The sequence below is a fragment of the Gorilla gorilla genome, chromosome 5 (assembly GCF_029281585.2).
Source record: "Gorilla gorilla gorilla isolate KB3781 chromosome 5, NHGRI_mGorGor1-v2.1_pri, whole genome shotgun sequence".
Classification (NCBI taxonomy): domain Eukaryota; kingdom Metazoa; phylum Chordata; class Mammalia; order Primates; family Hominidae; genus Gorilla; species Gorilla gorilla.
In genome coordinates this window covers 139,871,018-140,015,196 of record NC_073229.2, presented here as the reverse complement: position 1 = coordinate 140,015,196, position 144,179 = coordinate 139,871,018, and positions in this window count along the sequence as shown.

Here is a 144,179-nt window from a genome sequence, read left to right as displayed (position 1 = left end):
CAAAATTACATGAGCCAATCCATGATAGAAAATTCTCTCTCTCTCTCTCTCTCTGTCTCTCCTCTGTCCATTTGTCTTATCTACCTATCTATTTCCTATTGGTTTTGTTTCTCTAGAGAACCCTAATAGTAATAAACTGTATTTCAATTAGAGAAAAAAATTAAATGATTAACCAACAAAAAGAACTGCCAGATTGATGGACTGTTTCATGTGACACAGAATTTCCTGTTTGTAAGGTTTTATGGTAATGGTCTTTTCTTTAATGATACATTACATAGATATAAATATGTATAAAGGGTTAGGCCATGAGATTTATGTGAGTACTATGTTAATTCATTATCTGTAGTATTTCAAACACAGAAATAAATAGTTATAAAACCACTGAATGGTAAGCATCTATTTTAAGTGGCTAGGATACAATAAGCTAATATTGGTAAGATTTTTTTTTTTGAGACGGAGTCTCGCTCTGTCACCCGGGCTGGAGTGCAGTGGTGTGATCTCGGCTCACTGCAAGCTCTGCCTGGGTTCAACGCCATTCTCCTGCCTCGGCCTCCTGAGTAGCTGGGACTTCAGGTGCCCCCACCATGCCCGGCTAATTTTTTTGTATTTTTAGTAGAGATGGGATTTCACTGTGTTAGCCAGGATGGTCTCGATCTCCTGACCTCGTGATCTGCCTGCCTCGGCCTCCCAAAGTGCTGGGATTACAGGCATGATCCACTGCACCCGGCCTGATATTGGTAAGATTTAATTACGTTGAACAAATAATTAAAAATTATTTTACATATTTTGAGATCATTGAGGAGGAATATCCCAGAGACTTATTTATTCTTTCTGACTTGATTCTTGATGACATAAAATTGTCTAGTAAATATTATCAATATGAGAGTGTTATCATAATAACATATCCTCTTCCATATTGGTGAATAAAATTTTATATCTATTTTGTAACATTTTCTGATTACAAATATATGTGTCCAGTAGTAATATTAACCTTGATTCTTGATAAGCAACAGTAATTCACATAGTGATAAATACCAAAATATTTTACTATTTTGGTAAAAAATAGTAAAAAATAAAAAATATTATTATAATATTTACAACTATAAATTGACCACATGAACAGCTAGTTTCTACCAAATAGAAGACAGGGTTTGTGAAAATCTGAGTGGGCAAAAAATTGGTATGGCAAGTGTAAGTGTGCAGGAATAAAGTACATTTGAAATACTCGAGTCTAGCATTGATTAGGACAATTCAGTCTAGAGGCTGCAAGTGGGTATTCCATAAATTATACTATGTCAGCATCATTGTTTTTACTTGATTTATACAATACTTTTAAAACCTGTAGATCTCAACTGAAAATCCTGATTTTTATCTTCTCTCAAAAACTGTCCTTCAGTGTGAGACTTCACTGCCACATGGCAGTAATCAGCTGAACAGAAGAGTTTCTGGTTCACTCTGCAACACTCCCTAATGTTCAATACTTTCTCAGCTTTTTGCTTCACACGTTTATATTTCCTGCATGGGCCCTGTACATATTATATTGCCAAATCTGTGAGGTCAAGTTGATAGTCAGTCAAGTAATGCCTAATATGTATGGGGGATATATCAAATTGTTTTACCTGTCTTAATTTAACAAAAATTATATATATTTTGCATGAAATGTACAGTTGGTGGATTAAATCAAAAGTTAATTAAAAATTTGAGGTACTTAAGTATAAAATAGTGTTATTAATTTTGTATTTTTTCTGGAATCAGCATATTTTTATGTTAAATGATATTCACTTAATTCTTTTACATAAAATTATCTAGCAAATATTATCAATATGAGAGTGTTATAGTAACACATCCTCTTCCATATTGGTGAATAAAACTTTATATTTATTTTGTAACATTTTCTGATTACAAATATATGTTTACAGTAGGAAAAATTATACATAGAAAAATTACCCAAGAAAAAATTACCCATAATCAAATTATATTATGATCATCAGTGGTATATGTGTGTGTATGTGTATAGCCAAGTATGTATAGGAACTGTGTATTTATATTGTATAGATTTTTTAAAGCAAAACTAAAATTTGAAATTTAGACTGAAAATTAATGTAAAACAAAATTTAAAGTTAACATTTTGAATAGTAATTTTTCTACTTTATAACATATTGTCAACAATTTTCCATGTCACTAAGTTGAATGGACATTTCTGAGAGTGGAAATAGGCTTTTATTTTTTATTTATTTATTTTTTTGAGATGGAGTTTTGCTCGTTACCCAGGCTGAAGTGCAGTGGTGTGATATCGGCTCGCTGCAACCTCTGCCTCCCGGGTTCAAGCAGTTCTCCTGCCTCAGCCTCCTGAGTAGCTGGGATTACAGGTTTGCGCCACCATGCCAGGCTAATTTTGTATTTTTAGTAGAGATGGGGTTTCACCACGTTGGTCAGGCTGGTCTCAAACTCCTGACCTCAGATGATCTGCCCGCCTCGGCCTCCCAAAGTGCTGGTATTACAGGTGTGAGCCACCACGTCCAGCCAGGTTTTAATTTTAATACAGATTTAAAAAAAGGATTTTTCATTGAATTTTAAAACTAATCTTGTTAGAACCAACTAGTTTTGCTCAGTTAATTTGAAAGGGGAAAGATCTATAAACAAAGCAAAAAGTAAAGATTAATAAATAAATGTTTATTATAAAAAGAAAGATTTATTTTCTTCAATTTTATATTCTTTACTAAGTTTCTGATTTGATTTGGCCTCGTACTTCAGACTTAGAGATATTTTTACCATATGAAAGGCAAGACATGCTATTCTAAGAAAACTGCTTCTAAGATCTGAAAAACCCTTATTTTTTAGTATTCTATTTTGATAAAAATAGAACAGTAATTGAAAATGAATAATTCAAAGAAATAATGTTATCTTTTGCTAAATGGGAATTTCTTTCTTCTTTCATTTGATTAAGCATAAGAACCAGTCAGTGGGATTTGAAGGAACGTTTAATTATTTTGTGCATGTTTGGAACTAAATATGGGCCCATTTATATTTCATAGGACTGAAATTCACAGCTCCACTTTGTTTATTATGAATAATGGTGCCAACTATGAAATTAATGACTTTTATTCAGTATATCCAATAAAACCTATGTGAAATTCCATTTCTAACCAAACTTAATAAGCTTTTTATTTTTTATAATTTTATTTCACAGATGAGAAAATGGATTCAGAGAAGCAAATAACTTGACCCAGTATAGTAATATGATAAGTTAGCAAGAGGTTGAGGATCAGAACTTATTGCCGTTTATTTTCCTTAACCACTGAATTCATCATGTTCCAGATGCTCATCTTGCCTGCTTTACTAAATTCAAAGAATGGACAGGCCACTTCTTTTCCAAATTGGCATTCTATGAGCTTTTTATTCTATTAAACTGTTTCATTTTTCCATTCATTTTCTTCAAGTGCTATGGTTTTGACCTGACTTTACATACCTGTAAAGCATAATATCATCAGAATCCAATATTTTGGATTATTTTCTTGGTTAACTATACAAAGATTGGGCTATTAAAAATAAAAATAAAGATAAATTTATTTATATACTAAGAAACAGTCATCTACTTTAAAAGCAGAAAAATAACTTCTTATCCTTGCTTTTTTGTTTTCCATTTTTAATGCAAATAATTTTAAAATACTGAATATTACAACTAACAATATCTATTTAAAGCAAATAGGATGGAGAGCATACAACAATAATTTTTTTCTTTGCAAATCAGTGGTTCTAGGGACATTATACTTAGGAAAAGTATTGTACAATAACAAGCATAAATTACCATCTCAGATATAGGATAATTTAAGTGCACATTTCAGTCTATTTACACCCCAAACAATGTCAGGCAATGCAGACATTTCTCTATTTAAAAATGGTCATTTTTCACGATCCTATCATTTATTATCTGAGATCATAGTAAAACATATTTTAACAGAATAGGTTAAGTTGCAGCCATCAGACTATTAGTGATTTTCTAGAAGTCATTCTTCACAGCTCCCTTTCCCTGTTCCACATCCCCGTTTCCTGCTCTTGTCCCCATTTTCAGCAGCTGTGTTATTTACTTATTTATTATGTTTACATCAAAAGTTCAGTGATCCCGATTGAGCATTAGAAAGTAAATCACAGCTGAGGTCCAGAAGGGCTACCTATAAAGTGCAAGGTACCATTTTAACTTTCCCACACAATAGGTTATTTTGTCATTGGCATTACCGTGCTCCCAAGCCTTAGCAACAAAGCTAAAATAACTCCATTTGTTTTAGCCACCTTCTGACTGTTGAACTGTAGCACAATTTTCCTTTTGTTTCCTTCTAATGCTTAAAAAAAAATAAAGTTATTTAAGTATAGCTCTGTGATCCTTCTTATCTCTAAAGGTCATCTGCTCTGGCCAGAAAGGTTTCTAGGCGATGAGAAATTGATTTACCCAGAAACAGGGAACCTCATTTTTAACTTTTCCTAATGGCCTTCACGAGGGAATTAGAACATCCTCCTCAGAAAGGTTGACATACTCTGGCATAGATGGGGGCGAGCTGCACTATAAACATGTTAGTGTCTTGACTATGAATTGCTTGCCACCTAGATGAATGCTCGTCACACTGTCCGGGAGACACTTGTCACAGCCTTGCGAAGACCTGCTTATCATTCATGTGGTCACTTCCATTACCTCTGCTCAGACTGTGCTGACCTGCTATTAGTGACTCTAATTTAATTTCCCTCACCAGTGTCATGGGTTGTTTCTTCCATTACTTGAGAGATTTAATTTACAGGGTAAACTCCATCACATAAGAGAAGAAATTTTTCATGACAGTAGGAACAAGTACCTTTTGAAGATTAAGATGATGCTGGCTATTTATCTTGGTCATCTCAGTAGCTGGCAGTTGAAACTTCATCAAACGGTAATATATTCATATATTGATGGTGTCTCTGACAGGTATTAAGCATTGTATGTTTTACTGATTTTATGGAGTCACTTTTTGGTGCTGTTCATTCCGAGAATCTTGACAGGTACAGTATGATTTCTGGAAACCAGAGAAAGAATAAAAGAATATTCTTTCCCTCTTGTTCCCCTATGGACTTCAGAATTCAACTTCCCTAGATTTTATTAAATTAGACTATTTCAAAAGAACAATAGTGGGAAAATTGTCTCAATTGTTGAAGATCAGACTAAAGTCTTAAAAGGTGTTGTTTTCCTGGTTCTTAGATTTGATTTGAAGAAATGCCTGAAAGAGCTCCCTTTAAAGTACAAATAATGAAGGCAGAGCTATGGCACAGCACTGTGGACTATGAAAAAGTTAAAGTATATTTATTATTTATTTTTCTATTTTTGATCACTAATTGCCAGAATGTTTAAATATTTTCACTCACTTTTTTTTTTTTTTTTTTTCCGAGACCGAGTCTTGCTTTGTCACCCAGGCTGGAGTGCAGTGGCGCGATCTCGGATCACTGCAAGCTATACCTCCCGGGTTCACACAATTCTCCTACTTCACCCTCCTGAGTAGCTGGGACTATAGGCGCCCACCACCACGCCTGGCTAATTTTTTGTATTTTTAATAGAGATGGGGTTTCACCATGTTAGCCAGGATGATCTCAATCTCCTGACCTCGTGATCTGCCCGCCTTGGCCTCCCAAAGTGCTGGGATTACAGGCATGAGCCACCACGCCCGGCCTTCACTCACTTCTTTCCTCAATTATCAATTTTACGATTTAATTATCAATTAAGACCTTGTCTAAATGACTTATTCTTTTCTCTAACTTGGCTTATAAACACTCAACAGTATTTACAAATGATCATCACTGTCCTTGGTTTTAGTTTAGCCCCCAAATGGCTGGTGCCCTGTGAACTTTAATAAAGAAAAAAAATCAAACAAACCAATCTTCATGTTTTTGTGAGTATAGATGTTGAGAGATAAATGAATGTCTACACATCTAATTTTTCCCATGTTGGTTGTTGGCTTTATTGTCCAGGCCCCAAACTTGGGCTTATCCTCAACTCTTCTCTTTTGCTCATACCCTAGATCTAATCCTTCAGGAAATTCTCTGCCTTTAAAATTTATGCAGAATATGAGCACCTCTCTCAAACATGATTTCTCTAAGAGCCAGTATGCTGGACTTCACTGGATAACAAGAGATGAGTGTGGGGAGGGAGGCAATAAGAGGGGTGAGGATGCTAAAGTCTGTTTTAAAATTTTAGTTTTAAGAAGGGAGAAAGCAATTCTCTTTATGTCCTTTTATTTTTCAATCCGGATCTCAACTCTTCCATGTTCTCCTCTAAGGGATGAATAATGATTAGTTTAAATCAGTTATGGTAATTTTCAATCCCCATTTTTAGTTGTTGCTGTGAGGTGGTCATGCATCTTCATTCTGACCAATGAGACAAACAAACTGTGTTGGGGGAACGTCATCCTTGAATTACAAAGAGAAAGCCTTCCCCCATCACTTCCTTCCTGCTTGGAACTAACATGGTATTTGAAGCTAGGACCAACACACTGTGGCAAGGTAAAAGCACGGGATGTCAAGCCAATATGAGAGAGGCAGAAAGAGCTGGAGTCTTGCTGATATTACTGAGTGACTGAATCTGCAGACTGCCTACTTCTGGAATCTATCTAGTTAAATAGATAATAAAAGAAGCCACAGTTCATTTGGCCTAGTCTGCTACCTGTTGCCAAAACCATTTCAAATTGATGTATGCCCATGTAATTTTGCCATGGATTTCCTAGCATCATGCTCCACCCATAGGTAAATGAGTCCATTCTTTTTACTTGGAATCTTGTGCACTCAATTTGTCTAAACCATTACTGAAAAGTGCATCATTGGTTACTGTGTCTTGTGCCCTAGATGAACTTAGACCAGATCTTTTAGACTTAGTGCTTTTCACTTTTCCTGAATCACAGGTTAGGGTTTTGTTTAGTGTGTTACAAGACCAGGTCTTCAGCTGTTTTCTGCCTCTGATTCACCAGCATGTACTGTTATGACCCACCTGAATGTCCGAAGTAGTTCTTTGATTTATGGTTGTATTTTATTTCTCCTAAATGAGATAATATATGTGAATATTTTTAGTCAATTATTAAGAACTAAATGTATGTAATACTACTATTGCTGTTGTTACTATCCTCATTTTTATTATTACTATTTGTTATTTTGTTTCTTCTTCTACACAATGGCCTCTAAAACCAAGGACACAGAATTCTGACTAGTATTTTAGTGTCCTAGTCAATGTAGGGGTTCCAATGAGGTGTTTCTCATATGTTAGAAATATGAAAAACATGACTGCCTTCTGACAGTTTATTTGAAAAATTAATGCTGGATAGACCAGAACATGGAAGCATAAAGAATAACCAAGACTATAAGATGTAACCCGACTGTATTATTAACATATATAAAGAAAAAGTTATCCATGGAAGTCATGAGAGGGCTTGCTCTGCCAAGGAAACACAGATACAAGAGAGTTACAGAGTAAAACCTTGCCCAGGGCTCTTTGGACCATCCAAGGAAGAGTAAATTAACTCTTAGACATTTAATATTTTAGCACATCAAACTTTCTTGGATTCTGTAATTCCCTTTTTTTCAGGGAGTCCCCAACTCTCATAAAAGGATTTTCAAGCTACTTTGACAAAGCCAGTGACTTCCTTAGGAAGCATTCTAAATGGGTTTTATGATTATACAGATCTAACTTCTTCTTGGTGGTCGAGTTGTTTCTTAGAGTATGATTCCTTAACAACTTTCAGGAAAAATACACTTTTTATTCTTCTACTTGGGGAGAAAGAGAGTTGATCTTTGGGATGATAGAGTGGACTGTACCTTGAGAGAACTGGATTTCACTCTGAAATTGGGCACGTAGAGTCACTGACCCTCAAACATTTGAGAAATTGTGGAACTTCTGAATAGCGACAATTTTAATAAACCCATCACTTAGTTATATACCTATAGCTAGAATTTGTAGACTTTTAAGATGTTTAATATCGTTGCAACATGTAATTTTTGCTAATTCTTTTCTATTAATGTGTGTACAATATATTATTTAAAATGAATAATTCATTGTGGGTTTGTTTCATTAATTCTTCTGTGCACTCCTTTGTCCTTGGAAACCCAGAGGAGTAAAATATTACATCTGCTCTTGGGCTTGTCCATGAATGAGTAGATCTAAATGCCTGGTTGGGCAGTGATTAATCAGATCCAGCCTGCCTTGGAACAGCTGTGTCCAGGACATGTCCCCCTGGAGTTAGTCAGAAGTGTAATTTACCTCTAGGGATGGCATATGTCTCAATTTATTTTACAATTTAGCCCAGTGATTTTTTAAAGCTTTCAAATGCAGGTGACATTTTGGTAAAAAACCAGACTTGCGGTCAAAGATCAAGGTTCTAGGTCTGTCTTGCCCCACTGATTAACAGATTGACCTTTGGGAAATCACTTGTTAGCCGCACATTATACTCTAGGATACAGTTTAATACTTTCTTCCTTAATTATCTTGCCATATTGTCAGGAACAGCAAATAAAACAATGTGTGTGTGTGTGTGTGTGTGTATACACACATATACATATATGCACACATATATAGAAAGAGAGAGGAAGCTTTGAAATAGTTAAAACGTTTTACTTTTCTAATAATAAGATTCATTATTATCATCATATAAGCACTGGGCTATAATTTTCACAGTGTATCCTCATGTACAAATTATAAATTTTTGTTTTCCTATGCCTAAACAATGTTATTGTGAGTTCTCATTTCATATGATGGAATAACACTTGATCTATGATCGCCTGAGGAAATTCCAACATTTTAAAATTTGTCTTAGTAATTTCTAATTTAACTCAGCGAATTAGAATTTCTTCTTTCCTTTTTCCCCTCCTTAAACATTCTGCCATGCAAAACTGTGTTGATGGGTAAGGATAGGGCGTCTGGTTTATGGGTACCCTTTGCCTGCTCTGGGTAAATATCTTGGTATTAAATATACCAAGATATTTAATCATCTTATCTTATTCTTCTTTTTTCTAGTGGTTTGCACAGGGGCCTTGTACCTCTGTCGGTGCTTACACTGACAGTTGACACCAAGTTCCACTGCAATGTCTCTTTGTACCTACTATGAGACCTTTGCTTTTGTCAGTGCTCAGTGTCACTTCTCTGCTATTCTTGGTCATGTAGGGGGCAGGACTTCTCCCTAGGTAGCCCTTTCTTTCCTTCCATCCACACTAGGGACTCTGAGGAGATTGCCATCCTATAAGAAATTAAGATAGAAAGGAGCAAATTGTTTTTTTTTGTACTGTTGATTTCTCAAACTCACCCAAGGGTTCAGCCACCTCCCTGTGCTTCCACCTCCACATTTTGTCCTGGGGGACCTGTCAAGGTACAGCTCTGTCCCTTCTCTTATTAACCAACTCTATTTTTAAAAATCTTTCTCTTCTGCTATTAACAAATATCTAGTAGAGTAACAAATTGGGAAGGGGAGTGGCTACTGATTACGACAGATCATATACCATTCACATCTTCCTATCTTAAGCCTGGACTGCGGCATTTTGAACTCAACAGTCAAGAATTTGTAGTCTCCCTATGTTAGTTTTTCCACTGTGATTTCTCTATTAGTGCTGGGCAAGTGAGCACTTGCTAAAAGTGAAGAAACTCAATGAACAAAGTAAGCAGGGGTGCAAAACACACTCATTATAATCTGTCATACAAATTCATGTTTTCTCAATTTCCTTCTGACAAAAAAATCTCATAACATTCCACAAAAATAATGATTTCCAAAAAAGATGGAAGCTTTAATATGAACATTTGGCATTTGGATCTCCAAAATACTTTAAAAATATTCCTGGAAGTATAAATTTTACATATGACATATACCGTGGTAATTTAATTCTATCTTAATAGATTTTAATGAGCTGTATTTTTCTAGTATCCTTACAAAACTGTTTGTTGGGTGACTGCTATTCTTTAAGGAAGTATGCATCCTTACAAAATAAAGTGGTATATCATTTAGCAGTGGATGAAAGATCCCTGAAAAGTGCTTATGGATCTCATTGAGGTATTGTGGGTTTCAATTAATGCCAATCACTTGCTTGCATACTAGGGGGGCTTGATGAACAGTAAATAATTACCTTCACTTATTTGGGGAAATATGAAATGGAGGTGAGGATGTAAATTAATTTTAAAAATTCTTAGAATTAATAGATTATGTTTTTACTTGTACCATATTTGTAGAAAAAGAAAGATCTTGAAAAAGAAGGATCCAAATTATTTCTCTGTCCCTTTGAAATGTGTGTAAATCTTCTTCCAGCCTTTTGCCAGTTTTACAGCTAAAGGATGTCTTTCTCAAGGAGCTGGGAACCATCCCTTTGAAATATAAACACGGGAGGAGACAGTACCACTTTCTACCAAGATCCTACTTGATATCATATTTATAGAAAAGGAGAGATCTGATTTTACTTGATATCATATTTGTAGAAAAAGAAAGATCTTGAGGAATAAGAAATAAAAAGAGGAAATAGGTCAAAGAGATTTCAAGAAATATTAAATATCAAACAATTTTTAGTTGGAACGCCATTTTTATGAGTTGGCCTTTATATATATATATATGTATATATTTTTTTCTTCAATTTTTATTTTAAGTTCGGGGGCACATGTGCAGGATGTGCAGGTTTGTTACATACGTAAACACGTGCCATGGTGGTTTGCTGCAAAGATCAAACCATCACCTAGGTATTAAGCCAGCATCCATTAGCTATTCTTTCTGATCCTCTCCCTCCCCCATTCCCACCCAACAGGCCCCAGTGTGTGTTGTCCCCCAACCATCTGTCCACATGTTCTCATCATTCAGCTTCCACTTATAAGTGAGAACATGTGGTGTTTGGTTTTCTGTTCCTGCATTAGTTTACTGAGGATAATGGCTTCCAGCTCCATCTGTGTCCTTGCAAAGGACATGATCTCGTATCTTATTATGACTGCATAGTATTCCATAGTGTGCATGTACCACATTTTCTTTATCCAGTCAATCTTGATGAGCATTTAGGTTGATTCCATGTCTTTGCTATCGTGAATAGTGCTGCAATGAATGTATCTTTATAATACAATAATTTATATTCCTTTGGGTATGTATACTGTAATGGGATTGCTGGGTCAAATGGTATTTCTGCTTCTAGGTCTTTGAGGAATCACCACACTGTCTTCCACAAGGATCGAAATAACTTACATTCCCACGAGCAGTAAAGTGTTTCTTTTTCTCTGCAACCTCGCCAGCATCTGTTGTTTCTTGACTTTTTAATAATGACCCTTCTGATTTCTGTGAGATGGTATCTCATTGTGGTTTTGATTTGCATTTCTCTAATGATCAGTGATGTTAAGCTTTTTTTCATATATTTGTTGGCAGCATGAATGTCTTCTTTTGAGAAGTGACTGTTTATGTCCGTTGCCCACTTTTTAGTGAGTTTGTTTGCTTTTATTTTCTTGTAAATTTGTTTAAGTTTTTTGTAGACTCTGGATATTAGACCTTTGTCAGATGGATGGATTGCAAAAATTTTCTCCCATTCTGTAGGTTGTCTGTTCACTCTGATGATAGCTTCTTTTGCTGTGCAGAAGCTCTTTAATTTAACTAGAACCCATTTGTCAAGTTTTGCTTTTGTTGCTATTGATTTTGGCATTTCTTTCATAAAATGTTCACCCTTGCCTCTTTACTCAATGGTATTGCCTAGCCTTTCTTCTAGGGTTTTTATAGTTTTGGGTTTTACATTTAAGTCTTTAATCCATCTAGAGTTAATTTTTGTATAAGATATAAGGAAGAGGTTCAGTTTCAATTTTCCCCATATGGCTAGCCAGTTCTCCCAGCACCATTTATTAAATAGACAATTATTTCCCCATTGCTTGCGACAGATATATTTACAAATATATTTTGATTTTGTATAGCAGTTATTTTGTGAATGAAACAGTGGCCTTGATCCTTGAAGTCAGTCTATTCAGAGCAGGAGGCAAGAAATTAAAAGTAAACAAAAGAAAACAAAGAAAAACCCTCCCACAAAATATAATGGTGTAAGTGCTGTAATCAAATTATGACCATGTAGTATCAGAATTCTATAGGGGTAACACTAAAAGATCAATCTCTTTACAAAATTGCATTATATCCTTATTAATTTTTAGACTCCAGTAATAATATGAAAATGTATCACAATGTCTTCATACTGACAAAATTTAACTCACTAACACTTTGCAATTACCATCAACCAAACCCCCTTCAATTAAGAGCATCAAAGTTTCACATTATGCTGTCAGCAATGTACCCATGAGAGATGATGGTAGCATAATAACTCTTTAAAAATATTAGTTTATGTGTATACCATTTCTTAGAAGAGGAATTCTGACAGGTAAGATGTGCTGTTACTTTGAAAAACAAAACAAAACTGCTCTGAAAAATTTAGCTGATGTGGCCCATCTATGTTGGCCTTTTCCCGTGATTAGTAGGTTACTAAATCAGAATCTCGGAGGCCCAGCCCAGTCTAATCCAGACTATCCTAGCCCAGGCTTGGTATTTTATGCAAATACCTACTATTAAAGACATTATTATCAGTTGCATGCCCTGTTTTTCTTAGCTTTCTCCTAGTATAAACATGGCTGGCTACTAGAAACATAACCATCTAACAACATAACATAGCACCTCTCTAGTAGCCCTTAGTCAGTCTTACTTGAGCTTTCTAAATCTCAGTCTTTGCTTTTCCTAAAGCTGAAGCTGCTGGTGTCGCTTTTGCATCAACGTGGGTGGTATCCTTGGTATGGGTCCCTGGATTTCTGTCCTTAAGTCAGGGTGAATGGTAAAGCAGCATATGGACAATAAAACTCTGGTTTGCCAATACTTGACCCCAATATTTAACAAACTAAAAATCGACTGACACCCTTCTTAGGATGGTTTATCTCTTAGTGATCACTGAAAAGAAGGCTTCACCAATTCTTCACATAGTCTTCCTTCTCTGAGCAATGATTTCCTTTCAGAGCTCCTGCTTGTAAAACAATGATGACGACTGCCTGCCACATTTAGAAAAACCCAGATTGTTGTATTATGTGGCTGCCGTAGTTATAATTGCCATAAAACAAATGTATTATTTAAACAACAAGAAAATCAGGTCCAGAGGCCCAGAACAAGAAAGAGCTGTTATTTTGTAATAAATTTTTAATTTTAGATTGTCTCAGAATTACAGAATAATAATGAAGACTGTAGAAAGAGTTCCCATAACCCTATAGTGATTTCCTCTGTTGTTATCAGCTTATGTTACTCTAATAACTAACATTGTTATAAATAATGAGCCAATCTTCATAAATCATTATTAATTAAAATCTGTACTTTATTCAGTAGATTTTACCCAAGTTTCTTGATATCCATTTTCTTAAATAATTTACTTCAGAAAACTTTCAATTGTAGATTATTTCTCTGTCCCTTTGAAATGTGCATAAATCTTCTTCCAGCGTTTTGCCAGTTTTACAGCTCAGGGATGTCTTTCTTAAGGAGCTGGGAACCATCTCTTTGAAATATAAACATGGGAGGAGATAGCACACCTTTCTGCCTGTCTCCATGGAAGGGTAGGAGCCTAGTTTCAGTGGGCTTCAATTAGTAAACACAGATGGCTTAATAACAGAGAAAAACATTTGCAAACTCAGAAATGTCTCAATGTGCACAATTCGTCCCAGTCATTAACCTCACCCTAATGTTTTCCATTACTCTTCCACTAGCTCATCCAGTGCTTAAAAACCCAACAGACTTTTATTTCAATGGAGGTAAGTTTAATCTTTCTCTCTTATTGCAGTAGAGTTGAATAGAGTCTTTCCGCCTGTTTTAACTTCGTCCAAGGTAGTTTTTCACTTTGAAGACATTTTCTCAGATGGATATTCCTTTTTAGATGCCCTTGAAACTTTTGAGAAGTTCTAGTCAGGTATTTTGTAGAATGTCTCTCAATTGGGATTTGTCTGATGTTGTTCTTATAACTCGACTAGTGTTGCACATTTTTGGGAAAATGCCACAGACGTCAAGTACCATTTTTATCACATCATATCAAAGGTAGATAATATCAACATGACTTATCACCGACGATGTTTAGTTGATTACCTGGCTGAGGTCACTCTTTTCAGGTCTCCTGCCTCATTTTATACTGGACCCACTATGTGCAGCTCACACGTAGGGGGAGTAATATACCTCCCTTCTTTGGGAGTAGAGTATCTACATACATTATGTGGAGTCCTTTTGCATGAGAAAAATGGATTTATTATCTCCTCCATTTATTAACTTAGTCAATCTGTATTATATTTGTATGGATATATGGATATTTCTTTTATATTTTGTGTTATCTAATGCTACTTTATCTATTTTGTTGCTCAGCCACTGGGAGTTTCTTCAGTTGGCTTCTGTGTCACTTTGACATACCCCCATCTTTGTAATTTATTTATTTATTTTTGAGTACTTACTTCTGACAGAACAAGATGCTCTGGGCTCCTTGTATATATTTTCTGCCTCTGTCCTGGATTCAGCTATTTCTCTAAGGAACACTAATTCCTTTTATTTGAGAATGGTATCAGAAATAAATATCTGGGCATTTGGTGTGCTAGTTTCTATTGGAGTAGCCTTGGTTTCTCTCAACACACAGGGTAAGAAAACATATGTACATACTAACATTTGTATACACATTATCTATAAATATTTTTATATGTAATCATCTATGCCTGTAATAAACTAAAAAAAGCTATCATAAATTAAATCAGTTCATACTGATATCTCAAACTCTAATTGGTTAGCACATTGATTTTTCTAGCCTACTCCTTTGGCTTATCTATAAATTCTCACTCCAACAGTGAAAAACCTGGCTCCAACCATTTGCCTTCTATTTACTTAGTTGTTCAATTTTAATATAGATGTATAGCAGTATCAGAACTTTTAGCTATTAATTGCCAATTTCTATGGGAAATAAATTGATCATCTAGAGTTCAGTGCTTATGCACACTTTCTTTTGTCTTTAGTTTTACAGAACCCACTCATTTCCAAAGTTACTTAAGTCAGCGCTCTCCTCCATTTGCTTTTCATTGAAGTTGTTTCAAACATTTGTAATAGAGTCAGATTGTTTTATACATTATACATTCTATCCTGGAATTCCCTTGCCTTCTAAATGATTTTTTTTTAAATTGCATGCATTGTTTCACTCTTTGTGACTATTGATTTTAGATCTTCATCCTTTTTAAATATATGTATTCAATGCTATAAACTTCCATCTAAGCACTGCCTTTTTTGCATCCCACTAATTTTGATAAGTTGTGTTCTCATGTTAATTTAATTCAAAATATTTTAAATTTTTCTGGAGATTTCTTCTTTTACCCTTGGGTTATTTGAAAGCGTGTTGTTTAATTTCCTGATATGTGAGAATTGCCTATTTACATATCTGTTATTGATTTCTAGTTTAATTTCAGTGAGAATGAACATGCTTTATATAATTTCTATTCCTTTAAATTTGTTAAGGTGTGTTCTCTGGCCCAGAATCTGGTCTATCTTGATGAAAGCTCCATGTGAGCTTGAGAAGATATGTATTCTACAGGTGTTGATGGCGTAGTATATAAATGTCAGTTAAATCAAATTGATTGGTAGTACTGTTCAGGCCAACTGTACCGGTAGTGATCTTCTGCCTGCTGTATATATCAATTACTAAAAGACAGGTGCTGAATTCTACAAAATAATAGTGTATTTGTCTATTTTCCCTTATGATTCTGTCAGTTTTTGCCTCAGATTTATGATGCTCTGTTGTTAGGTACATACACATTTAGGATTATTATGTTTTCTTGGAGACTTCACTCCTTTATCATTATTTGATGTGCCTCTTTACACCTTATAACTTTTCTTGTTCTGAAGTCTGCTTTATGTGAAATTAAAATAGCTACTCCAGCTTTTATTTGATTAGTGTCAGTATGGCATTTCTTTCTCTATATCTTAACTTTTAACTTAATTGTCTCTCTCTATAGTGTGGGTTTCTTGTAAATAACATATGTTTGGTGTGTTTCTGTTAACCACTCTGACACTGTCTGCCCTTTAGTTGGTTTCCTTAGATCATTCACATTTAAAGTGATTTACTGATATAGTTGGATTAATACTTACCATATTTGTAACTTTTCTATTCATTGCATTTTTTCTTTCTCCTCCAGATTTAATTGAGAAGTTTATGTGATTGCTTTTTCTATCTTTCTTAACATATCTATTAGGCTTTTTTATTTTTTATTTTTAGTAGTTGCCCTAGAATTTACAACATACATTGTTAAGTATTCTAAGTCCATCTTCAAATAACATTATACCACTTAATTAAGTGTAGGTGTCTTATAACAGATTATTCCAAATTCCTCTCTCCTATCTATATGAGATTGTTGTCATCACGCAATACATTGTTACTATTATTATTTTTTAAATTGTCTTAATTTATTAAAATATAAAAAATGAGAGAATTTTTACCTCTTTAATTCCTTTTCCAATGTTTTTCTTTTCCTTATGTAGATAGATGTTTCTCATTTATATCATTTTGTTTCTGCCTGAAGAACTTCTTTAACATTTCTGGCAGAACAAGTCTGTTGGCAATAAATTCTCAGTTTTTGTTTGTCTGATTGTTTCTTTGTTTCTTCTTCATTTTTGATGAATAATTTATCTGGATATATCATTCTAGGTCAGTGGGGATTTTTCCTCTTATTTTCACACTTAAATAGTTCACTCCCTTCTTACTTGCATGGTTTCTGAAAAAAAAAATCCTCCAAAATTTCTACTCTTGTTCCTCTATAGGTGAGATATTTTTCTCTTCTGACATTTTCCAAGATTTTTTGTGTTTGGTTTTCTGAACGCTGAAGATTATACCCGTATGTGCAATTCTTTTTGATATTTATACTACTTGTTTTTCTCTGAGTTTTCTGTATTTGTGATTTGATATTTTTATTAACTTTAGAAATCTCTTGGCAATTACCATCACAAATCTTTCTTCTGCTTTTTTCTCTTTTCTCATCTGGCATTCCAATTACGCATATCTTACACCTTTTGAAATTATACCTGAGTTTTTAGATGTTTTCTTCTGTTTTTTATTATTTTTTCTTTGCATTTCAGTAAAAGATGTTTCTGTTGATGGATCCTTAAGTTGACTGACTCTTTCCTGTGTTGAATCTACCAGTGAGTCCATTGAAGACATTGTTTTTTCATTTCTGTTACAGTAATATTGATTTCTTCTCTTTATTTTTATTTTTTTCTGAGAGTTTTCATCTCTCTGCGTATATTATCCATCTATTTTTACATGTTTTCTATTATGTTTCTTATCAGATTAACATATTAATCACAGTTATTTTAAGTTCCCTGTTTAATAATTATATTGCATTATATATCTGAGTTATGACTGCTTCGTCTCTTCAGGCTGTGTATTTTCCTGCTTTTTGGCATCCCTTGGAATTTTTTGTTGAATGCTGAATGTGTTGTATCAAGAATAAAAACTGCTATAAGTAGTTCTTTAGTGTGAGGATTTATGCTAATCTGTTATGAGTTGGGCTATTTTAAATATGTACCGAAGCTTAGGTGCCAAAGTCTTCAAATTTCTTTAGTGTCCTTGTTTTTGTCTCTCTTCTTGACTTTGGGCTTCCCTAAATATTCCTGCTCAGAGAGAGTCTGGGTCTTGCAGATCTTTCAGCTATACGCAGTTATTATTCTCAGACCTCGCTGGTGTGGGGGTAAGGTGTGGCCAGCGTGGCGAGGAGACATTCTATCATCTTTTGACTAAATCTCCCTATTTTAGTGGGGCTGTGTCCCAGGGATGTGACCTTTTACTGTTGAATCTCCAATGGTATCACTTTTCCCCCTCTGTCCCTTATTCCCTTAATTGGTTGCAGCATTCTCTATCTATTTTCTTGAAGCGTTGACCCCTGTTGGGTATGTTTTTCTCCCTTTAGGTGAGACAAGAAAGAGAAGGCTGCAGTAGGAGGTATGCCTTTCCCTAATATGGGATAAACCTCTGGTCAATTCTTTTCTCTTGGAGACTAGGCCTTTGTTATGGAGAACATGCTGGGTGTGTTTCTTCATGATTACTTTTTCATTCCTCCTGCTAGAGTTATGAGGTTGATTTTTTGGATCTTTACTATAAGAACCTGTTGGAATTCTTGAAGGTAATAGCCATGAAAAGTATAGAGGTTTCCATTGAGACTGTGACATCCAGGAGTTCAGCCTCCAGCAATTGACCAAAATTACCATTTAAGTGTTTGGACCAGTTTATGGCTGCAGCAGTTTTGGCTCCATGTAACAGATCTCAGATGTGACTCTGTAGATGTCCCCATTTCTACAGATTTGGGGGTGGCAATTGTTCTGCAGTCTTAATTCTCTAATGAGTCCAAGAAAAGTAATTGATTTTTAGTTTATGCAGCTGCTGCTTCTTGTAACCATGGGAGTGATGACTTCCAAACTCTTTACATGTCAGAACTGAAACTGGGAGTCCAAGGATTATTTTTGTGTAAATGTCTTGACCAGTAAAGTTCAAGGTGAGACAGATAACTCATTCTTTCAGATGTTTCTTATATCTGTAGCTCCAAAAGTTTATTAAGTGGCATCTTTCTCCTTCTACACTTACTCTAAGAAGTGGAGTTAAGAAAAAACGTCTTAACTCTGCAACAGGGAAGATTTGGGGAACAAAGAAGCTAAATCACTTGCCAAAGGTGATATAAAAGCATCACAGCAAACATAGGTACAGTACTTAACAAATATGTCAAGTGTTCCAGTTTTTTGACCCAGTTTTGAGCTCTTTCTTTACTCCGACTAGGAGGGAAAAAAATGGCTCTATATTTCACTCTCTAAGTGAGAGGTAGGAACTTCTGGGCTAAGTGATCCTCCAACACCTGTGATAACTTTGACACACATAGCACCACTCATTCTAGCACATCATTTTTGCTCATATTCAAAGAACAAATGACCCAGTGCTTCTCGACTACTCCAGAAAAGCACAACAGTGAAATCTCTTAAAGCAAGGTCTTTATACATCAGGGATTTGATGAACATGTCTGTATGAAAACAGAGCTAGAAGCTTTACAATATGTATGCAGTAATACACGCTGCGCATCTTACACATCGTCTAATTTCTGGAGATAGCACTTATGCATTGATTTAGGAAATTAAGTGTACAAAGTGAAGGACAAGAACCAAGCTACTTGTTTGAGGGGCAGGACAGTGTGTCTGTAGCACTGTTTTGCCATTGAAAGAGGCCATGTCAAGGCAGTTTGCAGCTCACAAGCCAGACCTGGTTTCCTAAGTCACACAGCGTTCTCCACTTAGCAAGGCTCAGCCCACTGGTCCCAAAAGTAAGATAGGGAATGTGATTTCTATTGTGATGCTGACCTAGCAGGGTGAAAAAGTGCTGACAGCACACAGCCTTGGAGCCTTAGGCAGAAGAGCAGCTTACTTGACAAGGTTCAGCAATCTAAAGTGATATGCAGGACTTGTCCTGTCTCAGCTGCTACCAGCCACAGTACAGAGTGTCAGCAAAAACAAAGGCAGATGAATCTCTTTATTTTCTATTGCTATCTTGGAAGATCCTATTAACTGCAGTCAGCTGTTATGTTGTACTAATTCTTTTAAACAGTAAGTAAAGAATATCATTAATTTATTAAAAAACCATTCCCAATTGGCAAAAAGGTGAAACAGGAGTGTGATGAGTGACATCTTTTGATTAAGAATGATTATCCAGGGAGAAAAAGGCCTTGAGTCATACATATTATAAGTTTTGGAAAAAGTTTTTTTCAACGAAGGCTAAATTATTAAGTAAAGAGCAAATATATATGCAAAGAAAATAAACTACTGAGAAAAAGTCATAGAAGCTGAAAATTATGGAGTGCTTTTATATTGAATATGAAAAAAAATCCATGATATGGTGACTGGAATAAAAATATAGGAGAATGCCAGGGGTAAATAATTTAAAGTATAGAGGGAATACACACACACACACACACACACACACACACACACACACACACACACACACACACACACTCTCTCTCTCTCTCTCTTAGAAAAATAAAACTCATGCCCATCATTTGCTTGTTTTTTTTCCCCAGTATTCTCTGGGCAGGACGAATCTGAAGATTCATTACTCTTATAAAAACAATTATTGAATTCTTACTATGGAAAAGGCCCTGGGGAAAGAAGTTTTATGAGTCAGTGTAAAATATCCTCTCTGCCGTAAAGATAATCCTGTCTATTTGGGATGCCATGGCTACCAAATCTGCAAATCAGAAGGCATTCAGGTTGAAATTTGTTGCCAGATGAGCAGCAGAGGCAAGTGCAACAGAAAGCAGAAATTTGGTGGTGTGCAGGAAAAGATTTGACAAGTGGCTATTTTTTTTTTTTTTTTTAGGTGGAGTCTCACTATGTCGCCCAGGCTGGAGTGCAATGGCACGATCTTGTAGGTTAGTCTTTATTTGTAGTATTTGCTTATTTTGGTGGTATAAATACTCCCACTGTGGCTAATTTCAAGCTGCTAATGTGATGTTGACTGTCTATAAAAATCCCCCAAAATCTGCAATCAGCTGTGCAAAGCTATACAGGATTACTCTAGCAGGCCGCTGGATCAGTCATTTGAGCAGTTCTAGCTAAGAAATGCATTTTAAAGAAAATGGAAATTAGGTTGTATGTTAAAGGGAAGGTAATATAAAAGTAGGTTTTGAGGTGGGGTGAAGGCTTATTAATTCCAGATAGAGAACTGGTCATGAGCCCAGACCAGACTTGGAAATGAATGTGAACAGAACACAATGACAGGTCTGAAGAAAGGGATCTAACATAGGCGTACAGAGTGGGAAAGAAATAACCACACTCCAGATAGTGATACAAGACAAAGGTGGTGTTTTTGCTCTATGTAATGGTAGACTATTGAAAGTTTTAGTTGGGTCTAAGACAAGATTATAAGGTAGCAAATTATAAAGATTAGGCTAGAAGAGAGTTAATTGAAGGAGTGAATTGAGACCATAAGTAGGCTCCCCTGGAAGCATATTCTGAGATAGAGCATGCAGGTCACTTACTGGGAAGTGCTCTCAGAATCAATACCTGTTGGGAGAATGAAGAAAACAGGTTTGGGCAAGGATAGCAGTTGAACTGTAAGGCAGTCACAACAAAGACCTCTGTCAATCCTCTGGGAACTTGAGCTGGGATGACCCTGTTACCAAATGTCTCAAATTGGGGTGAGGACAGTTGGTTTTTTTATTCTGACAGCCACAGGTTATTGGATGTGAGCTGCTCCCAGAAGAATGTGACCTTCGGAGGCATTGTTCTTTAGTCAAGTACAAGTCCCAGAGAGGGACTAGCTGAGACCTGCAGACTACCAATACCCCAGGCAGCTGGGGGAATTAATTCTGCAGTCTTGAAATAGCGGATCTGGGTTGCACATCCTAGCACTACATATCTTTTTCTTAAAATACAGATAAATTAATGAGAAACTTGTACAAGGTAGAAATGGAATTGGAAAGAAAGATACACCAGTGAGATACATTTCTAGGGCAGATTTTTATTACAATATTAATTTTTCACTTTTACAAGTTCTATTTTGTTCAAAGTAATTTTCACACTCTCTTGGTTGCTCATTTTATGATTCTGTTTCTATTTCTATTCATTATATTTTTAAACATTATGTTCCCTATCTGATATTTCAAATATCCGAAGTACTTAGTGCATGAATCTGTTGTTTATTGTTTCCCCATAGTCTCACTAATGATGGGTTATTTCATTGTGTGTTTGGTGATATTTGATGATGACGCCATGTTTACTTGAATATAATCACTGGGAACCTGGGGGCTGTTACAGAGATACCTTCCTCAGAGAGGATTTGCAATTGATCTCATCTGGTAGCCAGGTGCTCTCTGAATCTGAGGTTCTTTCCAGGAATCGAGATCAGTGCAGGTCTCTCAGGTTCAGCTACCTTTACTTGTACCTTTTGACAGTGCTAGTCTTCTGTTTTGTCCAGTGTTCATTGCTATCTGGTCTCCAATCTCCTCTATGATTCAGATTAGTGTGATTTTGTTTTGTTTTGTTTTGTTTCTTTTTTTTTCTTTTGAAGTGGGTAGGGATAGGAGTTTTGCTCACTTTTGGGAAATCCACTGATACCCTAAAGAATGTACTGTATGGAGGAAGTACTTGTTCTAAAGTATGAGGGTATAATGAAATATCTAGTCTATCATCCTCCTGGAAGCCAACATGGTTGGAGACATTGTCTGAGGAAGATGAAGCCTTGAAACAGGAGTTTCCAATTTCTGGATTAGAGTACTGAAATCACGATGAACTGAAATGGAAGTCGGGAGAGAAGGTCTTTTTTGAATTGTTTCAGAGGAAGGTAATGAGCTCTAATATCTTCCACTATATTCTATATATGCTATATAAAAGTTTAAATACTCCAGTGTGAACCAATGCTAAATTTATATGCAAAAATATTTCAAATGAAAGCTAGCACAGCTTTCAGGGCAATTTGGTAACCTACAAATAGTGCAAATAGATTTAATTTTAGAGTTTTTAATCATTATTTGGGGTAAGACAACATTATATTTAGTAAGAAACACTTGAAAGAAATTTGTGATATTTCAGTGCATTGGATGTTAAAAATGTGATCAGCTGTGAATAGAAGTGGCTTAAATTAGCCAACATTAGCTACTTACATGAAGAAAGATATAAATAAAATTTCAAAATGAGACACATGTCAGAATATTTTGTATCTTATATAGGGTACTCCCAAATAAAGCAAGTTGACTTAATTTACATGAGGTGAAAGTTTAATTTTATAAACCAATTATTTGTTTAGTTATATATTAATTTGGGTCACTTTATAATATGTTTTAATATTTTTTAGGATAAAGTCTCCTCTTTCCCATTTGATTTTATTTTCCAGATTGTTTTTCTTGGCTATTATTTTTAAATTTCACATAAACTTTAGAATAAATTTGTTTAGGTTTTCCCCTCCGAAATCTTATATTTTTGTTATTGTATTAAATTTATGAATTAACTTGGGGTGATTTATATCTTTATTATGTCTTCCTACCTGGGAACATGATATGACATGAGTTTTTCATTGATTAAATATTAGTTTATGTGTTTCAGGAGGGCTTACTATTTTGTCGTTGTTGTGTAATAGGTCTTCTGGCCAGTATAATGCTAAATTATTGTGATGGTAGTGGGCATCCTACTTTATTCCCAATTTTTCAATTTTTATAGGGAATACATCTGAGGAGCATAACCATTGTGACTGGGCTGGAATTTTTATTTATAGTTTCCTTAATACAAAGTCTAGGTTATTTTGGCTATGACACACCAAGTCAGTAAAGTTTTATCCTTAGATGAAAATGATATATTTACATAATTTTATAAAAATATATGTATCTGTAAAATACTTTATAAAATAACAATAGAAATGGTAAAATAATAAAAATAATGGAATGCAGCTTAATATTTACCTGGGGTATTCAAATTGTCTTTATAAACTTTGTTGAGTCTAAGGTAAAAGACATAGCATTTTGCAATGGTGCTTATTTCTCCAAATTCACTTAACATGCTACTTACATATTTTAACCATAAATATCCCCATGATGCATAGATAATAGAGATTTGAAGAATGTGGCAGATAATAGTTTCTAGAAAGGTAACAATAAAATCTCCCTTTCTCATGCTATTACACAATGTGCCCTCACCCCTCCCTCATCAAAAGGTGGCGAATTTGTTTCCCATTGAATCTGGGTGGGCTTGTATTTGCTTTGATCAATAGATACTGGAAAAGTAACACCCTGTGACTTCTGATGTTAGGTCATAAAAGGCATTGCACCTCCTGTCTTACTCATTGGAACACTTGTGCTTGGAGTCCCTAGCCACCATGTAAGGAGTCTGACTATTTTGAGGTTGCCATCATGTGAAGAAGTCTAGCCAACAGAAAGGCCATAGAGAGGTGCTCCACTAGGCAGTCTTAGTCTTCAAGTCACCCAACCCAAGCACCAGACATCTTAAGATGATTGCAGGTGCCAGCCACCAAGCTGTTTCTAGGCTTTGAATCTTTCTACCTAGGCCTCAGGGATCATGGAGCACAGACAAGCCATTCCCCACTGTGTCTAGCCCAAATTCCTGACCCACTGGAGTCCATGAACGTGGAGAATGTTGAACTTTACTGAGACCTGTTTTTCTGGAAAACGATGGCAAACAAATATTTCCACCCCTTTATGTTCTGAGAAATAGCTTACTGCAAATAACCATCCTTCCCCATGTGATGCAGATATGACTTACGGATGCTTCTCTTGTTGACCTATGACCAGGCTGGACATAGCCTCCAAATTCCCATTCTTTGTTTCATAAATGATTACCTGAACTGTTTTGTCAGTGTTAACTCAGAAATTAAACACTATAGGTGGGATTATTTTATCATAAAAATGTCTTCACTCAGATATTTACTGGATGATGTTTTGAATAAGGTCTTTTTAGAAATTCATTAGAGTAAGGGAAATATTTCATGTTATATTCAAAACTACTTAGTTTCACTATAGTTGAGAATGGTATTGATTAATTTTGTCTAGGTTCATCTAAAGTGTTATCAATTAAATAAGGATAACATGAAATAAATTGTGTAATTAGTATGTAACAGAAACTTGACTTCTAACACTATTGATACATATTAAGCTAAAGAAGAAACACACTAATTAAGCATCGATTGTGCACCAGGTCTTTCATACCCATTACCTCATTTAACCCACAAAGCAATCCTGAGAAAATGTTTTTAATTACATTTTTATGGGTGATAAGATGCTCTTTCTCACGATAATTTAATTCATCCTTTGAAACTTTAATTCTCTGTAAAATAAAACCCAATCCTTCACATAATAAATGAAGACAAAATCAATACTATGGAAATGAGAGAACATTTCCTTAATGTTTTCATGGCAAAGATAAGACATAACTTGATCTCATCTGCCTACATTTCTCTGGGTAACAACTAAAATTTTAGGAAAAGACAGGATTGTGGTACACACATACTTAGCTAGGTAGAGAAGAAGAGATAAGGAGTTCTAATCTACTTTGTGCACTCATTAGTGTGATGGCCTTTGGCAAATTTTCTGTCCTCTTTGAGTTTTAGTTAGGCTGGGAGCTACCAGTTGAGTATTTGTCCCCCACAAAACTAATGCTGAAATTTAATTCCCACTGTGGCAGTATTGAGACATGGGGCCTTTAAGAAGAGATTGGATCATGACATGATTGATTTATCCATTCATGGATTAATGGGTTATCGGGGGAGGGGAGCTGGTGGGTTTATAGGAGGAAGAGAGACCTGAGCTAGCACCTTGGCATGCTCAGCCTCTTTGCCACATGATGCACTGCACCCCTACCAGCAAGAAGTTTCTCACCAGTTGTGTCCCCTTGACCTGGGACTTCTCAACCTCCATAAATACAAGAAATGAATTCCTTTTTTTTTAATAAATTACCCAGTTTCAGAGATTCTGTTATGAGCAATGGAAAACTGACTAAGATATTGTGTCCAGCTAGAAAATGGAAATGTGAATTCCTGACTACATACAATTCCTGAATATTTTAAGATTAAAATTAGACATGAGCTAAGTAGTTCTTGGAAACTGAAGTTTCCAAGTGCTCTATGAAAGCAATGCACTTAAAATTAAAACTTCGCAAAACCAATGCATGTAAGAATCAGAACATGTTCATGTATATTATCTCACTTGACCCTCACTTCCAAACCAAATTGGTTGATATGATCCATCTGCTTGCAATGTTTCTCAGCTATGAATACAGAAATCTTACCCAGACTTTAAGACTCCTCAAATACCATTTAACCCAAACTTTCCCTAATCCTAATAATTGCGTGCAATTATTCCTTCCTTAAAAACACAAACAAACAAACAAAATCTTCTATGGTACTCTGCACCTTTTTTTATGACATTGTTAACATTTAGAGTTTTCTTTTCTACAAGTCATTTCCCACTTCCAGGCTGCAAGCTCCTGGGTAGTAAAGACTATTTATTTACAGAAGTTCCTGTACCCTGTCCTTTGGAGAGAGTGGGAAGCTCAATATGTATTTTTTGTCAATTGAATTCTATAAAACTGTATTAATATTAATAATCTTTCTCTGAGATATTGTGATAAAAACAACTTTTGATTTTGCACATAAAAATGTAGGGTAAATAATAAAATGAAGGTTAGTAAGCTTCTATGTCTAATTTATCACTGTTGTGAATAATCTCAATTAATTTGATTACATCCATAGTCCTTGACATGTTATAGTTTTTCATGTCCTTGTTAGTGAAGTTTCATCTATGCAAAGTAATTTTAAGGGTACCCTATAATCTCAGGGTGTATGAGAAATATTACTCTTTAAAGAAGATCTAAGTTAAATAGATTCCTTGATATCAGTAGTATATTTTGCGCAGTTTCTATTATAGTATCTTTAGGATTATTCTCATCAAAAGAAGTGGTTAAATTCTTTTTTTTCTTGGAGGGTCTTGACAGCCTTTGGTGCCGCTGGTGGATACTCTGTGGTGTGTTCTCAAACAATGTTAATTTCTTCAGCATCCAGTCAGCGTGAATTACCTGAGGACTGAATACACAACCTAGCTTTTTTTTTTTTTTTTTTTTTTTTGAGATGGAGTTTCGCTCTGTGGCCAGGCTGGAGTGCAGTGGTGCGATCTTGGCTCACAGCAGCCTTTGCCTCCCGGGTTCTAGCTATTCTCCTGCCCCAACCTCCTGAGTAGCTGAAACCTAGATCTTTTGATATGACTCTCATTCTTTTTATCTTTTATTTTCAGATAGAAAACTTAGAAGAAAATTAAATACATTACAATTTTAGTTGCTAATTAGATGCTGATAATAATAGAGCCTTTTTTTTTTTTAATGATTGAAACTTTTTCCTCCACTGATGGTTGAGGTCTGAGGTCTCTTAACCTGTATTTAACCTAACTGATTTGTGCAGGACATGACTGACTTGTTGGCATGATGTGTCATATAACATTTTTTATGAAACTAATATAACCACCCACCCTGTGGTATGTGATATTTATATGTGACATTATATATATGTTTATACGATATTAGGAACTCAGGAGGAATTCAATATTAAATATATTTTTTTCCTAAAAATGTATGTATGGGAATTATCAGGTAAAAAAATAAAGAGGAGTTGGTTATTTTATTATCCTATGTGAGTTCCTCTATGGCAATAAAAGTAGAAGTTATTTTGTAACCTGTGGAAGGATGCAAAAGCGCACATGTTACCGAGTATAGTAACACCTTCTACTGTTAGGTAAGACAATTTAGATGTTTCATTTACCCAACAAACATATGTTGAATCCCCATCATGTTCCAGATACTATGCAGTTTTCTGGGGACACAACACTGAACAAAACAGATGTAGTTCTTCCCCTCATGGAGCCTATAATGTAGTTGGGCATTAGTTTCTTCATGAAAGTGATAATTTTTGCAATTTAAGAAGAAATAAACTACAATCTTTCATCTCTTATGATAGTATGTAAGTTCCATGAGGGCAGAATCTTTGCTTTTTGATCACTGACTTATCCCAAGTGCCTAGAACAGTGTTTGACACACATTAGTTTCTCAATAAATATTTGTTGAATGATAGATAAATAAGTACTATCAACAAATGCTTCATTTGTTTAAATTTCTCTTATGTGTTCAGCATCTTATGGGACCACACAGATGTCACTGGGTGGGGGTGGGAGGTTGGTACAATTTTATCACATGAACAGTAGGAAATTATATTTTCTTGACTTGAGCTCTCATCTGCATAAGCCAAACCTTCCAGTGTCCCTCAAAATTTTCCTCATCTTTTGGAAATTCCTCAGAGTATTTCTCAACATGGACAAGTGTACAGTTACCACCCACATCTGGCTGATTTTTCCCTTCAGGTCCCAGTTCTGCTTGTCAGCATCTTCCAGCAATGAAGCTGCTGGAGGTGCTCATCATTGACCTCACTGCTGGGTAATGTGTCTCCATCAGGACAGTGATGTGGTTTGTGCCAAGTACACCATCTCTTTCTGTTTCTGAAATGCATTCTCATTTTCCCCAATCTGTTTCACCCCAGGAACTCGGAAGTGATGCTGCTTATGCTCTGTGTCTCTGAACCCCCTTTTAAGAAGAACATCTGCAAGCAGTTCTCTCTCCACAGAGCTCTAACATAAGCTGCTAAGTCTGGGAGGAGGCACAGATAGTCCTTGCTGCTCTCTCGCATTCTTTTTCTTCCTTATGTAGACTGATACTCAGAAATGGTGGACTCAGCATGGCCCAAGCTTAAGCCTCTACTATAGAACTAATTTGGTAGCAACATGAGATTCAAAGTCTAAAGAAATTGTCCAGTACTGCAAAACTAGAACATGACAGGGAACTCTGTTGTTCCCATCATAGAGATAGCAGCTTCGACTCTAAATCCTGTTATTAGATCTGAACATCTCAAAACAAATTTTTTTTTCCTAACTGTAGAAAACTAAGCATTCATATCCTCAAATAAGAAAACTACCTTCATGGATGAAGATAATGTAAACAGGAGCATACATTTGTAGATTCTAGCTGCATGTTATTCTATTAAAAGTTAGGTTGAATAAAACTGGTAAGAATTTATTAGGCATTTACTTGTGCCTGGCACTGTTGATCATAAAGGTAGAAGATAAAGTTTTTGTTAAGCTGAAAATTTGCGCCTTTCTTTTGGAAAAGGGAGAACTCCCAAATTAAAAGCAGATATTAGTAGATTGCACAGCCACATATGTGGTGTGATTTTTGAGTTTTTAAGAAGATTCTCTGAACCTCTCAATTCCTTACTCTGTATGCTTATCCAGGAAACTGTATTAGGAGAGATGCATTTTTTATTTTTCAGTCAGTTCAATGCAAGGAATGATCACATTCAACTTTTCCTTAAAGGAGGTTTTCATGGGTTTGTCACAAAGAGGGCTGGAGCAATTACAATCAGCAAACAGGTTTTCTGAAAAGATGAAGGGGAGGAGAAGGGTAAAGTTGAGTAGGTTGATGGCAAGCTGTGGTTACCACACAAATTCAGTAAAAATTATTTCAATAAGGATTATATCTAAACCATACAAACATTAAGTCAAGAATTAACATCATGAAATAGAGGCCCTACTGAACCAGAAATCAAAAGACCTTAGAATAAAAATATTTTATTTCTGACTTTGATCCTTATTGGCTATGTGATCTTGGACAAGTCATTGAAACTCTGTGGGCTTTCTCATTCTTATGTGTAAAATGAGGAGGCCTCCTAGTCCAGTTCTAAATCCTTGTGATTCAAATGGCTGGGTTGTGTGGACAGACCTGGAGAAAAAGCAGTGTTGGTTGGAACTGTAAGTTTTGTGGGGAAGACAAGTCTAGAGTTGGACAATCAATTTAGTCAGGAACTAAATTGTTGGAAAGAGAAGGGGAAGGAATTCTAGTAAGGACATGAAGGCTAGAACAAAATGCAAATTGTGGATCTCAAAAAAAGTGAGCCGACTGACAGAAGGTCAGATTGGTTGTAACAACCTCATGTACTAAATTTCCTAGAATGATCTTTGTGGTTCCAATCACAATTAGTCTTCTGCAGTTGTGTCGTGAAATATTAAATCCCTATTTTCTTTGCTATTGCTCCTATGTGCCAGCTCTTTAATTCCTTTAAAATGCTCAGCCTACCTGTAAATTTGTTTCAATTACAAATATCTTGATTACCATTATTCTAGTTTCAGTGACTGAGGCATTCTTTCTCCTATACAAAGCCAAGAATCTTTAATAGCTTCTCACTTTTTTTGCAGCAAGGAATCTTAACTTGGGAAGAGACTTTGGGTCACATATTGTATTCTGTGCATGTGTATTTTTCTCCTCTTTCCTAGGTCAGGCTACGTTTTTCTCATCTCTTCTCTCATAATATCCTTCCATACCTCTATTGTTTCGCTGATATTTATATATCTACCTATGTGTCTTCTCACCAAACTCTTGAGCTTCTTCAGAGCAGATTTGTTTGTTTAAATCTGTAGATTTAACATAGTGAACAGCACATTGACACATGTGGGTGAATGAATAAGTTACCTATCGCTAAGCTATATGCTCCATGTTTGAATAGAAAATGTGATCTTGATGTTGGGAATTGAAGGAACTTTTGAACCCAGGTATGTTTTAATACAATCCTGCCTTCTAGTTATTTCCTTAATATTCTTTGGAATCCAGCTAAATCTCTTAGTGACTGAGAAAAATGTGAAGCTCTATTAGTAAAGAGAAAATATTCAGACCTAAAAGACCTAAAATAGAAGATCAATAGGCTATGAAGGCAATTATCTAATTCATCTGGGTCACCCTCACCTTTATTGCTAGAACTGGCTTTATTTCAATGCAGTCATAAAACCGGTGGGTTATTAGCAAGAAAACAGGCAAGCAGTTCTTCCACTATAGCCATAGTTAAGAACAATTATGGTATTAAATTCATGGATACCAAAGAGATTAATAGACTTTTCAAGGAGTTTTATGGACGATTATATATGAATGATAACTGCACTATGTGTTAAGGGAAAAGCCCATATATCTGCATTTCCTTAAATGTGAACAAATTTTGGAAGGAAAAGAAACCTTGAATAAAGCTATTCTTCCTACTTAAAACTGCCAAAGTCCTAAAAAAAAACTAGGTAAGGTCAGAATGCAGCCAGCTCCATTAATGCTTTGCATTAAAGGTTTCATTAATCTTTTATAGATTGTATGATAATAAGACTATTTTATCTCAAATGATCCTGGCCTGGATTTTGCTTGACACGTGTTTTATTAAGTGCTCTTATCTGCCATCTTAATAATACAGAGCTAGTATTAAAATTTTTTGTTAAATCACATTTTTCCATGCAATTCCCCGTTTGCTGAAGTTGAAAGTGTTTTATCGTTACTTTATTAATATGTGCTGTCTTTCTCTGCTGGAGATGTGTAGATAGTATTTCTCTTTCTATTATCCTAGCATGTCCTCCTACTGTGCATCATTTCTGCTTGTTTCTTCCCAAGACAGTGTCTAGTAGAGGCAGGTTGAAGACTTTTTTTTGTTGGGTGTGGGGAGCTACTCAACACTGATTACTCACCTAAAGGAAAATTAAGGGAATCATAGACTCCACAGAGGATTGTCTAAAAAAGAAATATACTGTTACCCATTTTACAAAGTGATAAAAAATTTTAAATTTTTCATGTATAGGATTTATGTTTTTGAAAACAAATTGGACTTTTGTTTTGAAAGGCACATTTTGTAAACTATAAATAGGGTAAAAGTATTAATACAGTCAGTGGGGTGGTTTGAGTGGTTTTGAGTGATTGTTGTATTTAAGACTTCACCTCCCTATAGGGTAGAATCATCAGCTTTTAAGGGAGTGTTTAGGTCCCAAGGAACTGATTCACTTTTCAAATTCAAAAGATTGATCTTATAAACCATTATGACTATTTATTAATTTGTAATATGTGATATAACATTACTGAGCAGAATATGAAGAGATATGTAATAATGCACATTGTCTAGAATATTGCATGAAATAATATATATAAAACACCTTAGTAGAATCCTTGACATTTAAAGAGTACGTAAGAAATGTTAGCTGCTTCTGAAGTAGCAAGGTGCCTAGGGAAAGGACTTTAATATCCTGAGGTTGTATTTGAGGTGAGTACCTATTTTGAGGAATCCATGAAGGACCCTGTTTTAATTCAGGTCACAAATCACCACAATATGAAGGACAATTAAAAACACTGTTGATATAGTGCCTTTAAAATTACAGAATATTTTCATGTATATTAACACTGTTCTGATGGTAAGAATATCATGTAAATTAGCTACTCAATGTCTCTCTTTTGGGCAGTGTTATATAAACATTGATAAAATTTTTGCTCCCAATTCTCATCATTGCAACATACGAGGAAACATTTCTCTGTTTTTTTCTTATTTTTTATTTCTTACTTTCTGTGAAATTGTTAGAGTGTTGGAAATTTTATTCTCAGTAGTAAATTATTTTCAATTTCAAATAATGTGTTACTTTTGGGAACTTTTCTATTGATGGCCAAACATATTCATGGGCCATGCATTCTTTTTTCTTCAGTCATATGTGGAAACACCACCTAATTGTCCGAGCCCCTTTCCTTTCTCCTGACCTTCTCTTTAGATTGGGGATAAAAGTTTGCTTTTTGTTCAGAACTCTTTCATCATTCCTCCAGCAAACACTTATTTACCACCTATCTGCCTCTGGACAATCCAGAAGCAAGAAAAATAAAACATTTATACCTTACAGGTACAGCCATGTCCAATCTCTGCACCAGAGGAAAACAACAGTGCCTGATTTTATATTAGGAGCTCCATCTTCATTAGCAAAGTGAGTTTGAACCATGTGTCGGGTAATCTGTCATGTGCTACAGGTGCAAAGATAAATATGATTGAACCTCATCTTCAAGGAGTTTATAGTCTAGATAATGATGGAGTATAGTGATAAAGGTGGAGTTGAAAACAAATAAGGACAAAAAAATAAAGTCTAATTGCTTGCTTCATTGAGTGTGTTACTGGGGGACACTGTATGGTCTAATGGAGTCTGTTTTTCACCACTCACTCTTCTTGTCCCTGCCCCCATCGTGTGTAAGTGCTAGGATCTTCCCCTTTTGTATCACTGTCACCTCTTTAGATATGGAAGGACATCCTCATTACAAGGATCTGAGGAGTATATCCTGGGCTTCAATTTATCAGATGTGGCCAGACATAAATGAAGCTTACTATTGCTGGACAATCCTCAGGCAACTTGCTATTGGCTGCCCTTCCTGGATGACAATGACAAGAGAAGCAATCATTGCTTCTTAGCACAGGTGACATCTGGCTACTGTATGTACTGCAGGTCCTGAATCAGCTATTGCATGATTCCCTGTTGCTAGTAGTAGCTAGTTTCACCAGGCAGAGAACCTGCAGCCTCTCCATGCCAACTCTTCTGCCTCCTTCGTGTGCTCTCTGTTCTCTCTACCACCTGCGTCTGGTGAAGTCAATTATTTCCTTTAGATGCAGATCATCTTCTATTTTCCCCAATCTATTAAACTAGGTCAGGCCATGGAGTCTTGCTGGCATTTGCAGATGGGCAAGAATATTGTCTTGTTCTTGAAGTAGCAAGGAAGCAAGCTGATTTTACATTTATAATTCAACCTTATTAGTTAAATTAAGAAAGTAAACTTTGTACTATTTCTTTTTAACCTTAAAATATATACAAAACAAGTTCCCCTAGGTTTTTTTTTTTGTCAAAAAAGATACATCTTTTCTGAATGTGGCAGAAGTGCTAGACAGAATGATGATGATGGAAGTAGTTTCAAAGAAATTAAGACCACACAAATTTGTACTATGTCTATGTGGAAGTATAATTGTTCATATCGAATTAGTTTTGTAACTAAATTTGGTAGCAAAGTGATAAACCACTAAGTATTATATGCGGAGTGGTACTGGCTGATGAAGAAATGAAACTTCCAGAACTGAAATGGCATTTACATATAAAATAAGTTGAAAAGCAGAATTCCTTGAAAAAGAAGAGATTGAATAAAAAGCCAACAGAATCAAATGTCACGTGTAAACAGTTTCATATGTCACATGTAAGCAGTGATTTGTGGGCTTCTTTTAAAGTATACTCTTACATTTGGAAGAATACAAGACCAGTGAAGGATGTTTGCTTGCAGATGTTGGCACATCTATAGCAAAGAAGGTAGTTCAAGTACTACTTTCCAAGGACACCATAAATCAATATATTCAAGACCTTGCTAATAATATGGAAAGCCAACACATAGAACAAATAAAGCTGTCAAATATGTTACCAAAACTTCATTATTTCACAGTTATTGCTAATATGGCAATTCTTTTACTATATATGCAATGTAAACATTATGGTGATATGAAGAAATGATTCTTTTTTCTACTTATTGCTAATAAATCAACTAGCTCTGAAATGTATAAAACAAAGTTGAATTGCATTGTTAACAAATATATTTTGAAGTTTAAGTTTTATGGGGAAATGTATTCTGATAGAAGAGCTGAAATGTCATGAAAACATCCTGGAGTAGTTACTCACACTAAAGAGCTTTGCTGGAATATAAATCAATGTGAAGCTTCCTTTATCAAGAAAGTCTTACTATAAACAAGAAAAAGTCTTTACTATAAACAAGATTGCCAGGTGCACCTATAAACCCAGCACTTTGAGAGGCCAAGGTAGGTGGATGGCTTGAGCCCAGGAGTTTGAGACAAGCCTGGGCGATATAGGAAGGCCCCATCTCTACAAAAAAATTTTAAAATTAGCCATGTGTGGTGGAGTGCACCTGAAGTCTCGCTACTTGGGAGGCTAAAGTGGGAGGATCACTTGAGCCTGGGAGGTGGAGGTTGCAGTGAGCTGAGGTTGTGTTACTGCACTCCAGCCTGGGCAACAGAGCCAGACCCTGTTTAAAATAGACAAAAACAAAAACAAAAACAAAAAACTAACAGCCGAACTACATAGTTTGCTTAGTGACATAATAAAAAGTGCACTAAATTAGATACCATTTCTTTATTATGTGATAATATGAAAGTCAGTCATAGCCAACTGTTATTGAATGCTGAGGTGCTATGGTTATCAAGGGGAAAAGTTATTTCAAGAATGTATGACTGCAAAGTAAACTTCTAGTGATTCTGCTAAGTTAACTGTGTTTTTGACTTTAAAATAATTTTAATTTGGCATTTGGACTTGATTATTTTTCTGATGTATCTTGTAATTTTAATGATTTTGATACTTAAATGCAAGGAAAGAAGGCAACTTTTTAAAATGGCAGATAAGATTGAAGAGCAAATATGAAAATTTAGAAACTAACAGGAACAGTTTCTACAGATCATTACAACATATTCCAGCTTTCAATGGTATAAATAATGATCTTGATATTGCACATCTATGAAAAGTTATAACTAAAAACCTTACAAATTTGATAAGACAATTTGAATTATCTTTTTCTTTTTTCTATTTTTTTGAGACGGAGTCTCACTCAGTCTGTTTCCCAGGCTGGACTGCAGTGGCGCAATCTTGGCTCACTGCAACCTCTGCCTCCTGGGTTCAAGCGGTTCTGCCTCAGCTTCCCGAGTAGATGAGATTATAGGTGTGCACCAACATGCCAGGTGGTGGCATGGTATATTTTTAGTAGAGAAGGGGTTTCACCATGTTGGCCAGGCTGGTCTCGAACTCCTGACCTCAATTGTTCTGCCCATCTTGGCCTCCCAAAGTACTGGAATTACAGGACTGAGCCACTGCACCTGGGCTGAATTTTATTTTTCATCAAAAGAAGAACAACACATAAAAATTACGAACCCAGTATCCAATTTTTTCACTAAAAGATAATTCAAATTAAACCTTGCTGCTATAAAGACATATGCACACGTATGTTTATTGCGGCACTATTCACAATAGCAAAGACTTAGAACCAACCCAAATGTCCAAAAATGATAGTCTGGATTAAGAAAATGTGGCACATATACACCATGGAATACTGTGCAGCCATAAAAAATGATGAGTTCATGTCCTTTGTAGGGACATGGATGAAGCTGGAAACCATCATTCTCAGCAAACTGTTACAAGGACAAAAAACCAAACACCGCGTGTTCTCACTCATAGGTGGGAATTGAACAACGAGACAGGAAGGGGAACATCACACATCGGGGCCTGTTGTGGGGTGGGGGTAGGGGGGAGGGATAGCATTACGAGATATACCTAATGTTAAATGACGAGTTAATGGGTGCAGCACAGCAACATGGCACATGTATACATATGCAACAAACCTGCATGTTATGCACATGTACCCTAAAACTTAAAGTATAATAAAAAGAAAAAATTAAACCTGAACTTTATAGGATAAATTATTGGAACTGGCTACAATGAAGGATTGACGATGAATTTTGTAAACACAATACTTCTTTATTTTGAGTAAGAGTTAAAAATAAAGACTTGCTTTATTCAGACTTGCTTTAAAATATCTTCCAAATATTTTTATTAATATTCCTCTATAATGCTGGTTTCTCTACTCTGAGACCTATTAAAACAAATCATAGGAACAATTCAGAAATACATTAGCCCCTACAGTAGCACTGATGTTAATCCAACTTAGGTAGGTAAACATTCAAGGATGAAACTCATTCACATTTGAAACTTTAAAGATTGATTAGCGAAGTGTTTATTCGAATTGTGCATATAGGCATTTAATATGAGGAATCACTGTTTCACCTGTGACTTTTTGTGTAGTTACAACAGTGAAGTACAACATTTTCTGAGTGTGATAGTGAGCTACATTATTCGCCTATATGATTACTTTCAATCAATGCATCAGTTTTATTTTCTCTATGTTGTATTTCTTCTTATTATATTTATTGAAATGTAATGTCTGTTGAGTTTAATAATAAAAATACATGTGGATTTTGTTCTGTATATATTTTATATTTTATTTTTCTAATAAGTTATGTATATTTATTTATAAAACTCTTGGTATGTGACGGATTTTAAAACTCATTAGAGTGAGTTATTCACATCAGATAGTTTGAGAAGCACAGAGAAGGCAAAGAAAACTACCACAGAAAGGACAACAGAAAAATGAGCAAATAGGCAATTTACAGAAAAAGAAACCAAAATTCTAACCCACATCGAAAGAGATACTCCAACTCACTAATAATCAGTGGAATGCAAATTAAAATAATCATTGAATATACTTTATATGTATTATAGTGGCAGAAGTCAGAAAGCTAAATTATACCAGTTGATGGCAATGATATGAGGATACAGGAACCTTTATATACTGCCAGTGGAAATATGGACTGGGTACAGCTATTCTAGAAAGCAATTTCATACCACTTAGTAAACTGTTTACATACACATTGACTCTGCAGTTCTGTTCCTGAATAAAAATCCCAAAGAAATTGCCACATTGGTTTACAACGAAGACATTTCCTATATTTTATCTCAGATTCTATTGGCCTCACGGGTGTCCAGGGCCTCTGGTCACTGTCCTGCACCAACAACTTCCCTTGCAACTTATGTGGGATTTATACCCATGACTGCAGTAAATGATTCTGTAGGCCTTCTCAGTTCAGCCATCAGAGGTCACCAGGATTTCCGAGTCTTCCCACTACTGCAGGGCTCAGAGGGAGGTTCATTTCCAATTAACTGATTTAGTAGATTGGTTGCCTTTTACCCCAGTACCTACTCTTTCCCCTTTCCCCATAGGCAACATTTCCCATGTACTTAATATCCATTTATTGTCTGTATTTACGTTCCTCTACAATCTGTATTGTTTTAAATATCTATAATTAAGTAGCAAATTTCTAATCCAGGGGATCTCAAGGCTCTGTCCTGAATCTCAGGAAGCTTCTTAGGCTGTAATGGAAATCCTGAATCCTTCATCCTTTGACAAGTTATCTCCTCTATTTAGCCTCTAAAATTATTCTCCAATCTCTGATCTTAATTAAGCAATTTAATCTTTGGTAATTTAATCCCTACTTTTCCCTAATTTGTTAACATATTTCTGTTTCTTAACCTCTCCTTTCATGTTTATATGAACTTCTAAAACTATGTGTTGATACTGACAAAACTACCATTCTTAAGGATCTTTGTAACATGTAACATACATAAAATGCACAGAAAGACAAATACCACATGATCTCACTCATACGTAGAATCTAAAAATTTGATCTCACAAAAGTCGAGAGTAGAATTGTGGTTACCGGAGTCTGGGGTAAGAAAGAGGATATGGGGAGATTTTGGTCAAAGGATATATAACTACAGTTATATAGGAGGACTATTAAAACAAATGTTCAGAATAGGCAAATAGACACAGAAAGTAGAGAAGTGATTGCCTGGGGCCAGGGAAGGAAGGGAAGAATGTGTGAGTTGAAAGTCATTGGGAATAACTACTAATGGTTATGAAGTTTCCTTTTTGGGTGATCAAGATGTTCTAAATTCGATTGTGGTGATGGATGCAGAACTCTGTGAATACCATTGGATTGTACATGGTAAATGTCTTTATTACATGATATGGGAATTATATGTCAATAAAGTTGTTAAAATAATAATACAATGAATATGTTAGTAATTGCCAAAAAACCTGAAAATTAAAAAAAAACTAAAATAGGAAAAAAGGTGGTTTTAAGTTCAATATACAAAAATCATCTGCCTTTCTATATACCAGCAAATAAATAAAAATAGAAAAGGAAAAATTTAAACAATATCATTTTTAAAAGGATTAAAAAAGACAAAAAATATGAATACATTTAACATTCTATTCTCTGGGGGAATATGTAGTATACATAATATATATTATTTATATTTATATATTTATTATTTATACATATATAATGGCGATTTGCTCTATAGCAAAATAGTAGCATAGTTAAGGCACATATAACTGGAGAGAAGATTATGTTAAAACATTCTGTAGTCAATATACATACATGAAATACTTGGAGCAATAATGTAACTGCAAAGGCAAAACTGACCTTACTAGTTGTTTCAATTCTGCCATAGGAATTCAGCATCCTTTTAGCTTTTCCTTTCCTTCAGTGTCATCTGTGCTCTGTGCTACTCATCCTCTGGTCTTCTTATTTTTCATTGATATTTCCTCTTATATGGCTCAGAACACACAAAAGAAGATTAGTGGCTTTTTAAGGTCCCTCTCTGCCCTAAGATTCTATGAGTATGTGATTGCTATGTATCGGTGAATAACAACTGGAATAAAGTTGGTTTACAAGAAAAAACAACTCAGAAGAACACAACAGATAAAAAAAGCTTTTTCATGCTGAAATGACTCCAAGTCACCAGAGACTGTAGCAAATCATTTTGGAGAAAATGACTTAGAGAAAAAAGTCAAAGGAATTGTATTGTTCAGTTAAAAAAAATATTGTTCAATTTTTTCAGTGTTTAGTTAGCAAAGTTGGTATGGGAACAAACATCAAGAAAAATTAGTAAATGCCTTGTCCACTTCTCTCTTTTGAAAACTCTTTTTCTTTTTTTTCAGTGTGAATTTTTCTTTTTCATCAACAGACTCCATGTAATTATGCTGCAAATTTATGTAAATAGGTCTTATATCTAATGAAAAATATTCCAATGCTTTGTGCTAGTAGATTCTATCACAGAAAAACCACTAGCACCCAGGTTGAGTTATATAATGTGATGTGTTAAAATGCAAGTAATGTCTTTCTCCAGTACGTTGTTTCTCTGCTATTCTTCCCTTTTAGTTTTTGTTTTTATTTTCAAAAAGCATCTTTTCCCTAAATGGACTCTGATATCACATCAATGTGAAGAAATAGTGCATATCCTGGTGATGGAAGGCTATTCTTTTCCCAGCCTATTGGGAAATACCCTCTGACCTGTCACTCTTCTCTGTAAAACTGAGACTAATTTAAAGATAAATTGTCCAGAGTTACTGTGAAGCAGAAGCAAAGATAAAGTTAATGGGAATGTGATTTGATTTATAAAAATCTGATTTACCCACAACTTTTCAGTAGCACATTTATAACATCAGATGAGGAACATCTGTACTAAAGGAAACAACAAATACTTTTGAGCTTTCATTATGAAAAGAAATCAAATTGTGAGGAAAGGCAAGATATATAGGCAATTACTCAATATCAACATGGCTGACATGTTCAACTATAGCTGGTTAGAAAAAATAATTAAATTCCTTGAACCATAAGCTTGTTCTCTTTTTTTATCTCAATACTGACTGAGGGAAATAGAATAGTGATTGGTATATTGTGAAGTAAGACAGGAACATCGTGCATTTTAGAAGAGCTATGATGGTGAGTGTTATACTTGACTATTTGATAACAGCCTCTTAAACAGAGACAGTTTATAAGCATCCTGTGCTCTCTTGCAATTTGCAGATTCCCTCCAGTTACTTGTAATCATTTGAATTTCTTGCAAATAGGTTGAGATAGAAGTGACTTCTGGGCCAACACATTTACAAACAGGTGTAAGCTCTCTGCTCTCTACCTTTCTCTGTCACAGTGGAATCTTCATCTGCCAGGATTGCTGAAAGAGTACATGGAACTGAAGCTTCACTGACCTGCACTGATGTGTGGATGAATCAGAAATAAACCCTTTTTTGGTATTAAGCCACTTAAGTTTGGGGGTTAATTTGCTACTGTAGCATAAACCAATGTGTATTGATGAATATGACTTCATAGATGTTGCTAATTTAGTTTTCAGACTAATTTTATTGCTCTATCATCTTTTCAAGCATTTCATTTTACTCTTTGAAAACAGAAATGTCTTAGGGAGGTAAAGTGAGTAGAAGACAAATTCTCATTGTTCCTAAATTTTCACTCCATTTTAAAGCTTTCGTTTTTGTTCTAGAAATGGTTTAATAGGATCATATTCAATACCACTAGATATAGGTAAAAATATGAAGGCTTGTGCTAGGGCACTACTTTTACCAGTAATTTCATTAATTGACTATTTTATATCTATAGGTAGAAACATCTTTCAATCAAATCAGTCCATGTGCTCCAGGGTTGATATTAAATTTATAAAACAGATATATACACAAATGCTTAAAACGATCTGACAGTTTATAAACAGGCACTAGGTTGTTAACTTCAAGCCAAGTGAGAGAATATATAGTCCTGCTAAGTTTTTTTTTTCAAATGCTCTAGGAAGCATACATACTGTTCAAATGTGAATTTTTATTCTGCTCTTGATAGGTGCTAGAATTTAGGAAGTGATTGTAAACACAACATTTATTATGAAAGGCAAATTTTTACACAATAATTTCAAATGCAGATGCAATGTGCTTGCATTTGCTAATGTTAGGTTGCAAATTGTGCATTTAATTCATTAATTAACAAGTACTTAATGAAATTATCAAGATTATTATTGTTTGAAATTATCATTAAATTATTATCAGGGATTTATGTGCAATGATTCTTTCAATTCCACAACAGCCATATGAGAGATTTACTGTCATTATCTCTAATATCAAATGAACTTGAGAAGCAGTAGAAGGAGTAGTAACTTGCTTGAGGCCACGTGGCTAGGGAGAGATGTAGTCAGGCTCTGAATACAGTATACCTAGTTCCAGAGTCTTCCCTCTTAAGCCCTACATTTTACTAAATCTATTACTACTTGTACTAAATCTACTACTATGTGTTAGTATTGTGTTAAGCACTTCATGGATGATATTTCAATTATATCACTGTAACTATAAGGTATGTATTAATATCCTAATTTTTAAAGGTAAGAATACAGGAAAGAAAATAAATGTTGAGTAACTGGACCAAAATCCCACTGCAAATCAGTGATGCTGAGATTTGACTCCAGACCATGCTTAAAGAAAAATAAGTTTGATTTCCAAATGATGGGGTAAACAAAACAATGATTCTAAAAAATATACACATGATACAGTGCAAGATCATGTACAAATGATAAATGTGGCAAAGCCTCCATGGCCCTCTAATATACAAAAGAATAGTCTTCATTCACTTTTTTTAGTAGGGTTGTTAGATTTAGGAAACACAAACAAACACATACACACACACAGGTCTCTCAGTTAAATTTGAATTTAGGATAAACAATTAATTTTTTAAATATTGATAGAGACAGGAGGCAGAGAAACTTTAGACAGACAGGGGTGGGTCCCTGGCAAAACCTCACCTTCAAACTGAAAAGCCTGAAAACAGCGGCCCAAAGTGAGAACTTCTATCCTTGTGTGGCTGCTGTCTCCTGATTGATTCTTTCTGAATGATGTCATTTTACCAATTGATTTTTGCCTTTTCCAAAACTACCTATGACCCACCCTTATCCCATCCTGTGCCTATGAAGATCCCAGACTCAGCCAGTAGAGAGAAGTGGCTGGACATCAGGGAGAGGTGACTTGACTTCAGAGACAGCAGCTGGACATTGGAAAGTGGCAACTTGACTTTAGAAGAGAGAGACAGAAAGGTGGCTCGACTTCAGTAAAGAGTGACCTGCCCTTTCTATCTCATCTCCAGCTCTCCTCTCTGCTGAGAGTCACTTTCATTGCCCAATAAAATTCTCTGCACTCACCATCTTTCAATTCATCCATGTTACCTCATTCCTCTTGGGCACTGGACAAGAATTTGGAACGCACAAAGTGCAGGTACCCAGAACAACTGTCACACTGGCCCTTTGCCCTCTCTGGTGGAAGACAGCTGCCCCACATGATGAAGAGGCAAAGGGCCCACTGAGCTGATAACACATGCTGTCTGTGGATGGTGGAACTAAGAGAGCATTGTAACACACCCTCTGGGGTCATGGGGTTGCAGGCACCCCCGTTGGGAAGCTGCTGTGAGGCCGGCACGGAGTTTGCTCCTGCCAGTACCAAAGTGGCCGGCTGGTTCCTGTACTCACTCACTCAAGTTCCCAGGCTCGTTTGCTTGCGTGCTCCCTCTCATGAGGGGTTGAGCAGGGCAGGCTGAGTAAACTGGGCACCCCTATCATGAGTCCCACGAAGGGGTCAAGAAAATGTCCTGCATCAATATAATTATGTCCTATGGAATATTTGAGACATAATTACACTAAAAAAAATCATTGTTTATCTGAAATTTATATGTAACTGAGTCTACTGTATTTTATTTGGCAATCCTATTTTCTAGATGGTTCCTCATGTGTACTTTTATTTCATACATATTTACCACACTCAAGGCACAACTCCTTTTTGTTGTATCTTCGGAGTAAAGGCAGTATAAAAATGTACGGTCCATTATTGCTATTTATTTACCTAGAATTGCCTGGGAAGATGGGATGAGATAGTTTCTAATCCTTCTTCCAGCATATGGGATACATAAACATGGGCAGTCATAGAAATTGAAATTATTTTTTGCATCAATCTCTAGTAACAATGTGTCAGCTTATCCTGCTTATAAATGTAGGCACATATGCTCATAGAGCAAAAAGTCACATGTTTACCACTATTTCACACACGTGAACTTGAAAGATAATACTAACCTTCTTAAAGTCACACACATACTAACAATAGATATTGCTGGATTAGGCTTCTGATAATTGAATTGTTGTTTTGTTAACATCGCTCAAGAATTTATTTATATATTAGATTCTAAGAACATGTCTCAGTTTGAATATAAATTACTGTGTAAATCTTAACTGCGTCATCGTATGTTCATCCCTTCATAACAAATCACAAAGTAGTTTGAATATGAAAATACTTCAAAGATTTGATTAAAATTAGTACATTATCATTGTTTTATCATTTTTATCCATTTAAAAACCTTCTCTACTTATTCTCTTCTCTACTTATTCTCTTTTTCTTCCTCTCTTGGGTTGGGGGCTATAGATAGCAGTAATTGCTATGTAACAAACAACAACCTCTAGTAACAAAATGTCTGTTCTAGGGTGAAATATCTGCTAAATGAACATTAAATATAATTAGAGACTTGTAGTTGCTTTGGAAAAATTTTCTAAGATGTACTTTACCCCTCTCTGTTGAGTATTAAAATCATCTGAATGACCCCAAGACTTAGTTCAGTCATTTCCAATTTCCATTCGTTCTGTCTCATCTTCTCTGAAGTTCCTTGTTAAAGTGTGAAAATAACTTGTAGTGTTTTTCATCTTCGGTGGAATGTTAAACTCACGTATATTGACACAAAATTTGTAAAAAGAAATACATTATACTGTGTAAATGTGAATTTTTAAATAATAACAATACATAAAGAAAAAAGGACCAAGCATTTTTCATTGCAGAAATAGGATAGGGAAGGACTGAAGTAATCATTTGATTTCAACAAATCACATCTCAATCTATTCGTCATCTTGGCTCCATCCAAGAGGTCTGAGGGCTGGGAGGGACTAATAGTAGAGTTCCTACTTATCTGTATAATATCAAAAATTCATAAATTTTAAGTCTTGTGATCTTTCCCCTATCTTTCTTTTCTGGAGTTTTCTTGAGGAATTGTGAAATGGACTGAGTTGAAATCAGAACCATGGAAAGTTGATTATTTATTTATTAAACTGAAAATAAGATTTCTTTTAAAATAAAATGCAGGATAAAATGTATCTAATGAAATACATTTTTGTTTGAATATTGCAATGGTGTACTTTATCTGTACATTGTTTGTATTTCCTTATAGCAATGACTGAGTTTGTTAAGAAAGAGTTTAATGTTACTGTCTGGCTTGCTTAATTCAGAGGAAAAAGCCCCCAGGACAGTGTTTGAAAACATTTCCCAATAAAAAGGCAGACATTCCTAGTAGATACAGTGTTTAGTCATCTTCAATAGGAAAGAGTGTCCTACATTCCTCACTTTACTAATTCTAGGAAAGTTACCCTGGAAGGAGGTCAAATTGCATGGCTATACATCTCCATCAATATCTTTATCATCTGTATATAGATTTTGCCATACTCATTTAGGTTTATGTACAACTTTCAAACTCTGAAGGTATTCTTAACATTAAGGAAGGAGTGCAATAAGTCATCCTCATTATTACTTAGGAGATCTCCTTTTCTACTTGTATGACCCAGTTAGTGGGCTTCATCGTAGCACTCCAGAGAATGACAGAATTCAGGAAATTCAATTCCAGATGCATGGACTCAGAGTAATCTTTTCAAGTCAGAGTACATTGGTACCTGGGGAAACATCACATGAAATCATGTGCACTGGATAGCTTTTATGGAGCTCATTATCAAATGGGAACATTAGGCAGGAATCTGGCAGAGAAAATGTAATCAGGATTTATAATTAAGTGAGAACAGAATTTATAAACTTGATTATAATTGTAGGGCTTCTAGGCCCTTTTCGAAATATCAACCACATGCACTGCAAATATAAAATAAGAATTTGTATACTAAGAATTATTTATCATGATTTCAGTAGCAGTCCTGGAAGCTTTGGCAGATTTAATCTCAGACTAAAAAAAATTTGCAATCCTTCCAAAGAAAGTTTGGTTAAAAGATATTTCTGGTAGATCCAGTCTAGAAGTATTTAAAATAATTGACATAATTCAAAATAACTACTGAAGCTGAAATTCATTGCTTCTTTTTTTAAATTGAAATTGTTAGTACTGCCATCTTTAGATGAAAGAATCTTTGACAGATAGTCCCAGAGCAAAAGTTCGCATATTTTACAGGCACCTCTTTTCCTGGTAGAACTAAAAATAGTTTTTTTCGTGCCCTTTAATTTGTTTCACTGCTGATTCTCTTAGGAGTTTGCAAACAATACAGTTTTCTGGAACTGGCAGCCAAGGGGCTGTAGGCATTTCAGCTGCTGAGAACAACAGTTAAGTGTAGTAGTCACTGGCTGCTGTAGAAGCAAAGGCCTAGAATTAGGGTGACTCATTGCTCAATGATAAAATAGATATAACCTCTAGCCAACAAGATGAAGGAGAGTATAATGCATAATAGTTCAGAGTTGAGTTTTATACCTAGACTAATTTGGATGTATAACTTGGCTATGTTACTTACTAGCTATGAGAACATGGCATTATTATACTAAACCTAAGACTCAGAGTCCTCATGTTTTAAAGGGGGCTAATAGAGCCAAATTTTTATGACATTCAAAAGTAATATGTAAAACATATTCCTGATACATAGAGGATGCTCAAATAATGTAACCTATTTTCATTTTTATTATTTTACTGAAAAGTTCTTAGCTGAGTTTTTAGTCATCTATATAACCGTGCATTCTTTTAAAGGATATTACAATTCTTCTCTGACTGCACATAGTATATATGTGTACCTGCTTGTTAAGATATATAAGTAGGGACTAGGGTTTTATAATGGGGATAGAAAAATAAGTACAGATATTAATTATAGTACTATTTTAATGTTAAATATAGGAAACACTTTAAAGACTTGAGATCCCTGATTTTGGTTGTAAATAAAAATCAAAGTTATTGACCACCTCAAAGTACCTTGATTTTATGGGCCTTAAAATCTGTTGAGTGGGGCAGAAGGTACTCACTTATGGAAAGCTGGGCCAGGAAAAGACAGTGCATTACTGATGGCCAAAAGGGTAACCCAGAATGAGAGCTGCATGACCAAAGATGAAGCAACCTGGACTAGAGGAACCTGGAGGCGTGCACACAGCAGCTGTGTGGTGAGCCTTCCTGAACTTAGGTCTCTTTTGGGAAATGTGGGTAATCATGTGGAAATCAGTCCTCACAGAGCTCTCACAGAGAACCACCTACCCACAACAGTGAACTAAGTAGGACATTCATTGTAGGAACCAATAATATAACTGATCATGGAAATCTAAATAAACTTAGTGGAGAATGAACAAAAACTGATCCACCTTCCCTCCAAAAAGGAATGGGCAATTATTCATTAAAAAAGATTCTTTAAGGCTTCTCTTGGTAATCTGATAGAATAATTTTTGAAAAAGAGCTCTGGCTGCTCCTATTGCAGCTGGCAGGGCAGAGCCAATAGGGATCCCTGTGCAGGGCTGCAGGAGCTGCGATCCCAGCAGGAAGACGCTGGCAGGGATAGTGCTGTGGGTTTTGCTATCTGTCACAGTTTACCGATAGGATCCTTTTTACCAAACAGATAAAATTTCATGGTGTATGAGTTTTTTGTTTGGTTTTGTACCGTTCCTAGGAATTTAATGTTAAACATATAAAACACATTGTTGTGTTTTTGGTTTTCCCTTCTTATACTTCTAGGGTTGTAATGATCCCTATGTATTAAAATGGTAACACATACATACACACATATATGGAAGATACATACTAAGAATAATATATTAGACAGATATGTGAATGTGAGGATGGCAGCAGTAATAAAAAAGAGCTGCTGAAGTTTTGTTTAATCTGTGTTGGAGCCTGAGGAATCTGTCCTTTGAGTTCTTTCTGGAAAATTCTGTCTTATTCAATGCTATATTTTGGCACCTAACATAGGCCTTGAAACATGGCACGTACTCAATAACATAGTGACAATAATGAAAATGCATTCTGACATGGTGAGCCACACATAAATAATAAAATAATAATTAACATTCACTGAATGCTGACTATAGATTGAGTACTATTTCAAATAACATGTGTATATTATTTCATTTTCTCCTGAGAAAACCTTTATAAGGTAGTCAGATTTTGACCACACTTAAATTATTAAGTAACTGAGTCACAGAGTGGTTAATTAACTTGGTTATAGAAATGTAATTAAGACGTGACAGAGGAAGATGGGAATTCAGCCGGATCTACCAGAAAGCCCTGGATTTAACCAGGCAAGCCTTGCCACTCTCAGAGAGTAAAGGGATCGGATTAGTGAATCTGTTGATGCTGAGAAAGGGCTTATTCCTATAGCTGTAATTCTCTGAAATAAATCCAGGTAAGAGTCCAAATATAAAAAGGACAGTTTTTAAAATTATCATATACGTTTCTTTTATAAAACAGAGTTATGCTTACTATTGTTACTGAAGAGTCAAATTTTGAAATATTTTGTTTAGCATCGGACAAAATACACTTCAATACACTATGTAGGCTATTTATTCTTTGAAATAAAATGCTTTTTACTTTAATCTGCCTGAAATTTGTGTTGCTTATATTAATAATATTTTTTCCTCAGTGTGTATATGGCATGAATATGAGTGTGAGTGAGTGTATTAGTGTATTTGTTTTTTTTTTCAAATATATCATGTTTTATTTTTAATTAATTTTTTACCATTTAAGAGAATATAAGTTTAGGTCGCTTTTTATTGTAAAAGCTGGTTAAATATAAGATTTGTGGTTTTTTTTTTTTATTATACTTTAAGTTTTAGGGTACATGTGCACATTGTGCAGGTTAGTTACATATGTATACATGTGCCATGCTGGTGCGCTGCACCCACTAACTCGTCATCTAGCATTAGGTATATCTCCCAATGCTATCCCTCCCCCCTCCCCCCACCCCACAACAGTCCCCAGAGTGTGATATTCCCCTTCCTGTGTCCTTGTGATCTCATTGTTCAATTCCCACCTATGAGTGAGAATATGCATGAGTGTATTTGTATTAATACCTTTTCTAAAAGAAATACAGAACCACAGATTCCTCTTTAGATGGCATTAAACTTCGAAGAACAATAAAATAGGAAAAGTGGAAGTAGGAATTTGTGCATGTTATTCTACTTTGGTTGCTAACTTTTTAATTGACTCTTTAGAGATGGATAGTTATAACATGAGAGGCTTGTCATTATTCTTTTCTCTGTGTTTTCTGATGTAAACAGAAGTGAAATTGCAAGACAGTCTATTTCAGGCTTCAAACAGAAGAACCAGTACAGCAGTAAAAGGTATATGATTCTTCCGTCGATCAGATGAGTATGTATAGCACTTTCTCTTCCATGCAGTCCCACCGCTGAACTAGTCGAAGGCCAGTTTAATGACCTCTCACCCTACGTGGCCCAATGGCTTGAAATTGATGCCAGATTTTCTTTCTCCACTGGATTAGCATGGCATCTTGTTCGTGTTTTGTATGCCATGAAGTAATTCTACTCTGTATGATATACACCCTTGTGTTAATCTTGCTTATTCCCTCTGCTTTTGCTCACTGCGCTTTTGTCACACTGGTCTTCTTTCTATTCCTTAAACATGCCAGGTCTGTGCCTGACTTAGGGCCTTTATTTTGCCTATTTCTTTTGTTTTGTTTTGTTTTGAGACAGAGTCTTGCTCTGTCGCCCAGGCTGGAGTGCGGTGGCGCGATCTCGGCTCACTGCAAGCTACGCCTCCCAGGTTCACACTATTCTCCTGCCTCAGCCTCCAGAGTAGCTGGGACTACAGGCACCCGCCACCGCGCCCGGCTAATTTTTTGTATTTTTTAGTAGAGACGGGGTTTCACCGTGGTCTCAATCTCTTTCCTGACCTCGTGATCCGCCCGCCTCGGCCTCCCAAAGTACTGGGATTAAAGGCGTGAGCCACTGCGCCCGGCCTATTTTGCCTATTTCTTGTGCCTGGTATGCTTTCACCCTTACCTTTGCTTGCTCAGCTTCTTCTTGTCATTCAGATGCCACCTTAAATGTAATTGGTTCTGAGAGGCCTTCCCTGACCATCTGTATTAGGGCACTCCAAAGAAACAGAACCAATACAATATATAGATAGGCAGATATATGAGATGGGGTTTATTAGGGGAATTGGCTCATGATTATGAAGGCTGAGAAGTTCCAAGGTAGGCCGTCTACAAGCTGGAGAACCACAGAGGCCGGTAGTGTGACTCAGTCCCAATCTAAAGGCCTCAGAACCAGGGAAGCCAAGGCTGAAAACTTGAGACCTGGGGCAAGTCACGTAATCCAGAGGCTGAAGATCCTACGGTTCTGATATTCAAGGCCAAGAGAAGGATGCCCCAGATCCAGGAAAGAGAAAGTGAATTCACCTTTCCCCTGCTTTTTTGTTCCATCTGGGCCCTCGCACAATTGGATCGTGACCACCGACATTAAAGGCAGATATTCCCTACTCAATCCACCAACTCACATGCCAATCTCATGTGGACACAATAAAAAATAATGCTTTACCAGCTATCTAGGTATCCCTTAATCTAGTCACATTGACACTTAAAATTAACCAGAACACCATCCAAACTCAAGTATGCACCCACTGGCTCCCATCTTACCTTAAGTTATCTTCACAAGTAACACTTTCTGCTATTTTAAAATTTATATTATTTATATGTGTATTTGTTCATTTATCCTTCATTGCCTCCACTAGAATGTAAATGAACAAATATATAAATAATATAAATTTTAAAATATGAGAAAGTGTTACCTGTGAAGATAATTTAAACAAGGTAAGGTGAACCTTATCTATCTTGTTCACCATAGTACCACAGGCCCAGCACATGTCACAGAGTTGGCCCTTGATACCCACGTATTAAATGTTGATAGAATGAAGAATGAATGTGTATTGAATTGAGTTGTTTTGGAAGGCATCCTTTGCAGCTCCAACCCTTTAAACTATGGATCTTGGTTTATAAAGGAATATGTGGATTTGGGTGTTTCTTTTGGCAAGTACTGATCAGCCTACTGAGTGATGCCACAGCTGGAGGGTAATAGTTTGCCTTATGCCAGATTGAAGTGTTTCATATAATCCTCACCTGATCCACCCATAATTCTTGGCATGTGGAGTGTAGAGTGAGGAAGTAATGATACCAGAATTTATGTTTACCAACTACCATGCACTAGTATAATATTCTATGGAAATTATACTGATAAACAGCCTGATTGAAAATTCTCTTAATCCACCTTTCTAGAAATATAAACGCAAACAAGCAAGCAAGAAAAATAAAAACAACAACAACAACATAAACCTTACTACTAAGTTCCTGATATTGAAAAGTCTATAGTCATAATTTTCTAGTTGTAAATGTTATTCAATCAATAATGTGATCTAAAAGCTATCCTCAGTAAGAGTTGATTAAAATGAAGCTCTGTGGCAGGTAGAATTTGAAGTAGACTTTGCCACTACTATTAGTCCTGTGATTATGTTGTTTTACATGCCAAAAGGGATTTTGCAGATATATAGTCAGAGGACCTTAAGAAAGAGGGATTATTGAAGTGGGCCTAATCTGATCACATGAGCCCTTTAATGGCATAGTGGTGGTAGCAGAAGTTAGAGAGATCCAAAGCGTATATAGGACTTGCCCCATTGTGGCTTTGAAGATAAGAGCGTAAGAAGGAATTTTGGTGACCTCTAAAAAGAGAGAGCAGTCCTCAGCAAGAAAATGGGATCTCAGTCCTACAGCCACAAGGAACTGGATGCCAATTATCTGTTCCTCATGTCATACTGATTGCAATTCCTTTGTATATATATCCAGTAATGGGATGGCTGGATAATATGATAGGTATAATTTTTGAGGAAACTCCATACTGTGACACCACACAATGGCTGTACCAATCTAGAGTCTTACTAACAATGTGTAAGTGTTCTCTTTTCTCCATATCATTGCCAACACTTATCTTTTGTCTTTTTGATAATAGCCATCCTAACAGCTGTGAGGTGATATCTCATGGTGGTTTTAATTTGCATTTTTCTGATAGGGATATTGAACATCTTTTCATATACCTGTTGATCATTTGTATGTCTTCTTTTGAGAAATGTTTATTCAGGTCCTTTGCCCATTTTAAATTGGATTATTTTCTTGTTATTGAGTTGCTTTTGTTTCTGATATATGTAGGATAATAACCCCTTATCAGATGTATGGCTTGCAATTTTTTCTCCTATTCTGTAGGTTGTCTCTTCAGTTTTCTGGCTATGCAAAAGCTTTTTAGTTTGACACATTCTCACTTCTCTATTTTTGCTTTTGTTGCTTATGTTTTGGGGTTCATATAAAAATAATCATTTCCCAGACCGTTGTCATAGGCTTTTCCCCCTTCGTTTTATTCTAGTAGTTTTATAGTTCCAGCTCTCATGTTTAAGTCCTCAATCCATTTTGATTTGGTTAATTTATGGTGTGAGATAAGGGTTTAATTTCATTTTTCTTCATGTAGATATCCAGTTTCCCCAACATCATTTATTGAAAAGGCAATTCTTTATCATTGTATGTTCTTGGCATTTCTGTCAAAAATCAATTGACTGTAAATGCATAGTTTATTTCTGGGTTCTATATTCTGTTCCATTGTTCTATGTGTGTAAGCCAGGCACAGAAAGACAATCATCAGCCATGCTGTTTTGAATATTATATGTCTGTAGTATATTTTTTAGTCAGGTAGTTTGTTCTTTTTGCTCAGGATCACTTTGGCTCTTTGAGCTCATTTGTAGGTCCATACAAATTTTAAGATTGTTTTTCTATCTTTGTGAAAAATTTCCTGGAATTTTGATAAGGATAGCACTGAATCTGTAGATTGCTTTGGCCAGTATGGACACTTTAACTATATGAATTCTTTCAGTATATAACATAGAATATCTTTCCATTTATTTGTGTCTTCTTCAATTTCTTTCATCAATGTTTTGTAATTTTTGGTGTACAGGTTTTTCACTTCCTTGGTTAAGTTTATTCCTAAGAATTTTATACATTTTTTGTAGCTATTGTTAATGGAATTTTAAAAATTTCTTTTTTGAATAGTTTCTTGTTGGTATATAGAGATGCTACTGATTTTTGTATGTTGATTTTGTGTCCTGCAACTTTACTGAATTTCTTTTATTAGTCCTGACAATTTTTTGGTGGAGTGTTTAGGGTTTTCTCTCCATAAGATTATGTCATCTGCAAGCAGGGACAATTTAACCTTTCTCTTTGGAATTCATAAACCTTTTATTTCTTTCTATTGCCTAGGTTATCTGCCTGGGACTTTCAGTGCTATGTTGAATAGAAATGGTGATATTGGGCATCCTTATCCTTGTCTTGTTTCTTAGAGGAAAACCTTTCCATTTTTCACCGTTGAGTATGATGCTAGCTGTGGGTTTGCCACGTATGACCTTTACTGTGTTGAGATACAGTCCTACTATACCTAATTTGTTAAGGTTTTTTTTTTTTTTTATCATGGAAGTATGGCAAATTTTGTCAAATGCTTTTTTCATGCATCTATTGAGATGATCATATAGTTTTTATCTTTTATTTTGTTAATGTGGCATATCACATTTATAGATTGTCATATGTTAATCCATCCTTTCATTCTGGGATAAATCCCACTTGATCATGATGAATGATCTCCCAGCAACAATTTTTACATCATCCCTTTTCTCCCGTTCTATCTGTTGCCCATGTCTACTTCTACTTCCAACCTCTCCTCAAAGTGTCCTAGCTCTTTACCAGTGTTCGCCTCGTGTTCTCCTTTCCTCTGTCTTTCTTCCTGATTCTCCATTCAAGCAACAGATAACCTTAGTGGAGCATGGGAAGGGAGAAGAGACTTGAAGCAGGGCAAATCAGAATCCTCTTTAGTAGCAGAAATTTACTCTAAGGCTGGGAGATTTTATTTGTTCTTAATTTTTAATTCCATCACAGATGTTTACCAATAGTACCCAATCCAATAAAGGAAAACCAAAAAGTAACTTTCAGACTCTTTGTGTAAAATTTTAGAGGAAGGAAGCATAATATTTCTAAACCTGTGGCCACAGGTGTAGTATTCCTTGGGAGCAGGACGTTTATTAAAGATTGCTATGTGGCTGTGAAAGTGAAGAAAAGGAAGAAGAATTGGCTGGGGAGAAGTCGTACCATGATCACTCCCTATAATTGCATTAGCTGACCCTATAAGGAGCTCTGGAGCTGACCGTGATGGTCTTTTAGAGCTTTCAGTAGGGCTAAAGGAGCAGGATTTCTGCATTCCTACATTGATGTGTGAATGTCAGCCATTGCTGAAAGAAGATGTAACTTTAAACAAGGCAGCTTTCTTCAGCTAAGGCAATCTTTAAAGAGAACTAATGATTAAATATCATCTTCTGTTAGCATTCCCAGTAGCTGGGGGAACAAGTTCTTCTTTCCTAAAGAGGGATCTAGGCTGTGCATCAGTGCATCCACTACATGCTATGTCATTTGTCTACCAGAGATGTACTCAGAAAATATGTTATTAACTGCCACTTGCATGGAATCTCAACAGAGCTTTATTATGGGATACTCTAGAGAACTCAGACTGTCAAGGGAAATTTGTGGAACAGCTTACCTCTGCTGATATAGAGTAGCATATGAGAGGCTACTTCAAGGTTGGAATGGGGAAATTAGCAAGTTAGGGATGTAAATAAATGTGGCCTGGGTCTGAAGTTCAGGGACTTAAAAGCCATTAAGTAGCACTACTTCTGCAGCTGGAAAGGTCACAGAAGATAGAGGGTAATGGCTCTAATATTGGAGAATGTTCTTTCTTTCATGGCTTCTCAGGTGATTCCTGTGTTTTCACAGCAATTTCCCATTTAAAAAAAGCAAGGATTTGTGTTCAGGAGAGGTGTCTATTTGTCATCACCATTAACTGGAGTAGTGGGTGCTGAATAATAAATATATCCTCCTCTGCCTTATCCCACTTCCCTGAAAGATTTGTTTAGAAGATCGAATGACTTTCATTGTTTGAAAAATTGTGTGCCCTAGAATATTGAGTGAAAGAGGTCTAAATGTTTTCTCACAGAGCTATCAGAACACACGCCATAATTAATGGTTCTGTTAACCGATTTCCTTGTTCAATTATGAGCTGCATTGGGGCAGAGAGCAGGTCTCTGTTATTCTCCGTCTGTACTGACCACCATTCCAAGCAGAAAATAGATTCTTGCCAATGTTTGTTGAATGATTACATGAGTTAATAAGTGAATAAACAGATATTCTATAGTGTTGCTATGGTCTAATTGTTTTCTTCATGAAAATTTAAAATTATTTTACTAGCTGGATCCCAGCTTCCTGCACAGCAGACACACCTGTATTAGAGCTTAATACCATAACAGACCATGTCTGTTGTGTATATAATTTAGTTGGGAGTGGAGTATCTTTCCTTAAAGACCATCTGCATATTTTAAGAGCAGGGGTAGCTTGTGTAGTTTAAGCCTCCAGACTCTAATTCAATTAGGTACCAGAGTGAAAGGTGCTGTAATGGGAATCTAATCAGGCCATCAATATTGGTAAAAGTGGTAATCAGTCAGCACGGCCACATCAGCCTGAGGAACAGAAAGTGCGTGTGTTCAACATTTATTTAACAGGAAGGCCATCATGTTGCAGTAGCACATGTAGGCCGTAGCTCTGGGGACCACAGTAAAAAAGGAAATTTGAATGAAAATGGAAAGGCCAAATTCTTCAGGAAAGAACTGGCAGCAAATATAAACTAGACAAAAATGAATAACCATATGTAAGTAGCATTGGAATTCTTGAGACTAGAGTGATGGTAGTGTGGTGGCTCTGTAACCTCTTGAGAAAAGATTGATAGGTCTTTAGAAAAGGATGTAGACACATGACTATGACACATAGAGAAGTTCCCTCTGCTGAGAAGGTGGTCCTTCCTTTAGAAACTATTTTCCAAGGAATATAAAATATGTTAGGGGCTTATGTCTTTCTCTCCCACTTTATACTACACTGATGAGATGCTGTTGGTATTTGTCTATATATTTCTAAATAACATGCTTATTGTATTAGCCCATTTTCACAATGCAGTAAAGAACTACCTGAGACTGGGTAATTTATAAACAAGAGATTTAATTGAGTTACAGTTCTACATGGCTGGGGAGGCCTCATAAAACTTAAAATCATGGCAGAAGGTGAAGGGGAAGCAAGGAATGTCTTACATTGCAGCAGTAGAGAGAGAGAGCCTGGGGGAACTGCCAAACAATTTTAAACCATCAGACCTTGTGAGAACTCACTTACTTTCATGAGAACAGCATGATGGAAACAGCCCCATGATCCAATCGCCTCCTACCAAGTCCCTCCCTCGGCACATGGGGATTACATTTTGAGATGAGATTTGGGTGGGGACACAGAGCCAAACCATATCACTTATATTCCTCCCCTCTGGCCCTCCACCTGCTGTTAAAGTTTTAGTTCCTATCTACTTACTTTCAGCTATAGAAGATGAGGAGTTAACCCTTTTTCACTTTTCTGGCCCATCACACACATGTATACACACTTACATGTATATATACACACTTATTGTACATGTATACATGTATACAAGCATACATGTATACACACTTATTGTAATTTTGGTTAGGATAATACACAATGTTTATGTTATTTCAATTATGTTACAAAATTCACAATTAAGCCAAAAGTAACTACTCAATGGCAAAAACTGTAATTGCTTTTGCACCAACCTAATAGTACACTATGAAAACTTCCTTTCCTGCCCATATTATGGCCCCACCGTCTCCTCACCATGATAGTATTTGTTAAGTTTTTCTTTCATCTACCAATTTTCTTTGCAACTGTTAAAAATCTCCTGCCAACATATTCAAACACATTAAGTATCCTATCAATTGCATTTTCTTGAAAGTGTTTTCACCTGGGACTTGTGACCTGCTGCAAATTGGCCAATTGTTTCCCAGTCTGCTGAAGAGTTATCTTGCAATTTTTCTTAATATTTTGCCTTCTTTCTTGGCTTAATCTCCATTTCCTGGATTTCATGTCTTGCTCTTCCTAGGTTTCACTTCCTCATTTTGATAGATCACGTCCTCTAGTAACTTCCTAAGAACAGATATATGGGAGATGAATTTTTAGAGAACTTGAATATTTGAAAATGTCTTTATTTTAACCTTGGTGTTAATTGTTGATTTGGTTGGATTTGTATATTGGAAATAATTTTTATTCAGATCGCTGTTGAAAAGTCTCATAATAATCTGATTTTTCATTCTTTGCATAAAACCTGTTTTACTTTCTCTAGAAGCATGTCATCTGATCTTTTCCATAAAGTTATGAAATATCGTGATGATGTGCATTGGTATAAATTGCTTTTTGTTTTTTAGACAGGGTCTTGCTCTGTTGTTCAGGCTGGCATGCAGTGGCACAATCTTGGCTCACTGCAGACTCAACCTCCTGGGCTCAAGTGATCCTCCCACCTCTGCCTCTCAAGTAATGGGGAATACAGGTGTGTGCCACAACACCTGGCTATGTGGTATTTTTGTTTTGTTTTGTTTTGTTGTTTTGTTTTTAGTTTTTGTAGAGACAGGGTCTTGCTATGTTGCCCAGGCTGGTCTTGAACTCTTGGGCCCAAGTGATCCACCCACTTAGGCCTCCCAAAGTGCTGGGATTAAAGGTGTGAGCAATTACACCTGGCCTGAATCTATTTTTAACCATGGTGCTGGGCTCTTGGCAGGCCTTTCCAATAAGGCAACTTGCATCCTCATTTCTGAGAAAATTTCTTGAAATGGTTATTTGAAGCCTTGCTTCCCTTCATTTTCTTTGTTCTTTCCTTTTGAAACTCTTTGTATCTGGATGTTGGTCTTCCTGGAGTGATCCATTAATTTTATTGTGTTTTCTCTATTTCTATATTTTTGTTATACATTCTTTATCTTCTAAATGTTCTGTTAAGATTTTATTTTCATTTTTGCTGTCATATTTTGCATTTCCAAGAGCTCTTTTTGTTCTCTAAGTACCATTTTCCCTTTCTAAAATAGCTTTCACTTCTTTCTTCACAAGTGTAATGCCTTTTCTTATTCCTTTCTAGCTAACATGGATAATATTTTCAAATTTTTTTTTAATCTGTATAGTTTCTGTTTCCTTCATGTTGCTGTGTCTGTTCTTTTATTCTTTTGGTTATCATCATTCATATTAGATGTTTCCTCATATATGTGGTGGTTTCTGCTTCATATTTAAAAATCGGACAATAACAATTGGATTGAAGCCCTGTGCATGTGAATGGGCCTCCTTAATTGTGGTCCTCACTTTATCATGATCAGGCTGACCCTTGCCTTAAGTAACTCAGCAACCCCAAATGTTAATTTCTTTCAGTGTTTTCTCTTGGACTGCTCAGATTTCCAAAACAAGTCTTTTCCAGCTTCTTGACTGGAGAGTTTATATCTGGTTGCAGCATTCTGAGAGCCTTAGACAGAACCTTCCTCCTTCCCCAAATTGAACTATATCTGTGGTTGGTGTTCGGCCAAACTAAGGCTTTCTTTTACCTTTCCAGAAAATACAACTCCAATCTTCTCCCAGGGTTAGAGAGTGACAGTGGCTTGCATTTGTGTGGAGGCTTGTTTTTCAGACTTTCAACCAGACCTTGTTTTAGCTTCATCTTTATTTTGGCATCCCCGGATACCTGGAACCACCAATTACTGAGACTTCATGTTCTGAAATAGTTTTTCTCCTTAGCTTTTCTGACTAGGGACTTGGGATTTTTTTTTTAATCTCAGATTTTCAATGCCAGTTACCACTCATCCATCTGCTTTTCAGTTTTCAAAACTCTTCGGCTCTTATATCCTCTTCCTTTCACTTTGCCCCAGTAGGTTTATGCCTTTTAAAAAAATTCACTTGCAGTCATTTTAGAACTAAATCCCTGTGGTCAATACACATATTTAGCAATAAGTTTTCAGCTATTTTACTACATCTTGTTATAAGTTATTTGTAAAACTACAGCTAAGGTAACTTCTGAACAAAATTTATAATCCATGATGATGTTAGAGATCACTGAGGAAATAAATGAATTCCTCTTTGATTTTATTACTCTACAGACAAGGGAAAGAGAATAAAAATGACTTTATATTTATCCTATGATACACTATACTTGTATTTCTGTTGCTGATACATTCTTTTTTAGTGAAATAAAGTATCTAAGTCTCACCTCCTAGCCACATTAGAACCAAGACTATCTTGGATGGGGTCCATGTCAGGGGAGTTGGTGCTTGGAATTGAGTCTTAGAGGCTGCAAATTAAGGTAAAGTATTTTAATTTAGGTAGCTAGCATCAAAGGAAAATAAGAGAAAGGGTGAACATGGGAGGTAAAATTCTTATTAAACATTAAGAGTCAAAATCAGTTAAGCTAAAAGCTAATTTGAAGTCCATGGGTAGAAAACTAGTCTGGGAATATATAAAAAATGCTTTAAGTCATATTATAAAGTTTAAATGTTAAATATAGACAAAGGGGGCATTTTAAAAATACGGTCAGTTTTTAATGACATTTAGAATATGGAACTAAATTTCCAAGGGTCATTCAGAAAACCCTGGCCAGAAAGCTTAGTATCAGGAACCAGGCAGATCTCAAGCCTTATAGAAACAAAAAGATTGTTGTGGATGAATTTGCAGAGTTTGAGATTCTCTTAGTATTGGCTGTTGGATGCACAGGAGGGTTTGCTTTAAAAGCATACAGGAAGACATATTATCACTTCTCAGCTGCTTCTCAATGCTTATCTGAATGAGAACAGGTTCATGATGTCTCTTTAGGGCACTCTTGAACATAAAATGTATTTAGACCTTAGCACCACAGTTGGTAGAGATAGAAAAGGAACACAAGGCTCGTAGAACAAGGGCAGGAGAAACCTATCCTGACTCTGAAGGGTAGCCTTTGAGGGACTGTTGAGCTATACCATGCACAATTCATTTATGTATTTACTCATTAATTCTTTCAGTGAATACTTATTTATTCATCTCTACCTGCCAGACACTATACTAGATACTGGAGATGCAGTAGTGAGCAGGATGTACTCTTCTTTCTTTGAAGACCTTATACTCTTTCAAAGAACTCAGATGCAGATCAAGCAAGTATTACACTGGAGATTCAATCAGCAGATAGGAGAATAATAAACAAAGTCCAGGGAGGAAGTGATATTTAAAATGACACAAGCTGGTGGCAGCATCATGGACTAAGAGATCATTCCATTCACATCAGAATGGATGCTCAGAAAATAGGCTCATTTACTCATTTCTTCATCCCTTCACATTTACTTACTGAACATCTTACAGTGTACCAGGCACTATGCTAGGGATCAGCATATCAAAGATAGGCTGTTTAGTAAGATATACCTGAGATAATGTGGTTCTGCCCCCAAAGAGCATGCAGGAACATAAATAAACAGTTATAATATAGTGTGAGAAGTGCTCCAGTAGAGTTACTACAGGCTGCATGTGAATATTTAGGAGTGACCCTTAAACTAAACCTTGGAAGTCGGGGAAGATTTCTTGGAGGAAATGGGATTTATGCTGATACCTGAATGATGCAAAGTTCTGAAGAATGTTTCCCTCCACCCAAGATGGGGTGCTACCAGAGTCAGAAGGGAATACAAATTCTGGCCAGAAAATGGTAGGTGTTCATGTGCAGTTTCAATCGTGGTGAAAACTGAGGTCAATGTAGGAAAATTGATGCAAATAGGTGACATCAAGCATGTTACTTTTCCTTTCTGTGCCTCAGTTTCCTCATTTACAAAATGAGAACTATAATGGAATCTCTTCTATGTGGTTATGGTGAGGATCAAAGAAATGATATAAGTAAAACACTTAGAACAGTAGCTGGGTCTTATAAGTACTCAATAAATTTTAGTTAATTATTATTACTAGTAATATCAACTGGCTCCAAAACATGTGAGGTAAGGAAAACCTATGCCTCAAAGATTCTGTGGATTCCCAGAGGTTGTTCCTGGAATGCTGGGTGCCAGAGCCAGGGTAGTAAGAGTAATACTAGATCTTCTAAGGTTGCAAGCTAACATGACTCATATTTTGTTTCCTTCAGGATTGGCTTATAACAGAAAATGGAGGCTCAGTATGACAACATTAACCAAGAAAAACATACCAGTGTGTCTTAGTCAGCTCAGGATACTATAACAAAATATTATAGACTGGGTGGCTTAACAACAAATATTTATTTTTCATGGTTTTAGAGGCTGAGAAGTCCAAGGTCAAAGAATCAGCAGAAGTATTAGTCTTTTCTCACACTGCTAATAAAGATACACCCAAGAATGGGTAATTTATAAAGGAAAGAGGTTTAAATGACTCGTAGTTCCACAAGGCTGGGGAGGCCTCACAATCATGGTGGAAGGCAAAGGAGGAGCAAAGAGATGTCTTACATGGTGACAGGCAAGAGAGCTTGTGCAGGGGAACTCTCATTTATAAAACCATTATATCCCGTGAGACTTATTCACTACCACGAGAACAGTATGGGGGAAACCACCCCCATGATACAATTATCTCCACCTGATCCCTCCCTTGACATGCGGGGATTATTACAATTCAAGGTAAGATTTGGGTGGGGACATAGCCAAACCATATGAGCAGAGTTTGTTCTTGGTGAGGGCCCTCTTTTGGCTTGCAAACAGCCATCTTCTTGCTGTGTCCTCACCTGGTGTCTCTTCTTATAGGGGCATTAATCTTCTCTTGGGGGCTCCACTCTAATGATGTCATCTAAAAACCTAATTACATTCCAAAGGCCCCACCACCTAATACCATCATATTGAGGATTTGAGCTTCAATACATGAATTTGGGGTGACAAAAATATTTAGCCCATAACAGAATACCATTGTGGGCCAGGTACCATTTTTGTTGTTGGGATACATTGAAAAAAAAGATGTGCAGAGCTATCCCTGAGAAAGCCAAATTATATTTTATATTTCCAGGTCAGGGCATGGGGCTGATGAAATACTCATTGACAAATAAATATATAAAAGGGAGCATCGGTATCTTAATGTGAAGTAATGGGAAAGGGAACTCTGCTCAGCTAGAGTGCTCTATGCCAGGGAAAAAGAGCATTGCAGACGGAAGAAGGAATGATTGTGCCAAAGATCCTCAGATGGTTAGTGGTTATTCATGATAGTAGGAGGTGAGGAAGGAAGACATGGGCCTCAGAAATTTAGTTTTTGTAGCATTGTTCAAAGGTTGATTGGATGTCCCTTTTAGAAGATAAATTAAATGCTTATGTAGATTACCTTTGCAAACCATAAGACATGTTCTGCTCTACTGGGACTCCACAGAATATACCTGTCTCATGCCTCAGAACTTTGACAAGTGGTGCTCTCTCTGGGATACTCCTTTCTTGTCTGCCATACAGTCAGATATTTTGTCCAAGACCTAATTCATGTATTTCTTGACAATTTTTTTTACCTAGACCTATACTAGATAATTTAGGATGGCAAAAATACAAGTAACACCAATTCTCTGCTTCCAAAAGCATACAATCTAGTTAGAGAACAATATAGGGCACATTACTAAAAAGAGCAATGGAAATTTGGGCAAGAGGATTCTGAAATTTCCCTTCTTCTGCTCCTTTTCCTAACAGTAATGTAGCCACTTGGTTAATGTGGCCCTGGCAATGTAGTATAGTTCCCCGAAAGAAAATGAAACTGATGTTACCCAAGATACACTTTAACTTACACCTTTCAAACTTTCATAAACAGAACATGAGGCTTTATAGATTTCTTAGGCAGTACAGTGCAAATAAATCTGTTATATGCTCTTACCATTTCAATATAATGACTAAAAGACCGGGTCCAGCCAGGAGTGGTGGCTCATCCCTATAATCCCAGCACTTTGGGACATCAAGGTAGGAGGAATACTTGAGGCCAGGAGTTCAAGACTAGCCTGGGCAATGCAACAAGTCTCCATCTCTGCAAAAAGAAAATTCTAAAAAGTAAAATAAAAAACCAGGTTCAGAAAAGGTAACACTGAGTAAGGGTACTTTGTGAAAATTCTAAGTGTTTAAACAGGCATTTGATGAGACTTTTGGAAAACAACTACAACAAAGGAAAAATCTATGTAAATGATGTCAGCCCAGCCTGTTTGAAAACTGTAAAAACAAGTCTGGTCTGTATCAAAGTGAAGTCAAAGGAGTTGCTTGGGGGACTTTGATAAACTCTGCTTTCCCCGTAACCTTAACCCTAACCCTAACCCAATTCCGAAATATACATTTGCAGTAATGTGCTTGTTAGAGTAAGTCCTGCTTCAAATCATATCCCCAGCTTCCAACTAAATAGCTGTCCATAAACTTTTTAAATAGAAATTCTGGAGCTGACACTGAGTCTGCATAGCATAAAACTTATGAAAGAATTTGTCTCAGCAGAAAGCTCTGCAGCGTTTCCTGATGACGAGGATTCAAAAACCAACTTACCTACCAAAGCAGGTTTTGATGGATAAATCTAGTTTGTTTTGGAAACAAATGTCTTCTAGAAAGTCTGTTTACTGCTTGAAAGTTGTATTTATTGCCATTTTATTGTTTTTTTGTTAACCCCATACTTTATGTAAGACCTTTGTTTTGCCAAACAAGTTTTGCTGACCGTGGTACTTTTTAGTCATATATCATAACTTTGACGATAGAGGAACAATTACTAAATGTCCAACTTTTTCCAGATAATTTAGGAAGTAGGTAGGCGCAGATTTACAAGTATAGAGTGGCCGTTTAGAACAGCTTGTGCATAATTGATATGGCAGTTGACCCCCAGCCCTCTCCTTTGAGTCTTACTCCATAATTCTATCCTTTTGTCAAAGCATGAGTAAACAATATAGAATAATTTAAAATGGAGGACAAAGAAGTGAGTTTACCTTGTACCCAACACAGCAAATAACTTGAAGAAATGTCTTAGATATTTTGGTTTTCATGAAGAACCTCTGAAGCTGCGTGGCTCACTAGGGATTCTCCCTCTCAATCACTGACCACCCCCTTATCTCTCCCACACCCCTCAGGGTTCAGTACAGTTATTTCTCTATTTTCCTGCTTATGGATAGACTCTTCTATCCTAGGAAATCCAGGCAAATCCTGTAGTGGCAGACACTTAGCCTACCTTTGTAGTGTGACACCTCCCCTACCTGGTTACCTACGGGTGTATGGTAGCTGCTTGAACTCTGAAGGCCTGGTGGTGAGTCAAGGCCATGGTACCCAACCAGGGAACAGATGTTCCTTTGACATCACTTTGATATAGACCATGCTTCTTTTTATAGTTTTCAAACAGGCCAGGCTAACATCATTTACATAGCTTCCCAGAGAATATGAAACTATTAAGGGAAACAATCCCATGGCACACACACAGTAGACAAAGGGCCAGAAAATTAGCTCAAAAGCAGCCTAGAGATGGGAGGCAGCATGGATTTCTAGAGTCATCCTGCTGCCACCCAGGAGTGCCCCCATATGTAAGTCTTAATAAATTCATCCACTTGTCCAGCTGGACTTGTCTGCATTATTCTTCGGACTTTCGGAAACTTCCTATTTTGGGAGTTGGGAAGGATATTACAGTCCCAAGGTTTTCGTGTTACAACCTGGAGTGTAGAAAATTTTTTCCATAAAGCTCTTCTCTTTGCAATGGAATTAAGTCAAACCAGATGCTAGGATGGTTATTGATGAGCTGTTCATAGGTAGAATTTGAACTAGAAAGAAATCTAGAGAGAAGTTGGAACTCTCATCAGACAGGCAAGTAGTGTGTTTGCAAATCTTACTTTGATATCTTTATAGAACATCCAGAGCAATGGAGACTATCTGATCTTAGTGAGAGTCCCTATTTATTACTCTAGCCAAACTTTATACAGTCTTTTTTTGCATGCTTTTGGTTTTGCATTTTAATAAAACTGTTCATATGAACTTTTGAGCTGAATGCAGTTTTCCTAAGGAATGAAGTGAGTGTTTCTTCGCCTCATTAGGAGTATCAAGTTTGAGCCCAGTATAGAACATCAGAAAATTGAAGCTGAAGAAAAGAACCCAAGGGGTGCATAAGGGGGCGGGGGGTGAATTTTATCCCTTTTCCATTGTGATCCAACTTCTCAGATCCAAAAGAGTAGATGTGTTAAATAATGTTTCAAGAAACAAAATAAGACTCACTTTTAAAGTTTCTAAATTTGGCATTTTTTTTTCCCCACAAGACTTTCCTTTTTGATTGTCCTGCTTTGATTGTTATTTATTGAATTACTTTTAGCAATTTCCATTTATCTACTCTCTGTGCTTTTTTTTGGTGCATTACTTAAATAGCTCTGAAATTATAACATATTGTGCTGAAAGAAAATGGCAATTTACATTTGCCCACAAAATGACCATAAATTCCAAGGACAATAAATCGCTGTAATTATCTGAAATTCAGGAATGTAGAAGTTCAACAACGGCGACTTTTCTGTAACATAGTTTTTTATTATACAGATATCCTTAATGCTAACATCAATTTGGAGATGAAGCTATCTATGAGAATATAGTGTTTGCATGCTTTTACTATCTTTAAGCCTATGGCATTAATTTATAAGAAGACAGAGTAGTTTCATCTGCTTAAGGAATGGGCAAGGAAGGAAATACTAATAAGTAGCATGAGTCATGTTACTAATTTCATATTATCTTTATTAGTTTTTGTGTTTAAGAAGTTTTGCCTAATGACATTTTAGAATTCAAAATTATTGAAGAAACTTTATCTGACCTTTCTTTTTTATGTCAACATTAGCAGTTCAATAAAAGAAATCAACATATGCCAGGGTTCTGGCAATATTACCATTTTCCTATTTCACTTTCTTTATTATTAACAAATACCTAACAAGTTTATGTTACTTGTGACCTTGAAATAGTTTTAGGTACAGCACTTGGAATTCACAGGCTATCAGCTAGAATCTATGGAAGTGTATGGCTTTGTTGCTTCTTCAATTTCCATTTCTAATAAAGGACAAGTAGCCAATCTAATATTTGGAAATTGAAGCATTTTCCAAATGTTCACAGAGGGTGTTAACTGGTTGGGTATCATAAGTGAAGTGGTGACCAAATTATGGCTCAGAGGTAAAAAAGAAAAAAAAATCCTCATTACTTTGCATGTTTGACCTTGACAGGCTGTTTTTACTCCATGATCTATGACAAGAATAATAGTATTTCACTTACGTTTCCTCAGATTCTCACAGCGAGGTTAGTGGAAATTTTAAACAATTTGAAGTCAGCAGATACAGGTTACACTCCTGACAGCAAACTTTTCTAAATGATCATTGAGTAGATGAATCCCAGCGATTTCATTTTTTGATCAGAAATAAAACATGGAAATCCTTTCAGAGCTTTAGTGAAAATCTAAGGCCATAGAAATATTTTAAATCTCCAGAATATTATAATACACAAAGGGTGCTTGATATGGTTTGGCTCTGTGTCCCCACCCAAATCTCACCTGGAATTGTAATAATCCCCATGTGTCAAGGGTGGGACCAGGTGGAGGTAATTGGATCATGGGAGTTTCCCCCATGCTGTTCCTGTGATAATGAGTAAGTCTCGCAAGATCCGATTATTTTATAAGCATCTGGCATTTCCCCTGTTGGCACTTCTCCTTCCTGCCACCTTGTGAAGAAGGTGCCTTGCTTCTCCTTCACCTTCCACCATTATTGTAAGTTTCCTGAGGCCTCCCAAGCCATGCTGAACTGTGAGTCAATTAAACCTCTTTCCTTTATAAATTAACCAGTCTTGGACAGTTGTTTATAGCAGCATGAAAAAGGATTAATACATTGCTATTCTGTGTATGTACTGACTGTAAGAATATTTCTATTGACCAGTTAACTCAATTCAAACAAGTCATTAAATTTTAAAGTATGATAAAGCACTATCATTTCTTGAGCATAAAAGGCACTATACTAGGCACATGGCATGCAAGCTTTGTCTTTAAAATAATATGATTATACATATTACAATTAAAAATCAAAAGACGAAAGTATGTAGAGAGGTAACTAGAAGCTCTTTGTTACAAAAAGCTTTCTATTTATAGAAAGCTATGACTATTCTATTTTTGTGATAAACTCTAATTTTTTTTTTTTTTTTTGAAATGGAGTCTTGCTCTGTCGCCCAGGCTGGAGTGCAATGGTGCCATTTGAAACCTCCGCCTCCCAAGTTGAAACAATTCTCCCACCTCACCCTCCTGAGTAGCTGGGACTACAGGCATGCACCACCATGCCCCGCTAATTTTTGTATTTTTAGTAGAGACGGTGTTTCACCACGTTGGCCAGACTGCTCTCGAACGCCTGACCACAAGCAGTCCGCCCATCACGGCCTCCCAAAGTGCTGGGATTACAGGCGTGAGCCACCACGCCCAGCCACTAATGTATTTTTAATTGAGGTAAAAATGAATATTGTAAAGCTCACAAATCAGTGTATAACTTGAAATTTTACATATACACATATATACCACGTAAACACCAAAAATCACTTTTCAGAATGGTGCCTTATATTTTTCCTAAGTTCCTGTTCTCACCTCCTTCTGCAAAATCCGATACAGGGACTCCTTCACCACTGATTTGTTTTGCTTATTTTTGACTCACAAATGCGATATGAACTCCTTTGTATCTGACTTCTTTTTTTTTTTTTAATTATACTTTAAGTTCTAGGGTACATGTGCACAATGTGCAGGTTTGTTACATATATATACATGTGCCATGTTGGTGTAATGCACCCATTAACTCATCATTTACATTAGGTATATCTCCTAATGCTATCCCTACCCGCCCCCCGCCAACCCCACAACAGGCCTCGGTGTGTGATGTTCACCTTCCTGTGTCCAAGTGTTCTCATTGTTCAATTCCCACCTATGAGTGAGAACATGCAGTGTTTGGTTTTTTGTCCTTACAATAGTTTGCTGAGAATGATGGTTTCCAGCTTCATCCATGTCCCTACAAAGGACATGAACTCATCCTTTTTTATGGCTGCATAGTATTCCATGGTGTATATGTGCCACATTTTCTTAATCCAGTCTGTCATTGATGGACATTTTGTTTGGTTCCAAGTCTTTGGTATTGTGAATAGTGCTGCAATAAACATACATGTGCATGTGTCTTTATAGCAGCATGATTTATAATCCTTTAGGTGTATACCCAGTAATGGGATGGCTGGGTCAAATGGTATTTCTAGTTCTAGATCCTTGAGGAATTGCCACACTGTCTTCCACAATGGTTGAACTAGTTTACAGTGCCACCAACAGTGTAAAAGTTTTGCTATTTCTCCACATCCTCTCCGGCACCTCTTGTTTCCTGACTTTTTAATGATCGCCGTTCTAACTGGTGTGAGATGGTATCTCATTGTGGTTTTGATTTGCATTTCTCTGATGGCCAGTGATGATGAGCATTTTTTCATGTGTCTGTTGGCTGCATAAATGTCTTCTTTTGAGAAGTGTCTGTTCATATCCTTTGCCCACTTGTTGATGGGGTTGTTTGTTTTTTTCTTGTAAATTTGTTTGAGTTCATTGTAGATTCTGGATATTAGCCCTTTGTCAGATGAGTAGACTGCAAAAATTTTCTCCCATTTTGTAGGTTGCCTGTTCACTCTGATGGTAGTTTCTTTTGCTGTGCAGAAGCTCTTTAGTTTAATTAGATCCCATTTTTCAATTTTGGCTTTTGTTGCCATTGCTTTTGGTGTTTTAGTCATGAAGTCCTTGCCCATGCCTATGTCCTGAATGGTATTGCCTAGGTTTTCTTCTAGGGTTTTTATGGATTTAGGTCTAACATTTAAGTCTTTAATCCATCTTGAATTAATTTTTGTGTAAGGTGTAAGGAAGGGATCCAGTTTCAGCTTTCTACAAATGGCTAGCCAGTTTTCATGCACCATTTATTAAATAGGGAATCCTTTCTCCTTTTCTTGTTTTTGTCAGGTTTGTCAAAGATCAGATGGTTGTAGATATATGGTATTATTTCTGAGGGCTCTATTCTGTTCCATTGGTCTATATCTCTGTTTTGGTACCAGTACCATGTTGTTTCGGTTACTGTAGCCTTGTAGGATAGTTTGAAGTCAGGTTGTTTGATGCCTCCAGCTTTGTTCTTTTGGCTTAGGATTGACTTGGCAATGCAGGCTCTTTTTTGGTTCCATATGAACTTTAAAGTTTTTTCCAAATCTGTGAAGAAAGTCATTGGTAGCTTGATGGGTATGGCATTGAAGCTATAAATTACCTTGGGCAGTATGGCCATTTTCACGATATTGATCCTTTTTATCCATGAGCATGGAATGTTCTTCCATTTGTTTGTGTCCTCTTTTATTTCGGTGAGCAGTGGTTTGTAGTTCTTCTTGAAGAGGTCCTTCACATCCCTTATAAGTTGGATTCCTAGGTATTTTATTCTCTTTGAAGCAATTGTGAATGGGAGTTCACTCATGATTTGGCTCTCTGTCTATTATTGGTGTATAAGAATGCTTGTGATTTTTGCACATTGATTTTGTCTCCTGAGACTTTGCTGAAGTTGCTTATCAGCTTAAGGAGATTTTGGGCTGAGACGATGGGGTTTTCTAGATATACAATCATGTCATCTGCAAACAGGGACAGTTTGACTTCCTCTTTTCCTAATTGAATATCCTTTATTTCTTTCTCCTGCCTGATTGCCCTGGCCAGAACTTCCAACACTATGTTGAATAGGAGTGGTGAGAGAGGGCATCCCTGTCTTGTGCCAGTTTTCAAAGGGAATGCTTCCAGTTTTTGCCCATTCAGTATGATATTGGCTGTGGGTTTGTCATAAATAGCTCTTATTATTTTGAGATATGTCCCATCAATACCTAATTTATTGAGAGTTTTTAGCATGAAGGGTTGTTGAATTTTGTCAAAGGCCTTTTCTGCATCTATTGAGATAATCATGTGGTTTTTGTCTTTGGTTCTGTTTATATGCTGGATTATGTTTATTGATTTTCATATGTTGACCCAGCCTTGCATCCCAGGGATGAAGCCCACTTGCTCATGGTGGATAAGCTTTTTGATGTGCTGCTGGATTTGGTTTGCCACTATTTTGTTGAGGATTTTTGCATCGATGTTCATCAGGGATATTCGTCTAAAATTCTCTTTTTTTGTTGTGTCTCTGCCAGCCTTTGGTATCAGGATGATGCTGGCCTCATAAAATGATTTAGGGAGGATTCCCTCCTTTTCTGTTGATTGGGATAATTTCAGAAGGAATGGTACCAGCTCCTCCTTGTACCTCTGGTAGAATTTGGCTGTGAATCCATCTGGTCCCGGACTTTTTTTGGTTGGTAGGCTCTTAATTGTTGCCTCAATTTCAGAGCCTGTTATTGGTCTATTCAGAGATTCAACTTCTTCCTGGATTAGTCTTGGGAGGGTGTATGTGTCCAGGAATTTATCCATTTCTTCTAGATTTTCTAGTTTGTTTGCATAGAGATGTTTATAGTATTCTCTGATGGTGATTTGTATTTCTGTGGGATCAGTGGTGATATCCCCTTTATCATTTTTTTATTACGTCTATTGGATTCTTCTCACTTTTCTTCTTTATTAGTCTTGCTAGCGGTCTATCAATTTTGTTGATGCTTTCAAAAAACCAGCTCCTGGGTTCATTGTTTTTTTGAAGGGTTTTTTGTGTCTCTATCTCCTTCAGTTCTGCTCTGATCTTAGTTATTTCTTGCATTCTGCTAGCTTTTGAATGTGTTTGCTCTTGCTTTTCTAGTTCTTTTAATTGTGATGTTAGGGTGTCAATTTTAGATCTTTCCTGCTTTCTCTTGTGGGCATTTAGTGCTATAAATTTCCCTCTACACACTGCTTTAGATGTGTCCCAGAGATTCTGGTATGTTGTGTCTTTGTTCTCGTTGGTTTCAAAGAACATCTTTATTTCTGCCTTCATTTCGTTATGTACCCAGTAGTCATTCAGGAGCAGGTTGTTAAGTTTCCATGTAGTTGAGCGGTTTTGAGTGAGATTCTGAATCCTGACTTCTAGTTTGATTGCACTGTGGTCTGAGAGACAGTTTGTTATAATTTCTGTTCTTTTACATTTGCTGAGGAGTGCTTTACTCCCAACTATGTGGTCAGTTTGGAATAAGTGTGGTGTGGTGCTGAAAAGAATGTATATTCTGTTGATTTGGGGTTGAGAGTTCTGTAGATGTCTATTAGGTCTGCTTGGTGCAGAGCTGAGTTCAATTCCTGGATATCCTTTTTAACTTTCTGCCTCATTGATCTGTCAAATGTTGACAGTGGAGTGTTAAAGTCTCCCATTATTATTGTGTGGGAGTCTAAGTCTCTTTCTAGGTCTCTAAGGACTTGCCTTATGAATCTGGGTGCTCCTATATTGGGTGCATATATATTTAGGATAGTTAGCTCTTCTTGTTGAATTGATCCCTTTACCATTATGTAATGGCCTTCTTTGTCTCTTTTGATCTTTGTTGGTTTAAAGTCTGTTTTATCAGAGACTAGGATTGCAACCCTTGCCTTTTTTTGTTTTCCATTTGCTTGGTAGATCTTCCTCTGTCACTTTATTTTGAGCCTATGTGTGTCTCTGCACGTGAGATGGGTTTCCTGAATACAGCACACTGATGGGTCTTGACTCTTTATCCAATTTGCCAGTCTGTGTCTTTTAATTGGAGCATTTAGCCCATTTACATTTAAGGTTAATATTGTTATGTGTGAATTTGATCCTGTCATTATGATGTTAGCTGGTTATTTTCCTTTTTAGTTGATGCAGTTTCTTCCTAGCATCATTGGTCTTTACAATTTGGCATATTTTTGCAATGACTGGTACTGGTTGTTCCTTTCCATGTTTAGTGCTTCCTTCAGGAGCTCTTTTAGGTCAGGCCTGGTGGTGAAAAAATCTCTCAGCATTTGCTTGTCTGTAAAGGATTTTATTTCTCCTTCACTTATGAAACTTAGTTTGGTTGGATATGAAATTCTGGGTTGAAAATTCTTTTCTTTAATAATGTTGAATATTGGCCGCCACTCTTTTCTGGCTTGTAGAGTTTCTACAGAGAGTTCTGCTGTTAGTCTGATGGGCTTCCCTTTGTGGGTAACCCGACCTTTCTCTCTGGCTGCCCTTAACATATTTTCCTTCATTTCAACTTTGGTGAATCTGACAACTATGTGTCTTGGAGTTGCTCTTCTCAAGGAGTATCTTTGTGGTGTTCTCTGTATTTCCTGAATTTGAATGTTTGCCTGCCTTGCTAGATTGGGGAAGTTCTCCTGGATAATATCCTGCAGAGTGTTTTCCAACTTGGTTCCATTCTCTCCGTCACTTTCAGGTACACCAATCAGACGTAGATTTGGTCTTTTCACATAGTCCCATATTTCTTGGAGGCTTTGTTCATTTCTTTATACTATTTTTTCTCTAAACTTCTCTTCTCACTTCATTTCATTCATTTGATCTTCACTCACTGATACTCTTTCTTCCAGTTGATCGAATCGGCTACTGAAGGTTGCACATTCATCACGTAGTTCTTGTGCCATGGTTTTCAGCTCCATCAGATCATTCATTAGTTTGTGTTTTTTTAAATGCTGTATAGTGTACCATTTTATAAAGACACCAGGATTTGTTTATATTCTCTCTTGGTTATGGACTTCTAGGTTGTTTCCAGGTTTTGGTTGTTATGAATAAAGCTTCCATAAACATCCTGGTGCTCACATTTTGATGGACATGTGCATTCATTTTTTCTAGAGTATTATGCTTTTTAATCTGAATAAATTTTGGAAAATTCTGTCTTAAATTCTATTTAATATTATTACTCTTGCCTATTTCTCATCCTACTTGTTTTCTTCTTCTGGAACTTCTACAGTCACATTGGAATACTGCCTTTATCCCCACATCCTTTTCTTTTTCTCTTATGTTTTTCATTTCTTTGTCCTTCTGCGTATCTTTTCTGAGAGAATTCCCTGCTTTAAATTTTCAGATCTTTTAATTAAATCTTTAACTGTGTAAAATCTACTGTTTAGCCTATATCTATTAAATTCTTCTATCAGTAATTATGTTCTAAGTTTTTAAGTACTCTTCTATTTTTTTTCAATGCAGCTTTTTCTTCTGTTTTTTTCTTCAATGATTGTACTGTCTTCTTAAATACCTCTGAAACTGTTTTTCTGGTCTTAATATTTCCTTTTTTTCTGTATTAATATTTTGCTTATGATTTCATTTTTCTATTTAAGATTTATTTGTCTCTTTCATGTTACATATCTTCAAATGTCTATTGATTCTTGATTATTTGCATTTATAGATGAGGATCTTTGCTGATCAAAATTATTGGCCTGGATGCCTTTTCTCTATCCAATTGAACAATGGTGTCTCTTGGCAGTAAATGTCAATATAGAATTGGATTATAGTAGCTATAGCTCAAGTAGTTGAATATGTGTTGTGTGTGTGTGTGTGTTTGTGTTTTTGTGTGTATTGGGTAAAGAAGGGGCACATGACCAGATTATGAAACTTCTTTGACTTCTGAGCTGGCAGTTCTTGTCTTTGGGGATAATTGCAAGCTACCTGTGAGCACTTTCATTTCTTTCTGGCACCACTGCCTACTTTACTAATATTCGATTGCAGAATTTCCAGTTTGAAAGCTATTGCGTGATTATATCCTCAGGGTAGAACCAATAGTGAACTGCTCTGTTCTTCAACTAATTACCTGGCAAAAGGCCCATTGACCATTCCTTTTCATAATCACTCTGCTTTAATCATGCTGCAGATTATTCTTGAGTTCTGTTATCAGGATTCATTTGTAAGAGGTCCTGTTCTTTCACTGTATGGCTTTGCTCTTTTCTTGCCTTGCTTGGGTTTTCTTGTCCTGCTGTCATTTGCTTTGTATTTTCTACAAAGTTGACTATTCTGATCAATTGTTGACACCCTCCCAGACATTCAGCATTGCCAGAAATTTATTTGCATTTGTGTTGTACCATTTGAATGGAATCTGAGATTGAGGAGAAATACTTGACCCTACTTACTTATTTTGAACCAGATATCTCTTGTAGGTTATTTCCAATATTTTCACCAATGATACAACCTCAGAAATATTAAATAGCCTACCAAAATTTATGTAGCTGTTATATACAGAAGTCTGATTGGTTTTAAAATCCAAGTTATTTTCAGTACCTCCACCTTATTTTAAAGTAGAGAAACAAATGCCCAAAGGATCAGGTCAGTGTGCTATTAATTTAGGATTTTAAATATTATTTATCTCTTCTTTTCAGTAACTTTGTGTTTGATGCTAGACTTATTAAAATAAAAAATAATTATAGATAATGCCTCTGACAGCAAGAGTGAATTAGTGTATTCAATAGTGGTTTGATCATTAGAGGGAAAATACTAATTTAAAGCTCTACATTCTATTCTTTAAGCCCATTTTTCATTTTTATAATAATATAAAGTTTATTTCCCATTACATATAATTTAAAGATGTAATTCTATCTTTGGATGGAGGAAGGAGAGAGGAATATTATTGTGCTAATAGTTTTTCATGAAGTTTTCCATTTAAAATTGTAATGTTAGAATATTGAAAATAGGACTTATTAATATTTAAGTATAAGAAGAAATTAGTTGTTTATATAAAATAGCACTGCTTTTGACTAATAATTATTTTTTAAAAAATTACAGTAATTGGAATGCTAATTGGTAGTTTTATTTAAGCTTTGAATATTCCTCACATTTTTCTTTGAGCAGAAGACCCTACAGTTGAAAGAACTAATCACATCAAATATAAGTTTTAGTATATTCAAATAATAAAATTTTGATTTTAAGTTAGAATATTAAAGTTATATTGGACTTATATTACCTGGTGCACCGATATTGTAATAAAAATGTAACATCGGTTAACTTAATGTAACTTGAGAAAAGAACAAAGAAGCAAATGGGCTTTACATTAGGAAAGCTAAACTCCGGCTTTTCAAAGGACATGGATTACAAGAGGATAATGTCATTGTAGTGCATTGGAGCTTCCTTTGTAAAGTAATACTGTTCACAATGTCAGTTTCTGGTGATCACCAGTGGTAGCAGTAATTACAGTGAGGGGTATTACTGACAATGAGACAAAGATGTGTAAGACTACAGCTTTTTTTTTTTTTTTAATGCTATACCTGGATTCTGAGTTAAATCTTTTTTTTCTCCCTCCTGAATTTCATATGATGACACTATTGAACAGGACATTTTTCCATGACAGTTTGAGCCGTTATTAATAAAACATCTGTTACACAATAGCTGAATACTTTTAATTAAAGTTGATGCAATGAAAATAATAGAAAAAGGTAAGACTTTCCCCTGATGAGTCATTAATGAGTGATGGTAATCAGCATGGATTAAGCCAAAAAGAAAATAATTCCAGGAGACGAGCTTGATGGCCCTTCCTCAGTACGTCTTGGTTTCCTTATAATAAAATTTTAGTAGGAAATGCTAAATTTTGCATCTTTCTCTTAATAACCAGTGACATTAACTCAGTATATCATAATCTTCTCCATTGGTTGACACATCTTGATGCAGATTAGCATATCTCTGACCTCCTTTCATCTCGCTATTGGCTCTACTAGGAAAACTCTGAAAATATGTCTTTCTGCATCTGAAACAACCAACTATGGATTCTCAAGCCCTCCACCTTTTAATCTCCACAGTTAATATATCTACAAGGGATTATTTTCACTCGAAGGTCAAGAAAGTATATATGGAACAATTAATGAGTACATATTATTAAATTATCTGTTCCTAATGATTATTCTATTAGCTGGAAAGTGATTGTGGTAATTATAAGCAGAGCAGATATATGAGCTCATAAAAACTGTGTAGATTTAAATTTTCACTCATGGTCTCTCTCATAAAAAATTCCAAATGATGATTGAGTATATTTCATTTTCTATGTTATTAGCATTTAGCAACTGTTTTGCATAGATATTGAGAAATCAAAATTGACTCACAGTTCAGGAAAGTTGAATTCTCCAAAGCATACAGTGATGACCCATATAATGAGTTCTTGGAGTTTGATGTTAAACGGACATTGCTATTAACTCTGAAGCAAAGAGAATGAACTTAGAATAAAAGGAAAATGCTGTCTTGGGAGATAAATAAAAAGGCAAGGAATTAATCCACATTTTAAAAGACATCTTAAATATTATAAAATGATTTACATTTAACTTTCTTTCTTATTTTTTTTTCTGTCATGCACACACATGACAAACTACTATGGAACCACTATAGAACTCTACTGGATGTAAACAGAAAGTAGGGTGTTACACTGTTACACTGTTACTCCTTGTATACACTTGAGGGACATAATCATTAAAATAATTAAAAAGCACCATTTTATGAGACTAAAACCATGCTCTACTAGTGAATAAAGCTCGGGTCACTCCACCAGGTAAAGAACCATGACCAACTGAGGTACTCACTGAAGACAAAGGGTATACAAAATGGGATCACAGAAGAAGGCAGTTGTAAATACCAGCTACCACCATGTGGCCATTTACAGAAACAAGGATTGTAACTTATTTCTTCTTTATTTTGTTATGAATATTGTGTGAGCATGAGTATGTATGCATATAGCAAATTGCTTTGTTATCTTCTTCCTCTTATTCTCTTATCATGTAACATAAAATGTATTGACTTGATATCATAGTATTTAAGTATTGTTAATTTTATATCATAGTATTTAAGTTGCAGAATATCAAGGAGAAGAGTAAACATCATTTAAGAACTTCACCTCCTTTTCTGAGAAGAAATTAGTGTATTTCTGGTTGTATGTAGAATAGTTGTATTATGTTAGGTTGAATTATTATCTTGTTATTGTCTTTTTTTTGGAGATTAAGTATGATTTAAGGAAATGTGTGAGTGCCAATTTGACAAGGGGTGGTAAATTTGTGATGTGTCAATTTGACTGGGGTACAGGGTGATGAGATATTTGGTTAAATGCTATTCTGGGTGTATCTATTAGGGTGTTCCTGGATGGCATTAACACCTGCATCAGTAGACTGAGTAAGGCAGATTGCCCTTATCAATATGGGTGGGCCTCATCAATCCATTGGAGGCCCAAATAGAACAAAAGATAGAGTAAGAGAGAATTTTCTGTCTACCTGACTTTTATTTTAAGCTAGGACATCCATCTTCTCCTATACTTGGACTGAACTTACACCACTGGTTCTCAAGGTTTCAGTCTCAAACTTGAACTACACCCTTGGTTCTTCCAGGTCTCCAGCTTACCGACTGCAGATCCTGGGACTTCTCAGCCTTTATAACTTTCAATATTGCTCCTCTAGGCTTGTGTGAGTCAGTTCCTTAAAATAAATCTCGTGTGTGTGTGTGTGTGTGTGTGTGTGTGTGTGTGTGTGTGCGTGTCTTCTATTCCTTTTGTTTATTTGGAGAAACCAGACTGATAGTGGGTGAAAAAAATTTGACTTGTCTCTTGATTATGCTAGCCAGAGAACAGTTATGATTTCTTTCATTTCATGGCTTTCATTTTGTAAAGGAATACAGTCTTCAAATATATTAAACAATATCAATTGGACAGGAGATGCTTCTAATATTTTGTGGTTGGTAAGTCTATTTTTTGTGCTTTCCATGGCAATATCACATTTGTCTGCATGTACCTTGCATGACTTAGATATCAAATGGCCAATTGCAGCAGTTCCACTTTGGCCCATCATGATAAATATTAGCAAAGAAGAATTTAGTGGCATGAATGTGTGAAGTGCAGCACGGATATGTGTATTAGTCTGTTCTCATGCTGCTATAAAGAAATACATAAGACTAGGTAATTTATAAAGCAAAGAGGTGTAATTGACTTACAGTTCTACATGGCTGGGTAGGCCACAGAAGACTTACAATCATAGTGGAAGGCAAAAGAAAAGCAGGTACCTTCTACACAGGGTGGCAGGACAGAGTGAGTGTAAGCAAGGGAAATGCCAGACACTTATAAAACCAGATCTCATGAGACTCATTCACTATTATGAGAACAGCATGGGGAAAACTGCCTCATGATCCAATTACCTCCCCCTGGTCCCACCCTTGACACATGGGGATTATGGGCATTATAGTTCAAGAAGAGATTTTGGGTGGGGTCACAGCCAAACCATATCATTCTGCTCCTGGCCCCTCCCAAATCTCATGCCCCTGTCACATTTCAAAACCAATCATGCCTTCCCAGCAGTCTCCCAAAGTCTTAACTCATTCCAGCATTAACTGTAAAGTCCAATTCCAAAGTCTCACCTGAGCCAAGGTAAGTCCCTTCTGCCTATGAGCTTGTAAAATAAAAATCAAGTTAGTTACTTCCTAGATACAATGGGGGTACAGGAATCAGGTAAATACACCCATTCCAAATGGGAGAAATGGGCCAAAAGGAAGGGGTTACATGCCCCATGCAAGCCTGAAATCCAGCAAGGCAGTCAGCTCTTAAAGCTGTAAAATGACCTCCTGTAACTCCATGTCTCACATCTAGGTCACACTGATGTAAGAGATGGGCTCCAACAGCCCTGGGCTCCTCTAACCCTGTGGCTTCAAAGGATACAGTCCCCCTCCTGGCTGTTTTCATGGGCTGGCATTGAATGTCTGTGGCTTTTTCAAGCTCATGGTGCAAGCTGTAGTGGATCTACCATTGTGGGGTCTGGAGAATGTAGGTCCTCTTTGCACAGTTCCACTAGGCAGTGCAAAGGCTCTGTGTAGGGCTCCAACCCCACATTTCCCTTCCACACTGCACTAGTGGAGGTTCTCCATGAGGTCTCCACCCATGCAGCAAACTTCTGCCTGGACATCCAGGCAGAATCGTATATACATATATGCAGGCAAATGCATACATATGCATTTCCATACCTCCTCTGAAATCTAGGCAGAAGTTCTAAAACCTCAATCCTTGACCTCTGTGCACCCACAGTCTTAACACCACATGGAAGCTGCCAAAGTTTGAGGCTTGCACACTCTGAAGCCATGGCCTGAGCTGTACCTTGGCCCCGTTTAGTCATGGCTGGAGCTGGAGCAGCTGGGGCACAGGGCACCATGTCCCCAGGCTGCACAGAGCAGAGAGGCCCTGGACACCGCCCAGGAAACCATTTTTCCCTCCTAGGCCTCTGGGCCTGTGATGAGAAGGGCTGCCTTGAAGTGCTGCCTTGAAGACATTTTCCCCATTGTCTTAGTGATTAACATTTCGTTCCTTGTTACATATGCAATTTTTGTAGTTGGCTTAAACTTCTCTTCAGAAAATGGGTTTTTCGTTTCTATCACATCATCAGCCTGCAAATTTTTATAATTTTATATTCTGGTTTCTCTTGAATGCTTTGTCATTTAAAAATTTCTTCCACCAGATACCCTAAATCATCTGTCTCAATTTCAATGTTCCACAGATCTCTAGGGCAGGGGCAAAATGCTGCCAGTCTCTTTGCTAAAACATAGCAAGAGTCGCCTTTGCTCCAATTCCCAAGAAGTTTCTTATCTCCATCTGAGACCACCTCAGCTGGGACTTCATTGTCCGTATCACTATCAGCATTTTGGTCAAAACCATTCAACAAGTCTCTTGGAAGTTCCAAACTTTCCCACATCATTCTGTCTTCTTCTGAGCCCTCCAAACTGTTCCAACCTCTTCCTGTTACCCAGTTCCAAAGTTGCTTCCATGTTTTCAGGTATCTTTACAGCAGCCCCCCAACTACCTAGGTATCAATTTACTGTATTAGCTCATTCTCATGCTGCTATGAAGAAATACTAGAGACTGAGTAATTTATAAAGGAAAGAGGTTTAATTGACTCACAGTTCCACATGGCTGCAGAGACCTCAGCAAACTTACAATCATGGCAGAAGGCAAAGGAGAAGCAGGCACCTTCTTCACAGGGTGACAGGACAGAGTAAGTACAAGCAAAGGAGATGCCAGATGCTTATAAAACCATCATATCTCATGATACTCACTCACTATCACAAGAAAAGCATGGGAAAACTGCCTCCATGATTCAATTACCTCCACCTGGTCCTACCCTTGACATGTAGGGATTATGGGAATTATAACTCATGATGAGATTTCGGGCAGGGACACAGCCAAACCGTATCAATATGTTAATATCCACAATAAGTTTGGGTTGTCTTAGTTAAGTCTGAATGGAGATATTAACACATATTGCTTCATTATAAACTCAGCAGGATTGCTTCAGTTTGTTTAACATGAAAAGATAAGTTGAAGGTTAGTCTGGCTGACTGTACAAAGAGCTGGACTGAAAAGATCTGAATTCACCATCTGGCTTTGTCTATTACTGTTCTAGCCTCTTCTTTTTTCTTTGTCAAAATACTTAACTCCTGAGGTTCAGTTTAATCCTCTTAGATGTCTCATTCCCAAATTTGTTTGGCACATTTATGGTCATATTTTATAGTATGAGGTGACTCATATATAAGATAAAAAAGATCATAATACTTTAATATATGGGAAATTTAGAAAATGTTCAGAATACTTTCTCCGAAAACAAGCCCCTATGTTTCAGGGGCTTTTGAATAGCCCCTTTAATCTGCTCTACCACAATCCTCCACCTGTGCTGACCCAGTAGGAAGGACTAGTGTCAGGCTCTTTTCCTTCTCATTCAGTGTCTTGTTCTGCTATTACTTAGATTAGGCACCACTGACAAATTGAGGTCACCTGAGATAACACTGAATCACTGTCGGTAGAACAAAACTATAATTATTGCAGTAGTAGTTTGATATAAAATCAGAAAGCCTTTGAATTTTGAAATATAGTCAATACATTTCTGTTCAGTATGGTTCTTGATTAAAGTTTTGCATCCACTTTCCATAGGAACATAAAAAATTCGGTGAGTTATGGTGAGTTGCCTAGAATTTTATGAATCTTTCAAATATTTTCTGAATAAAAATGAATTCTAGTTTTTTCCTTTTATGTTCCTGCAAGAAAGAGATTCTAGCTAATTTTGATGGGACCAATTCTGCAAAGAACAATATGTTCATTGGTCATGATACTGCAATAGCTACTTTCTAGAGGAACAATAAGATTTTCCTTATTTTATTTGTTATTAACTCATATTGATAGCTTGTGATCAGTATGAAACCCTTAGTCACTGTCTTCTATTATCAGCTATCTACCATAAGGTGCAAGTCACTTTGTATGATTTGATCAACCAGAGAGCTTGGTCAGGGAGATCTTGTAACACATCAACTTCTAATGGAAAGAGTACAGCATAATATGGAATCTGCAATAACAGATGGCCCAAGGCATCAGCTTTCAACATTGCTCTTCTAGGCTTGTAGATAAGCATGTAGTTGTGTGCACTGAACTAATCAAGACCCAAGAGCAGCATATGTGCTGTCATAATTAACTGGAAAAAGGTAGTACATTATTTCAGACCTTTGCACATGCTATAAAGCTTTGCTTCTCATAGTGTGGCCCTCAGACCAGCAGTATGTAACCCCGGAGAGTTTGCTGAGAATGCTGATTCTTAGGCCTGACCCCAGATACTAAATCGAAATCTGCATTTTATCAAGGTCCCCAGGTAATTTGTATAATCACTAAAGTTTGAAAACACTGCTCTAAATTTGTGGCAGATGGTGCAATCAAAATAGGATTTTTAGCCTTCCTTGTAGGTCATTTTAATTTATTGTTCTATTTTCTTCTCTAGCTCGATTTTTGTTTCAATAACAATGGATCTGCAGACCTTCCCCCCACAATATATAGATGGCTTAATTTATTTGACGTTAAAGCTTGCTTCCTAAAAACCTTTCTTATCAAGATTTTCACAACACTTAAGTCATATTGTGGTAGAGTCTAAACCAGCTCTTAACAGAATCTTTGGTCTTTAGAAAAGTCAGAGTAACTAGTGTCCAACACTTTGATGCCATTGTTCTACTAATCCACTTCAACATTTGGCATTGACCTCTGCAGCTTAGACAAATTGGGGACTCTTTTGTGGAGCTTTACATAGGTTCTGCACACCTGAGAAGACATGTGCTAATTGGGACAAATTCCCACCTATGTCACATGTTATACTTTTTATATTGGCAATGTGCAGTTAAGTGGTATCTGCCCAAACTACATATATCCACCCTGTGTACTAATGTATACAGTTAAATATAAGCCAGGAGATCCAGAAGAACTTCCTAATATATTTTCACATGCAGGTTGTATGTGGAGGGAAGGGGTGGATGTGAAATATCAGCAGTTTTGACATGGGTGACTTCCTGACACTTGAAGAATGGAGAGAGCTAGAGAAGGAGCTGTGAGGTGGGGGTGGGGATTGCATTTTTTATTCTTGGGTAGACTCTGGCTGCCTGAAAGGGGAGCAGCACCATACAGATAGAGTTCTATGGCCTTGGGGGAAGGAATTTTGGAGCATCACCCTGTCATAGATCAATGACTTAATGCATCAGAATGGATGACTGTTAACTAATGGATTGTAGCTCAGTCATTGCTGATTGTGGTGGTTTGAAGAAATTTGCCATAATTGCAATATTTGTATATTTCTAAAGGCTGAAGAGAATTACTGATGTCTGAAGACAACATGATATTCCAAGTTGAAGGTGTCTTTGCCTGTTGGGTAGAAAGCCAGTGATTCCCTGTTTCATTTAATGTATTTCTATTCAGAGAGAGAAAAGGAAGAACAAATCTCCTTTAAGACTAATTTGTCCATTTGGAGATGCTTCCACATATCACTGATGTCCCCACCCACTATCCCCCATCAGGCAGCATAAACTGTTTGCAAGTACTGGCTAATTTGGATGAGGTAATTAATTGTAGATTGCAATTGTGTGTTGGCAAGTCTTCTAAAAACATGAGAACTCTTAATTACCTCAAAGGGTAATGTCTATGCTGTCACTGGTCAAATGTTTTTTCTAATACTCTTAAAGGGTATGGAACAAAATATCACTGAACAAGATGTGGACACAAATCTAGTAAAGACTTGTTATCCCCTGTATTAATTTCCTGTGGCTGCTATAAGAAATCATAAAAACTTAGTGCCTTAAAACAACAGAAATTTATTATCTCACAGTTCCGGAGGCCAGAGTCTGAAGTCAAGGTTTTGGCAAGACTGTGCTACCTCCAAGGCTCTAGGAGAGAATTGGCTCCTTTTCTCTTCCAGTGTCTGTTGGCTGCCTCAGTGTTGCTGAACTATGGCCTCATCACTCCAATCTCTGCCTCCATGGTCACATTGCTTCCTGCTCTTCTCTGTCAAAACTACCCCCATCTGTCTTTTATAAGGATACATGTGATTGCACTTAAGTCCTACTTATATGCTTCAGGGTGGATGATACCTCCTCTCAAAATCCGTGCCTCAATTGCATCTTTTACCTTAGAAGTTAATATTCACTCTTTTGCTAAATATGGTAACATGTAAAGATTCCGTGGTTACGGCATGGATATATCTTTTTGAGGGCCATTATTTAACCCCATACACCCCACTCCCAGTTCTGCTAAGAAACCTTAGATAATTACAAACATTTTTTTTGGAGAAAGGGGTGGGGGGTGCATCAGTTTCCATAAGTAGAGAATAAACAATCCGACATATCACCAAACCTTTCACTGTTTTGACTTAAAGTTTATGTCCTGGCACCAAGATCCTTTGACAGACAAGAAATCACTAGGAACAGCCTCTACCTTAGGAAGACAGAAGTTGCACTGACCTATTGACCTGGGAGAAGTCATCATTCAGAGAAACCTAGTATCCTAACAAGTTATTACCAGCATGTTGACACTCACATGGAACTATATTAGGAGTTTTCTGAGGAAACAAGTCTAGCCACCAGTTATGGCCTGCTTGATAATGTAGTTTGATATTTTGCTTATAAACTTAATATTTACCACTGAAGTGATATATTATGCATAAGTTAAAGGACTCTGTCTAGAGGTTTTCTTGCAGGTGAGGTCTGATATGCCCTTCCCAAATGTCTTTGGCTAATTTGGATATTATGAGTTAGGGTGAGTGGCTTTCTTAGTGGATTATATTTTCCATATGGATTCCAGATGGGTGAAGTGTTAGAGCTGCACATGCTCTGTCCAACAGACCACCCTTGTGTGCACTGAAACCGTAGCTGATGGAGAGATATATGCCCTCTGGGATAGCAAAAGTGCTACCTTTGGGAAGGAGAAAGTGTGGCTAGGAGCTTTGAGCCATCTCTTGAGTTGTCATCAAAATGTAACTGACTCATGTTCCCTTACTGCTTGTGTCATTGCTCCATATGGTGAAAGAGAGAATGGAGAGGGGGTGTTGGAGAACACTGTGGGATAATTCACAGCTGCATGGTAGGAATACATCATAAGAGATGTCTCCAATATCAGGAGAACTCTGAATTCTAAATGCATGAAATTATCACAATTTAAAAGTGAACGACATGAGGTAGTGCTGTGGAATGCTTCTGCCTTAGGAAAAACATGCGGAGGGAACTGTATTAGATTTTGAACTTTTGGAGAAGGAACAGAAGCCAGAGTAAATGAGAGATACATATTCCTCTGACCCAAGAAGGTGAAGCAGGTTCAAGCAAAATATATTGCCTGTACCTAATGCATTCAGCCACATTATTAATCCCCAAAACAGCATCCTTAGAAATGACTCACCCAAATTTCGTTTCTTTCTGTCAAAGTAGACATTCATAATATGAGTATCACTAGTAAGAGGTCACTTTACATGTTACATTAGAGCATTTTCCATCCAGAACAGAAAGCACCACTGTAGGTGTTCTGGGAAAACTTCTCATTTATGAACAACTTGCTCACACCCAGATTTATAAAATTTTCTCTTCAAGTCTACACTAAACAAATAATGAAATTGGAGAGTATGTTGTTACAGTAAATTATTTCATTTAACAAAAATTACCACCAAAGCATCTGAGAGATTTGCCAGAACTGTTAAACTTGGGAGGGGTTGCAGAGTGTAATGATTATCCAATAGATGAACTAAGTATATGCATGTGCTATTAGCCATGTGGAAATACCAAAGTAATTTTTGGGAAAAAATCATATTTTATATTTGAAAAGGGTCAAAATAATAATGAAAACTAAGATTGAATTGAACTATATGGTGTGCTTATCACTTTTATTTTGACTTATAAATGGGTACTCCCATAATCTTTGTAGTACTTAGGTCTTTTAAAGATCTAATTATAAGCCTTTTCTGGATACTATGTTCAGAAATCAAGATGCAATTGAGAATGGGCTATGATGGGGGCGTCTTGAGTCATGCCTACAGTACTACTATAGTATATTACTAGTTCCCTTTTTGTTTATTGATCTTCAGGATGGATCCAAAGACACTCATTGGCTAATAGAAGAAAGCTAGAATGGATAGTTTTAACAGTTATTTAGTTAAAATAAGATGCAAAGTAAAAATGGTGGATAGGAGGCAGGACTAACTTGCAGCACCTACTTGGATGGACAGAGCACTAAGTAGAGACCCATATTGTGAACTTTTACCAGGAAAGACAAGAGAATCCACAGACCCTCTGAAGCAGATAGATTACCGCTCCAGGCTCTGTGGGACAGTGAGGAATTGTGAGTCAGCTTGCTGTCTCAGCTGGGAGGCTGGTAGCCTGGGGCAAGTTCTCAGCCCTGCTAACCAGCTGCCTGGAAATAAACTCGATGCTGTTGGTGGGTCATGGTGGTAGTGGCTGGGGGATGGCATGGGGGTTGGGTGAGGTCTGCGGCTGCTGGCTTTCTCCCACTTCCCTGGTGACCTGGGTGACACACAGCACAGGCAGCCATTATCCCCCTGGGAACACAACTCCATTGGCCTGGGAACCACACTCCTATCCCCCACAGCAGCCACAGCAAGCCTCGCCCAAACAGAGTCTGAGCTCAGACATCCCTAACCCTGCCCGACCTGATGGTCTTCATCTACCCTCTCTGGTAGCCAAAGACAAAGCCCCACCTACCACCTGATCCTCCCTATGCTACTGCAGGTGATGCACTCTTGTAGGTGCCACCTCCTGGTGGAGGCCAACCAACACAAAACTAGTGCACTTAACAAAAATACAACCAAGTGAAACAAGAAAAGTTCCCTTGTTCCCCCTCACAGAATGTGCGGCAGGAGGAGTGGCTCGCTTCTTCAGTGTCCCGCTGCTCAAACCTCTAGGGGAGCATATAGACGGGCAGGTTGTGGGGCTGTGTACCCATGGCAGTTTCTAGGGGTGGATGTTTACAGCTCCTGAAGCCTCAGTGGGCATGTGTTACAGGATGCTCTTTTAGTTTTGCTGTCTATAGGCAGCTTGTGTTAACCGGCTCAATTAGACCCTCTAGCTTGTCACAAGGACAGAGGGCTTTCTGTATTCCAGGTTCTTGCCTTGGTGTACCAGAAGAATTGGATCACACCTGGGCTTGGAGAATGAGTCCAAGGTTCTATTGAGTGGAGGTAGCTCTTAGAAGATGGGGGAAGCCAAAAGGGGGATGGAGTGGGAAGGTTTTCCCCTGAAGTCAGGCTGCTGAGCAGCCTGGGCTCTCCTCCAACTTCTCCAACCAACCTCTGCATCATTCTGCCAGTTTGTGGCCTGCTGGTGTACCAGTGCCTGCTGATATGCTTCTCTGGATGTCCATCCACCCATATGTTCCTCCTCTCATGTGCTTCTCTTGATGTCCAGCTGCTTCTGTCTCTGCCTTGCTAGGGTCTTGGGTATTTATAGGAACAGGATGGGAGCATGGAAGGCCAGGATAGTCTTAGGAAATGCAACATTTGGGCAGGAAATGCCTGTCCTCACCTAGGTCCATGGGGATACAGCCCTAGCCAGGGACCATGCCCTCCTTTACCCAGCACTTCTCTTCCCCATTTCTGTATCATTTAAAGGGACCACACTCTTCCCTTCCCAGCACTTCTGTATCACAAGGACCCTCACGGAGTCCACTTCATTCTCTTGCTATCTCCACCAGAGAAGGTGCTGGTATTCACTGCTGAGAGATCTGAAGATGGATCACATCACAGGACTCTCAGCAGACACTCCCCAGTAACAGCCTAGAGCCTGGTACCTTTACTGGGTGGCTAGATCCAGAAGAGAAATAACAATCACTGCAGTTCAGCTCTCAGGAAGCCCCATCCCTAGGGGAAAGGGGAGAGCACTACATCATGAGAGCACGCTGTGGGACAAAATAATCTGAACAGCAACCCTTGAGTCCTGGATCTTCCCTCTGACATAGTCTACCCAAATGAGAAGGAACCAGAAAAACAATTCTGGTAATATGACAGAACAGGGTTCTTTAACACCCCCAAAAGATCACAGTAGCTCATCAGCGATGGATCCAAACGAGGAAAAAAATCTCTGAATTGACAGAAAAAGAATTCAGAAGGTCAATTATTAAGCCAATCAAGGAGGTACCAGAGAAAGGTGAAGTCCACTTAAAGAAATCAAAGAAATGACACAGGATGTGAATGGAAAAATCTCCAGTGAAATAGATACCATCAATAAAAACAATGACAACTTCTGGAAATCAAGTACACACTTAGAGAATTGCAAAATGCACTGGAAAGTCTCAGCAATAGAATCAAGTTGAAGTAAGTAGAAGAAAAGACTTCAGAGCTCAATGATAAGGCTTTCAAATTAATCCAATCTGACAAAGACAAAGAAAAAAAATTTAAAAAGTGAACCAAGCCTCCAAGGAGTTTCGGATTACATTCAACAACCAAACCTAAGAATAATTGGTGTTCCCAAGGAAGAAGAAAAATTAAAAAGTTTGGAAAACCTATTTGAGAAAGTAATTGAAGAAAACTTCCCTGGCCTTGCTAATGATCTAGACATCCAAATACAAAAAGTTCAAAGAACACCTGGGAAATTCATCACAAAAAGATTACCGCCTAGGCGCATAGTCCTCAGATTATCTAAAGACAAGATGAAGGGAAGAATCTTAAGAGCTGTGAGACAAAAGCCTCAGGTAATCTATAAAGGAAAACATATAAGATTAACAGCACATTTCTCAGCAGAAATCCTACAAGCTAGAAGGAATTGGGGTCCTATCTTTAGCCTCCTTAAACGAAACAACTATCAGCCAGGAATTTTGGATCCAGTGAAAGTAAGCTTCATAAATGAAGGAAAGATACAGTTTTTTTTCAGGCAAACAAATGCTGAGAGAATTCACCACTACCAAGCCAGCACTACAAGAACCGCTAAAAGGAACTCTAAATTTTGAAACAAATCCTTGAAATACACCAAAATAGAATATCCCTGAAACATAACCTCATAGGACCTATAAAACAGCAACATGGTAAAAAAAATCCCAAGGTATTCAGGCAACAAATAGGATGATGAATAAAAGAGTACCTCACATCTCAATACTAACATCGAATGTAAATGGCCTAAATGCTCCACTTAAAAGATACAGAATGGCAGAATGGTTAAGAATTCACCAACCAAGTTCTGCTGTCTTCAGGAGACTTACCTTACACATAAGGACTCACATAAACTTAAGGTAAAGGGGTGGAAAAAGATATCCCATGCAAATGGACACCAAAAGTGAGCAGGAGTAGCTATTCTTATATCAGACAAAACAAACTTTAAAGCAATAGCTGTTAAAACAGACAAAGAGAAACATTGTATAATGATAAAAGGACTAGTCCAACAGGAAAATATCACAATCCTAAATATATATGCATCTAACACTGGAACTCCCAAATTTATAAAATAATTACTGCTAGACCTAAGAAATGAGACAGCAACACAGTAATAGGGGGGAAACTTCAATATTCCACTCACAGCACTAGACAGGTAATCAAAATGGGAAGTCAACAAAGAAACAATGGACTTAAACTATACCCTAGAACAAATGGACTTAATAAATATTAACAAAACATTCTACGCCATAACTGCAGAATATACATTCTATTCATCAGCACATGGAACATTCTCCAAAATAGACCATATGATAGGCCACAAAACAAGCCTTAACAAATTTGAGAAAATGAAATTTATATCAAGTATTTTTCTAAGACCACAGTGGAATAAAATTGGAAATCAACTTCAAAAGGAATCCTCAAAACCATGGATATGGAAATTAAATAACCTGCTCCTGAATAATTGTTGTGTCAACAATGAAATCAACATGGAAATTAAAAAATTCTTTGAACTGAACAATAGTAGTGACACAATCTATCAAAACCTCTGGGATATAGCAAAGATGGTGCTAAAAGGAAAGTTGATAGCATTAAATGCCTACATCAAAAAGTCTGGAAGAGCACAAATAGACAATCTAAGGTCACACCTCAAGGAGCTAGAGACACAAGAACAAACCACACCCAAACCCAGTGGTTGAAAATAAATAATCAAGATCAGAGAAGAACTAAATGAAATTGAAACAAAAAAAAATACAAAAGATAAATAAAATCTGTTTTTTGAAAAGATAAAAAAAATTGATAGACCATTAGTAAAAATAACCAAGAAAAGAAGAGAGAAGATCCAAATAAGCTCAATTAGAAACAAAATGGGAGATATTACAACCAATACTACAGAAATACAAAAGATCATTCAAGGCTAATATGAACACCTTTATGCACATTAGCTGGAAAACCTAGAGTAGAGGGATAAATTCCTGGAAATATACAACCCTCCTAGATTAAACCAGGAAGAAACAGAGGCTCTAAGCAGACCAATAACAGGCAGTGAGATTGAAATGGTAATTTAAAAGTTACATACAAAAAAAGTCAAGGACCAGGCACATTCACAGATGAATTCTATCAGACACTCAAAGAAGAATTGATATCAATCTTATTGACATTATTCCAAAAGATACAGAAAGAGTGAATCCTCCCTAAATCATTCTGTGAAGCCTGTATCACCCTAATTCCAAAACCAGGAAAGGACATAATGGAAAAAGAAAACTACAGACCAATATCCCTGATGAAAATACATGCAAAAATCCTCAACAAAATATTACCTAACTGAATCCAACAGCATATCAAAAAAGATAATCCACCATGATCAAGTGGGTTTTATACCAGGGATGCAGAGATGGTTTAACATCCACAAGTCAATAAATGTGATATACCACATAAACAGAATTAAAAACAAAAATCACATGATCATCTCAATAGATGCAGAGAAAGCGTTTGACAAAATCCAGCATCACTATATGATCAAAAACCCCATCAAACTCAACATAGAAGGGACATAACTTAAGGTAATAAAAGCCATCTATGACAAACCCATTGCCAACATCATCCTGAATGGGGAAAAGTTAAAAGTATTCCCCCTGACAACTGGAACAAGACATAAATGCCCACTTTTACCACTTCTATTCAACATAATACTGGAAGTCCTAGCCTGAGCAATCAGACAAAAGAAAGAAATAAAAGGCATCCAAATCAGTAAAAAGGAAGTCAAACTGTCACTGTTTGCAGATGACATAATCGTATATCTAGACAACCCTAAATACTCATTCAAAAAGCTCCTAGAACTGGTAAATGAATTCAGCAAAGTTTCAGGATACAAAATTAATGTACACAGATCAGTAGCCCTGCTATACACAAACAGCAACCAAGCTGAGAATCAAATCAAGAACTCAATTCCTTTTACAAGAGCTGCAAAAACAAACAAACAAACAAACAAAAACTTAGGAATATATTTAACCTAGGAGGTGAGAGACGCTTACGAGGAAAACTACAAAACACTGCTGAAAGAAATCATAGATGACACAAATAAATGGAAACACATCACATGCTCATGAATGGGTAGAAACAATATTGTGAAAATTCTCATGCTGCCAAAAGTAATCTACAAATTCAATGCAATTCCCATCAAAATTCCACCGTCATTCTTCACAGAACTGGAAAAAACAATCCTAAAATTCATATGGAACCAAAAAAGAGCCTGCATAGCCAAAGCAATACTAAGCAAAAAGAACAAATCTGGAGGCTTTACATTACCTGACTTCAAACTATATTATGAGGCCATAGTCACCAAAACTGCATGGTAGTATTAAAAACAAAACAAAACAAAACAAAACAAAAATACAAGCATACAGACCAATGGAACAGAGTAGAGAACCCAGAAATAACGCTGAATACTTACAATCAACTTATCTTCGACAAAGCAAACAAAAGCATAAAGTGGGGAAATAACACCCAATTCAATAAATGGTGCTGGGATAATTGGTAAGCCACATGTGGAAGAATGAAACTGGATCCTCACCTCTCACCTTATACAAAAATCAACTCAACATGGATCAAAGACTTAAATCTAAGACCTGAAACCATAAAAATTCTAGAAGATGACATTGAAAAAATGCTTCTAGACATTGGCTTAGACAAAGAGTTTATGACCAGGAACCCAAAAGCAAACATAACAAAAACAAAGGTAAATAGATGGGACTTAATTAAACTAAAAAGCTTCTGCACAGCAAAAGAAATAATCAACAAATAGACAACACACAGAGTGAGAGAAAATCTTGCAATCTGTACATCCAATAAAGGACTGATATCAAGAATCTACAAGGAACTCAAATAACTTAGTGAGAAAATAAAAAGAATCCCATTAAAAAGTGGACTAAGGACATGAATGGACAATTCTCAAAAGAAGACATACAAATGGCCAACAAACATAAGAAAAAAATGCTCAACATCACTAATTATCAGGCAAATGCAAATCAAAACCACAATGTGATACCACTTCACTCTTGCAAGAAACGTCATAATCAGAAAATAAAAAATAAAAAAAATTAATGTTGGGGTGAATGTGGTGAAAAGGGAACACTTTTACACTGTTGGTGGAAATGTAAATGGGTATAACCACTGTGTAAAACAGTGTGGAGATTCCTTATAGAACTAAAAGTAGAGCTACCATTTGATCCAGGAACCCAATCCTAGGTATCTACCCAGAGGAAAAGAAATCATTATATGAAAAATATACTTCCACATGTATGTTTACAGCAGCACAAATTGCAATAGCAAAAATATGGAACCAGCCCAAATGCCCATCTATCAAAAAGTGGATAAAGAAATTGTGCTACACACACACACACACACACACACACACACACACACACATACACACACGTATATCATGGAATGCTACTCAGCCATAAAGAGAAATGAAATAATGGCATTCGCAGCAACCTGGATAGAGTTGAAGACCATTATTCTAAGTGAAGTAACTCAGGAATGGAAAACCAAACATCACATGCTCTCATTCATAAGTAGGAGCTAAGCTATGAGGATGCAAAGGCATAAGAATGATAGAGTGAACTTTGGGGACTTGGGGGAAAGGGTGAAAGGGGGTGAGGGATAAAAAACTACACATTGGGTGTAATGTACATCGGGTAATGGGTGCACCAATATCTCAGAAATCACTACTACATAACTTATTCATGTAACCAAACACAACCTGTTTCCCAAAAACCTATTGAAACAAACAAACAAAAAATTAAACACGTGTTGTAACAGAGCGGTCTGTAGACGTAATTTTTAAATCTGGAAGATTTGAGAATTGTGGTATGATAAACAGTGTTTTACAGCTTCAATTTCCCCCAAATAGACTTTTCAAAAGTGACTAACTTTTGGACTAGCCCAATTATTAAAGGCTAACAAACCCTGATGATGTTAGAAGTTTGGAATAGTGTGTGCACTGGTGCAGCCTGGAGGTAAGCAAAGGGCAGTCAGACTCCATGTACTTGGCTAATACATTAACTAGAGAAAGCAGCCCCATTGTTTCAAGTGCCACTATGTCTCAGCCAGTAATAAACAAATAAAACTAAAAAAAAAAAAGAAAAAGCAATATCCAAGTCACTCAATAATACCTTTGGATGCTTAGCACAGGAAGGTCAGCCTAATGCTATCTATGTACCAGCAAAGGCACCTTAACTCCAATAACAGACAAGGAGCTGCAGCTCAGAGATGAGTGCTTAGTGAAAAATTAGGCTATTTTTTGGTAGATATAAGCTAGTGGACCAGAGTAGAGGACTCTAGTGGTGAAATAGTTAAGATCCTTACTAGTTAATAATGTGAAGTAGGTTTCCAGAACTGAAGCTGTTGAGGTAATAGATCTCAAACACTGTTCATAAATTAGAGAACTGGTGGTGGAGGTGGTCGTGATGGTGGAGGTAACAGTGGGAGCAGTAGTCTTCTGTCTCAGCTAATGCATTGTTGCCTCCTTATGATTGGATGAGCTGCCACACATAATGGAGAGTGTTAGGAGTGACTGTTATCTGGAGGAGGTAGCAAGGTCTAACAACACAATGAGGTGGAGAGCCAATAAAGCTATAATTTTGAATAGTTTACAAAGAGGGATGAATGTTTCTTTAAAAAAGAGCGCATTTGTTGTCAAAGATGGTACAAATGGGGCTACTCTCCCCAAAGGATGCAAGGAATTCCACCCATTATTAAGGCTGACAACATGCCAGAGAAGATGCTTTCCATGTAGTTAATACTTCCCAGGGTGTGAATTGCTGTAGTACTCTCCAGGGTGGGCAATCTTCATTGAGAATGGATCCAGGGTACTTGTATAAAAAGGACTGCTTTTCATGAAAAGCTGAGATAAGTGTTGAGCAACGTGTCAGTTAGAGTTCTTTAGCAGCAAGTAACAAAAAACAACTCTTGTTTTTTCTGTTAAAGGAATTAATTTTATTAAAAATAGCTTCCATTTCTGAAGGAAAAGCTTAAAATCCAGGCCACAGAAGGATCAGGAATCAGGAAGCTCTGGAGATCTATGGAGGAGAAACTGATGAACATTCTTTTTAGGGTTCTTCCAGTAAAATGAGTGAAGTTCAGCTGTTTTCCAGCTTGTGACATTATATGACAAATGCTCAAAGTGTTCCATGTCTGATTGCTCCACCTGGGGCTTAGGTGTTCTGTTTGTTTAGGAGAGGGAAGGGCACTGTACTGAGAGATCAGTAGACATCTTGCAAGAGGAGAGGAGTTTCTCCCCAGTGGAAAATAGCGAAGTAATGTTGCCAATACCAGAGGTAATACTGAAGAGAAAAAACAATGGACATGCCCTGTAGCCCAGACCTCATCCATACCTATTCAGAACATCCATAAAAAACATAAAAAATGCCCCATCAATAGAACTATTTTATCTAAAATAAAAACATATCTATCTTGCCTTTTCCAACTGCCTAGAGTGTTTATTTAACTTCAGTTTCACAATTTACAAATGACGAAAATTTGGTTCTGGCCAGGTCACTTTCCTGTCTTGATGTCGTGCAACCTATGGATGTTAGATAAACCCACCAGCAACAAGGATTTGTACAATAAGAAAGAAAAGTTACACACACACACACACACACACACACACACACACACTGCATAACAAAGCAAGCAAAAAAATAGAGGCCCTCTTTTTGCAACAAGTCATAAAGCTGCTGCTGAATCTGTGGCTTTCCTCCTTATTGCATGCTCAAAATTCTTGTTTTCTCATAGCATCTTTAGGATTCTTTACCCCATGTTGTCACAATGTATGTCTTCAACCCTGAGGGTTCTGGACCGTTGGTTATCTTACCTTGGAAGATTACTGTGTCTTCTATGATAGTTATATAAAGAAATGCCAAGGGACTGCAAATTTCCATTCAGTTTCCCTCTATCTGAAGTGGAAGTCCTATTTTCTTTTTAAAATTAGGGTGATTACCCTAGGAAACCTTGTAATTCATATTCTTCCTCCTCTCTGTTTTTTCTATTTGTCTAGTGGCATGAAAAAAATGGCAATTGGCCAAATGGCAGTTTGAAGAATGCAAGTGAGTGGAACGATGATGAATCTCGGGTGAAAGCAATTTTCTATTTGGTACCAAAACTTCTACACACCAGTTAAACTTTGAGTAACTGGCATGGAAAGAAAAACAAATGTGAGGGTTATTATGTAACAACTTGAAAAGGGTCTTTTGCACCTCTTCCCCTTGCTTCTTAGCCCCATACAATCTGGTTATGAGACAAACAGCAACATTTATTGATCACAGATTTACACATTATCCTAAAAGTCTCCCTGCTGGCCTCATTGCTATAGCTTATGGTAATAATGCTAATAAACTAAAAAAGCAACAACAGGGGATTCTTGGGGAATGAACTAATTGCCTTAATTTTTATTATAAATAAGTTTCTTGGTTAAAGGTATGTTGTTTAAGGGTTTGTAAGGTGTAGAGGGTTTGTAAGGTGTAGAGGAAGCCCACAGATGAGAAGTCAGGAGTACAAGTTCCATTGTTCCATTACAGAATGTGTATGTTCCAGTGAAGACAAATTGCTACTCTTTTAATTACAGAAAAGGTACAGTATACTAAGTCAATGGACACTGTGTGGACTTCTCAAAATATACTGTGTGGAGGCTGGCTCATGGCCGCTTACTGCTTCTGGAATATTTGTTTGTCAGAAGTAAAGTCAGGTCAGCCTCGGTAAAGTCAATGTTGCTAAGCTCATGCCAAGCTACTATCACACACATAGCCCCTGTTTTTATGAGACCCTTGAGAAAATCCTACGTCACCTGGAAACAGGGATGGGATAAAATCCAGAGACAGGCTATCTTTCCCACCTTGCTATTTAAGGGCCTTTTCAGCAGTGAGGGACTTTTGGTTTTGTATACCTTCACATGGGATACAAATATATCAAACTCTGGGTCCATTGTAAGAGGCTCACCTATAAATTCGTTCTTCAAGTATTATCATCAACCCTCCAATCATGCTGCTTTGTCCACTGACTTTCGAAGAATCTCCAGAGTGAGAAATTTACCCCGCCAAATTGAACTTCTGCTTGGTTCCAGCATTTTGTTGAGAATCACCTTTCCGTGTTAATTCCTGTAGAGTACCCTCCCTGAGGCCACAGATATTGTTAAGGGGAATGAAAGTGTGTCTAGAGTACAGTTGCTAAGAGTGGGAACCACTTGCTCTTGCATTTTGTTAGGCCTTCAGAGCCTCCTCAGACCTGCCTCATATATATCTGGACTTGTTCAACTGAACGATAATGCAGAACTGATAGCACTTAATTTATGGATGACTCAAATGCATGATCACCAAGCAATCCATGGTGGCCTGTGTTCAGTACCCGTCAGACTCTAGGGAAAGTCAAGAACTGTTTTCCAGAAGAAATAGGTATTTGCCAAGGGGGACATTGTTTCATTCTAAAACTCAAGAGGCCTATGCTGTAATTCTTTTCTCAGAGCTTAATATAAGTGCCATAAATAATTCCATTCTACACGACATTTTCAGCACCATAATATCTGCTATGTCAAAAAAGGTGGCAGCATAGACAAACAGGCTATGTTTCTACACAGGGTGTAAACAGGTCATAGGAGAACTTCCAAATGTGATTTACATTCCTTTCAAATTTTGAATGAGCATGGTCTTCTGATTTATTATTTATTTGTTTCCAGTAGGAAGTGAATGGTGAATGGTGCTGGGACTTGATTTTATTTTAAAGACATTCTTCTGGAGCTGATTGTATTCATTTTCTATTGCTGCTATAATATATTAACATACATTTAATGGCTTAAAACAACACAAATACATTATTTTACAGTTGTGTAGGTCCAACACAGGTCTCACTGAGCTAAAACCAAGGTATCAGCAGGGCTGTATTTCCTTCTGGAGACCCTAGGTGAGAATTTTCTTCCTCGCCCATTCTCACTTCTAAAGGCTGCCTGCATTTCTTGGCTCTTGACCCACTTCTTCATCTTCAAAGCCAACAACATCAAATCCCTGGGAAGCTTTTCTATCATCACATCTCTCTCTTTCTAACACAGCCAGAAAAGTTCACTGCTTTTAAGGACTCTTGTGATTACATGGGACCTGCTAAGATATCCTGGAGTATCTTTCTGTCTAAAGGTTCATACTCTTAATGACATCTGCAAAATCCCTTTTGCCATAGAAAATAACATATTCACAGGTTCCAGGAATTAGATTATAGCTATTCTGAGGGGTTGGGAGTATTATTCTGCCTATGTTATTGATTAATCCTGACAGTGGTGCCTTGAAGAGATAATCCATAATATCCAGAAGTCAGATACCCAGAAGCTGTCTGGTTCCTGTTTATTTGAAAGCTATTGTTCAGCTATTCTTTCAGTTTTTTGAGTTACCATCCAGCATTCAATAAATTTTTTACAAATTAAATTAATGACTTAGTTTTGCTTGCCTACCTGATACGGTTTGGCTCTGTGTCCCCACCCCAAATCTCATCTTGAATTGTAACCCCCACGTGTCAAGGGAGGGAGGTGATTGAATCATGGAGGTGGTCTCCCCATGCTGTTCTTGTGAGAGTGAGTTCTTATGAGATCTGGTGGTTTTATAAGTGTTCAGAAGTTCCTCCATTGTTCTTCTTTTTCTCCTGCTGCCTTGTGAAGAAAGTGCCTGCTTCCCGTTTCACCATGATTGTAAGTTTCCTGAGGCTTCCCCAGCCATGCAAAATGGTGAGTCAATTAAACCTCTTTCCTTTATAAATTACCCAGTCTTAGGCATTTCTTTATAGCAGTGTGAAAATGGGGTAATATACTACCTAAGAAATTTATGTCATGAATTGGAAAGGGATGCTGCACTTGAAGAAAGGGCGGTTCTCCGTTAAGACAAATTGGCAAACTTTATAAAGCAGGCCAGAGCAGATGAGGAGCTGGGATTCACTATAGTTGTTGACATGTTAACAAACAGAGTGAGACTGAATTATGTGCTATTGGGAGTTAATGACCTTTCACTTAGCTGGGAGGTGGCTATAACCAGAGACTGACTCAAAGCAGGAGTACAGCAGTTTCAGTTTGGTATACATGGGGAATTGAGAATCAAGATGGCATCTTCTGGAACAGTAAGCTTTATGGCAGCTTTAAAGATGTAAAAATGGAGGTTATAGATTTGTCTGATGCAAAAATGAAGTTGTTCAGAAATTCCTGTCAAAGACAAGGGGCAGAGCAAGACCTCAAGGGAAATGAGAGCTAATATAAAGCAAATAAGGAGCAAATTTCAGATCAATTGTCAGGTCAGGGTATAGGGCTGGACTTTGACTACAGAGGGCAGAAATTGCCCCACAGGGCATAGCAGTCACAGGTAGAACATCTCCTTACTCTATACATATACACAGAAGTGTATACAGTCCCTGAGACACAAAGCTTCAATTTTAGGCTGAAAATTTGTATATCGTTTCAAAATATGCTGCTATTTGGCTGGGCCCAGTGGCTCACGCCTCTAATCTCAGCACTTTGGGAGGCCGAGGTGGACGGATCACTTGAGGTAAGGAATTTGAGACCAGCCTGGCCAACATGGTGAAACCCTGTCTCTACTAAAAATACAAAAACTAGCCGGGCATAGTGGTAGGTGCCTGTAATTCCATCTACTCAGAAGACTGAGGCAAAAAATTCACTTGAACCTGGAAGGCAGAGATTGCAGTGAGCTGAGATTGCGCCACTGCACTCCAGCCTAGGCGACAGAGTGAGACTCCATCTCCAAAAAAAAAAGAAAAAGTGGAATATCTGGGAGAAAGATTCTTAATGGACCAATCGGCTCTCTGTAAAATGGACCAATGAGCAGGATGTGGGTGGGGCCAGATAAGGGAATAAAAGCAGGCTGCCCGAGCCAGCAGTGGCAACCTGCTCAGGTCTTCTACGCTGTGGAAGCTCTGTTCTTTTGCTCTTTGCAATAAATCTTGCTGCTGCTCACTCTTTGGGCCTGCACTGCGTTTATGAGCTGTAACACCCACTGGGAATGTCTGCAGCTTCACTCCTGAGGCCAGCAAGACCACGAACCCACAGGGAGGAGGAATGAACAACTCCCTAGGGAGGAACGAACAACCCCAGATGGGCCGCCTTAAGAGCTGTAACACTCAACGCAAAGGTCTGCAGCTTCACACCTGAAGCTAGTGAAACCACGAAGCCACCAGAAGGAAGAAACTCCAAACAGGTCCGAACATCAAAAGGAACAAACTCCGGACACACCATCTTTAAGAACTGTAACACTCACCGCGAGGGTCCACGGCTTCATTCTTGAAGTCAGTGAGACCAAGAACCCACCAATTCCGGAGATAATATCACATTCCCCTAGCACTCTGGTAGGTGCTTTTTATCAAAGTAGTTAATGAGAATGATATCCATAAGTACTTGGTTTATTTGAGTAGCATCTTTTACTACATAGCTACATAATTTTAGCTGGCAGAGCAATTCATTCTGTACACAACAAAATGACATGCTGCAGATAATTCTTTTTTCTAAGTTGTTGATTTCATCATGTTTTAGCTTCTAGATTAGTCTGCCTCTACTCTTAACTATCTGCTTGATCTGAGTAGGTCCCATAGCTTTTTGGGGTCTTATTCTTTACATCTGTAAACATAAATGCCGATTAAATGTGCTCAGCAAATCATTTCCTCAGTAGATATTTATCTAGCATCATGGTTAGAGCTGCAAAGACAAAAACACTTTCTCCACCCCCATGATTCAGACAAATAAGAATTTAATTTAAAAAGTGTGATGAATTTCTACATAAAGGCATATGAAGGGAGCTACGGAGGTATGGGTAGAGGATGGAGGTGTGAAAAGGATGGAAAAGATGGGCTGTCCCTAGAGGTCTTCAGCATGTGTGGCACCATATGAGTCCAGTGGATGCAGGAGTGAGTAGGGTAGAGTTGGCAACGTATTGGGAAGCCTAGGGGCCAGCAAGAGCTTGGTGCCATCTGGGAAGAGCAAGTGCTCCGGTGTGGGTGCAGCCTAACCATGAGAAAGTGAGAGTTGCTGCTAGATGAGAACTTGAAAACTAGCCTAGAAAAGCTGTTCATTTAACCATCCCCGCTTACCCAGAATGCACAGCGCAAACATACACAAGTTCTAACCTCTGGAAGCCAACAAACTCCACAAATCTATATAGAGATGGCTCCACGGCTTCACCTACTTGGTTCTGTTCAAAAGTTCACTCTTCATGGAGGCCTACATCACCGTTGCATATAATTAAATTATTTATCTAATTGATAATCGAAACTGTCATCTTGCCTTCCTGACATTATCAATTCCTCTTATTCACCTCTGTTTCTTTTCTTTTTTCCCCCATAGTACCCGTCATATTCTAAAATTGCCATAGAATTTACCTCTTTACCATGTCCCCTGTTTGCTCGGTCTCTCCCCAGCTGGAATAAAAAACTCTGTAAAGACATGATCTCTTTCTTCTGATTTTCTCTATAGCAGTAGCTGGCACATAGGTGCTCAATAAATATTTATTAAATGAACAAACTACACAAGAGTTCAAACTTAAAGGCCATGAAGTATTTATAGAACCGATATATGAGAACAGCAGGATAAGAGATGTGGAAGTAGATACACACTGAATTTGGAACTGTGATTGAACAGGGAAATGTAGAAGAATAGTGGGAGATGGAAAGGGCTTGGTGCTCAAGAATTGGGACTTCACCTAAGTCCTTGTGGTTATGGGTAAGAAAGAATCTAAGTAAACATTTAAAATTAGGCTTCCAGTAAAAATAATTACAGAACTGTGTGCTTAATCTGAATTCTCAGGTAGCAACACCAATGGTGAGACCCTTCCACAGTGCTGGATATAATATAATCTTCTTGCAAAGTTATAGCAAAAGAAAAGAGACATACATGAGATGATAAAAATGTGACCCAGTTGATGCTAGAAAAACAAAACAGGGTATTTTGGAGGAAAGAAGATCTAGACACATAAAATCATCTTAGGAAAAAAAGTAAAAAAATGCAAAAAAAGAGAACATAATTGAACAGAGAAGAAAAAGGTTTTAGGGAATGCAGACATTGATGGACAGTGTAAGAGTAAATGAGAAATTTAGGGAAAAGGTTGGAAAATGTTTGACATTCACAGTATGACAAAACCTATCAGGCAAATTTGATTAAAATATTTTGAAGGCCATTTTATTATCTTTTGTCCATATTTTTTCTACTATACTCACTAGAAAAAAAATGTCACTTTCTTTGCTCTGTATGTTATTGGAATTATAAAACCCTGGGGTGACAAAACTCATTACCCCCAACCCTTTCACTTATTCAGCACAACACAAGCTTAACATTGGCAACATGTACAGAAGATTCCCTTACTAATTATAACTATGCTGTGAGCTGGAAAGAGCTGGGACGATAATCCAGTAGATTGGTTATTAACCCAGAATTCATAAACTAAATGGAACAATGACCTTCTAAAATGTTGTGGAACATTTTGTATATGTGTATTTTTCTGAAGGGAGGGTCCACACTTTCCATTAGTGTCTTAAGAATCCATGACACGCAATACATTAGTCACTTCTAGAATGACCAACTGTCCTTGCTTTCCTGGGACTGAGGGGTTTCCTCAGAGGCTTTCAGTTTTAAAACTCGGAACGTCCTGGGCACACCAGGACAAGTAGGTCATCCTAATCACTGCTGTAATCCTTTTATATCTGTGGAAACTTAAACCCAGAGGGTTGGCACAAATGTTCAAGTATTCAAAAGTTACTGAAAAGCTGAGGCCTAATTTCAGGGTTCCTCTCTTTTCCACATAAATAGATAATTCACAGGTTATAGTCTTTGCCTCTCTATAGCTATGCCATTTCTTCCTCTAAACTATCGAATGTGAAGCAGTTACCGTCGAAAAAAATATAAGTTCTACTTTTCTTTATATAATTTCTCTCTATAAGAACATATATGTGCTCTATATGCTCTCTGTATAAATACAGAACTACAGGTATGTAAGGAGAAAACTGGTATAAATTGATAGACATAGGGAAATACAGCCTGAAAAGAAAGTTTTAGCAAGGTTCTAATCGTGTTTTCTCTTTCAAATTCAGCTGCCTAAAAGCTGGTTTATTGCAATGTTAGTCACAGATGAACTAGGAAATGGATCCTCCACTTTGCTATTAAAGGATAGTTAAATGCCTACTTTGACTAGATTTCTTTGCAGAAATGTACTTTCAACTAACATGTAAGTTTTAGAGCAAGTGTGAGCACTGTGTAATTTATTGCTATTGATGGACTCATCTACGATGGCATCCTCTAAATCATATTTAATGGGATATAGTCTACGTTTTTCAACATGTGGGTTTTTTTTTTATTCATAGAGAGGCTGTATCATGATAAATATTATCTTAGAGTAGTAGTTTGGTTGTTAGGCTGACATGCCTATGACAGTACTGAGGTTTCAATTATCCACTTGCATCAATCAATCTTTTAGTTTTCAGCACTGTTGCCTGCAGTAATGTCACAGCTTTTCTGTCAGACAGAAGAACTTTGCGGGAAATGTTATTCATTACAGCTGCAAAGCTGTCACTGTGCCTGGCATGGCTTGTTAATGACAACATTTATTTCAAAAGAACCATGTTTCGCTTTGTTGCAGGAGAGTTGACTTTGAGATCGTAAAGTATAATGAAATGCCAAGAAGATGAAGTGAACAAAGTTTTCCAAAAATATACTAAAGTGAGCCAAATCTGTTTTAAAAAAAGAAGAATACATTTGCATTCCTATTTTTATGCCCTTACTTGCCTTTGCAAATGAGCACCCTTGGAAACTGAAGAGCTGTGTTTGGGTGGTTACAGAGAGATCCAAAGATTTTTCTTCACCTCTGTTGAAATCAGATTTCAGGTGTACAATAAATTAATTGACCAGGCTTGGATGAAACACAGAAAATGTTTAGTAACATATTTTCCTCCGAAAACCTTTGTGGAAGCTGCACAATGATTAATAGCAGTGCATAATGATTCATGAAAACAAAGATTCTTACTAATTTATGTGTGCTATTTTTGAAAAGTGTGTGAGAAAAGGGATATGAATAGCTATGTGAGGGACAGAAAAAAATAGGCGGATATAACTCAGTTTAAACTAAGAAAGTTAATTTTTAGTTTTATCAATGGATAGACTGACAAGTTGCTTAGAAGTAAAAACGGCACTGCTGGTCATGAAGCTTCTGTTTGGCAGGCAGATTGAAAAAAAAGTCATAGTTCTTTGTATCTCCTCCTATCCAGGGATGGGAGGTGAAGGCTATTTCTTCAGCCCTTGAATCTGAGCTGGCCTTGTCACTTGTTTGACCAATGGAATAGGAGAAGCAAGGTTGCACTGGCTTCAAGTCTGGGACCCAGAAGGCCTTGCACATTTCCTCTGTCTTTCATGAAGCCCAGCCGCAAACCTAAGGGCTGACCTGCTGGAGATCCCGTGTGTATTTGAGATAAGCTGTAGTGCCCGCTGCTGGTCTTACACCCACAGCCCCATCATCCTGACACCTGACCATAGAGGCATGAGTGAACCAGCCTAGATCAACATTCAGAGCAGAACTGCCAACCCGCAAACTCATGAGTTAAACAAATGCTGATTGTTGAAAGCCACTAAATTTTGGAATGGTTTGTTATTTTAGGGTCTTTATTTGGGAGATGAGTATATTAAAACAAATGATCTTTCAGTTTGTTTCAAGATCTATCTTTCATCAGTCACGTGAATCAAGGTGAAAGACTATAAAAGAAGATCAAGTATGATATAAACATTCATTATGTTTTTGTAAAAAGTTAAAATATCAATATGCATGTAAGTGCTTTTGTCTATCCCATCTATTTTTCCTGATTTTTCTATGTGTACTTCTCCATCATACCTAGTTTCTGAAAACCTTTATTGGCTTCTCTATACTTATAGCACAAATTCTAAGCTCTTTAGCAGGACATATTTGGACCCACCAGAATACTAGTTTCTTTCTGAATAGGCCAAGATTTGCCATTTCTTATTGGCTTCGTATGCTTTTACCTTGTTTTTAGGTATGCCTTTTTCCTCTTCTTTACCTGGTGAACAGCTCCTCGTTCTTTAAAGCTCACTTGAAATGTCTCGTTCTCTGTGAAGTCCCTCCTAACTGTCCCAGTCAGAGATATTGTAACATTAACATTTTTATTATAACTTCTACTGCATTAGATCATAAGTTTTTTTTATTAATATGGTTGTGTTTTCTCTTAGAACATGAGATCTTGGGAACCTTGAACTATTACAGAAAACAGACAATAACCGCACTACCCTAGCAAAAAGATACACATCTTAATCACATGAAAAAAAGAAGGAATAATTGATTTCTAAGCTCAGTATAGACAAAATTCATTCACCACTTTTTTTTTTCCCCCAATGATCTTACTGGTCTGCCTTAAGTACATTAGTGAAGCTAAATGCTAGGAAAAAAATAAGAATATCTTAAAGAAACAGCTCATCCAGCATAAATAGGTGATTCCCCAGGTTTTTAAACACCAGATATTCTTCCTGTTAATAGAAAAATACAAAAGACTAAAGGAAATTTAAGGTAGCAGCCTCGTTGGTAGTAATGACTTTGTACCCGCATATTGGCTACCTTGAAGCTGTTTAAAGTCAGAAAATTTGTAATCTTCTAAAAGCTTGAGCTACTGAAACTTTGGAAGCTTCCCTTGCAAAAAAATGGACAAGCTGCATAATTGTTGTTTGCTAATTTTCCTGGGAGAAAAACATGAACTCACTTTGTCTAGACATGCTGATTATAATCCATCAAGCAATGATTAAAGAGTAATACTCTTCTTCATTATACAGAACGTTAAAGAGACCCTTGAATAGCAATCAGAATTCTTGAAACACACAACATAAAGGGTCACAGCCCATAATATAGTTTCTGTGAAACAAAGGCTTTATAAGCACATCTAGGCAGAAGAACAATGATGAGAAATTCTCCATTCTTGAGAAAAAGATAATGAAGCAACAATCATGAACAATCATGCAAGAACCTGGTTCCAATAATTTAAAATTGGATAACATACAATCCAATCTTGAGAATAATTTAAATGTAACTATTTCAAGTAAAACCTCAATATATAAAGTATAACCTTACCTGGATTAACCATGACATTAAGTCCAGCACTGATATTATGGGTTCCATACTAACATACAGATTTTTATGTAATCATTATTTCATCTTTGATTCTATTTGTATGTCTTTTACATATGTATTTCTTTGCTCTTTTCTGTGGGGTTTTACTCTCTTTAGAGGACAGAGTATTTCTTCTTGGCCTTTTGTTGTTACCACAGCTGAGTAAATGTCTGTTCAATTCTAGTCAATAATTTATTGGTTGATAAAGGAATGAATGTTGGAGAAAATAAATGATCAGTTTCTATTAGTCCTCACTCACATAATTTATCATTTCATGAAGTTAATCTGCCCCCTAAAACTTGCTCAAATAATTTCTCTCCTATAAAAATCTTCTCACATGTCTTGCCATATTGATCAAACTCAGTCTCCTCAACTCATAACATTAACCCTCTATGAGTCTTCTTTGGCCATTAATTTTGTGCCAGAGATGATGTATTCCCATATTGATTGTATTTTCTTTCACCATTAACTTTCTGAGTATTTATCTCTTCTTTCTTTTCATAGTTTGGGAACTTTTGGAGTGTAGGGAATGTTTTATTTATTTATTATTTATAGTGCCTTCCTCAAGTTCTCTTATATGCTGTAAGTTGTGCTAAAAAATTGATTGATTCTTAAAATAATTACTGATGTATCAATTTTTCACTAACATTTTATAAACTTGGCTATGTATACCTCTGCCAACCCCTTCAGAATTGTCACACTCTCCTCATCTTTGTGAGAGTAGGTTTAAAATGATTATTACAGGATGAAAAATGCTCTCTCCCCACTAGATTAGCTGGTATATGTTTAGGAGATCTAAAAAAAGTCAAAGTAATGAACATATAGGTTAAATTATTAATAGAAAGCAGGATTTTCAAAATATTTAACATATTTTAGTGAATGATACATCAGACTAATACTCTCAGTGATATCAGGAGTAACACTTAGGTTAAATGATCTGTTCATTATCTCTGGATACATCCAAGAGTCTGTTGGCCAACTCCATCGCCTCATTTTTGAGCTTTTCTCATTGTAAGACAAGGGATGCAGTCAGGGTCTGACTAAATGACAGTTATCAACTGTCACCAGACCATTTGAAAGTGAAATACACTCTCTGCCAACTGTCAGTGCCAGACGCAATGGAAAATCACTTTATAGATTGCTCACAAATTGCATTAATATAGCTACTGAAGAGCTTCAATAAGTTACACTAATTGGGTGGGGGCCAGTCTAAAAAGTCAGACACCTAAGGCCCTTAGGAATTCTTTTGAAGAAATGCAATTTCTTAACTTTTAGGTTTCTAGAGTTGCACAAACTTGATTAAAGAAAGGTTTCAGCAGGCATCAGCTGTGATGAGAAAATGAATGATTTATTAGCATATTCATCGTGTGTTTATAAACAAATGGAGAAACGAAGCTGGAGGAATGACCAATATGATAGAATCAGAAATTTAAATGACCTTCAACAGGCTGAAATAGTGAGTTAATATAGTAAAATAAAATTATTTCAGGTAAATCTGTAGCTTTCTATATAAGCTTCTTGAAAAAAGGCCCCAGATAATTGACATTTAGAGGTTGGGTAAGTCACAGCTGAACAGTAACATTATTAAAAAATAAATAGAAACACAGACAGACCAAAGACAAAAAAAAAAAAAAAAAGATAACACACACACACACCTTAAGGGTTTTTAATAAACCAGAAGCTTACTATGAATGAATAATATCCTTCAAAATAAGATAATAAGTTGTGTTAATGTAATACTATCTTCTTTAATGCAGAAGTAATAGACTTCTCAGCACTGTTAAGACCTTGAAACTACAGTATTGTCTCAAGTTTTGAATAGCACAGAGTAGAAAAGATACATTGGCAGATGAGTTCAGGCCCAGAGGAAAATGATTGGACAGTGAGAAAGCCAGAAATCATGGCTTACGATGCGGAAAATGGGGACATTTTAGTGTAGGTCAGAATAAATTTAGGACTGACTTTAATATCTTGAACTCTCACATTAAAGAGTTGATCAGATATCTTATCTTTGTCTCCATAGAACCGTACAAATGAGTAAACGAAATGAGAGCCAGATACCAGTGCAATGTAAATAACTTTCTAACACTTTGTGCCATTTGAAATTGCAATAGAATGCCTTGGGGTGTGGGTGGTGGGTAGCGAATTGTCAGTGATTGGAGTAATTATATAGCGTGAATTCTCAAAATAATATAGAAGACTTTTAGCTATGAACTTAGATCTTTTCCAACCATAAGTTGCAGTTATTATCACATTCCCTTAATTTTTATTTATTAATAAAACTATATTTATCTATCAGACACGTCTCCATCATTGTATGTTTACACTGATCTTAAAAAAAAGAACTTCCATCTTTCCCTTCTTACTCTGTCCTGATTTGCCTGTTTGCAGGCTCTCTGCATCTTCACTCCCTCCTGGCCTGAGGGTGAGCCCCGTAAGCCGTTTAGAACAGGCCTTACTAATAGCACCTCTTTCTGAGTATGATGCAGGTTAATTTACCAAAGCATAGAAAGCCCATTTCAGACTTCACTAGCAAGCTGTTTTTCAATCCAGCTTTACTCATAATCTCCTTATTTTATTATTCAGCTACTATTGAGTAGGAGAATGGCAGAATGATTGAGTGCGGACTTTGGATCTAGAATGGCTGGATTTAAACTCCTGTGACCTTGGGCAAGTGACTTAACATCTGTGTACTTCTGGTTTTATTTTTGTTCTTTTCACCTGTAAACTGGGCATAATAGAAGTACTTCTTTCATAAGTTGTGATTATAAAATGAGTTAATTTATGTAAATTATATTGAATCATCTTGTCACATGCTGTGTTAACTATTATTAGTATTATTTTGAACTCAAAAATTCAGATTTCAGTAGGAGAAACAGTTACAGATAGAAATAAAAGAGCTGTAGCTCTGTTTTGGATATGGTGTGGGAGGCCAGAGTTAGTTCACAGAGAAGGTAATACATCATTTTAAATTCCGAGTAGGAGTTTTTCAGACAAAGTGGGGTTAGGGAATGTGCATTCCTCCTACATAGGGTGGAAAGTATGGGCAAAGGCATGGAATGCAAAAGAATAGGACAAGCTCAAGGTAGGAGCACAGGGCAGGAATTGACAGGGACAGGAGATGACACTGCAGGCCCAGCAGTGCCAGGCCCTGGAGGGCTTGCTGTACTTGCTTTTAGGGAAATTGGTCCCTGACTGCCCCAGCGGTGCAGAGCAAAGTAAGATAGAACAGAAGTTGGCAAGCTTTTTCTGTAAAAAACCAAAAAAACAAAAAAGCAAAAAAAAAAAAAAAAAAAACCCAGAACAAACAAACAAAAAAACAGATAGTATTACTTTAGGCTGTTCAGACCCCTTAGGGCTTTTCTGTGAATTTTTTAAAAATCCATTAAAATGTAAAAATTATTCTTAGTTCAAAGGCTACACATAAAAAGGTAGTGGGGTGCAGGAGGATTGCTTGAGTCCGTAAGTCTGAGTCCAGCCTGGGCAACATATGGTTGAGACCCTGTATCTTTTTTTTTTGGCAGTGGGCCAGATTTACTGACCCCTGATCTAGACCTTAGATTCTACACAACATCTGCACCCTTAAAAAACTTGGCTGGAGCAAAATGTGCATGTCAGGAAATGCCTTGAACTGCACCACAGGTCAGGCAATATTGACACTAGCAATCAAGTCTCTGAAGGATTTTATGCAGGGAGAACAATGCTGTAGTTCTATTTGAGAAAGAACACTCTGATTGCAGCATCAAAGATGGAATAGATGACAAATGACTAAGGTGGCCTATTAAAGGCTTTGGATGATGCCACCAAGCAGTTCAAGATCAGTACCCTCAGCATTTTGATGAATGAAGACTGGGAGGTGTGAGGAGCTATGCAGATAAATCCTCTTTCTTCTGTGTATTACTCTGAGGAAAATTTTTAATTTGTCTGTAGAGAAAACTGATGTCTGTCTTCCCTGTTAATAAGGCCTTCCATTTTTTAATTTAGCAGTACTTTAATCCTTGCTCAGCTCTAAAAAGCCCAGGGTATGGCACTAGTGGGTGAAGAATCTGTAAAGAAATGTGAGAAAACAGGTCAGCAGGGATGGAGAAGTAAGAGAACATGTATGGGAGTCATAAGAGAGAATTTCAGTGGGCAGTGATCAGTGGTGACAAGAACCACAAAGCTCTTGTCAGGCAGTCAGGTCTTGGGAGGCCAGTGATAATCTTGCTGGAGCAGTTTCCTTGGTGAGATGGGGATAATCACATTGCAAGAGGGAATGGGAAGTGAGGAAATAGACATGGACTGTATGTGGATTTGTATTTATAAAACCTGACATTGAAGGAAAGGAAAGACAATGTGCCATAAACTCAAGGAAATGGAGCTTAGAGTTAGGTTTTTCTTTGGAGTTTTTAATGTAGAAGTGTTTATATATAAGGAGCAAAACTACGGAAATCATCCAACCATTTTTTTAACCTATCAGTGATTGTTGTATCTCAAAATATAACATTTTGTTCTCACTCTACCCCTGAGTTTTGGCATTTCTTGTCACCTTTAACTTGTTTTATTTTTCACTTTTTAATATTCAGTCTACATATTTGCAAGTATATTATTTATTTCATGTCCCTTACCTCTCAAATGTAAGGTACCTTGGGGCAAGGACTCTTACTTGTTTGTCGATTTTGTTTATTCTTAACACCTGGAAGAGCACCTGGCTCACAAGGGTGCACAATATTATTTTTGTGGAGTGAGTAAATCTGACACATGTAAGATGCACTATTCTGGCACTTATACTGACTTTTGAAAAAGTTTAACATGTTAAAAAGATATAAGGCAAACCAATTCTATTTTTTAGATAGAAATAACTAGTACGAAAGTCTAAGATTTTAAATAGATATAAGATTTTTTCAGCTAACCCTGACCCTCAGAATTCTAAAAAAATGAAGGCCAGGCTGTAGTGACATCAGCAAAATGGCAGAATAGGACTTTCCATTGCTGGTCCCCTCACAGAACCATCAATTTTAACAACTATCCATGTACAAAAATACCTTCACAAGAGCTGAGGCATCCAGGTGAGAGATTGTAGCACTTAGGTGTATTATAGAAATTTTTTAAAAGATATATTGAAGGATGGAAAGGATAGTTTCACATTGTGGAAAGGGCAGTTTCACATTCCTCCTCCCCTAAACCCAGTTAGCACAGTACAGAGAGATAGACACTCTGAGTTTGGGAAGGAGAGAGAAGCGAGCATCTGACTTTGCTGTGGACCCCAGAACCAGGCCTACCCTTTGAAACCTGGTTCCAGACTGGCCCCCACAACCCCAGGCTCCAGACTGGCACCTTCAGATGCAGGCCTGTTCTGATGCCACATCTCATGGTGGGCCCTGTGTACTTCAAGCCTGCCCCAGGCTCGAGGCAGGCCTTGCAGTCTGAGTCCCCAGTTAGGCACCCTTGGTTCCAGGCTCCAGATCAGCTTCAGCACCAGGTAAGCCCCTACAGTGCCAAGATCTAATCTGACCCCCACAAAGACCTAGGCTCTAGCCGAGATTGTCCGACCAGCCTTATTTTGTTGTTGTTCTGTTTTGTTTTGTTTTAAACTTTCAGCAACACGAAGCCATAGTTTTTAGTTTGTCTCTAGTGATAAACAGAAAAGAGACATGAGGAAAGGGCTTTGCTGGCCCAACCAGTAACAGAAACTAAGAACCCATGACTGTATTCTCTCCCTTGGACACCCCTGCTAGGCCTTCCCCTGCAGATGCAGTAGAAAGCTACATCCCCCAAAACCCCCGGAGTTTGAGGTTTCGACTCAGGATCCAAGAGTTTGGGATTCTGGAGTTTGGACCCAGGACTCAGGCTCACCCAAGGCTCCAGACTGAACCCAGAATCCAGGACAGCCTCTGTGACGACATACTCTGAGTCTACCCTAACACCAGCCCAGAGCCCAGCCCCAGCTGCCAAAGTCTTCAGGCCCACCTCAGGCTCCAGACCAGCTCAACACCATGTGATTTCCTCTAGCCCCAAACTCCAGCTGTAATCTGGCCCCTGTGGATGCACATTCTAGGCCCACCTAGTGCTAGGTTGGCGCCTGTAGCCCCAGGCTCCAGGCAAGTTCCTGTGGTTCCATGTTCCAGCAGATCCAGGTTTCAGGCCTGTACCAACAGACCCTGGCATTGAGCCAGCCCCTAAAAACCCACACTCCAGTATCACCCCCATGGTCCTGAGCTCCAGGTTAACACTTACAGAGCCAGCCTCTAATCTGGCCTTCATGAATTCAGGATCAAGGCCTACTCCAGTGCTAGTTTGGCCCCTATGGATCTGGGCTCTAAGACCATCCCTGCAGACCCAGTGGACAGATCCACACCAGCAGACTCCGGATCCAGGGAGGCTCCTGTCTCCACAGGAGCCATCCTGGCAGACTCAAACTCTAAGACTCCAGGAGTGTCTGGTGGAAATAGGCTATAGGCCCAACCCTGAAGACCCAGGCACCAGGCAAGACCCAGTGGACTCAGGCACTAGGCCTGCCCATTTGCTGATTCAGACACCAGGTCAACCTACCCAAGGACTCCAGTATCAAGCCTGTCTGCAGGTTCTGCCAGATTGTCCGCCCAGAATCTCTGGATAAGCTGACTTTTCTTGCTGAAGCAAGTCTGTTAAGACTTGAATAGGTGCCTATGTCAAATGTGCAGACATCAACACATGACTATACGGATCACTAAAAATCAGGGAAACATGACACCACCAAAGGAACACAATAAAGCATGGATAACTATATTTGGCCATTCTGACAATGCTTTAGAGAAATACGAGAGACTGTGTAATTTATAAAGAAAAGAGCCTTAATTGACTCATGGTTCTACAGGCTGCATAAGAAGCATAGTGGCTTCTGCTTTTGGGGAGGCCTCAGGAAGCTTCCAATCATGGTAGAAGGCAAAGGGAGAGTGAGACATCTCGCATGGCAGAAGCAGGATCAGGAGAGAGAGAGAGAGAGGGTGGAGGTGTCACACACTTTTAAGTGACCAGATCTCATGAGAACTTACTAACAATGGGGAGGACAGTACCAAGAGGGATGGTGCTAAATGATTCATGAGAAACTGCCCCCGTGATCCAATCACCTCCCACCAGGCCTAACTTCCAACACTGAGAATTACAACTGGACATGAGATTTGGGCAGGGACACAGGTCTAAACCATATCAGTGACCAGTTCTAAAAAAATGAAGATCTATGAGCTGCCTGAAAAAATTCAAAACAATCATCTTTAAAAAGCTAAAGCAAGGCTGAGCGCAGTGGCTCATGCTTGTAATCCCAGAACTTTAAGAGGCCAAGGCAGGTGGATCGCCTGAGGTCAGGAGTTCAAGACCAGCCTGGCCAACATGGCAAAATTCCATCTCTACTAAAAATACAAAAATCAGCCAGGTGTAGTGGTGGGCGCCTGTAATCCCAGCTTCTTGGGAGGCTGAGGCAAGAGAATCACTTGAATCCAGGAGGTGGAGGTTGCAGTGAGCTGAGATTGTGCCACTGCACTGTACTCCAGCCTGGGTGACAGAGGGAGACTGTCTGAAAAATAAAATAAAAAATTAATAAAAAATAAAATAAAAATAAAGAGCTAAAGCAGCTGAAGGAGAACACAGATAGATACTACACGATATCAGGAAAACAATGCACAAACAAGATGCAAAGTTGAACAAAGAAATAGAAACCATAAAGAAGCAAAAAGAAATTCTGGAGCTAAAAATCTCAATGGCTAAACTGAAACATTCCATAGAGAGCTTCAACAACAGGCTCAATCAAGCAAAAATAAAAAGAATCAATGAACTTGAAGAGAGGTTACTTGAATTTTTTCAATTAGAGAAGCATAAAAAAGTAAATAAAAAAGGGTGAAGAAACCTTATTGGACTTATGGGGCACCATCAAGCAACCAACAGACACATTATGGGAGCCACTGAGGGAGCAAAGAGAAAAAAAGAAGGAAATATTTTTGTCATTAAATAAACAATGACAGAAAAATTTTCACATCTGAAGAGGGAAATGAATACCAATATTCCTGAATCCCAAGGACCCCCCAAAAATTAAATATAAAGAGTTCTTTTCTGAGATACATTATAATGGAATTCTTTAAAATCAAAGACAAAAGGAGAATTTTGAAAGCAGCAAGAGAACAGCAATTCACCACATACAAGGGAATTATCATAAGACTGTATAAATAGATTTCCCAGCAGAAAATTTTTTATAGGCCAGGAGAGTGTAGTATGATGACTTTAAATTACTAAAGAAAAAAAATTGCCAACTCATAAGTGGGAGCTAAATAACATGTATATGTGGGTATAGAGGGTGGAATGATAGACAATGGAGACTTGGAAGGGTGACAAAGTAGGATGAAGACTCAAGAGGTTACTTAATGGGTACCATGTACATTAACAAAATTGCACTGATATCTCATAAATTTATATATATTTAAAAAGAAAAAAAAGCCATGCCAATCAAGAATACTATGCCCAACAAGACTGTCTTTCAGAAATGAAGGAATGGTAAAAACTTTCCCAGATTAAAAGAACCTGTGAAAATTCATCACCACTATACCTGCATTACAAGAAATGCTAAAGGGAGTTCTTCAAGTTTAAATGAAAGGATGCTAACTAACAACATGAGAATAAATGAAAGTAAAAAACTGATTGTAAAAATAAATAAATAGTCAAATTCAGAACACTATACAACTGTGATGGTGGTCCATAAACCATTTTTAACTCTAGTAAGAATGTTAAGATATTAAATATAATTTTAACTATAATAATTTGTTAATGGATATGCTTAATATATAAAGACATAAATTGTGACAGCTATAAGAAAAAAATAGGGAGAAGGAGAATTTAAAGTGTACAGTTTTTGTATGTGGTTGAAGTTAAAATGTTACCAGCTTAAAATATACTGTCATAAACTATAAGATCTTTCATGTAAGCCTTATAGTAACCACAAAGAAAAAATATGTGGCAGATATATAAAAGATTAAGAGAGAGAAATCAAAACACACAATTACAAAAAATTCCCTGTAGAGACTAACAAAAGAATTTAGTAAAATTGTAGGATACAAAATCGATATACCAAGTCAGTAGTGTTTGAATACATTGATAATAACCTATTTGAAAAAGAAATAAAGAGAATCATCCAATTTATAATACTATAAAAACACTTAAGGATAAATTTAAGGACATGAAAGATCTGTTCACTGAACTATAAGGTACTGATAAAAAAATTAAAGATGACTCAACAAATGTAAGATATCCCATGTTCATTGGCTGGAAAAATTAATATTGTTAAAATGTCCATACCACCCAAAGTGATCTGCAGATTCAATGCAATTCCTATCAAAATTGCAAGAACATTTTACATAGAAATAGGAAAAAAAATCTAAAATTAGTATGAGACTACAAAAGACCCCAAATAGCTAAAGCAATCTTAAGCAAAAAGAACAAAGGTGGAGGCATCACACTATATGATTCAAATATACTACAGAAATATAATAGTCAAAATAACATGGAACTGGTATAAAAACAGACACATAGATCATTAGAACAAAATAGAGACCCTGGAAATAAATTCATGCATTTTTATCCTATTGATCTTCAACAAAGGAGCTAAGAATGCACAATGAGTAAATAAATCTTTTAAATAAATGGTGTTAGAAAACTAGATATTCACAGGCAGAAGAACGAAATGAGAAGCTTATCTCCCACCATATATAAGAATAAACTCAAAATGGATTGAAGATTTAAATTTAAGCCTTACACAGTACATATACTAGAAGAAAACATAGAAGAACATGTTGTTCATACTGGTCTGGACAATGATTATTTTTGGAGATGACCTCAAAGCACAGCAACAAAAGTAAAAATAGAGAAATGGGATTACATCAAACTAAAATGCTTCTACATAGCAAAGGTAACAATCAACAAAGTAATGACAAAACCTTCGAAAGGGGAACATACATTTGTAAACCATATATTTGATAAGTGGTTAATATTCACACTGTAATATAAGAACAAAAACAACCCAGTAGCAAGAAAACAACTTGATTTAAAAATGGATAAAGGACTTGAATCAACATTTTTTAAAAGAAGACATACAAATGGCCAACAGGCATATTCAAAAAATGCTCAACATCAGTAATCATCAGTGAAATGCAAATTAAAACCACAGTGAAATATCACCTCACACCTTTCAGAATGGCTGTCAAAATGACAAAAGATAATAAAGGTTGATAAGGATGTAGAGAAAAGCGAATTCTTGTACACTTGATGGGAATGTAAATTAGTACAACCATTATGAAAAACATATGGAGTTTGGTTAGAAAATTTAAAATAGAATTACCATATGATTCAGGAATTCCATTTCTGTGTATATTTATGAAGAAAATGAAACCACCATGTCCAAAAGATATTTGTAATCCTATGTTCATTGCAGCATTATTCACAATTGCCAAGATATGGAATCAACCTGTTTTCATCAACAGATAAAATGGATAAAGAAAATGTGATATATATATATATATATATATTATATATATACACAATGAAATACTATTTAGCCTTATAAAACAAGGAAATCCTGTCACTTGCTAAAAATGGATGAAGCTGGAGGACATTATGCTAAGTGAAATAAGTTTGGCACAGAGAGACAAATACTGCTATGATCTCACTTACATGTGGAATGTAAAAAAGTTGAACTCATAGAATAACAGAACAGAATGGTGGTATCCAGGAGCTGGAAGGGGATGGGTGATGGTAATGAAACAGGGAGAAGTTGATCAAAGTGTACAAAGTTTCAGTTAGACAGGATGTGTAAGTTTGGGAGATCTGTTGTACAGCATATGACTACAGTTAATAATAACACATGCACACCTCAGAGGTATTGTGGGTTTGGTTCTAGACCACTGCAATAAAGCAAATAGCACAAGTGAGTCCCACAAAGTCTGGTTTCCCAGTGCATATAAAAGTTATATTTATACTATAGTCTATTATGTGTGCAATAGCATTATGTTTAAAAAACAATGTACATACTTAATTAAAACAAACTTTATTGCTAAAAAATGCTAACTATCATTTGATCCTCAGCAAATCATAATTTTTTTTGCTGGTGGAGGGTCTTGCCTCAATGTTGATGGCTATCAACTGATCAGGGTGGTGGCTGTTGAAGGTTGGGGTAGTTGTGGCAATTTCTTAAGACAACAATGAAGTTCCCACATCAATTGACTCTTCCCTTTCACAAAAGATTTCTCCATAGCGTGTGATGAAGTTGGATACCATTTTCTCTACAGTGGAACTTCTTTTAAAACCGGAGTCAACCCTCTCAAACCCTGACAATACTTTATCAACTAAATTTATGTAATGTCCTAATTGCTTTGTTGTCATTTCAACAATGTTCACAGTATCTTCACCAAGAGCAGATTCCATTCCAAGAAACCACTTCTTTGCTCATCCATAATAGGAAGCTCCCTCATCTGTTTAAGTTTGATGATGAGATTGCAGCAATTCAGGCATATCTTCAGGCTCCACTTCTAATTCTGTTTATCTTGCTATTTCCAACACATCTGCAGTGACTTCCTCCACTGAAGCCTTGAACCCCTCAAAGCCATCTGTGAGGATTAAAGTCAACCTCTAAACTGACTTTAATGTCAATATTTTGATATACCCCCATGAATCACAACTGTTCTTAATGGTTTCTAGAATGGCAGCTGCTTTTCAAAAAGTTTTCAATGTGCTTTGCCCAGATCACTCTCTATGGTAGCTATAGCCCTGTGAAATATATGTCTTAAATAATAAGGCTTGAAAGTTGAAATTATGCCTTTATTCATAGGCTGCAGAATGAATGCTGTGTTAGCAGGCAAGAAAACAATATTAATCTTCTTGGGTATCTGTATTGGAGCCCTTGAGTGACTACATGCATTGTCAATGAAATGAACAGTAATATTTTGAAATAAATTTTTTTTTCTAAGAAGTAGGTTTCAACAGCAGGCCTAAAATATTCAATAAACCATTTGTAAACAGATGTGCTGTCATCCAGGCCTTGTTGTTCCATTTAATAGAGCACAGGCAGAATAGATTTAGCATGTTTCTTTTTTTTTAATCTTTATTTTTTTATTATGCTTTAAGTTCTGGGATACATGTGCAGAACGTTCAGGTTTGTTACATAGATATACACATGCCATGGTGGTTTGCTGCACTCATCAACCCGTCATCTACATTAGATATTTCTCCTGATGCTATCCCTACCCTAGCCCCTGACCCCCGACAGGACCCACTGTGTTATGTTCCCCTCCCTCTGTCCATGTATTCTCATTGTTCAACTCCAACTTATTAGTTGAACATGAGGTGTTTGGTTCTCTGTTCCTGTGTTAGTTTGCGGAGAATTATGGCTTCCAGCTTCATCCATGTCCCTGCAAAGGACATGAACTCATACTTTCTTGTGGTTGCATAGTATTCCATGGCGTATATATGACACGTTTTCTTTATCCAGTCTATCATTGATGGGCATTTGGGTTGGTTCCAAGTCTTTGCTATTGTTGAACAGTGCTGCAATAAACATATGTGTGCATGTGTCTTTATAGTAGAATGATTTATAATCCTTTGGGTATATACCCAGTAATGGGTTTGCTAGGTCAAATGGTATTTCTGGTTCTACATCTTTGAGGAATTGCCACACTGTCTTCCACATGGTTGACCTAATTTACACTCACACCAACAGTGTACAAGGGTTCCTATTTCTCCATATCCTCTTCAGCATCTGTTGTTTCCTGACTTTTTAATGATCGCCATTCTGACTGGCATGAGATGGTATCACATTGTGGTTTTGATTTGCGTTTCTCTAATGACCAGTGATTATGAGCTTTTTTTCATGTATTTGTTGGCTGCATAAATGTCTTCTTTTGAGAATTGTCTGTTTGTATTCTTCCCCCCTCCGCCATTTTTGATGGTTTTTTTTTTTCTTGTAAATTTGTTTAAGTTCATTGTAGATTCTGGATATTACCTCTTTGTCAGATGGATAGATTGCAAAATTTTTCTCCAATTCTGTAGGTTGCCTATTCACTCTGGTGATAGTTTCTTTTGCTGTGCAGAAGGTCTTTAGCTTAATTAGATCCCATTTGTCGATTTTGGCTTTTGTTGCCATTGCTTTTGGTGTTTTAATCATGAAGTCTCTACCCATGCCTGTGTCCTGAATGGTATTGCCAAGGTTTTCTTCTAGGGTTTTTATGGTTTTAGGTCTTACGTTTAAGTCTTTAATCCATCTTGAGTTAATTTTTGTATAAGATGTAAGGAAGGGGTCCAGTTTCAGTTTTCTGCATATGGCTAGCCAGTTTTCCCAACACCATTTATTAAATAGGGAATCATTTCCTCATTGCTAGTTTTTGTCAGGTTTGTCAAAGATCTGATGGTTGTAGATGAGTGGTGTTATTTCTGAGGCCTCTGTTCTGTTCCATTGGTGTATATATCTGTTTTGGTACCGGTACAATGTTGTTTTGAGTACTGTAGCCTTATAGTATACTTTGAAGTCAGGTAGCATGATGCCTCTAGCTTTGTTCTTTTTGCTTAGGATTGTCTTGGCTATACGGGCTCTTTTTTGGTTCCATATGAAATTTAAAGTAGTTTTTTCTAATTCTGTGAAGAAAGTCAGTGGTAGCTTGATTGGGATAGCATTGAATTTATAAATTACTTTGGGCAGTATGGCCATTTCCACGATATTGATTCTTCCTATCCATGTGCGTGGAATGATTTTCCATTTGTTTGTGTCCTCTCTGATTTCCTTGAGCAGTAGTTTGTAGCTCTCCTTGAAGAGGTCCTTCACATTCCTTGTAAGTTTTATTCCTTGGTAGCAATTGTGAATGGGAGTTCACTCATGATTTGGCTGTTTGTCTATTATTGGTGCATAGGAATGGTTGTGATTTTTGCACATTGATTCTGTATCCTGAGAGTTTGCTGAATTTGCTTATCAGCTTAAGGAGATTTTGGGCTGAGATGATGGGATTTTCTAAATATAGGGCCCTAGGATTTTTGGAATGGTAAGTAAGCATTGGTTTCAACTTAAAATCACCAGCTGCATTAGTTCCTAATAATAAAGTCAGCTTGCCTATTGAAGCTTTGAATTCAAGCACTTACTTCTCTCTAGCTATGAAAGTCCTAGATGGCATCTTTTTTCAATAGATGGCTGTTTCATCTACATTGAAAATCTGTTTAGTCTAGCCACCTTCTTTAATGATCTTAGCTAGATCATCTGGATAATTTCTATAGCGTCTACATCAGCATTTACTGCTTTATCTTGCACTATTATGTTATGGAGAAAGCTTTCTTCCTTAAACCCCATGAATCAACTTTTGCTCACTTCCAACTTTTCTTCTGCAGCTTCCTCACCTCTTTGAAGAGAGTTAGGGCCTTACTGTGGATTAGGCTTTGGCTTCAGGGAATAGCGTGGCTGGTTTGAGCTTCTATTCCAACCATTCAAACTGTCTCCATATCAGCAATAAGATGTTTTGCTTTCTTATCATTTGTGTGTTCACTGGAGTAGCACTGTCAAATTTCTTTCAAGAACCTTTTCCTTGCATTTGCAGCTTGGTTAACTCTTTGGCTCAAGAGGCTTAGTTTTTGGCATATCTCAGTTTTCAACATGCCTTTCTAACTAAGCTTAATAATTTTTAGCTTTTGATTTAAAATGAGAGATATGTGACCCTTCCTTTCATTGGAACACTTAGAAGCCACTATAGGGCTATTAATGTGCATAATATCAATTTTTGTTGTGTCTCAGGGAACAGGAAGACCCACAGAAAGGAAAAGAGAAGGGGAAGTGGCAGGTTGGTAGAGTATTCAGAACCCACATAACATGTATTGATTAAGTTCTCTGTTTTATATGGGCATGGTTTGTGGTGCCACTTATAACAGATATAATAACAATGAAAATATTTGAAATATGTGAGAATTACCAAAATGTGACATAGAGAACTGAAGTGAGCACATGCTGTTGAAAAAATGGTGCTGATAGATTTGCTTAATGCAAGGTTGCCACAAGCCTTCAATTTGTAAAATGTGCAATATCTGCAAAGTCCAATAAAGTGCAATAAAATAAGGTGTGCCTTTATATTGTATACTTGAAAATTGCTAAAAGAGTAGATCTTACATGTCTCACAACAAAAACTGGTAAGTATATTAGGTGATGGATATATCAATTAGCTTATTTTAATCATTTCACTATGAATATGTGTGTATGACATTATTTCATTGTATACTATAAATACATACAATTTTTATTTGTTAGTTATAGCTTAATAAAGCTGGGGAAAAACTGGAGTTCAGTTTGCTAAGAATATTCTTATAACCACATTTCAGTGACAATAAATGTCACCCATTTGTAGTCTATTATAACCTAATTTTCTTGCCCAAATATGCATACTATTCTGATATCTTTCCATAAAATCTTTAAAATTCAAAAGCCTACATGCCTAACTTCTATCTAAAAAAATAAGGGATTTCTGGAAGTGCTCTATACTTGGGACAAAGGGTTAAGAAGCATTTATGCATACATATTGTGTTTTCAGAATTATTTTGCAGGCTCTGCATTAAAAACTCTATTAAACATTGGTAAGCTCCACGCTTCAGGTGCCAGGTGGCAGTTATGGTTGCTGTAAAATAAAGGATTAATGTTAAGAAATTGAAGGTGGGGGAAAAGTGGATACATAAAATAAAGAGCAGGTGCACAATCCCTAGCTCTACAACTTCAAATTAAATGATCAGGCAGACATTAGTCAATGAGGAGAGAAAAATAAATGAGGTACAGTCTTCCTCAGAAAGCGAGTGAGGCAAAATGGACTCTATTCCCTCTGTTTTGGTGCTGTTGGAGTCCTGTTGATCTGCTCATGATAATTTTATCAGCTTTCAACATAGATTGATTTATTTAATCAGGGTCTGTGTTTCTCACATGCCTGAGGATATCGTCAAGTGCACAAAATAGGCAAGAAGCATGAATGATCCTGATCAGAGGAAAAAATATGTATTATAATAGGGAGTTATTGATTTTTATATTAATTAATATTTTGGCAAATGCAGTCTCTAGGTGGTTCTGTAGGTGGTGATACATACTAGGAAATATACTGTTTTAAATTTTATATTTTGTTGTGAGAACCAGGAGGGGTTGAATCAGTAGAATCAAAGAAAACATAAATTAGTCATTAAGAAGAGTTTATTTTTCGTTGTCAAGCTGGAAACATAGATATGGTAAAGGAGGAAAGAATGGGCAGACTTGAAGTTCTTGAGACTATAAGAGGGAGAGGAATTAGAGGACAGTCTCTGCAGAGGACAATGACTGAGGTCCTGTGGGGAAGAATTTAGTTCAAAGGTGTCAGGCTGGTGACATTCAGAGCATTGATATGCTTGCTGTTTCCACCTGGCATTTTCACTGGGCATAAAGCAAACATTTCCTTACGTGTCCTTCCTATTGACCCATCTGGAGGAAATCCAGGAGTGGGAGATGGTAGAGTTCACATTATATTGCACTTTATCACATAAATCTTTTTATATTATCATTTTATGTCATAAACATTTTTGTTTTTAATGGTTGCTAAGAATTTCATTATAAGATGATGCCTTGTTTATTAAGTCAAGCCATTCTTGATAGTCTAAAAGGCCTGCAGTGGGCAGAATACTGGCTTTCCAAAGATATCTATCCTAATCCCAAGGAACCTGTGAATATGTTAGGCTACATTGCAAAGGGGAACTAAGATTGAAGATGGAATTAAAGTTGTTAATCATCTGACATTAGAGAGATTACCATGTATTATCTGGGAGGGCCTAATGTAAACATAAGGGTTATTAAACATGAAAGAGAGAATCTGAGAAGTACTGGGGACCTTGATGGCTTCAAAGATGGAGGAAGGGGGCTACCAGCCAAGGGAAGCAGGCAGCCTCTACAAAATAGAAACATCCAAGAAATTGTTCTTTCCTAGAACTTCCAGAACAAAAGCCCATAACTTCATCTTAGACCATTGAGATCTGTGTTTGATGCTGAACTGTGAAGTTTTAAATCTGTTATTTAAGCACTAAATTTTGCCTCATTTGTCACAGAAACAATAGAGAACTCACACAAAGTATCTTTTTAGCTAATATAGAGGCTTCCCAGATTTCAATCTAGACCTAATCTAATTTCCCCAGGACAGTATTATTGTAAAGTATAAATCATTTCACTTCATAGCTCTTCTTAAAACACTTAAGTGGCTTCAAATTGTATTTCAGGATAAAATTTAAACCCTTTATAAGGCATATAAGGCCCTGCAAGATCTAGTCTCTGCTAATCTACTCTCTAAGGCCCCTCTCTTATTCCATACTATTCTTCTTTAAGTTCCTTAAACAAGTTGAGTCCTTCATATCCATAGGTAGCAGGCTTAGTGGCTAAGCACACAGACTCTAGAACCAAAGTGCCTGAGTTTGAATCTTTGCTCTCCTACTTACTAGCTGTGTGACCTTAGACAAGTCATTTCACTTCAATATCTCTTTCCTTATCTATAAAATGCTATTAAATATATATCTATATTTAAAGAATGTAGAATAGCTTCTGGCACACAAGCACTATGTAAGTATTGATATTGGCCAGGCACAGTGGCTCATGCCTGTAATCCCAGCACTTTGGGAGGCTGAAGCGGGTGGATCACCTGAGGTCAGGAGTTTGAGACCAGCCTGGCCAACATGGTGAAACCCTGTCTCTACTAAAAATAGAAAAATTAGCCGGGCGTGGTGGTGAGCACCTGTAATCCCAGCTATTCAGGAGGCTGAGGCAGGAGAATCACTTGAACCCAGGACACGGTGGTTGCAGTGAGCCGAGATCGCGCCATTGCACTCTAGCCTGGGTGGCAAGAGTGAAACTCCATCTAAAAAAAAAAAGTATTGATATTATAACATAAAAAGGTGTATTCTTGGAGGACTCTGCTCTCTGCCCTTTGCATAGCTTGCTCTTCCTCATCCATCAAGTCTCATCTTGAAAGTCTCGCCAGATAGCTGTGTGTGGTATATCCCTTTGGCTCTGCTATTCATTATCAAGTGCACTGTTACTTTCTTTCAAGGCACTTGTCACCATTTGAATTGTTTCTGCATTTAAAAAAATCTGTGTTAACGATTCATTTACTTATTTATACCATTATTATTTGCCTGTATTTGTGTTATGTATCAGTTGTGCCTCCTCGTTTATATCATACTTCTTGTAAGGGTAAGGATTCTATCTGCTTTTTTAACTTTCATGTCCGTAGTACTAAGCATGTAGCTATTTTACAGTGGGTGTTGTTAGTTGTCCTACCCTTCTTGGACATAGGATGCTTATCTTTACCAGCCCTCTTGAAGTTAGAAAAGGCATGGTCTAGCTGATAGCAGAAATGACACTTATTTTCCAGGGTGAGGCTCTTCAGGGCTCTCTTCCCATGAAGAGAAAATGGAAAATCTTAAAGTAGTGTGTTGGCATGGAGGTGCCACAAGACAGATGTACCCTAAAATGGTGAGTCACTGCAAAGAGGACAGCTGCCTCACAGTTCTGGAGACTAGAAGTCTGAGATGAAGGTGTGGGTAAGCTTGGTTCCTTCTGATGGTTGTAAGGGAAGAATCTGTTTCAGGCCTCCTTGGCTTGTAGACAGCCATCTTCTCCCTGTGTATGTGTTTCTTTACCTAATTTTCCCTTCATGCTTGCCTGTCTCCAAATTTCTCCTTTGTAAAAGGATACTAGTCATATCGGATTAGAAATCCACCCCACTCCATTATGATCTTATCTTAATTAATTACATCTAAAAGAATCCTATTTCTGAATAAAGTCACATTCTGAGGTACCAGGGGTTAGGGCTTTAAAATATGGGTTTTGGGAGCCACAACTCAATCTATAATGGTAATCACTATATACACACATTGAAGGGATAAATAGATGAAGATTTTTTTTTTAAAAAATGATCTTTATAACTCTTTGCCTAGTATCTTTTACCGCATATTCTCCCTCATAACTGAAATTTCCAAAGAACTGAAGTATGCCTCTTCAGGAGTCAAAAACAAAACCGAAAACATTTATGACAGAGGCCTGCCCAGCATCTAGGGTTATTTGTCTCTAAAGGCTTAACCATTATGTTTACCACCCTCTGCATCTCTGTGCCCAGTGTTTAGTTGCTATCTATTCCTCCATGTTTAATTATTGTTAACTTACTGAGTCTGAACTAAGGATGAAGACTTTTGAATTCATTTACTAAGACTTCGGGCAAGTTTACTGTGACGTTTATTAACTATGGGCAGGTAATTTATCTTCTGGAATCTCAGGTTTTACATCTATAACAATGTAAAGACAGTAATATTTACATCATAGGATTTCTGTGAAGGTTTAAAAAAAAGATAGCAAATCTAACATGTCTAGCACAGAGGCAGGCACATGATGGATGCCAGAATGTTGGCTATTAATATTAACAACTAACATTTATTGAGTACTTATTATGTGCTAGGAACTACTCTAAGTGCTTAATAAATATTAGCTGATTTAATCTTTACAACTAGCGTAATGATGTTGGCACCGTTATTTCTCCTAAATCTAAAAATTTATCTGAGGCACAGAAAATTTGAGGAATCAACCCAGTGACACACAAATAGTAAGTGACACAGCCAGGATTTGAACTCATACGGTCTTTCTCTAAAGAAGAAAAAAAAAACCTAAGCTTATTAAAAATAATATTTTCTAAAACCCAGAAATAACCAACAAAAACCTAAAGAACTCCTGAAACAGCTGTGGAAACCTTGGGAGGTGAAACACTTTTAGAATGCCAAGGTTTTGGCCTCAGAGTAACTTTTTGTTTTCATCCAAGTAGAGTTTTATGCTTTTGAAGTTAGAAATAACCTGCTCTCTGACCTCAAGGAACATGGACTTTTACTCTCTGTCTATTAAAACTTTAAATCCAGGTCCCACCTTCCAGGTAACTGCAGAAAGAGAGAAGAGAGAACAAATGGAGAGTCATTAAATTAAAATCACAGGAATTAACCATCTGAGAAAGGTCTCACTGTGGCAGAGCTAGCCTCAGGCAAAACTTTGAGAAGGTGATACCTACTGGTGGGTCCTGAAGGTCAGGGTTGTGAGGTTCCTTCCTACAGCTCCTGAGCATAGCTCAGAGCCTGGTTGCACTTGGTGAATGTTTGTTGAGCTGATTTAAGCTGAAGTTTGTCTCTGTGACCTCCAGGCAGTCCTCTCTGTGCTGACATTTCTCATCTTCACCAAATTAACCTGGACACAATTTTTCCTTGTGATATGGGTTTAAATCCTTGTTATTGGATAAAGCTTATCACCTCCTGAGAAGTATGAACATCTTCACAAGGAAATCAGTGATTCTCAACATCAGACAGTTTTGTCCCTAGGGCACATTTGGCAGTATCTGAAGACACTTTTAGCTTTCACTACTGGCTATAGTGGCGTGGTCTATTTAGTGGATACAGGATAGGGGTGCTGCTTAGTATCCTACAATACACAGGACAACTTCTCCCAGCTCACCCCCCAGTAAAGTGAGAGTTAAATGTCAAAGAGTAGGACTGATATTTTGAGGATAAGTGACTTTTGAAAACAGCATCATAATAATTAGTTTCTTCTTTTGTTAGACCAGACTCCAGACAAGCGAAAGAATATGAGGTCCTCTATGACCCATTAATTTGATCCATGTGTCAATTGCGATTGAACTGAAAAACTGACAAATCCTAGTGTGGTTGTAACAGAAAAGGAGACAGTAGTAAGAATAGTTAAGAATTTATGCTTTTTAGGCAACATGATGTGTGTTCAAATCCCTGCTCGACTTATCCTAAGTTGTATAATTTTGATAAATGTATTCAGCTTTTCTGGGCTTCAGTCATTTCATTAATAAAATGCAGATAAGTTTACCTCATCTGATAGTAGCAAGAATTAAATATACTAACATGTATGGAAGGTTTAGCTCTCTGCTAGACACATTTTAGTACTAAAAGAATATTAACTGTATTAGTAATAATAATAGTAATAATTGCTAGTATTAACAGCATGGTGTATCAGAACACAAAACGCACAATTAGAAAATTTCAGTTTTCTCATCTGTTATGCTGGGATAATAATCTCGTATGGGAGTATAAAAACAGCTAATAATAATGGCAGCAATAATATTATCATTTGTAATACTTACATAATAATACTGGATGTACTAAGCAGTGTTCCAGGTTTTTTACAAGTTTTGACTGATTTAATTTAACTGTAACTCTATTGTGTAGGTAACATTATTATCACTGTTTTGCAGAAGAGGAAGGGTAAATGCATTCTAATCTATAAAAAATCTCACAGAAATGTTGATTGCTATTACTATTCATGCATTTCAAAGTTTTCTCCCAACATTATGTCATTAGTTCTATGTGACATCTCATGATGCTATTAGGGGCTATTTGATGTCCCTGCTTCAAAGGTATTTACATCATTCCTGCAATATCTTTGTTCACTGAAAAATACACATAGTAATTGTTTAATGAGAGCAGAGATACTGCCAAATATTTCTCACCATCAACTTTCTTCCTAACGTCAGAACCAGAGCCAGCTCCTTGCTGTGTTTCCCCATGCCCAGGTCCTGGCTCACCCTGAGACTTCAGACCCAAAGGGGTATTCCTGAGAGAAAGCACATAGAGGCCTCAACCGATCATTGCCAAATCAGGGATTGTGAGGAAAGGAGTGTGGATAACCTGGATTTTGTGATGCTTTTGTTATTGCAGTCAGAAGGATCAGTACCCACCAGAGCCCCACTTCCGACTTGATTTCAGTTCTAAGATTTTTGGAGGAGGACGGGAAAATAAATCTATCCCATTCTACTCAGATGATGTCTTCCAAGGTGGCTCTCTTATGTTGTGGGTGGCTACCTGACAGAGAGAGTTAATGACCAGAACCCAGGTTCCTTGGTTTCCATGCTGGTGACATATTACACACCTGCCAGACCACAACTTTTAATATTTTAAAATTTTATTTTAGAAATGGGGTCTTGCTGTTGCCCAGGCTGGAGTGCAGTGACACCATGATAGCTCACTGTAGCCTTGAACTATGAAACTCAAGTGATTTTCCTGCCTCAGCCTCCTGAGTAGCTGCGACTACAGACATGAGCCTTGGAGCCTGGCCCATAACTTCTGATTTGACACACTGATGCACTGATTTTCTGGAAGTTGTTTTGTGGGTCAATTCTGCGACTTGGCAAGAAATTATCTGCCAGATCGGAGCAAATGTGGCCTAGATCTTGGTGGAAGTGGAAATAGATTTTTTTTTTTCACTCTGTAGGTCCAGGAGAAAGTGTTGTTTATACTTCCTTTGAAAGCTGAGAGGAAAGTTGTACTGATGTTATTTAAAAAGTATTGTGAATAAAGTGAGTGATGCTTGACTCAAGACAGAGAAAAAATTTTACTATGCCAACTTTTAACATTCTTTGGACACTCTAATTTGATATTCCCTTAATTGCTTAATGTGGCAATAATGCATCTTCCTCTCTCATTTTCTTATTCAAGAAGCAGCCATAGATTAGAAGACACTTCTGGGAATCTACCTTCATTACCATATATTGTCCTTGATTGTAGTTTTTTTTAGCAGGATTTCTATTAGGAAAGAAAATATATTGAGATGAAAAGAAAATATAAAGCCATATAATTCTAAATCTAGAAAGGTATATATGTTTTATTCTTCTAGTAATGTCTATGTTTTTGCTCTTCCTCTGACATAGATTATTACATATTTTTCTGATGTATATTCTAATGCTGAATCTCTTCTTTTGTTTTAATCTGGAATGATGCTGTCTTCACAAGCAAGGTCAAATGTTGTTAAAGGGGCATACCTAGTTTTAAATAAGTATATTTTAAAGACTTTATGAAGATTTTCCTTGTTATTGGCTTTCCTTCAATTTCAGAAAACATATTGATTTTCCAAATATAACTTAGAATTTTGTGTCAATGTTTAATAAGAGAGTTGATTATTTTTTCTTCTGAATTAATAGTGTCTAATGTCAGTTTTAGGGTTTGTTGGTTTAATGGTAATTTTTAAATTCTACTTTTGGTGTATGGCTATTGTACAAAAAATTGTTTTGCCTATAATTTGTTCCAGATAATAATCCCTGATATCACACCAGGAAACTTCTGTGTAATGTAAATTTCAATGTTAAATTATTTATTGCATATAAATTTTCTATCTGAAGGGGATCAACACACTGAATCCACTAATGCTAGTCTAATAGAAAGTTAATGGCTTATTCCGACTGATTTTGCAAGAACAAAGGGACATGCTAACCTTGATAACAGTGTTCAATTAGCCAAATGCCTAGGGAATAGATTTTCTATAGTCCACATTAAGTCTGCAGAACTACAAAGGTGGCAACTTCTTTGTAAACTATATTTCTTATTGGATTTTCACCATTGAACCTGCAGAGATATGGAGCTGAAAATAAGTAACACACTTGAGTGAATAGTGGTCTTCTGAGACAGGTTGTCTATTCAGAAGTGAATGCCTAATACTAATGTGTTGTTCAGGCTCAGGAAGTGTACACAGTACAATGCCTTAGAGAGATCATTGCTCTACTTTTCTAGTTTGAAAAGTAACTCTGAGAGGGAAGTGTGATGCCTAGTGATGCAGATTCAAGTTTCGGCAGTGACTCCACTACCTTTTGGTAAATCAAAAGCAAACAACTACCCAGCCAGGCAAAATTCTCCACAGCTTCTTCAGTGTTTAAGCCATGACTCTGGTTTCATAAAAATTAAAAACTCCTGCTCATCAAAAGACACTGTTAAGAGAATGAAAAGCAAATAAGACTAATTGTACATTTTGTAAATCATTTGTTTAATAAAAGACTTGTTTCCCAAATATATAAAGAACTCTCAAAGCTCAATAAGAAATAAAAATAATGAAAAAGGGAGAAAAATATTTGAAGAAATTCTTCACCAAAAATTTATGGATGGAAATATGCACATGAAAAGACACCCAACATCATTAGTTAGTAGGAAAATGCAAATTAAAGCCATGAGATACCACTGTATACCTATCTTGTGTACAATTCAAGAAACTGATCACACGAAGTTTTGTGAGGATGTGGAGCAACTGGAACTGTCACAAATTGTGATTGGAAATGTAAAATGAGAAGACTATTTTAATAAACTTTCTTAAATATTTAATTATACAAATATATAATACAAATTTATATATACACGCATATGTGTATATACACACATATGCGTGTACATATACACGTATGTTTATGCGTGCATACTTATGTATGTATATACATATATGTATATACTAACATTCAGCCATTCTATTTTTGAGTTTTTTTATGCAAAAGAAATGAAAGCATATATCCACACATGACTTACATACAGTTGTTCATAGCAACTTGATTGGTAATAGCTAAAAATTGGAAACAGCCTAAATATCCATCAACAGGTAAATGTAAGTCAATTGTGATGTAGCCATATAATGTAATACCACTCAGTAATAAAAAGGAATACATTATTAATATAGGCAACAACAGCAGTAATTTTTAAAATAATTATGCTGCGTGAGAAAAGCCAGACAAAAAAGTACATGCTGTATGATTCCATTCATATAACATTTTAGAAAGTGCAAACTAATCCAGAGTTACGGAAAAGACATCAGTGATTGTCTGGAGACTAGAACCCAGGGAAAGACAGGAGGAAGGAATTATAAAGGGGCACAAGGACAATTATTTGAGATAATGAATATCTTGATTATAGATGTGGCTTCATTGGTATACACAGATTTCAAAACTATTAAATTGTACACATTAAACATATACAGTTTATTATATGTCCATTATACCTCAATAAGAATATTATAAACAATAAAGAAAGATCTTTAAGAAATCCCCATCCAGGAGCTGAGGGGAGGGGATATTGGGAAGTTTGTTGCTCAGTGGGTGTCAAGTTTCAATTGTGCAAACAAAATAAGATCTAAAGATCTGCCGATCAACACAGTACTTATCAATAATACTATATTGTTGGTATTATAGTAATAGCGATTATACACTTAAAATTTTGAGGGAATATCTTGATATTAACTGTTCTTATCACACACACACACACACACACACACACACGAACACAGGGAACTTGGAGGTGATGGATATATTTATTACCTTGACTGAGGTGATGGTATCATGGGTGCATGCATAAGTTCAAAGCTCATCAAATGGTATATATTAAACATATATATTTTAAATCAGTTATACATCAATCAAGCTGTTTAAAAATAACTCATTACCCTTTTTAAAGACACAATTTATCAATATGTGATTCTGAAAAAAAGAAATCTTTCCACTCCATGAATATTTCCCTTACCAATTAGACATATAGCCATCTTTCTGGTTTCTTACTTTATCTCTCTTGCATGCCTCCTTATTATTTTCTTTGTTTCTTACTTTTTTCTTTTTTTCAAGACAGAGTCTTACTCTGTCACCCAGGGTGGAGTGCAATGGCAAATCGTAGCTCACTGCAGCCTTGACCTCCGAAGCTCAAGTGATTCTCCCACCCTAGCCTCCCAAGTATCTGGGACTACGTGCGTGTCACCATACCCATTTTTTTTTTCTTTTTTACTTTTAGTAAAGACGAGGTCTCACTACACTGCCCAGTCTGGTCTTGAACTCATGATCTCAAATGATAGTCATGCCTCAGCCTCTCAAAGTGCTGGACTACAGGTATAAGCCACCATCTACTCTCTTTTATTGATATTCATTTGTTTAGTCATTCTATACATAATTATTGGTCATGTTCTCTGTGCCGGGCACCGCTGGAACTTCTGAGGATTCATTAGTGAACAAAATACAGTGACCTCCCTGATGAAGCTAATGTTCTTGAAGAAGATAGTTATTGATTCATTATACAACAAATTACTTGGAGGCGTCTTTACCAAGTTATGTAAAAGAGAAGAACAGGGTGCTGTAAGGGAGAGTTAGAAGAACCTAATCTGGTCTGCAGGGTATTAAAGTCTTGCTTGAGGAAATGACACTTGATGTAAACTTCTTGAGAGAACACATGAGTTCCATTACTGAGTCAAAGCCCATCCCCAGGTAGTTGCCTGATATATGTGCTTTTGGTTTGTTTATTTTTTTTTGTTTGTTATCAAGTGTTTTCTTTTTTAGTTAACACATAAAACATGTATATATTTATGGGATACAGAATGATATCTTGACACATGCATACAATGTGTAAATGATCAAATCAGATAATTAGAATATCCATCACTTTGAAGACAGAGCGAATTTTGAATGCTCATATATATTTTTTGAGTTAAACAGACCATTTCCTTGTACAAATGAGTTAAATATTTTGTTAATAGTTTGTTTCCCACTTTTCAAGTTAACCTTTGAATTCTTAAAGCACTATTTAACAACAACAACAAAACCAGTCTAATAAGATTAAAGTCGCATTTTTTAACGTTTTATCCTGCCTTTAAAAAGAAAATCTACCATAAACCCATAACAAAAGGTACTAATTGAAGAAAGATAATTGTAGAAGAAATGTTCACCCTATTTTAAAAGAAGAGTGCTTAAATTGCTTGTTCACTTCTGATGGTTGCATTAATTGGTTTTTATTTTTCTTTGTGGATTGATATTTTCATTTAACATAAAATATTTCCCGCTAGACCTCCAGAAAGGTGGTACGTGAAAATCAAAGTGATCATAGTAGCTTAGACTCTGAATACAGTGAGTTTTCTCAAACTCAAGCTTTTTTGACCAGCTGGCCGTCTTCCTTGAGCCAATGCTCCTGCATTTGGAGGCTTGACGAAGCAGTTTCTGGATATATTTTTTCCTCATTTAATCTGCTTGGATCCATGTCAGATGTTTTTCAAATAAATTTCAATTAATATTTACTTGAGATCAATGCTTTAGTCACAAAAGTAAGTTGTTTCTTGCCTAACACAGACAAGTAAATAAATTTAAGAGGCTGTATTTGAAATGCCTGTTTAAAAATCAGAGCTAAAGCTATTTTAGATATGACAATATAATACATGTAATAATGTATTTTTAGAATTGCCTCTAAAATATTATTTTTCTTTTTTTAGCATTCTTAGGTACACACTCTTAAGCTGTAATTCATCAGAAAGATAAGGTTAGAGAACACTTTTACTGTGTAAGTTCTGCAACAGATTTTGGCCAAAAACAATAAAACCAGACTTGATCTGAAGATGGGCATCAAGGAAGTCAAGGACCCTTATTTAATATGGAATGATGTGATGTGGAATTAGACGTTACTTCTGTATTACCAAGGAGAAAGGAAAAATCTTGATAAAAGTCTCTGACCATCAAGGGGGTTGGAGATGAGAAATAGCTGCAGGGATTTTTCAACCCACACAAGTTTTCTTAGCTTTTCCCTCCCAGTGAGATTCTGACATGCTTTCCTAGAAGATATCTACTTCATTGCCCTCATGAAGTACTCCCTTGCCCCCTTAAATGCTTTAATGAGCCTCTGTTACTAAAAGAGGTAACTTTCCTAGTACCCAGGCATGTTGGATGGTGAAAAAAAAAAGTATGTGAACAGCTGAACTAGGGCATGAACATAGAGGGATGACCAAGGCGCGATTTAGCAATCTCAGCTCTGGCAGCACAGTTCTTCACTTGGGGAGCTTTGAAATGTTGTAATGACTATTCCAAGCCCCCTGAAATTCTGATTTAAATGGTCTGGAGTGGGCCCAGGTATTGGTAATTTTAGAAGTTCCCTTTTGATTTCCACTCTGCGGTCAGGGTTGACAATCAATGTTATAAATTAATCATTATCCTGTAGCAGATTTTAAACGGAGGTTTTCCTAGTTTTTGTGTTCAACCGTGTTCCAAACAACACATTCTTCTAAGCATCCTCCCCTTTCAGTTCTCCTCAAGTATAAAATCCTTCCTAGACCAAAGGAAAGAACTTAGCAAACCTCTTGCCACCACTATGGACACTGGCACAAGTACCCTGTTGGTAATTGCTGTGAGGCTGAACAAGCGCTAAGTCCACACACCACTGAAGGGCTGCAGCTTGAATAATGCCAAGCAGAGTGGCCCAGCCAGAGACGTTTTTCTGAGTGGCTAGTCTTTATCAAGGACCTTTGTTTATTGAAGACAGATGCCATTTCCTTTGTCACAGCCTTAAGATGCTTGGAAATTTGGGGGTGAAGATGTCTATGATTTTACCTTATAAAGCATGCTGATGGGACATTAGCGGGAAAGAAATATCACCAATTTTATGCACATTTATAAGTTAGGAGTCCAAGAAACCGAGCTAAGTGCAGCATGATGGAGAGAGTTATGGCAACCAGCTCAGAAGGATCACAGCACAGTGAGTGTGCAGGGCATGGCTGGGAAAGATGAGACGGGTTTCATTATGGCTGTGCCATAAAAAAACCCATTACCTTGAAAAGTTCCTTCGGCTTTTGGTACTTTCTTTTCCTTCACCAAAAGGATCCTGGGATAGGATTAGGTGATACCTAAGGCTTTTATAACTCTAATATTATATAACCCTTCAAAAGCTACTGGTGGATATTTATTGTAAGTATATGAAAGACGTTGGAAGAAACAGGAATTTTTTTATTAGTTTAAAATGGTCATAAAATGTTAGAGCTATAATTTAGTCAGTCACACATTTAGTGACTGTAAACAAAGGGCTATATGAAGGTTGGAGGTTGAGCATCAAAATAAATCAGTTATGGTCTTTGCCTTTCCCAGGCTGACACATCATGAAAGGACAAAGAAAATCACATTAATGACAGATAAAATAATTCCAAAGAATAATTTAATAGAGGTGTGAGGCTCAACAGGAAAATCAGAGGGAGAGGTGAAGGTCATTTGGATCATTTTAACATCATTGCTAAGAATGGCTTTACAAAATCTGGTTTTCTTCTTTGGACTTGTTGAGAAGGCATTTTGGTTGTGGTGGTATACTTCTTTGACTTCTTTAGTTGTAAGCCCTGTGGTGTTAGCTGGGCACCTGTACTGGCTGGTTGCACAGTACCTGCTGTATTTGACAAATTGTAGAATAGAAGTTATTGTTGGTATTGTTTTCAAATGCACTCCATCGAAGAGCAGCATTAGCAGTGGCCTGATGCCCGCTGTATAGATTTGTCATCTTATTATGAGGAGCAAAGCCATTTGGCTGTGCTTCACTCTAGGGCTTTTTGCTGCTCTGCAGTGGATTCTCAAATTAGGAGTGCATAATCCTGCCAACGTGTTCAGATGGCACTTTCATAAGTTGCTCGGGCTGTAATCAGGATGTGGTGATAATCAGACTGGAGTCTGGATGGACATCCTGCTGCACCTCATACAGCTCCTCTCTCATGGTGACAGCCACGGAACACTGGGGCAATGAGCTCCATCACTGGGGCATGATGACAGTGCCAGGAAGGATAACAAACAGACTATACCCACAGAACCTGGTGGTGCTTGTGAGTGCCAAGAGGAACAGATTGTACTACAGAGGGTGTTTAGGAAGGCCATTAGGGCAACTTAAGTTATCAGAAGACCATGACAGGAGACTTGTGATGCACAACAGTGATAGGCTTAGGTAGTGAAAAGACAAAGAAATGAAGTTGGCCACAAAGTCAAGATGAAGATAGCAAATGACATATTCTGTATTTGAACTATGTGTCAATGTTAAGAACTCATAGAAATGATACACATTGCTAAAAAACCACTCTGAGGCAAGAAGGAATATAATATCTGTATAGGAAGTCCCTTCCCCTGGCAGGGCTATTCAGGGCTATTCCAGCTAATGGGGATACCTAGGTGTGGCATGAAGGAGCAAACATTGCACACAGGGAAGTGGTTATAACACAGGTTTGTGGTAAATAAGAAGCTGTCAAAGGCCTTATCCAGAGCTTGTGGTTGTAGCCAGCTGAGACCCAGTGTATGCTCACTTCTCAGCTGATGCCTGAGGCTCAGACATGAGATCAGAACGTCCATACACTTGTATGGTATTAGCTCCAAAAGGGTGGATCTGAATCTTGTTGAGATTATAAGCCAGAAGATGCAAATGAATTCTGGAGGAATCAGAATTAGTACTCCTACTTCATAAGGCTTTAGTTCATCTCTTAGCTCTGGATCTGAGAAACCCTCTGTGTGCATCAGAGTGAACTTGGAGCAGATGGCTTCACAGCGAAGATACTGATCCAGGTAACTGCGTGAGTATTTTTATTAAGAGATGACAGAATTTACCATGATGCTAACTTTAAAATTAAGGAGTCATAGAATGTTAGAGCTGGAGGTTAATCAGACACACATTCAGCGAACAGCTATTGTGAGTAAAGGGCTGTGTGAAGGGTGGGGGTTGGACATAAAAATTACCCAAATATGGTCCCTGCCTCTTGATGATGGAAAAACTGACTAGAAACCAAGTTTTTTTCAGGCGAGTCTGTGAACATGACCATCAGATGACCACTAATTGGGCACTGGAGTTTCAGAAGTCATAGTCATTCACTATATTATACCTGAAGTTTATATTGAATGCCGTCATTTTATTTTATTATTTTATTTTTTGAGACAGAGTCTCACTCTGTCACCCAGGCTGGAGTACAATGGTGCGATCCCGGCTCACTGCAAACTCCACCTCCCAAGTTCAAGTGATTCTCCTGCCTCAGCCTCTTGAGAAGCTGAGATTATAGATGCACTCCACCATGCCTGATTAATTTTTGTACTTTTAGTAGAGATGGGGTTTCACTATGTTGGCCAGGCTAGTCTCGAACTCCTGACCTCAAGTGATCCACCTGCCTGAACCTCCCAAAGTATTGGGATTAGAGGCGTGAGCCACCAAACCCGGCCTCAATGCAGTCATTTTAAATGGAATTATTTTGTTTGTGATTGGTTAAGCTTAGATGTCCCTCACTGAGTCACCATCCGGATGACACAAAACAAAATGAAGCTGTATTAGGTGATATACTATATTTTTCAGTGTAAGGACCACCCTAGCTTGTCTATATCTGAGGCTTATTTCCTCACTTGTTAAGAACCCGTTTTGAACAGATTACTCTTCATGTTAGTTAGAGCCTTGCTGTTAAAAGTATCATCCCTGGACAAGCAACATTGGTGTCACTAGAGATCTAGTAAGAAAGGTGGACCCTTTTGTCTCAACACAGACCTACTGAATCACAATTTGCATTTTAACAAGATTCCCTAATGATTTCTTTGCCCGTGAAATTCTCAGAAGCTCTCCCTTAGAGTCCTCCCTAACTCTAGATCTGTAGTTCCAGATACCAACTTTATACATCTGGATAAATCATAGGCACCTCAAACTTATCCCACTGGAAATGGAATTTATAATTGTTCACCTAAATGGCTCTTTCTCTCTATGTATATTTTTCTCAGACCATTCTCCCAAAACAATCTTCCTATATTTTGAACTCAGTTGATGGCATCACTCCTCTACCTAATCCTAAGCCCCAAACACCAGGGTCATTCAACTCTGTCCTTTCTTTGCACCTTCCACATCCAGCAAATCCAATGGGATTGAGTCTGTCTCAGAAATACCTCTCTAGCATGCCTGGAACTCCATTCCCACCTTATTCTTTTGGTTCAGCAACAGTCTTGTTTTTCAATGTTTCCACTATTCTCTCCCTCCACTTCCAACCCACTTAATATCTCTTTGAAAAATATTTTCATTTGTTCCAACTGTGAGTAATTAGCCAAGACTTCTATAGATGTTTTGTGAAAGCAGTAGTCAGTATGTGTTTTTTTTCTCGCAAGACCTATCTTTATACACTTTCCACCACCCCAACTCCCTTCCACATATACACACACCTTTTCATCTGTTTAAGATTCAAGTTAGAGTAGAAAAGCAATTTCCAAGTCAATTACACTGGAAATTGCAAATTTGTCTCTTTTGCTCTAAAATAATCAGAATATTTCAATCATGGTTGTGCCATCATATTAATAGAAATAAGTTTGGTTTACCTCTGAACGTAGAAGTTTTAATAAAACAGAATGATATTTTCTGACCAAAACAAAACCCCAGATAGTAACTTTTCTGTGTCCTCGTTTTGAAAGAGAGGTTATTGAAAAATCACCTGGGCTTAATAACGTTTTAAAAATGCAGTTATTCATTTAATAAATTTTAATATGTGAATGATGAGCTATTACTAAGGGCAATACATTTAGAATTTTTTTCTGAAGAAGTTGTGTAATGTGTTACATGTATGTCCTTGATTTTAATTTTAATGTGATTTTTCAAATTCTTATAAGGCAAAAACAACAATATAGTGCTCACTGGGATATCTTGAGGGGGTTCTTACATAAATTATGCTACCTTTCTAGCTGTGATTTACCTACAGTTTTCAGCTGAACCTCCTTTTTGTATGAAACATGTACTGGAGGAATTATGTTTATTGCATTACAGGTTTCAGAGGAGAACAAAGCAGAAATGGTTTTCTTTGCTTGGCATGTCAAGGACTTTATCCACTCCCTCTGACCTTTACACCTTCTTTGTATAAGTCATGTCTATAATTCTTACCTGTAATGACAACATTGGTTTATTTTCTTTGCTATATGATATCTGATTTTAAATGGTTCTTTTCTTGCTCAAGTTTGGTGCGTATTTATTTATTTAATGAAAAACTGCACCCTTTATTGTGGCATTCACATATTAATGTTTAATGCAGTGAACATGAAAAATATATCAAAGGTATTACTTGCGATAAAACCTGAGTCAGAGCCTGATCTGCTCAATATGGACACTAATGACTCCACGGTGGTTTTGTGAGGCCAGAGTGCTTGCTCCACAAGATTTTTAGCCTCAAGCTGAAAACCTTGGCCAAATGAGTTCAGCACATCCCTCAGGATTTATTATATTAGGCTGGCTGACAACGAGTAAGGGACAGATTTGTTCAGACCAAAAAGGGCACACTGTTCCAATGCAGTTAAAAGTAGCTAAACACTCCCTACTTCAAATCTCTATTTCCACTTGGCAGGGCTTTTTCTGCTTTAAAACTAAGTGAGATTCCAATTTCCGTCATACGTTTATCATTTTCTAACTGAGAAAATACTTTAGTGTTCTTTCCCTATAATAATACCTTTTATTTGTATAGCAATTTGCCATCTGCACAGTTTTCACTTCTGTTATTCCGTTTAACCTTCATAATAACCCTGGTAGTTATTGTCTTATTGTTCTCATTTTTATAGATAATGGAGTTGAGGCTCTGAGAGCATAAGTGATTGTCCAAGGTCACACAGGTGGTACTTAAAGTCAGAACTCAAACCCAGGTTTTTTGACTCCCAAGTATAGCTAAGACTCTTGACTATAGACCATTTTACAATAGTGTGGGATGTCTTAACCATACAAATTGTAAAAGGTTTTCAGAATTTCTTTAGAAAGTGGATTGAAACACAGGAACATTTGTAATGAGTGTTCTTCTTTCAGCTAGACCCAACAGTGAGTCATTTCACTGTTTTCCCTCAGAGCATTCTCATTTTTCATTCTATATACAAAATGCAGTGTTCATTACACTTGACAGTATTTTGGGAAAACTTGTTTTTAATATTAAATATTTCGCTAGTGAATATTCAAGTGGCTTATGCCTGGCTCTGTTGATAGCCTGCTGTGTGACCTTGATAAGGTTACTTAACCTTTTTTATGTCTTTGTAAATTTAGGGTAAAATCTTTCTCTCACTTGGCAATGTTAATGCATAATTAATTAGTGCTACTAGAATGAAATCAAAGGCTTTGCCATTAAAAGCAAGGGAAATACACCAGACAATATTACCCTAGATAATCACTGAGGCTCACTGCCCTGAGTCCGTGACTACAAATTTGGAGCTGAGATCCATTTGCTGTCATTGATGACAGTAGGTAGCACAATGCAGAACCAGAACTATTTTTACCATCTTGTGCCCCTCCCAATACATCCCAACACATAAAAACACTCCAAGGGTGAATCTAAGAGTTTTCTTTGTGCCCAGTCTATCTCTCAATCTTTTCTATATGTTGGTATTTTATATATGGTATACACTTTGAAAAATGTCAGTCTCCTCAGAGGGACATAATTACAGTTTTTGCTATTGTTATTTCTTCATTTTCGGTCAGGTAGTTGATGGTTTTATAGAGGTGTTGTTGGTAGTAGTATTTATTTTTAGTGAAATACCTTAATTAAAGAATTCTCTGCAGACGGAGCCTGTTCCAACATGGAAATGGTTTGGAAATACCTTTTCCCAAAGTGTTTTTCTAGCTTCTTGTTGGGTAGGAAGATATTGCAGAAATAGTAGTAATGAAGATGGGGACTGAGACGATATGAATTAGTGTCTTGATTTTAACTGATAAAGAAACTAAGAAACTAAGGTTAAGGAATATTTTTACATATACAGAGATAATAAATCTCAGAGTCAGAATTTAAATTGAGTTTTGTCTGATGACAAAGCCCTTTAGAAAGATAAAACAAAATAAAAACAAGGCAAAACAAAAAATAGAGATACAGGTTCTATGGAAGGTCAGAGGACAGGGTGGCTTATCTGTGTACACTGCTGGCAGATGTTCACAGAACGTCACATTTTTATCTAAGCTGAGTCTAAAATGATGAGTAAGCACTGAATAGGCCATGAGAAGAGAAAACATTTGGCATTGTCTGTCTTTTCATTTTGGCCATTTTGGTTGGTGTATAGTGGCATCACATTGTTGCTTTAATTTGCATTTCTTGGAGGAAAAGTTTGCAATTTCATATGTTTATTTGGCTCTTTTGTGAAATGTCTAATGTCTTTTGTCCACTTTTTCAATTGAGTTGTCTCTCTCTTACGGCTTTGTAGGTATTTTTCATATATTCAGTGTACAAATTCTTTGTTGATTATGTTATATTGCAAATATCTTCTGCTTTCTCAGTTGCTTTCACTCTATTAACAGTGTCTTTGGATGAATAGGCATTCTTCGTTTTAATACAGATCAATTTATCTTTTTTCCTCTTTGGCTACTGATTTTTGCGTTCTGTTTAAGAAAATTGGCCGGGTGTGGTGGCTCACGCTTGTAATCCCAGCACTTTGGGAGGCCGAGGGGGGTGGATCACTTGAGGTCAGGAGTTCAAGACAAGCCTGGCTAACACAGTGAAACCCCGTCTCTACTGAAAATACAAAAAATTAGCTGGGCATGGTGGCGGGCGCTTGTAGTCCCAGCTACTAGGGAGGCTGAGGCAGGAGAATGGTGTGAACCCGAGAGGTGGAACTTGCAGTGAGCCGAGATGGCGCCACTGCACCCCAGTCTGGGCAACAGAGCAAGACTCTGTCTAAAAAAAAAAAAAAAAAAAAGAAAGAAAATCTAGCTTACTTTAAGGGCATAATGATGTCTTCCTCGGGAAATGTCACTGTTTTAGCATTTACACTTATATATGTGATCCTTCTGAAAATAAATGTTGTGTGTGGTGGCAAGTTGTAATATAGATACATTTTGGATATACATTATGTATACAGATACACAATTAGATCCAGCACCATTTATTGAAAAGATAATTCTTTCCACATTTTCACTGCACTACCAGCTTTTCAATAAAGCAGTCAACTGTATTTGTGCAGTTGTGTTTCTGGACTCTACTCTGTTTTGTTAGTTTATCTATCATTGCTCCAGACCATACTCTGTATTAACTAGTACTTTTTAATACATGTTGTTACCGTCATGCAGTTTTATTCTTCCTTAAGTTTGCTTTGTCTTTCTAAATTACTTTCATTTCTATATGAATTGTTACAACTTCTTCTATTTACACACACAAACATTTATAGACTCACATACAGAGATTTGCTGGTATTTTGACTGGAATTAGTTTGAACTTTTAGCTTAGTTTTGAGGAAATTAATGTCCTTACAATATTGAATCTTCCAATGCACGTTCATGGCATATTCCTCCATTTATGTAGATCTTCAATATTTCTTAATAATGTTTTATAGTTTTCAGTATATTTTTTGCACTTTTTTTGGTTAAATTACCTCTTATGTGCAGTCTTACGCCACTTGCTTTTGATTCCCTTCTTACTTGTGCTCTGATCTGCTAACTGTCTGAGTTCTCAATATTTTCCTGCTTAGAGTGGGCTCTCCTTTTCTGGGGATGATTTTATGTGTATTATTCTATGCTCGACCCCTCCTCTCTTGTTTTCTGTGAAGTCTCTGCCCTTCTCTAAATTACCTTGGCTTCTGAAGCTGACTCCACTTATTAGATGTTAACTACCATACTTAGATGTAAGTTGAAGTCTGTAGTATTATCTTTATCCTAGATACTCTGTAGTTATGCATTGTGGGTGGTTTTATTTACTCTGTCTTTTTGATCTGTAGAGTGTTTTGGAGGAAGTATGGAAATACAGATGTTTGCATTCACTATTGCCCTATTGAAAACCAGGGTCTCCGTTCCATTTCTTCTCTCTTTGCAAACTTCCAATACTTCCTCTAACCTCTTTTCTCTCAAACAGTAATCCTTAATGTTTCATCATTATCAAAATATAATTCATCAGAAGAGAATTACTACATATTTCTCCACCAGTCTTCTCATTAGTACTGACATATTCTCATTTCCTTCCTGTTACAAAGGATGAACAGTTCATGCTTCTATCTAAGAGCAAACCGTACAGTTATGCATTTCACCCACTTTCTAGTCAATTAGTTTGCAAAATCTCTTAGCTAATGCTTCTTTTCTTGTCTTCAGTATCATTTTCTTTATTTATTGGAAATTAACTTTTAGAATACAAACATGCTTCTCTTTTATAGATAAACAACAAAAAAGAAACAAAACCAGAAAAACTCTGTTGTTCTCACTTTCCTCTCCACTTACAGCCTCTTTATCTTTATTGCTAAACTATGAATATTGTTTTATTCTATTTCTTCTCTCATTTTATCTTAAACTCACTCTGCGTAAGATTTTTATTTTCATCACACCTCCAAAATTGCTTTCTTCACAGCCTCAACTGCCATCCAGTTGCAAAATCCAATGGGTATTTTTTCAGTACTCATCTCACCCAACCCATCAGCAGGATTCAGCACAGCTGGTCACTTCCCACTTCTTGAAGCAAGTTCAATTGCTCTTTAGAACCACTGTCTCTCGGTTCTCCCTCTACCTCAATGCATGCACCATCTGAATCATTATTTTCTTTTTCCTTCTTATCTTTTTAAATTCTAAGTAATGGAATGCCATAGGGCTCAGTGCTTTGGGCCCTCTTTTATTTTATATCAACATTTATTGCTTAGTTTCTCATCTACTCCCATGGTTTCAAATGACATATAAATGCTACAACTCTCAGAGTTATAGACTCATGAAGCCTAGACTCACATAAACAATTATCTTCTGACATCTACCCATGGAGATTTAATAAGCATTTCAAACTTAAGATGTCCAAGATAAATTTTTCTTCTGCCCCAGATCCTACTGTAGTCTTCCTTGATTTAGAAAGTAGCAACTCCAGTCTACTTGGTGGTGCTCAGGTCAAAACTCTGGAGGCATTACTGACTCCTGCATTCAATCCATCAGGAACTTCTGTTTGTTCTACCTTTGAAATATATCCATATTTACTACTTCCACTACTACCACACTATTCCAAACAATGGTTATTTTGCTTTGAAATTATTGCAGTAGCCTCTAACTGACCTGCCTTCTTCACTTTTGCCTCCTACAATCTATTATCCTCACAGTAGCCTGATTGATATTTTAATATAAAAGTTATACTATGTGACTCCTCAGTTCAAGATCCTCTAAAGGCTTTTCATTCCATTTATTATAAACTTCAAGACCATACCATGGTCTACCCATTTTGTCTCCTGCTGTCTCTCTGAGTTCATCTTCTACCTCATTTCCCCTTGATCACTGAACTCCAGTCACACTGGCCTTCATTCTGCCCTTCAGTCACACCAGGCATACTTGGCTTCAGAACCTTTGCATTTTATATTCTCTTGGTTTATCATGTTTTTCTAGAGACATCATCATGAATCATAACTTCACTTCATTATGGTCCCTGATCTAATGTCTCATCAGAGAGGTCAAAGAGGCCTTCCTTGACCATCTACATCTACCTAATTAACACTCCTCACAACTGTTCCTATCTATGCTTTTACATGCACAGAATTTATTACCACTTGGTTTGTGTGTGTGCGAGTGCTGTGTGTGTCTGTGTATCTGTGTGTGTGTGTATAAGCAAGAACAGTGCTGTCAAAGAGTAAGAACTTAGTAAATATTAGTTGGATGAAAAAATTGCTTCATTAAATGCGTATATTTTCATTAAATTTTAAAATGTTGTAATTCAAAAATACACATTTGTCAATCTATGTGGTGTTTTATAAGCTAGATTCATTTTTATTTGGGCTGGACTGAGTAAAACCACTAAGATCCAATAGAAACTGCATTTGTTTCCTCATAACACTGTTCATCTCTTATCCAGATGCCACATTAGGTTAATATGAAAACCTGGGTCTGTACTGAGAAAGCTAATCTTACCACTTAAATAAGAATACCTAGGAGCATTGAGCTCACTCCAGTAGTAATGACAAGATTTTCAAAACAGCAGTTTGCTCTGAGAAAATAAAATTTATACTAGGAGACTGTCAATTTTGAATTTAAGATAACAAGCGGAATCAGATTCTTCTTAATAACTATTGTTTAGTTTTGAATATTACAGAGATCCTACGCTTTGGAAATATATTTAATTTTTTGCCTTCCTTTTCAATAAAATATTGTAGTTCATTTTTACTTTAACTTCATTTTCTGTAGCTGTTTTCTTTTATTTCCTTAATTTGAATTTCTTTTTGATCATCCTACATTACGGTTGTTGTCCTAGTAAATATGGATGAGAATTGTTATATATTTTGCAGGAATGCTGATAGCAAGTCAGGCTGATTGCAGTCTGAGTCACATAAGTGAAAATTCTGCATAAGTCAAAATGTGCTATATCAATATTGTTAAGCTTGTTATGACAAATATTATTGTTATTATGGATATGAATTTTACTCAATAAATTCAAGAGTGCAAGAAATAATATTTCTTAGTTAAAAATCGATTTACACAGAGGTCCCATCTTGCTTAGCTAGCTGAAAATTCAATTTTGTCGTTGTTATTCAACCCGTTCCCTTACCCAGACTTGTGCAAAAGTTCTCAGATCTTCTACAGCATCAGCAAATTGAGCTGCGCCCTCTGGTCAAGGGCAGTTAGCAAAAAAACTAAAAACAAAACACAAAACAAAACAAAGCAAAGCAAAACAAAACGAAACAAAACACCATTGGTTAGTGATGGAATGCTTGTCCCAGTCCGCAGACTGTTTTTTCTGTTTTGGTTGTTTTTCTGCTTCCATGCCATTCTTGGAGGAGGGTACTGTTTAGTGAGGCTGGGAGTGCAACATTCCCATCTTGTAAAACATAAGAAAATTCCATCCCTCTGAGATTCTGGTTTTTTTATATCAGTTAGGGTTCAGATTTTCTTAAGCAGAACTGGCTCTAGCCAGTTTAAGCAAAATGGGCAACTTATATGGAAATAAGTAGCTTATAGAATTTCCAGAACAGTCAGGAAAATAAATTTGGATGCTTTGCAACTAGATAAATGCTCAACCACCTCATGAGACCATTCTATAATAACAGGAAAGAATAACACTACTAGGCTATAGAAATTGGTCTTTTGTTTTACTGTTTCCTGGTGGTATAATAACGCATTAGGACACAGGCATACATTGGTTTAATAAGGAAGTTTTCAATAGTTTATTTTGTATTTTTGAGCAGAATTGAGGCTGTCTTCCTACTGGTTTTCAGGGTACCCTCCTCCACACCATCATAGGTTTCTACCTATTTGGGAGGGGAATAGAAAAATCTCTGAGAAATATAGTCATATTAGGTTTACTTAGTAATTTGCTTCAAGTCAAGCAGACTAAAACCTTTACTGTTGCCTTTAGTGATAGAAACACAATGACTATTTTATGCAGATGCTCTTTATCACTTACATGGGCAATGGCAAATAACTCCATTTCATGGTTCAGTTCATAGAGTCATCTGAGGGAGCATTTTGCAGCTAGTGTGATCTTGGTTGGTCAATCAGCATAAAGTCTGCTCAAGAACAAATGTGCTGTAGTAGCCATGCTAAGGCCTTTTAAAGGTTGAAGCCACTGATTTGTAGCTACTATCTTCAGGAATTCCCAGACCAAAATGTTTTTCTCTGTGGGAAACTGTGGCCTTCATGATGCACATTTTCATATTCTTTAGGCAGACCTAAAGCTGCTTCCTTGGGAAGTCTTGGCCTTGTCTTCAGGTAATACTATAGTTTTCAGCCAATGAAGGTAAACTGGAAAGATTTTTCTTTAGCCAGTTAATTTTTTTTGAGAAAATACCAGCTTTTGCTACTGAGTACTTATCAGTATAATTTAAGTCTCTTTTTAAATACACAAAGTATTTATGTTTCAGACATTTGTCATTCAGCTATAATTATGGTTATTTTATTTAGTTTTCTTGGTATTTCTTTTTCTGCATAACATTTTAAAGAAATTTGAATTAGCCACTAAAACTTAAGCATTGACACATTTTACACAAAAATCTAGACTTGAGTTTTCTCTTGAAAAATGGAAGCTTTGGCAACAGCACTGAAGCCACACTGAAACATTGAAAATAGAAGGCAGGAACTGAGTAGCTGCTGAGCAGCTTCTCTGCTTAGATGTA